Below are 144,179 nucleotides of genomic sequence, written 5' to 3'. Positions count from 1 at the left end.
CATCGGAACGCAAGAAGGGGCACGCCAATCAAAGGGCAACACCGAGAAGGCGTAGGGAACGCGCGATAACGAGACAGCCAAGTGTGTGCCATGATTGGTTGAGGTCGGGGGAAAAGAAAATGATGTGGGCGCGTCTAAGAGGTATGCAAACGCGCGAGGTGCGCAGGGAGCAGGTGAACTTGCCCCGCCGCATAGTCTCCGACGAGCTAAAGAATGCATGGCGTGACCTAACATTTTCACACATTTTGTGTTCTGGTTCGTTCTTCGACGTTTTAATCGTCTGATTCAGCGATCCCATTGACTGCGTAGCGATAAGGCCTGAGTTCCTTAAGCTCTCGGTGGCTACGTAACTACGACTGAACATATGCTCGTTGTCCCTGTGCAGAAGTACCGGTTCTCCCAGCTTTGTCATTTGCAGATATCGAACTGGTTGGATAATCGCACGCGTCATGAATAAGTAGCCATTTTGGATATTAAAATCCGGGGAGCAGGAGAATGTAGTACTTGATCTCCTAATTTATTCTATTGTGTTCTTATTTAAAAGCAAAATTGTAAGTATCACACAATTCTAAGTCTACGAAAAATAAAGGAAAACTCATAAATACTAAATTTTCAAGCTCATATTTCAACTCAACATGACGCGTTTTATTCACTTCTTTTTGTAAGATTATAAGGTAGTATTCCGCTCAACAAAATTTTTGTGTTACTCAACTGTTATTTCAATGTTCATTTTGTTTAAACTACATGGGTTTTGTGCAATTAACAGAAATTCAAAGCATGGTATCAGCAAAATATAAGGTAGTTTTTTTTTCAGAAAGGAGAAAACAGTTTAATTAGAGGACATATGCAAAGAAAAAAAAATTAAACAGCCTGGATGAAGAAAAAAATGTTATAAAATTTTCACCTGAGAAAGTTTCAGATTTAGATTTAAAGCGCGCAATTAATTTGTAGTTGGCTCCAGCGGGAGCCTGCAGAAAAGTGGCCGCTATAGTCACGTGGTACTTGCGCGCTCTTTGGAGCTTCCCATGGGCCCTACAGCTGGTTACTCTTCGTTCGAAGTTCACAACAAAGGAAGATTAGTCAGTAACTTTTAGGGCCCATAGGAAGACTCCTAAAAGAGTGCAAACATCACGTAACAGAGCGGTGCACCGGTAGGAAATTGAGGGCGGCGGCGGCAAGGAGAAACGTGTGCAGCCTGCGGCGTGCCAAGCTCAGCGTGCGGCGGCGGCGTGGGGGCTCGGGGGACTTCAGCGGCGGCACTGAACGGCTCCCGGCGTAACTTGCGGCCGCGGCGGCGCAGTGCGGTGCGCACAGGTCTACCACGTGGTTAGTGACGGCTCCCATGGGCACGAACGGCGAATTCCTTTCGCACCGAAACTATTGTTTAAAATAATTGTTTTTTCGTTATAAATTCGTTCTGTGATATTATTAAGGCGAAAGGCCTACTTGTCCCATTGAGCGAAAAATTGAATGAAGTAATAGGCCATAAAAATGCAATTGAGCGGCACGCGCCGCTCAATCTTATGCCTAGGGACGACGCTGTTCTTGGCGTCGTCCTTGAGGTCGTCCTAAAAGTCGTAATAGACCTCTAGGATGACTTCACTTGTCCCATTAAGTGGTGAAAAACAAGCAGCATCGTTGCGCTTGCCGAATAAAGGCCATAAAAATACGTCATCCAGCGTCATCAGCGTGATGTCACCCCCGGAGTGCCGTGTGCAGATGGTGCGCTTCAGGCTTGATCTGTGCTCGTAGTGCGGTTCGTGCGATGAACTCGAGGCCGCAGATATAGACGCGCTGAACCGCGTCTATATCTACGGCCTCGACATCGGCAGCAGCGTCTACATCTACGGCGGCATTTACAGGCAAACGTGACCACCTACGCAACTACGGCACAACCTCCTTAAGTGTACACCTCTAAACGTGGCTCTCGACGTTGCCCTAGACGTTGTCCTCTAAGCATCGTTCTCGACTTCATCATAGACTTCGTCTTAAGGTCGTCCTGGAGGTCGTCCTAGAAGTCGACCTAAACCTCGTCCTAGACAAAGTTCATGACGACGTCCTAGATGTACTAGACGTCGTTATTGACGTCGTCCTCTAGGCGTCGTTCTCGACGTCGTCCTAGACGTCGTCCTGAAGGTCGTCCTTGAGGTCGTCATCGGCGTCGTCCTAGATGCCGTCCTTGACGTTGTCCTCGACGTCGTTCCAGAGGCCCTTCTAGAGGCAGTACTTTGTGTCAATCTCTAGGACGTCGTACTCGACGTCGTTCTAAAAGTCGTGCTAAACTTTAATACGTGTAGAAACATTAGTTGAAAACATTTCTCCCGCGGGACCAAAATGCTTTCGCCTTCCTACACGTAATCGGCCTTAAGCGCACTCCCGTAATTTTTTCCCAATCCAGGCTGTTTAAGAAGAAAGTTTTTCTTTTGGATATGTTCTTTAAGAGGCGTCTTGATCCACATTAGTTTTATTGTACATATTCCCAAACATGAAATAATTTCTTCGCCTCCATTGGTGTGAAATGAGCCCGTAGATAGGAATATCAGATTCTTAATTTTTAATTTTTTGCTCATGTAAACTTCTCCAATGAAGATTTGACACGCGTAATGCTCATTTCTGGGTGACCTCTGTACAAAATTTTAGCTCAATGCGCTCAGAAGCTGAAATAAGCGGCCCTTCAAACAGCCGAAGATCCCCTTGACTCACGCAGTACGTTAAAATTTTATAAGTCTTTGGAACGTTTTCGGAATCTTGATTGGGTCCTCACTGTAGAGTGCGCTTGTGTCGACGTAGGTTGATAACACTGCGTCAGAAACCTTGTATGTAACGAATCATTTCGAAAGTAAACCTGCCTTCTGTCACCGTCTTTCCGGCTGGTCACTTTGCCGATGCCGTTGGTATGAAAGGCCTTATCTGCGGATGGACTACGTCTCGACATGCTGACAGAAGGGTTCAGCACAAACTAAGCCTGCATTTCTACGTGGTCATGATCTTCGGCAAGGAAGCTTCGGGCGCTTCGACCGCCTCGACATCGACGTGGGTACGGTGGCGTAGCCAGGGTGGAGCCTTATGAGGCTTCAGCCCAACCCCTCCGCCCCCCCCCCCCCCCCCGCCCACCGGCCCGAAATCCATCCGACGCTATAATATACATGTGAAGGGTAACCCCCCCCCCCCCCTATCTCCGCACCGCACCCAAAGTCATGGTAATCCCACCCACCTCCATTCGCCTTCCCCCCCAAAAGAAAAAAAAAATAATAATAAAACATTCCTGGCTACGTTCTTGCGTGGGTTGGCATTCCTCTCCGGCAGCCCGATTATCTTGACCTTGGGAATACAGCCTCCTGGCTCATTTGGCTGAACCCCTTCATGGACTGTGTCTACGCTTTGGGTCTTCGCCAAGCGTCACGTGGTGTACAGAAGCGGACTCTTTTTTTACTTCATGGGACCCGCGGCTTGACTACTTCTCAGCAGTCCCGGTCTGGACGGAGCGGCGCTAAAAGAACACAACGTTGCTGTAACACGTATATCGGAACACTTCGTGCACCCCGTCAATGAGGTTTACGAATGCCCAATATTTCAGAAGAAGGACCAACAGCCTGGAGAGAGCATAGACAGCTGCTACACTGAGCTGTGTCGACTTGTAAAACAATGCAACCATCCGTCGCACGCAGTCGAAGAGCGTCTTCCCCGCAACATGTTCGTTGTTGGTTTTCGGGATGCGCGCCTCTCTGAAAAGCCCTGCCGTAACGCTAAGCTCAGCCTCCGAAAAGCGTGGACGCAGGCGAAGCAGGGCGAACATGCGAGAAGAAACTTTTAGCCTTTCTACTTCGGTGAAGAAAGGATACCAGCGAAGCTGTACTGTGGTCTGAATGAAGTAATAGTCGGCTGCAAGTCGGCAAGCCAGAGTGGAAATGCTCGAAAGTTTGCGCAACCTATGAGCGACGGTGGCAACCAGAGTTTTGTGTCGACCTTTCTTTGCGGGGGACACGACTTTGGCGAAACTAACGCTTAACAGCTCCGCTGTAAAAAAAAGAAAAAAAAAGAAAAAAGAAAAGCTGCAGCGAAGGTCAAGCACACGCCGCAAACGCGCCGCGGCGTGAGTGCTGCGTTGACGCAGCAAAGTCTTGGAGGGGCCTGCCGCGTCAATGCAAGGAAACGAAGCCTTCGAAAGATGCGCCAGCGTCTGCAATCCGTCAAGATAACGACGCGGATTTTTGCGGTTACTGTGGCTAAGCTGTTTATGGGGGTTCGAACTGTCCCGCTTGACATTTGCAGGGCAACTACTCCGAGAAAAAAGGCCACTTCGCGAACCTCTGTCGCGCTCGCAAACGGAAGCAGAGAGAGGTGGCGACCCTATGGCTTCACGCAGTTCTCAAGTCTGGGAGGTCCAAGTACGTTAAGGTGACGGTCAACATTGACACTGAAACGTTCAAGGTAGCCTCCGGCGCATAGGTGTTTGCCGTCTTGGAAGGATGTCCGAACCTGCCTTTCCAACTCGACGCGGTCGACGACTTGTAGACCGAACCGGAAGACCAGTCGCTGCAATTCTTAGGTTTCTTCATGGCTACACTTCTTTGGCGGGGCAAGTCCAGTAGCCAGCGTATGTACCTCTTCAGGTCTCTCTCTGTGCCATTGCTGGGATTTGCAATCATCCAAGCCTTGGGCATCGTAAAGCTTTTGAGCGGCGTGGAGATACTGGCACTGCAAGGTCTCTTCGAAGGCCTCAGAACGCTCATGGAACAGTACACGGTTCGGCTACGTTCTGATGCAGAGCTTTTTTCACTCGGCGTTCAACGCCGAATGCTCATATCCGTGCGACGGGTTGTGCGAACAGAGCCCAGCATTCTGGAACACGACGGGGTCATTCGGCGAGTCACCAATCATACCCCTTAGTGTACTGGACTAGCCGTGGTTCCAAAGTCTTTTGGTGGGTACCTGCTCTCTGTTGACCTGATGAAGTTATATCGGATCGTCTCTTGCAAGAACGGCACGTTCTTCCCACGGTGGATCAGATCTTGGGACTCCTGACCGGCACATCTGTGTTCTCAAAGTTGGGCGCTATGTCCAGTTTTCACCAGGTGAAGCTGCCCGAAGACTCGCAGAAGTTTACCGCGTTTATAATCCTGTTCGGCCGGTGTTGCTTCTGACGGCTCCCGTTCGGAAAATAGCCAGCCCCCGAGTTCTTCCGAAAACAGATGGCTCGGATCTTTGAGTGCCTCGAAGGAACAGTCAACATGATTGATAACATCCTTGTGTTTTCCAGAACGAATAAGTAGCACGACCAGTGATTTAAGATAGTCATGTGGCGTCTCTTAAAGGCGGGCGTGACACTCAATAAAGTCAAGTGCCGTTTTGGCGTCTCCATGGTGTCGTTCCTTGGTGTCGTCGTCTCTGCTGAGGAGACAAGACCTTATATCGGGAAGTTGTGTGCGGTGAAGAACATAAACCCACCGACGGATGTCGCGGGGGCGCGATCCCTTCTCGTCATGGTCAAGCTCTGGCAGTGGCAATCGGGGTACTATTCAAGAAGAACGCGAAGTGAACCTGGACATTTGAGCAAGACGCCGCCTTTATTGCCTTGAAAGAGATGCTCACGTCGGACCACTGCAGCGGGAAGTACCATCCGTCCCACCCAGCTGTGATCTCCGCGATGCAAGTTTCTTCGGACTGGGTGCAGTATTACTCTAGACTCAGCCGACGGGGTACCGAAGACCTGTCTACTTCGCATCGGGAGATGCTCTGACAGTAAGGGAGCAGCGTGGTAGCCAAACATAGAAGGGGGCCCTCGTTGTTTACGTGGGCTGTACAGAGGTTCGACGAGTACGTGCGGGGAATCTCGTTCGAAGTCAAGAGGGTCCACCTGCCTTCGGTCTCTCTTTTCGGCAAGATGGAGCTCGATATCATGCCACCACGAGTTCAGTAATTGCGTCTCAACTTCATGCGGTATCAGTTCATGGTGCTTCACGCCCCTGGGAAGCTTCTAGCAACCGCTGACACGCTGTCTCGGATTCCTTGCAAGACCTCAGGTGCGACCGGAGGGTTGGACTTCCTTGAGCTGTTTCCGACTGAAACCGTGAAGCGCTTCTCCGACGTGGTTCCGGTCCTGCTGGAAGACCTCAAGATGGTACAAGCGTCGGATGGAAAGTGCAGCACCCTCATTCCCCTTTGTCAGCGTGGTTGGCTGTCGAAGGCGAATTTACCGTTGCATATGAACAAGAATGCACCAATGCTAGAATGAATAACTTTTTGCCTGTAACGGTCTTCTCCCAAAGAGAACAGGGTTCGCGATCCAAGCTTCGCTCCGCCCGACGATATTGGCCTTAGTACACGAAGGTCATCAACTGATCAATCGCTGCAAAGTCAGGGCCCGTTAGTAGGTCTGGTGACCCCAGATAAATGCCAGTATCAAGTCTCTCGTAGGCAAACTGCGAGATGTGCGCGTCGTACTGAGTCAACCTGGTGAAACCTGTTCTTAGCATAAGCTTCCCGGGCACTCCATGGGAAGGGCTTTGCGTTGACCTCTTTCACTTAAACGGCCAAACCTTAGTCCTGCTGGCCCAGTACTGCTCTCGCTACGAAAAGATGGTGACTTTTGGGGAGCCTCACTGCAGGGAAAGTAATCGACCTTCTCAAAAGCATGTTTGCTCACCATGAAATTTCCAAAACCGTGCGATCTGACAACAGCCTTCCGTTTCTGTCTAAGGAGTTTGCAAGATTCGAGGAGTCATACGGCTTCACTCTCGTAAAAAGCATTCGGAAGTTACCTAATCAAAGGGAGAGGCAGAACAGATGATTCGTACCATCAAAAAGCTCTTCCGCATAGGAATGACCCTTACCTGGCACTTCTAAACTACGCGACACGCCAGGCGTCACAATCTTCAGCCCTGCGCGACTGCTGATGGACGCCAAATCAGAACGCGGTTACCGAAGACGGAGAAGCAGCTGCAGCCCCTTGGTGCAAAGAGAGACGTCGTGGCTGCCAGGGACGCCAGTTACCGCGAGAAGCAGGCTGCCGACTTCAATAATCATCACCGACCCCCAGAACTTCAAAAGCTTCAGGTGGACGCCCAAACCGGATTGACAGCAGACCACTGTTCTAAGTCCGGCACATTGTCCAGGGTCGTACGTGGTTCAGATAGACACTGGAGCGGTTCTGCAGCACAACCGGCGAAGTTTGGTACACTATCGCCAACGTGAGAGTTCACCGCTACCGACCACGCCGGTTCCAGGTTCACCCGTCGGTCGAGGTTCAACGTCCAAAAGGCGCTACCCCTTACCTGTGGACGGACTACTCCCCGACACTCACTACTTGCCTATTCCGTGTAATTTCTGCCTGGTTGTTACATAGTTCTTTTCGGTTCAATAAGGAAAACGTATACTCCTATAATTTAATTTAACGCTATGATCGCGTTCATAACATCAGTTCAAAAAATAACTTATCAAAAAATGTATACTGAACTTTGTGATTGTTGTGCTTGGATGTCAGCGTCGTTCATAATGTGTTCCTTCGTTTGCATCAGTGCCCGGACTTCATGACCAACATTTATATTTTTGTCCTTATAGTATGGGCGCCGAGGAAGATGGTCAAGGCCCTCCTGGTTGGGACTATGTTCGAGGATGTGATGGGTCCAGCTGGTGCAAGTACGATGACGGCTATCTTATGGAAAAGCCGAACGGAACAAACAGCGAAAGGCTCTCGAGATGCACTCCGTACTCGTTCATACTGGGTTTAAGGTACGTGCACGTGAGCTGATTAATTTACATCGTCCACAATCCCTAGAACATCTTTTGGGTTTGTATAATGCTAGTGGGCTGTACTTAGTTGAACAAAAACAAGTCAGTGCTAATAGAGATATTAGGTTATATATCGATGCTAATATTTCAAAAGAAGAATTAGCGAAAATGTTTACACTCGCCCAGTAATATTTATAAAGAACTTATAATTTAATAATTATTTAAATAATATTTAGCTCAATAAAAAGGCATTGGCACGAGCTTGAAAACACCATCCGTGTAGTCCTCTCACTCTATCGTAATAGATTTGCAAAGGGGTTCTGAGGAAGTATAATCAGGCAACCACCCCCCTTTCCCCTCCCCTTCAAAGATCAAAGGTATAAAACCATACTTGCACGTACTAGTTACAGGTAATAAAATTACTTGTAATCAATTACCTTTTGGAGTAATTTTGTATTAGATTTATTTGGAAGTAACCGCAACTGTTATCCGATTACTTTTGGAAGTACTAAAATTAGTGTTAGCCGTCACTCTTTTCCCTTCCACCTTCTAATGGTGCGCTTTGATTGTACAAGTTTCCTACCAATTAATCCTCAAACCATGTCTCGACGAGAGAATGGTTAACAAAATTGGAGGATTAAGAAAAGTAGTTAACAATTTTAAAGTTTACGACTCGTTTTAAAAACACCCGGAAAATCTATCCTTTTCAAAATCTGAAGTAATAGAAAAAGTAAAGAATATATCTTCAGGTGAGGGCCAATTGCATCTATTATTGAGTAATCAAGTGATCTAATTGAATATTTTTAACAAAAGGTAATTGTTATTGTAGGCGATTACGTTTTTTCGAGTAACCTGTACAAAACTGACAATGGCATAATTTTGAAGCCCTATATATTAGGATTAAACACACATGCGGCTTACTAATTAAATAGTAGAAACCTGCAGTATTTTACCGGTACTAATTTATATGAAATTGTTTTCAGAAAAACATTTATATAACTTCTAAAATTTTGTTAAACATTTTCTTTCGCCATTTCTGAGCCTGATACTTTATTTTTTTTTTTCTAGTTATTTAATTTTTTGTTCCCAATGGCGTTACCTTTTTATTCGCTTAATCAAATTTCTATGTTTGTTGTGTTTTCTGTAGAAGTGGTTAAACGATCGATCCGAATCGACAAAACGGCAGTTTCGTCAGTTCGCTTTACTTCATGCGAGGCTTTTTGGGCTTGAAATTCTAAGGGCAGTGGCGTTGCAAGCATTTGGGAGGAGAAGAGGCGGCGGGAGCTGGCTTTGAGAGGGGTAGGGAGGGGAAGCAGTTTTGTGACCGTGACGCCACTAGAAAAAAAATATATGCCCTCATCGCTGTTCCGATACCACTCGAAACGCGTGCTACTTTGGCTTCAATTTGAATAATAAGTTTTGACTCGGGCTGCATATTTTTGTTTATTTGAGTTTATTGTACCTCTTATTTTGTATGTTTTTTCTGCCTGTCGTGTTTTTTCCCCACCGAAGAGTGTACGACTCCATCCTAACTCTGTTAAAACCCAGACGAGGAGATCTACAACAATTGGCCTAGTGTTGTGGCTAATTTTCCATACCCATGCTTGAGCCCTTTACTTCGAGGTTTCCATGGCGTCCAGTTTTCTCAATGGCTGATGTTCACAGACGTGGTAGGATTTCTTTAGAATGGTTGATAGAAAAAGATAATATATAGGAATGAATGTTTTCGCTCTGTGAAGCACCTCAACATGGATCTGCTGAGGCCAACTTTGATAAAAGCTGGTAAAGATCATCTTTTCTTTGTAATATCATCCTTGAGGAAGTAGAAAAACAGAGACAGAAATTGGTACAGCCTTTGTTGGCGTATACTGTTTGCTTTGGGTTCAAATCTATTCATTTTGAACGGAGTGAAAGAAATGCAATGCCTAATGTCTTCCCGATACCGCTTTCAGGAACATCAGATACATTTCCCCAAAATACATAATTACGTATATATCCACTGCAACTTTCTGCTTGGAATACTTTGTTTACATGCTGGTACTATTTTTGCACTACAATAACTTAAAGCTAAATAATAATCTTCCACCAGAAAACAAATATACCACATTTTCACGCGCCTAACTGGGTCTGCCATTTCTCTACTTTTAAAGCAGGTATTTTGATATTTTAATCATTTTTTAATTCGGCTCAGTTACCGTAACGTTGATTTGAGTAAGCATCTGTAGCTGGCATCTCTCCCGACAAAACACCATCTTGGCAAAGGCTTGATGCACATAGATCCATCAATCTCCATGCGGGAACCAGAAGCAATAATCTGGGAAGTTTCAGTTGCTTGGGCGGACCTCATAGGTAGTGGCTATTTTTTTATGTTAACTAAATGCTTTGAGTTTGCATAGCTTTTGTTTTCAGGCCCGACTGTCGGAGGTTCGTGTTTTTCGCCGACGGAAAGCTCCATGGAGCAGAAACCTCTTTTTCAACGTCTTTGAGCGCATTAAGCTCGTAAACAGCAGTTTTGTACTAACTTGAGCCATAGACTCCTCTATACGGAGAAAGCCTGCGACGTCGCGAGAAGAGACGGTCACCGAAAATGGGAAAGGAGGAGCGGTGAAACGGGAGCGGCGGGAAGATTGCCTGCTAGCGCCACACAAGAGCGAGCGGCCAAACGCAGAAACACTCTTTTTTGTTTCCTATTTTCTTTTCGGTATCGTGAAGAGGAGAAACTCAACGTCAGCCCATTCCCCTCCCGTTTCTCCCTGCGCCCGCATCTCCGCAATGGTCCTTCAACGCCAAACCGACGACCGCGGCCGTGGGTTTCGTTTAGTTAAAACTGCATTGTTCTTCAGCGGCACAATACGATGGTCCGACGACGGTGCACTCCGCTGGCTCGCCGACAACTCCGCCGACGCCACCGGTACCGTGGATTGCCGGCGGCGCCGTTTCAACTCGCCACAGCCATTTCTCCCGGAGTACGAAAACGACGGTGACGAAAACACGAAAACAAACTTGGTTCGAGGAGGGGCCGCTCATTACCAAAGCGCTCGCACACTATCTCTGCCCTTTCTGCTCTGCGCTACCATATCGGTCACCACGCCGCGCGCCCCTCCTCTCCTTTTTCCTGCGGCCGCGCGCCCTATGGCTCCGTCGTCGACCTGCCAGGCTTTTTCCGTATAGAGGAGGCTATGCTTGAGCTTAACTCGCCGGCACAGAATACGGAAAGTTTCTCGCCCAGGCGTGCGAAGTAGTTCTGGCAGTGTGCATCTCTGCAGCGCTGTGAAAGGACTATATAAGTTGACCCTGACAGACCCATGTTGAGATTGTTTTTAAAGCAAAAACATTAATTTGAATTTATCATTTTTTATCTCGACCATCATATAGATATTCGATGAAATCTGTGAAAATTGGTAGCAGTGAAAACTAGACACAAGCAACTTGGAATGTAAAAAGCTAGATGTAACACCAGGTCTACGGTTTCTAGAGGTCGTCGTCCGGTTGTCAACAGCCACTAGGATCGAATCGTACATTCTTACGGAGGGAAAGAACAAGGCAAGCAGAAAAAAACGGAGATAAAATGAGGGAAACGAATTTATTATGCAGGGTGATTTTGTAAATCTTCACAAATTTGAACGCTTGCACCTTTGCATTTAATAGCATTATAATCAAAATACCTACCCTGGCATGCGCGTTCTATTTCAAATGAAACCACCCCTCTATTACAGGCAACAAGGACCCGGGTGTTACGACAGCATTCAACCCAGTGAACTTTCGGACAGTGAAATCCTGGAATAATATTAGCAGGGAAACAAATATTAAATGCATTAAAAAAAATAACAGGAAATTGAGATTCTGCAGCAATAAAGCTTTAACAGTCAAAAAGATCTCCTTACCTTTTCGAATTACTCTATTTGATTTTTTAATACCCAATCTTCATGTAACATAGCGTTATTGAAAACTAGAAACACGTGCTCAATTATATGACACCACAAAAAAAAAAGCAAGATCGATTGCATGTTGGCTATTTTTTATATAATGTCGAAATGATTCTTGTAAAGATTTGAAAGCCTATCGATTCCCGTAATAAGCGTCGACGAGTCGCAAATATAGAATCAAACTGAACACCATCATGATTTGTCAATATTAAGCAAGAACTACTTTTCGGGTCACGGCCGGATTAGTTCCAGATTTTAGCGACACATGGTTTATCGACCTTCAAGAATTTTCAAATCGTAGCTTCCCGCGTTGTTCACAGCCTGGCCCTCATTTCCCCTCCCTCGATTCACGCCCTGCTTTAACACCACCTAGACAGAAGGCCTCCGCAGGCGTCATCACAGTCAGATCGATTGAGGCCTGAGATTGGGCACGAGTGCTGCGGCAGTGTTCGTCTGGACTCGTGTCCAATCAGCGCGTCGAAGGTCGGGCTCGGCCCAATAGCCGAGATAGCACGATCCGACTCTGACGACGTTTCATAGTGGGAGAGGAGATGATGCAAAGGCCTTCAGTCTAGGTGGTGTAGCTGTGACAAAGGGGCTCTGACCAAGACCCCGTAGACGGAAGGCCGCCGCAGGCGTCATCACAGTCAGATCGATTGAGGTCTGAGATTGGGCACGAGTGCTGTGGCAGTGTTTGTCTGGACTCGTGTCCAATCAGCGCGCCGAAGGTCGGGCTCGGCCCAATAGCCGAGATAGCGCGATCCGACTCTGACGACGTTTCATAGTGGGAGAGGAGATGATGCGGAGGCCTTCAGTCTAGGTGGTGTTGCTCTGACCAATCGGTACTGACCAACACCACCTAGACGGAAGGCCTCCGCAGGCGTCACCATAGTCAGATCGATCGAGGCCTGAGATGGGGCACGAGTGCTGTGGCAGTGTTCGTCTGGGGCTCGTGTCCAATCAGCGCGTCGAAGGTCGGGCTCGGCCCAATAGCCGAGATAGCGCGATCCAACTCTGACGACGTTTCATAGTGGGAGAGGAGATAATGCAGAGGCCTTCAGTCTAGGTGGTGTAGCTCTTACCAAGGTGCTCTGACCAAGACCACCTAGACGGAAGGCCACCGCCGGCGTCACCACAGTCAGATCGATCGAGGCCTGAGATTGGTACGAGTGCTGTGGCAGTGTTCGTCTGGGGCTCGTGTCTCATCAGCGCGTCGAAGGTCGGGCCCGGGCCGAATAGCCGAGTTAGCGCGATCCGACTGTGACGACGTTTCATAGTGGGAGAGGAGATAATGCAGAGGCCTTCAGTCTAGGTGGTGTTGCTCTGACCAATGGGCTCTGACCTACACCACCTAGACGGAAGGCCTCCGCAGGCGTCACCACAGTCAGATCGATCGAGGCCTGAGATTGGTACGAGTGCTGTGGCAGTGTTCGTCTGGGGCTCGTGTCTCATCAGCGCGTCGAAGGTCGGGCCCGGGCCGAATAGCCGAGTTAGCGCGATCCGATTGTGACGACGTTTCATAGTGGGAGAGGAGATAATGCAGAGGCCTTCAGTCTAGGTGGTGTTGCTCTGACCAATGGGCTCTGACCTACACCACCTAGACGGAAGGCCACCGCAGGCGTCACCACAGTCAGATCGATCGAGGCCTGAGATTGGGCACGAGTGCTGTGGCAGTGTTCGTCTGGGGCTCGTGTCCAATCAGCGCGTCGAAGGTCGGGTTCGGCCCAATAGCCGGGATAACACGATCCGACTCTGACGACGTTTCATAGTGGGAGAGGAGATAATGCAGAGGCCTTCAGTCTATGTGGTGTTGCTCTGACCAATGGGCCCTGACCAACACGACCGAGACGGAAGGCCTCCGCAGGCGTCACCACAGTCAGATCGATTTCTATAACGTCCTCACCGTCGACACATCCACTGTGGACAAATAGTTCCGCGTGGGTTCCGCAATCCGGAGATAACCATCTTAGCCCAGTGTACGTAGCGCAGCTGGCACTGCTCCGGAACTTCGCTGTTTCTAGCGGCTTCGTTTGCTCGTTTGATAAACAACGATAAAGACCGAATTACAGGTGGCCTTCGCTGCCGTTGAAGCTCAATCATCTCAACAACATTTATTAAACAACATGCGCGACGTGGTCGAAAGACGAAACCGAAAGAAGATGAGAAAGCTTTCTCCCGTCTGCCTTGAGAAGGAGAAAAACGTTTCGTTCCTCCCTTCTTCTCGCGTCTGCTTGGGGGCGCGTTAGTAGAAGGTAAGAAAATACGCCGTTGCTACCTTTTTCCTCAATTTTTCCTTTAGTGTACAACACCGTTTTTTTTTTTTTTCAGGCTCCTCGCTTTTTGCTTTTCCAACAACTCTTTTTCTTATTTTTGAAGTTTTGTACGTGGATTTGGTCAGCGACGCCGTAGTCAATGGCCAGGCTACATCGTTCTTTCCCGTCTTACGAGGAGTTCGTCAAAGCATGCCCTTTGTCGCCCGCACTTTTTGTTTTATGTCTTGATCCCCTCCTCCGTCGCGGATTAACGACCAGCCTTCAGAGCGTGGCTTTCCGATCTCCGAATCGCGTTCCGTCAAGGTGTCTGCGTACACAGACGATGTCTTACGAGTCATAAATAACTCTGGGAGCCTTATTTCTGTCCTCAGAATGAATGAGGAATACGCAGCCCTCTCGGGGCCTCAATGCGTCTAAAAGAAGAGCGCTGTTGTTCGGTGGGTTTGCTGACCCGCTCCTGGGTGGCATCATAGGAATGGAGGTTCTTTCCGTCCTCGGTGTCCCATTCACCAGCAACGGCGTGTCGCATACCACGTGTACCAGCCTCGTCGCTCTAGAAATACGCTCTAGAAAACGCTCTACGCTTAATACGCTTAATACGCTCTAGAAAACTTCGTTATATTTTCTAAGGCGCGAGCAAGATCCAATCCTCGTCGAACCACCAAGGATTCGCCCGTGACCGCCTTTCGCTCTTAACGTCGACTTCCACAGCGGGGTTTGACTCTGGCTGGCGTTGTGGAATTCATGATAGCAGAAGATATTCGGGAGATTTTGTCTGCCATTGCGGGCTTCAGACATTGCATTCTCGCGCTCCTCTATAAAGAAGACGCTTTGTTAACTTGTTGACAGTGAACGTAGCAGACTAAATTTATCGTGCAGAGGGAAATGGCAGATCTGGACTTAAATAAAAAAGACAAATATGGATATATAAAAAATTGGGCAGATCTGGCCATATCAAGCACATTAGTTTATATAAGCCTTATATAGCCAGATCTGCCCAATTTTTTATATATCCATATCTGGGTCTGCCAAATAGGGGTATATCTGCCTCCCATATCAGGTTTTTTTTTTTATTATTCTTGCAGATTTGTTAAAAAAAAAAGTCATGAAAGCTACACTTATGCGGTTTCTGCGAGTGAGTTACACGCCCGGGGGGGCATTACGTGGGCACTAAGCTTTGCGATTACTGGGCTAATTAAATTAAATTCGCTAATGAACTTTTCAATTAGTGAAAATAGACATACGGTTCCAATAAGCAGCTAGCGGGGCGTCGTACAAAATCTCTAAATCAGACATTTTCAGAAAGTCTTTCAGCGCGTGAGAAGCGCACTAAAGTTACCAATCGTGGAGCAGGTACATGGCTAGCGGTTTCGGCAAGGCGCCCGCGCAATTTTTCTGTCTCTTATCTAGCCGCAGCCATGTACCTGGTTCACGAGCGGTAACTTCAGCGCACTACTGCGCTTCACACGCGCTCAGTCTTTCTAAAAATTACTGGTTTAGGGGTTTTAGACGACGCTCAGCAAGTTTCTAATTGAATCCATATGTTTATTTTCACTAATTAAAAGTTAATTAATGAATTTTAATTAATTAGCTGATTTATCGCGCACATTAGAAAACTACATCACGTCCCCCTGGGCGTATTACTCTCGCACAAACCGCGTAAGTGTAGCGTTCACGGCTTCTTTTAAAACAAATCTGCAAGAATTGAAAAAAAAAATGAAAGCCGCTTACAACTCCCTGTAACACCGAATTAGAGCGCAGCTCTTGAGGAGGAGGAGGGAAGGGCACTGGGGGGGGGGTTAAACTAACCAGTGGGGGGTCACGTGACCTTGGGGGTCACGTGACACCCAGTGCCGATGATGTCACCACTGACGTCACTGATGACGTCATCACTGACGATGACGATGCGGGTACCGATGACGTCATTAGTGACGTCACTGATGACTTCACCAGTGATGATGACGATGACGATGCGAATGTCGGTGACGTCATCAGTGACGTCGATGATGACGTCATCAGTGATGATGACGTCATCAGCGAGTGATGAGTGATGATGACGATGCGGATGCCGGTGACGACATCAGTGACGTCACTGATGATGTCATCAGTGATGATGACGATGACGATGCGGATGTCGGTAACGTCATCAGTGATGATGACGATGACGATGCGGATGCCGGTGACGTCATCAATGATGATGACGATGTGGATGCCGGTGACGTCATCAGTGATGATGACGATGACGATGTGGATGCCGGTGACGTCATCAGTGATGATGACGATGACGATGTGGATGCCGGTGACGTCATCAGTGATGATGACGATGATGATGTGGATGCCGGTGACGTCATCAGTGATGATGACGATGACGATGTGGATGCCGGTGACGTCATCAGTGATGATGACGATGACGATGCGGATACCGGTGACGTCATCAGTGATGATGACGATGTGGATGCCGGTGACGTCATCAGTGATGATGACGATGACGATGTGGATGCCGGTGACGTCATCAGTGATGATGACGATGACGATGTGGATGCCGGTGACGTCATCAGTGATGATGACGATGACGATGTGGATGCCGGTGATGTCATCAGTGAGGATGACGTCATCGGGGGGTCACGCGACATCGGCGGGGGTCACGTGACCTCGAGGAGGGGGTCACGTGACCTCAGGGGAGTCACGTGACTTCGGGGGGTCACGTGCCCCCCACGAGGTCACGTGACCCCGGTGGGGGGCTCGCGCGGTGCATTATGGGACATTTCCCATGATGCACCGCGCGGTTACGCCGACGGCGACGGCGACGCCGACGCCGACGGCGACGCCGCTCAAGCCGGAAACGGGCCCCTAAGAGCTGCGCTCTAAAATGGTGTCCAGCATGCTGGTAGCTGACTCTTCGACCCTCCACAGCGGGAGCAATGGTAAACTGTGCCGCGCTCGGCTGTAGCGATTACCCGGTATCCCGACGATCGTTTTGCGGGCATGAACCGCGAGACAGAGAAAGTTAGAGAAAGTACGAGCGGGAGGAGAGGGATACGCCCGCGGATGACCGAGTTTAGGGCACGCATCTCATAGCGGCGAGAAAAGGCACTTTTGTACCGTTGTTTACGTTCGCGCACGCCTTTGAATCGGCTTTTGCCTATTCGTGGAGTAGATGTCCTGTGCCTGTCGTTACATAACGCCGATAACGGCGATCGGTCGGCGGCGGCTCCGTGTGCAAGCTCGCCGAGACGCCGCCGTCAGGGGATCCGTTTGTGCCGTCCGCGAGACGGTAACCCTTGAAGGAGCGAAAGTATGTTTGTATGCCGGTTAGGAAACATTATAATATAAAGCCTGAGTCGATGAGAGTTGTCCGTTATTTGATTTATCCTCATCTCAGAGTTTAGATTATGACGGTAACCTAGCATTGTTTACCAGTATTTTGCAAAATCGCAACAATCTTTCTACAAGCGACTCGTAAAGCCGCTCGTCAAATTTTGGAACGCGTAATTAAGAGTCTGTGTTTCTGTTGTTTTTTGGCGACACGTCAAAACTTTGTCGGCGGCATATCGAAACTTTCTGCTTGTAGCGCAATCGCACCAATGCCGAAACATTCTGCACAATGATTCTCCCGGCTGCCAGGAGATAGACACGGCCTAAATCTAGAGGTAATCTGGAAGAATACATTTAGGAAAAACGATCAATTGTCACGAAGTAGGTTGCAGCGCACTTACGTTGACGACACGCGACTTGAAAGGTCTTATCCGAGGGAGATGTCGACACGGCCACGGCAAAACCACCACTCGAACACAGAAACGAGAAGGTGCCCGTGAAGATTCGACACGATGTAGCACAAGCTGTCGTTTGTAGAACCGAACACTCAACGCAACACAAAAAGATTCTTGGGCTTCTTTGAAGAAATCGCTTGCAGAAGCAGACATATGCAGCAGCCAGAAATTGAGAATTCACACGTCAAACTAGGTCCGGCTAAACGCATTCCGAGATCGGCAACGGCTAGCGCGTCATCCGTGAAACCACGTGACTACTACCTTTTACAATCCTCTCAGCTTAGGGAGAGAGAGAAAAGGATCGAAGGAGAGGCCAAAACGGGGTTTCAGGAACAAAAGGCTTATCTTATGGGGCCACAACGAGGAGATGTGTCACTTGTAACGAAGCTTGACAGTGCTGTGAATGCTATGTGTGGCCTTGGGCTCCAGGCAGGTGCGATGTCCTGCTTTGTCATCAGATTCTAGACTGTAGTCACGTGACCCTAACCGGAGACACGATTGGCCTAAAACACGCGTAGCATCTACCCTGCTGTCAATACCGAGTGAACATACAACTCTATTAATTCCAGCTTTTGAACTCAAAACTGTGCGAGTTTCAAGATACTATGTTTTACGCTGTATAGCCCACGTTATAATTTTAAATAAAAAAATAAACGCGACTATTTTTTTGTGGATGGTGTCGACAAATAAATAGATAAATAAATATATATATATATATATATATATATATATATATACCAATACATTTAAAATCATGTGTATACTGTTTCAAATTTTTTTACGAACGAGTTACACATAAAAGACACCACGGACAGCACATCTTCCGACTTTCAACACACGATGAATCGCCGACGCTCGCAAACGAACGGATGCGATGCTGCTCGAATGGTTTTGAAAGAGCTGCGTAATGTACTCTGGGCGCAACGGCTTCCGTTTGAAGGGAAAAGGATTCGGGACGGCTAAGTAGCGTCTTGCATCTTGAGTAAGCTAACGGTTCCTGTTTATCCGCTCAATTTAGCGGGGAAACATGAAAAAAATTTGTTTCACTCCCAGATTTCGCAGGAAAATCGACGTCACGTGACATACGTACCAATCGAATTTCTCGCTAAATTTAGCGGAGCGGTTGCACCGATGGCGACGCCAAAACCGCTTAACTCGGAAACGGGTGTCTAAGAGCTGCGACTAAAATCCATTATTTGATTAACTCGCGTTCCGATCGCACTTCATCATATTGTCCCCCATCAAACATACAACCAAATTCATTTGTCTTTCAATATTCAAATTGCGAAATTGATTAATTCGTCCAAATACCTAGAATAACTTCACTTTAAGGATGTTGACAGTAGTTAACCAATTACATGAGACTCATGCAATATAGATCAATAAACTAGTGTCTTAGCGAGTACATATAACTTCTTGCTTGCACGACTGAAACGGGCCCATATATCATTATCAGGGGTGCATTTGCACGCGTATATGGTGACATGTGGCCGTATTTACGCACTTATACGGCCAGATCTGGCAGTATTTGCCCACCTATATGGCGAAATACGGCCGTATTAGCTCCCATATCTGGCGAAATACAGCACTATTTGACTGCTTATATTAGCATATCCGGCCGTATATAAAATATATCAGGGCTATATCTGACATTTTCGTAAGGGGTGAACAACTTAATTATCTCGAACTTTAATAATTTTCCTAAATAGGCCCCTGGCGTAGGACCAAGACGACATAAGCCTTTTTTTCTGTTACGATGCATTGTTTTCGCAATATCGAATTTGTCCACCTTTACTGTAAAATCCTTTATATATGGATATACAGGGTGTTTCAGAGAACTCAAGCCAAGTCGCTCCTCCGAAAACTACTCATCACAAAAAAAGAAGGCTTGCGTCGTTTTGGTCCCGGGCCAAGGGCCCATTTAGAAAAATTATTAAAGTCCGGGATAATTAAGTTGTTAATAATTTTTGCGTAAATACTTTTTTAATATTGTGTTTAAGGGCAGGGTTTCAATTAGAAAATGGCTCAGCATCGTCGAAAAGCAGTAAATCAACACATTGTAGAACGATAGAAGGCACGCGCATCATATTAAGGCTTTCTGAAAACCGCAGAAATTCGCCGGGTTTTTAAGTTTCGGTTTACTATCGGAGCGCAACTCGGCCCGGGCGGCACCGCGCCCCGTGGAGAGATAGTGCAACCAGCCACTGCTGCGTCGCGCGATGACAGCGCAGCAGAGGTTGGTTGCACTATCTCTCCACGGGGCGCTTTGAGTACTGTCGCATTTTTAGAGCGCAGCTCTTAGTGGCCTGTTTCGGGCTTGAGCGCCGTCGCCGTCGGAGTAACCGCGCGGTGCATTATGGGAAATGTCCCATAATGCACCGCGCGAGCCCCCCCCGAGGGGTCAAGTGACCCCTCCCCAAGGTAACCTGACCCCCAAGGTCACGTGACTACCCTTCCCCCGAGGTCACGTGAATCCCCTGAGGTCACGTGAGCCCCTCCCCGAGGTCATGTGACCTCCATCCCCTGAGGTCATGTGACCATCCCGATGACGTCATCAGTGACGTCACTGATGACGTCACAGGCATCCGCATCGTCGTCATCACTGGTGACGTCATCAGTGACGTCACTAATGACGTCACCGGCATCCGGATCGTCATCGTCATAATCACTGGTGACGTCTTCAGTGACGTCACTAATGACGTCACCGGCATCCGCATCGTCATCGTCATTATACTGATGACGCCGTCAGTGACGTCACTGATGACGTCATCGGTATCCGCATCGTCAACGGCATCGTCACGTGACCCCCCCCCCCAAGGTCACGTGATCCCCTCCCCCCAGTACGCTTCCCTCCTCCTCATCAAGAGCTGCGCTGAGTGCGCTCTAATTCAGCGTTACAGGGAGTTGTAAACGGCTTTCACTTTCTTGTATCATTTTCAAGTTTATTTTTTGTTGGTTTTACCTCGGGTATTATTTGCATAAGTATTTTGGAGCTGACTTCGCACCTGTGAATGTTGTCATGATTGATTCGCGAGCCCCTATTTGGGTCTTGTAAATTTTGAGGCATTGTAATTTCAACTCAATGTAAATAATTTAGAAAAAAATAAAACGTTTGTCTGTAAATATGGTCGAATTAGCGCACGTGGATGTGAATTGTAGTCTTATATTAACACTATTAAAATATTCAGATATGGCTAATTGACACATTTTTATTTACCTGGCTAACAAAAGTGCGTCAACCAATTTTATTTTAGTGATCTGGTGCCTGCGAGTATATGAACTAATTTATTATTTTTTACTGAAAATATAAGAACGTAGGATTTCATTATCCCAAATTGTTAAGTTCTCTAATTAATTTAAGAAAATTCACGAAAGAAATGTACAATTCATGAAATATATTCGGCGATGCTTAAGCCTCCTCAAACATTTGGGCAAGGAATGAAGAAATGCGCTTCATTCTTAACTTGTTGTTTGAAGTTATATAGACCAAAATGGTCGCTCCCAGAAATAAGTAATTGTAAAGTAATTGCATTACTTTTTGATGTAATTTGTAATCGTAATGAATTATTTTTGATATAGTAGTAGTTGTAATTAAGGTTAAAGTACTTTTGGAGCAAAATAATTGTAATTGTAATTTGATTACATTTTGGAAGAAATTTACCAGGTATGGTCTTCTTCAATTTGCCGCGGCACACAAGAGCCAGTTGAACCTCTAGCGTACATTATAACTATTGTTTGTACTTAAAGGACACATGCAAAGGAAAAAAAAAACATTTTTTTAAACGGCTTAGATGGAAAAACTACGCCATAAAACGATTTTACAACGAAGAAAAAAAAATGTTTAGAGCTATATTTACGGCGCAAAACGAATTTGTAGTTGGCGCCCGCGGGCACCGCGGAAAAGTGGTCCGTATTTATCACGTGACTGGTCTTTATTTATCACGTGGTGCTTGCGTTCTTTCGCAAGCTTCCTATGGCCTCTAAAAGTAACTTATTCGTCTTTGTTTGAATTATAACAAAAAACTAAGATGAATAAGTAACTTTTAGAGCCCAAAGGAAACTCCTGAAAAAGCGCAAGCAGACATGATAGACCTGTGCGCCGGTCAGACGACGGCGGCGGCGCCCCGAAGCAGACGAACTTGTGCGGCGGCGGCGACGGCGGCGTGGAGAAACGCGTTTAAGCGACGTTCGCACAACGCTCAGCGTGCGGTGGCGCGCGGGCCTACCACGTGACCAGCAGCGGCTCCCGCGAGCGCCAACTAGAAATTCGTACAGCGCCGTAAATATAGCTCTAAAAATTATTTTTCTTGGTTGTAAAATCGTTTTATGACATCCTTTTTTCATCTAAGCTGTCTAAAAAAAATGTTTTTTTTCCTTTGCATGTGTCCTTTAAAGTTTGCTTTACTTGCACTAGAAATTGGCCGGTATTGCACTGCCACCGGGGGCGCTAGATTGACAATAGGATGAGTATAAAAAGACAATACCCGAATTCTGTATGGACACCTGCCAATAAAAAGACGCTAAAGGGTTCTTTCGCCACTTGATTGCCATTTTAGCGCCTACTACGTCAGTGCCAAACGTCAGTAAAGGGGTGATACCGTGTCCACAAATTTCAAGCGAGGGCGATGGAATGGCGATAGGAGCGATAGAATGTCGTTCGGATGTATACAGAATGGGCGATCCTATTGAAAAACCCCAATATGAACAGCGTATTTTGGATATTGGTAAACAATATCTTTTTATTGTGTTACAATGCGATATGGACAGTGTATTGGAAAACATTACATTTATTGTATTGTATTACAATAAGGGTTTGTTATGAAATTCCAATATCCATAATACGCTGAAAACATTGGAATCCAATATCGTATAAACCCTTATTGGATCCCGATGTGTCGTATGGGGATCCAATAAGGGTTTATTATTCCAGTGTACTTAGAGTATTTTGGATGTTGCAATCCAATATATTATATCGGCTACAAATACAACTATATACGAGTTGGAATATCGCGTTCAGAGCGACATTTCCTTGCAACGCAGTCTCTCTTTGTGTGTATTTCTGAGTGATAAAATAAAAAAAAAATGTTGCTGTTGTCAAATTATGAATAAAGAAGCAAAACACTGGGCTTATCCATACCAAATATATTTAACATATTCCTGAACTGGAGGATCTGGCATTACTGCAAAAGAAAGTTAATTGTTTAGGACCCTCATTCAAAATCTTGATGTTTGAAAACAGAATGTGAGATCCTCACCTTTTAATGAAAACAGCACCTGCTAGCTGGAGCCATATAGAAACTGCAAGATAAAAATTGTGATTAGTTCGCGACAAGTGGCAATCCTTCACCAAGCCAGATAGAGTCAAAATTATATTTGTGTTGATCGTGGAAAAGTAAGCTTCAAAACCACTGCCACGGGTCATTTTGAGCTCGGTCAATTAAATATACGTATCCGCTGGTCTGACTCCACTATTCCTGCTTCGTACCAAACTAGAGTATCTCGAATCTCACCTTTGAGGAAAAACAAACTGGCACCTGCTGGCTCTTAGGCCGTGGAAACTGCCAGAAAGATTTGCGATTAGTTGCGTCCAAGTATCAGTTTCTTTGACCAGCCGCCTACAGCACACTAAGCCGGATAAATTCAAAAATTACATGTGCGTGACATAATATGCCTCTTGTGACAAAACTGGGCACACGTTTTGTTGCCTACAGCAATACTGAGGCCAGACAAGTGGTATGTTGCAGCCAAACAAGCTTCAGTGAAAGCGTCCCCAGTCGTTTTGAGTTCCGTCAATTAAATATGCCGTACCGCTTGTCTGGCTTCACTATTGCTGCTTCAGAGCAATCTAGAAAATCTATAATCCTCACCTTTGAATGAGAATGAGCTAGCACCTCTTGCCTTGTTGGCCATGGAAACTGCAAAAAAAAATTTGCAATTAGTTGCGTCCAAGCAGGAATTTCTTTTAGTAGCCCAGTGATGTGACTGGCCTCAGCCATTTGGGTGCACGTTTCGGAGCAACCAAAACAGTGTTTTGGAGCAGCAAATGCGGCCTTTGGAGCAACCAAAACAGTGTTTTGGAGCAGCAAAAGCGGCTTCTGGAGCAGCCAAGACAATGTTTCAAAGCAGCAAAAGTGGATTCTGGAGCAGATATTCTTAGGAAAATAAAAATATTTGTTTTAGGTGCTGTACAAACGAAGGGCACTTTGTGTTGTGTTCTGATGTGACGTGTTGTGACGGAACTCCCTGCTTCTGTTTTTTTACAGCTCAGACATCCCATAAGTGTACAGTGCTGTAGGCATTTCCAAGCAATTTCGAAAAACCGCTTGTCATCGTTTTACTGGTTCCCACGTGCCAAATTTTCGTCAAAAGTAAGCAAACGTAAAACAATCAATTTCAAGCGTCCCAGCTGGTGCCTCAGTCACGCAATCATGTTCGCATGCATGTGAGGCCAACTTCAGCAGACTTGCTGTTGGGCATGCTTTGTCGCGCGAGCGCAGACAATGGCTGTCCGATCGAAACCGAAACTACAAGCATGTGACAAAAACAGTCCAGTTGCGCGTGCTTGCCAGGCCGGCAAACAAGGTACAAGCTAAATACACAAAAAATAAAGATCTTGTATGCATCGATGCAAGACATTGGCGAGCCAGCCTCAAAACATTCTTGGAGCGCTTTGTGCAACGACTGAACTCGAGACAAACAAGCACGCTGTGCAGGGTCAGCGTGCAGACATTGACTTCTTTGCTTTAGCTCACTTCTTTTCACCAACTTTCTTTCACGACAGATGTTTTACGTATCGAGGTCCCTCTCGAGAGAAGTCCCACCTAGAGGAATCTAGATAATCAATACTTTGACAGAGCAGACTTTGAATGAAAGATTTTTGTAGTAACGTACAATTTAAACAAGAACAGGAATGTTGATGAACATGCGGCAGTACTTAGTTTCATTTTAGAAAGTACCATATCTGCAGTGATCTGGGGATTGCAACATTCAACGTCGCGCGACCGCGGTGACTGAAAGGCAGTGACCAAATATAGTTTTCCCATGGCCGTTGCTTCAGCTCACTAAGTAACTTCTGCCGCACAAAAACGTGGTTTAGTTTCACAGCATGACGGCATAGCTGGTACCCAGCACGCTAGCGTCGGAGCATCTGCACACATCCGCGTCTGTCGCTGAAAATATAAAAAAAAGAGAGGAAAGACGAGACGCACAAGACGAGAGCGCGAAACGCAAGACGCCGGGAAAACCATGCAAGACCGGGTGGACAATTGATGCACGGTACTGTGTGTCAAGTGGCCGCTTGCGCCACACGACACACGCCTGCTCAATTACAATACTCAGTTTAGTTTCGATTTTGAAAGGCTACCCAAATTGGTTCTTTGGCGCAGGCTTGGCGCAGATTACCCATATTTTGGCGAAATGAAGCAGGATGTAGCAGGGCTAGCCCCTTGGCGCAGTTTGCCGCAGCAATTACATCACTGGTAGCCACCTACAGCACGCCAAGCCGCATAAATTCAAAATTACATGTGCGTGACATAATATGCCTCTTGCAATAAAACTGGACACACGTTGACAAATGTGTTGTCCACGTGATTGCAGCAAAACAAGCTTCAATGAAAGCGTCCCCAGTCGTTCTGAGCTCCGTCAATTAAATATGCCAACAGCTTGTCTGGCTTCAGTACTGCTGCTTCAGAGCACACTAGGAAATCTGGAATCCTCACCTTTGAACGAGAACGAACTCGCGCCTGCTGGCTTGTGGGCCGTGGAAACTGCAAGAGAGATTTGCGATTAGTTACGTACAAGTAACAAATTTTTCAGTAGCTGCCTACAGCACGTTCAAAATTACATGCACAGAACATGGATGCCTCATGCGACAGAACCCCCTTCATCCTTGTTTTCCATTAATTCAGCTTACCTTCGCCGCTTGCCTCCAATTTCTGCGCTACATCTCTAATCTCGATTCCCTGGTTCCCAAAGGCCATGCCACGGCTTGTGCCAGGCACGGATCTGTCAGCTCCGCGACCGTCACTATTGTGGCAAGGACGCCACGGCACCTGGGCGCTTGACGTGTTCTTTTAATATTTTGAGCATTGCTGAAAACTGGTGGATGGGTGTCTGGTATTCCCTTTGCTTATTTGAGGATTGTTCCGAAAACAGGGAATAGGTGCTCCTGCGATCTGGGCGCGTGCTCGGTATTTTACAATAGTTGAAATTGAATTCTGCAGGAATCTTGAAACATAACAAACAGAATGCGCATGCCAAAAGGCATAGCAAATGAAACACCCACCATTTATCTCTTTTCGTTTCTTGCCCGCAAGAAGCCGTCGTATATGTAGCCTCCCTTGCTTACGCCGCTCCTCCCTAGTGTTCCGGTTGGGTCTCGTCCTGATGAACCGTCGGTGGAGACCTGAGGTGCGGTCAACATCAGATTAGACATTTTTGAGACAGAACCATATACTTGCTGAGAGGAAGTACAAAACAAATCTCAGGCATGTCATTTATAGTGCGTTTTAAATTGAGAGGCCTGATGTAAAACAAGACGTCAATACTGATGCACCACTTTTGCAAACCTAAAATTTTGAAGGCCTTGTCCCCCTCGGTTGAGGGACAAGGCATATGAATCCGGGCATGTAGATGAAATTTTTACCGTAACATCCAGACTCAATGCCCATCCCCAATTTCGACCACCACACTTTTAGAAAAAAAAAACATTTTTTAGAAAACACCGATTCATCGACCACCATACAAAAATCTGAACCAAGCGTACTCGTACCTTGGCTTGTTTGCTCCGTGCTGCCCGAGTTAACTCGGGCTGACAATGTTTTTTTTTTTTTTTTCAAATGGAACCCACGTTTTTAGTTTCGGTTTCACTTGTTAAGGCAGGTGGATACTTTTGTAAAGCTTCCTCCTTATGTGCTTCCGAGCCAACATTTTTGCAATGGCCAACCCCCGGGGTTTGAATTTGTGCTCCTTGACAAATGCTGAAACTCATAAGCGGGCAATAGCTCGCCTTGAAAATACTTGCTCTTGGTGGCCGAGAACAAACTCATGTTCCAGATTGGCAGACCCTTGCTGCCAAGAATTGCTGCGCATATCCAAAAGAACCAAGTCTTATTCTAATACAGATACTTTGGCCGGACAGAGACACAAATGCCTGACACAAGACCACTATAAAGACAGGAAATAAGTGTTTGTGAGGAATGAAACACATAACTCTAGGTAGGCATTAATCACTCACCTTGAAAACACTTGCCATGAGCAGCAAAGAGCAAACTTCTGGCCTTGATTGGCTGGTGCTTGCCACAAAAACCTGCATGGATAAGAAAGAACCCGGTCTTAGTCAAACTTGCACTGCACATAGGAAATGGCATCCAAGAGGAATGGAACACAAAACTCATATAGGCGAGCAATAGCTCACCTTGAAAATACTTGCTCTTGGTGGCCGAGAACAAACTCGTGTTCCTGATTGGCAGCCACTTACTGCGAAAAATATCTGCACATGTCCTCAAGAACCCAGTTTTAGTCTAACACAGATGCTTTAACTGGACAGAGACACAAAAGTCTGATACAAACCCTAAAAAGCAGGAAATAGTGTCTGCGAGAGATGAAAACAGACCCAGGTGGAGAGGCTTGTTCTGTTTCACCTTAGTCAAATAGTATTGCTCATTTTGCTAAAACAATGCATATTTACTAAAAAAAAGTATAATACATATTTTACCCCATTTAGTAGAGTTTACTGCCAAGGGTACCTGCGCACCAGAATAAGTCAGACTTAGTCACAGTTTTTTTTCTTTTGATGAGCGACAACAGAATTCTAAACGGGTGGTCAAACAAAATATAAGCCCACCAAGCCAGGCTAGTTTGCCTTGATGCAAGCACAGTGCCTCGGCCGACAAACGAGGTTCTATTCTTGGTCACTTGTCATATTTAGTGGGGATAGTCAAATAAATGAAAATAAGGGAATCTCTCTTGCAGCCGACAGCTGCAAACGAAAGTCATATACCTCGATAAACAACCTGGAAATAAAATTGGGGTGGTGGCCGAGTGGCTTAAGGTGTCAAATTTCAAACTTAGAGACTGTAGTTTTGGTTTAAGTCCTCCTAATTTATATTTTAGAGCGCAGCTCTTAGGGGCCCGTTTCCGGCTTGAGCGGGGTCGCCGTCGGCGTCGGCGTCGGCGTAACCGCGCGGTGCATCATGGGAAATGTCCCATAATGCACCGCGCGAGCCCCCCACCGGGGTCACGTGACCTCGTGGGGGGCACGTGACCCCCCCGAGGTCACGTGACCCCCCGAAATCACGTGACTCCCCTGAGGTCACGTGACCCCCTCCTCGAGGTCACGTGACCCCCGCCGATGTCGCGTGACCCCCCGATGACGTCATCCTCACTGATGACATCACCGGCATCCACATCGTCATCGTCATCATCACTGATGACGTCACCGGCATCCACATCGTCATCGTCATCATCACTGATGACGTCACCGGCATCCACATCGTCATCGTCATCATCACTGATGACGTCAACGGCATCCACATCGTCATCATCACTGATGACGTCACCGGTATCCGCATCGTCATCGTCATCATCACTGATGACGTCACCGGCATCCACATCGTCATCGTCATCATCACTGATGACGTCACCGGCATCCACATCATCATCGTCATCATCACTGATGACGTCACCGGCATCCACATCGTCATCGTCATCATCACTGATGACGTCACCGGCATCCACATCGTCATCGTCATCATCACTGATGACGTCACCGGCATCCACATCGTCATCATCATTGATGACGTCACCGGCATCCGCATCGTCATCGTCATCATCACTGATGACGTTACCGACATCCGCATCGTCATCGTCATCATCACTGATGACATCATCAGTGACGTAACTGATGTCGTCACCGGCATCCGCATCGTCATCATCACTCATCACTCGCTGATGACGTCATCAGCGACGTCACTGATGACGTCACCGACATTCGCATCGTCATCGTCATCATCACTGGTGAAGTCATCAGTGACGTCACTAATGACGTCATCGGTACCCGCTTCGTCATCGTCAGTGATGACGTCATCAGTGACGTCAGTGGTGACATCATCGGCACTGGGGGTCACGTGACCCCCAAGGTCACGTGACCCCCCACTGGTTAGTTTAACCCCCCCCCCCAGTGCCCTTCCCTCCTCCTCCTCAAGAGCTGCGCTCTAATTCGGTGTTACAGGGAGTTGTAAGCGGCTTTCATTTTTTTATCCTTACAATGTAGTTACATTGTTTTCTTTTTCTATTTTTGAGGCACAAGCGCTTAATTTATACGCTAATTCACCTTTAGAAGCGTTTTAATTACACTCTGTGGCTTCCTAGTGCTCGTAATAGATTCTCGTTAAGAGTGGTGTTAAATTTTCTTTCTTGCTGTCGCTGCTGCTTGCTTTCTCACCTTTAAAATGCTGACAACTCGACACAAAAGTAAAACAAAAAATGTGTATAAAATGTGATGAGTATCAGCATTTCCAAGTTGTACCCCTGCTCCATGCCCCGACCATGCCACCATACCATAGCTGAGTGCAGTGACGAATGGTCCCAGGTTTGTGACCCGACCATACATGGCCATACAGCGTGGCGCGACTCATGCAGCACCTATGCTTTGCGATGGAACCAGTGAGCAAGGTGTGACACGCTAGAGCTGTGCCAAGCCACATCTCTACAGCCTGCAAAGCGTGGGAAGATGCCTCTCCCTTCGCAGAGCTCGCATTAGCTCACGGAGAAGCTATTGCAAGCACTAGAAAGCCAGAGAGTGTGAATAAAAGCGCTTCTGAAAATGAATTAGTATGTAATTTATGTGCCTATACGTTAAAACTTAAGAATATATATATATATCTATCTTTAAGTACTAAAAAAGGCAAAAAAAATGTTTCCAGGTGGGCTTGCACCCAGAGCTCCACGGCCCTTGAATTCAGTTGTCTAAAGCCTGCTTCTGACGGGGCAATTTCGCCCAGCAACTTCATGCGGCAACACCACCAACACGGGCCGCCCGCGTTCACATGCAGCAAACGAATTGCTACGACTTGCCATCATCATCGTGAAATTTTATTTTTCTTACAGTATTTAGACGCACAGTTATATCCTAAGAACATGTTTCTATATCCTTAAATTGTGCTGATAATACTAACTCATCTTTTCGAAACAGTTTATGTACGAAAACAATCCACTTCAAACCAGAACTAAGTCTTGAGTTGTCATCATCTCGACGACAGCTGTGTCACGTGAAAATATCGCATTCCTGATTGGCTGCTGCTGCTTCAAACATCTCCGAGTAGTCAGAGTTGCTCGTCCGCTTTGAGCCGGACCCAGTCTCAGCAATTTGTGTCGATCTAGGGAAAGCTAGGGAACAACCCGCCAGCAACCCCGAAATCTGGAAAAGTTGCCCCATCTGAAGCGGGCCTATACTCCGTTTCATACATAGTGTGCAACGCAGTCAAAGCTAGCGCACCGGTTTGCATTGCTGACCGTTCCTACGTTCGCCCCATAAAATAGCGCATCGCGTGCAAAAGAATTGAAAAAAGTCGAAAAATGTGCCTCCTCGGGGCTAGTAACCGATAGTGGCGTTATGATTTCGGCAATGTTTTTCAATAAAAAGGAAAAGATAATGTAAACCACTTTAAATTGTTTTCGTTTTCGTCCATGCGGCAGCCGCTGCGGGTTTTCGGGTTGTGTGGCACTGGCTGCTTTTGAGAAGATGGCGTCTTACGCAGCAAGCTCAAGTACCTCTCCTGCTCGGATGTTTTCGAAGATTCGTTGTGCGAAAATCTTGAAAGAGTGCAAGCAGATGATCGCCAATGTGTACGCGAGTACAAGAACACATTCCCCGGAGAATTCGGTCGTGAAGTCCTGGAGACGGCCAGTAACAACACTGGAGTGTGCTCCATACTGTCGCGAAGTGCAAGGCGCAGTGCCTATCTGGCAAGGTGGCGTCGCCAAAGCGTAAGCCGCGCAACATGAAAGTTTAGAGGACGGGGACCGTCAAGCATGACGAGTTCACACAGAACGCCATTTGCGTGAAGGTGCATCGCAAGTACTCCGAGAGGGAGACCCCTACCCTTGGCAGCTATTTCAAAATAAACTGTACAGGCCACAACTATTGTCGATTAATGTCTTATTATAAATTTTGAGACAAGGCTGCTATCAGAGCGATTCCTCATTCCACGCTGCACAAAAGAAAAATATAACTCGGTGCTGGAGGCAAATAACACTTGCAAAGCGGCAGAGCAGATGGTAAAAATCTGGCCTCTCGGCGACTTATAAATAAAAAGGAAGAATAAAGGAGGAATTTAAATATGCACTTCGGCAATGCGCACAATCTTTCACGAAAAGTATGTCTAAAAGAGAAAAAAATAAACCAAAAAACTTCGCGCGTCAAGTGGGTTCGAACCATGGCTACCGAGACGTCAGTATCGCCAGAGCATCGCCTTCTACCACTCGTCCACGAAACCGCACGGAGTAACACTTTTTTTTTTCTATTTTTTCATGCGCACCGCTTCAGTACCTTTGACACCGTTATACGCTATGTATGAAACGGAGTATAAGACACCCTATTCTCTGGTACAGAGACCATTTATGAATGCTTGGGTGTTTAAACGATGTACTACACATTTTACAAAAATTAGGAAAAACATCGGGTGTTTAAGCGTTGTGCTACCCTTTTTTTCAAAAGTAAAAAGCAAAAACACCAACTATAGAAAACACACATTTCAGAAGAAAAAGTTAAGGAAACGGAATGTACCGTTATGTTCAGTGAAGTTCAGTGACAAGACTCGGGACTCGAGCAGGAATGCCGTTATCCTTGGTATGACCCCATGAGACTGTCTTGCTGCCTCTGCTGGGGTTTATCTAACTGAAGTACCTCTACGAAAAGTAAAAGAAACGCGTGTGCATAACACTCATTATTCACAAGAAAATTTGTCGACGTCCAAAATGACCCATGGAGAAAATTATGCGAGGAATTTTTCAGTAGAGTAGGTTGTTGGGCTTGTTTGTTTTGGAATTTGGAATACATTTTAGCGCTCAAAAAACAGGAAAAAAGAAGCGAGAAACAGACAGCACAGTGCACTACTAACAACTGATTTCATTACATGAAACGACACTTTTATACCATCCGAGTTTCTGATTTCGCTCCACCACTAGCCAACCCGATGCCAGGCCGCGTCATTGAGGAACGCACGCTCCTTGTCCAGTAAATCAATTGAGGCCACGCTGACACATGCTGCACCACCCTTCGAGGCAGATGAGATTAAGAAGGGTGGTGCAGCATGTGTCAGCGTGGCTTCAATTGATCAACTGGACAAGGAGCGTGCGTTCCTCAATGACGCGGCCTGGCATCGGGTTGGCTAGTGGTGGAGCGAAATCAGAAACTCGGATGCTATAAAAGTGTCGTTTCATGTAATAAAATCAGTTGTTAGTAGCGCACTGTGCTGTGTGTTTCTCGCCTCTTTGTCACTGTTTTTGAGTGCTAAAATGTATTCCAAAGGAATTTTTTGGCCGCGTTGGCCGAGTCACCTCTTGTGGCCTATGCTTCATTGCAATTTTAATTGTAGTGAACAGTTATAGGGCATATTACGAACAAAGTGCAATTTGGTTTTGTATGAAACTATAACACATAAAACGACACTCTAATGCAGTATGTTGAGGTACCTCTAAACAAATTCCAGGTTTTCATGGCGCCTCCTTCAGATACCTGATGTTGAACATGAAATATGTGCACCAAGGAGTGAGCAAACAGCGACTTTAGATTTGCCTCTAACACCAGTGACATGTCGACAAGGAGTGCAACTTGTAGAATGTCGTCTAAAAGTGTGCCAGGATGAAAAAGCAAGATGTAACGATATCAGAATAAGATCACACCAAAGAGGTACCATTGTAGTAAGACAATCTATGATGTGGAGACAGTAATCGGGAGTCAACCGACGTACGGCCGCGATTTACTTGCGTTGACTGAGGTGAAAGCTGGCAAAAAAAAAAAAAAAAAAAATAGAAAACGTTTTTTTTTTTGTTTTTTTTTTTAGTAAAGCTATACGCACTGCGGAGTGCACTTCAGACGGAAATGGCTATACGCACTCCGATTTCCTCGTATAAAAAGAGTCGTCACAACAAGTTGCCAAAGCGGTGGCATGGCATGGGGGTCAAGGTGTCCGCCTCACACGCAAGTGGACGCGGGTTCGATCCGCGGTGGGCCTACTTTTTTTTTTTTTTTTTTTTTCTCAAAAACATTTTATTTTGTCGAGGCATTTGGCGATATTTACGACATTTCTTTTCTTGCAATGAACAGTAAAAAAAAAAAAAAAATTCGAATGTTGTCGAGAAACTTTGCATAACTAAATGGTATGGGACTCCCTTTCCGGAGGTGCGATCGGGGACAGCGGGGCTTGGATTGCCAGCTGGACGCCGCGAACCGGCGTGTACTGGTTACGTTTTGTAATTAGCAGCCGATACTGTTGCCGCGAAGCGGCGTGAACGCAGGCGGGGGGCTGTGTTAACGAGCTCCCCAGTGATTCACACGCCGTTCGAAAAGGGTTGCCCGAGCGGCATGATCTTTCGGAGGAGTGCGTATAGCCATTTCCGCCCGAAGTGCACTCCGAAGTGCGTATAGCTTTATTCTTTTTTTTTAACATTATTCGTTGAGCGCAGCCGATAGCAGAGCAGCCTGGCGGCGTCACGAAAATTCGACTGACTCGCTAGCTTTTCTCAACTCTGTTCGGCGCCATTCGGCACCACAGATCAGTGGCCGGCACTCATGGTCTACCAGGGAAGAAAAAAGTACGAGCTCAGAGCCGAGCGTCGATCGCGACTTTCGTAAAGAGAAGCTCCGGTAACACTTCTGCGCCGGCAAGCACGCTGGGAGCCAGGGGGCTGGAGGTTGAACATCCGAAAGAGACGAGGCGCTGGTTTCTACGTCTATTTCGCACATGAGATAACAAGATAGCGAAGCTAGCCGAGTGTGAACACTGACTCACGTTACATCAGAGTACACGCAGTCGAAATGACGCCTGCAACAGAGCACAGCCAGACTCTTTCAACAGGGGGCACATGCGTTCAAATAAGCTGCGATTTCAAAACATCATGTCTCCTTTCTGTCCTTCAGTGTTCACTTTGATCTGTGTATACCAAAGCATTCAATGCTGCAAGTAATAAAGTCCTGCATACGTACCTTTCGAAGCGATTGAAAGTGCGTTGATTTCACTAGAGCCCACAAGCAAAGTGCGCGACAAACTTGACGAACTGTTCCCCTGTTATCCGTCGGTCCCGCCGTCGCACCGGGTTGGCGCGGCCGCGGTCGCTGTGTCGCTGCGCAGTTCGCGCAGTGCGCCCAGTGCGCAATCTCGGCAGCTTGGCCAACCTTGGCTCGGCCGCTGGGCTCGGCGGCTCGCTCAGCCGCTTGTGTGGCTCGATGGGCTACAGCGCAGGCAGCGCATGCGCGCAGGCTCGCCGGCTCGCTCGCGGCTCGCTGGGCCAGCTGGGCTCGCTCCTTTCGAACTGCCTCCGAAGCTCGAGAGCTTGAGCTTTCGCGCGCGCGGTTTGGCGATGGAAACTTTTCTCATTAAAGGAGTCTGTAACGTATCGTTTAATGGCGCAAATGCACGTATTTTTCACGTCGTTTATTACAGTGTGTGAATCTCGGGAAACAGGCGACGAAGAGTGGTGGGTGAAATGTGCTCGTATGTGGTCGTGGATTTTGTGTACGACGTGGGATTACCCAGAAAGTTGGGTCAATACTCAATATTGATAAATGTGCGGATCAGAAGCAACTACATGCCCGTGACCTGTCAAGCATTTTAACCCTCATTATTTTATCGTGCGAACTGACATCGTCACGTATCGCGTTTGGTTTGGGTTCCAACATCGGTAACCTAACTTTTGTTGCATTACAACTGCAATAAACATTTGTTTGAAAACGATCACTAAAATAAGCACGTCGTTATTGGGCTTTCTCATTGAAAGGTGGGTCGCGAGTGTTCCAGCTAGTTATTCTGAATGGTTTGGTGGTTGTCTAGCATTTCAAGCGCGCGAGGCTGTGTGCCGTACGTGCCAAGAGCCGTACGTACTTGCGCTTTCGATCAATGTAAATGTGTTTGCAACGCGGAACGTTTGTGGTTCTGTGTGCATCCAGCTCCAATATCGTTCTCTCTCATATTGCCGTATAATAACTCCTGCTGTTTTACGATATCATTCACGCGATGTATACCGATAATGTTGCTTCACGCCCTATTGGAAAGACCAGTTTGAAAATCTAACTGGTCAGTCTGGTATTTGGACTGGTCAAACTGGTATTTGGTCTGGTCAGACTGGTCTAACAGGAAATCAAACTGGTGCAACTGGCAGCCAGACTGGTCTAACTGGTTACCATATTGATCTAACTGGTCACCAGATCGCCTTTTAACTGGTCACCAGATTGGCCTGACTGGTCACCATATTGGCCTAACTGGTCACCAGATTGGCCGAACTGGTCACAGATTGGCCGAACTGGTCACCAGACTGGCCGAACTGGTCCAACTGGTAACCAGATTGACCAAACTGGTCACCAGATTGGCCTACCTGATCAAACTGGTTACCAGTTTGACCCCTCTTTCTCACTTTATTTATTGGTTTCCTCACTTTGATTTATTGACTTTAAATATTTACGGCATGATCGAGCGTTTACTTTTTACTAAGAGATTCATCACCTGAGCCATTCAAAATACTCTCAGAGGTACGACATTGCTGGAAAAAAATCAACATCCTGGGAATATTTTTTATTGCTTAGGTGGTCACCAAAACATTTCGTACATTGAAAACAACCAGTATAAAAGACGGGAACGCAGAGCTCGGAAGTAGTGATCGGGTTAGTGTGCCATTGAATTGATGTTTGTGTGTGCTGTGTATGTGTATCGGCTCAATGTGTGTTCAGCCAATGCTTGTAGTAGGCGTGTTATGTCTACATTTGTGTATAACAAAGATCTCCGAAGCAGGGTGGTGGCGTAAACAAATGAAAATATTTTTTGCCGAACCAGTGTGACCAGTTCAACCACCATGACCAGTTCAACCATTATGACCAGTCAACCGGTATGACCAGTCAACCGGTATGACCAGTTAGAACCACCTTGACCAGTTCAACCATCATGAAACTGGAGCAATAACCAAGTTTGAAACTGGTACCAGTTTGAACTGGTCTTTCCAATAGGGGGACGATCAATATTCTGTTACGTTTCCTAATTAGTCTGCGGTATATGCCGACGTAATTCATGTTGGTAACTTGGAATCCGTTCTGAGATTTATCCACGCGATATTGTATTCTCCTTTGTGCCCGTGATCGACGACCGATATTTATATATCGTGTGGCCGCACAGTACGTCCATGTCGGTCACCAATATGCACGCGGTGTCGTATTCTATTCCAATAACCGTAAGTTCTGTCGGGACTATGTGCTCCAATATCCTGTTGTATACCAATAACCGCAAGTTATATCGGGATATTGTGCTCCAATATCCTGTTGTATACCAATAACCGCATACTATATCGGGATATTGTGCTCCGATATGAATTCCCATCGTGCGCATTGGGTTAATCGGATAACAATAAGTTTTTATTGGTTTCCATCAACTTCATTGGAATACAATATTTCCAATGAGCCGAGTTCATATTGGCCTTTTTCAATGGGGTGGGCAGGTATATAACACGATGGGTATAAGACACATAGGACGAACTGTAAAATGAGCTATAGCGGACCATACAGAAAGCTATAGGCGGTTAAAGAAACCATAGGAGAAGCCATAGGCAGCTATAGCACTCTGTCTAAAAGATCCATAAAGCAAGCCATAGAGATCTATCTCTATAGCAAACCATACTAGAAGCAATAGACCGCTTAAGGTACCAAAAGAAAAGCCATAGGCGGCTTTAACATTCATTCTAAAAAGACCCACAGAGTAAACCATACCAAATTTTATAGCTTTCCTTTAAAAAAAAGCTATAAAAATCAATACGAGAGACCAAAGGAAGAGCTATAGACAGTCATAAAAGCGGCTATAGCTAATTGGGCGAATTTCCCATAGCCGGCCATACAAAGGACTTTCTGTAGCCGACAATAGAACTTTTTCGAGTGGGATGTTAAAGATCCAGCAGACGATTTTTTTTTTCTTGAAGTTCACATTTAACGTCAAATGTTTTGGTGGAGGTCGTCGTTATCTTGCCTGGCAGTGAAGCTTCTAGTGAAAAGGCCCCAATGACATCACCGACGTCCTCAAGATAGGCGATGGTAGTTTCACGGGAAATACGCTGGTGCTCGGGGCAAAAGTTCGTAAGTAATAACTCAGTTTGTCCCTTGTGGAGTCGAACGAGACCCCTAGCTATGCAGATTCCCCGTAGAATCTTGCGTTCACGAGCATGCTGCTACATGGCGGGAGACAAATGTGGTCATCCGTTACTCGTAGTGGAGAACGCCGTATAGTGTTGATTTCTCTCCAACGCATTGTGCAGTGGAGAATGTGATCATTTGCCTATGTAGGTTTATTATTGTGTCGTTCTCTCCGAGGAAGTGCATTCCGAGTATTACTTTTCTTGAACACTCCCTGAGAACGACAAAACTGGCGATAAATGCAACTCCTCGTATCTGGATTCATGCTATGCACGTGCCGACCGGTGTAGTTAAATGACCTCGGGCCGTGCGGATTTGTGGCCATTCCAGGCAGCCATAACTTTCTTTAGATGAACGGCAAGAGCCCCTTTTGACACGGAATATACGGCGCCCGTGTCGACCAGCGCAGTCACCTCGTATCCGTCGATAACCAGGGGGAGGTCGGAGGTAGTTTGTTTATCGTCGCTGTACGGTGTCTCCATGTCGTCGTTTTGTGCGTCTCGCGTCGTTGGAGGGTCTACTTGGATTCGGTGGCGCGCAACTTTACCTCCCGAAGTCGCCACCTTTAGTTTTCCCGGCTTGGGCTTCTTGACCGTGCCCTGGGAGCGTCAGGGGAGAATCGGCATCCCGTAACGTCTCGGTGACCAAGACCTAGAGTGACGTCAATCAGCTGAAGCACCAGCAGATTGGTTGAGGTAGTCCTCAATTTCGGATGGTCGCTGGTCGTAGCGCGGGCGGGGAGCATCAGGTTAGAAGCCCTAAGTCCCATATGGCGGTAAGGGCGCTGTCGGCAAACGTACCCTGCTTCACTTCAGTGGTAGCAGAGCGGCCTGTGATCCGATGTGCGCCAAGCCTCGGTATTCCTTGTTGGCGGGCGCTGTTCGTTAAAGCGTCGAGAGTGAACTGCTGTGGTTCACGGAGCTTGCCTGGAGAAGTCAATGAGGGGTGTAGAACTCCTCACGGCGGCCGTGTATGACAGAGTGCGCGGTTCCGAGGCTCCCTCCCTCTTGCACTGGTGTTACACCAAGGGCGTTTTGAACTTCTTCCCGGATGATCGCTGACACCGGGGCGACGGTGGATGTAAGTACCGGCGCCTGTAACTTTTGAAGTTCCTCGCGGACAACGCCTCGAATGAGCTCACGAAAGACGTCGCTGGTGCTACCGAGAGCTGTTCCTAGGTTGTCTTGCGAGGCAATCGGCAACTGGCGTTCGTACAGCCGGGAGCGCATCTGTAGCGTTTTCTCGATTGTAGATGCCTCTACGACAAACTCAGCCACCGTCGAACGAGGATTCCTCACGAGGTTCCCGAAAAGTTCTTCCTTGACGCCTTTCATCAGGTGCCGCACCTTCTTTTCTTCTGTCATGATCGGGTTGGAAAAGGGAAGAGACGAATCCTCTCTTGTACGTACGCGACGACGCCCTCATTGGGGTGCTGCGTTCTTTTCTGATGCAACTGCTCAGCCCTCTTTTTGAGATGTGTGCTGGCGAATGTCCACAGGAGCTGGGACTTGAATTCGTTCCAAGATGTAGAGCTTGTTTCTCTGTTGTCAAACCAAAAGCGGGCTGCGTCCTCAAGCGACACGTATACGTTCCGTAACTTTAACGAATCTTCCCAGCCGTTGAGTGTCGCTACCCGCTCAAAATGCTCGAGCTAGACTTACATGTCTTCGTAAAGGTAACCGTGAAAAGCCCTCGGTGTTCGCGGAACCTTGAAGATTATTTGGCTCGGGGAAGCAGGGGAAGACATGCTCCCGATACTTGAGGTCTCAGTCCTTGCTGAAACCTTGTCCGAGAGAAGCCCGTGCTCCGCTGGTAGGCCTTGCTGTCGTTGGCTTAAGCGAACGTCGGTGTTTATCGACGTGCTTCCTTCGATGTGGGTGTCCACAGCTGGGCTGGGGTCACGACTGTTCAAGGATGTCTTAGACGTGAGCATCTGAGGGCAGCAGCCCGTACCTCCACCACTTAATGTCACGACTTTTGTACAACACCAGAAAGAGTCTGGCCCCGTGGAACAGCATAAACTTCAACTTCTTCACTTCGTGTCAAGCCCCAGCAGAACACAAAGCTCAAAGTCACGCGATAGTACGAGCGCCAGACACTCGTGCCATCGCTCCATTGTCTGGCGTGTGGCACTGCACGATGGCACGCGCTTATCTTAATGCGACAGCTCGTGGCATCCGCCCGTGCGTCTGGCGTGTGACAATATATCCAGGTCACCACACACCAGTCCTAGGCAAGATTTTGTCATTGGTAGTGGTGCTTACACCGAAGAGTGAGACGCTCAGTAACCTGTCCAGATACGTTGTAGAATACCAGAACGTTCGCCTCTTTTTTGACTGCACTAAAATTGCAGTAGCACAACTTGCGCACGTATTCCTTTTTTAGAAAAAGTTTAACGTAAAACTACATGGTGAGCGTAACGCCAGGTGGTTTCAGAGCTAACATCAGCCAAGGCAATGGAGGCCTTGCCTCAGATAAACACATTCTTGAAGAGAGTGGAATAGCAGACCTGCCACTACCTTTCGTTGCCGCTGTCATGGTCACCCGAAGTTTTTGGTTGACTTGTAGCGCCAAAGCGCAAGACGTAGAGCGGTGGCTCACGCAACGTCAGGGCTAATGACGTTTTCAGCGCGCGGCACGAGCAGCACCGAAGAGACCGAGCTCCTATCTCGGACAGAACAGCACGAACCTGGCAGCGATCGACGCTGCAGCAGGGAGGTCTCAGCGCAGTCCTATTTTTATGTTGATTTAAGTTTTTTAGCAGTTATAAATATCAGTTTTGTTGATTTGTATCGACGCACGCCTTTCCACTCCGCTACAGACTCAGCCGGCTAGGGCAAGATTATCAAAGTCATCCGTCTTTCATTTAAAAATAAACAAGCCGATGAGTCGGGCAGATGCCCTGGGGCCCTATGGTGCGCTTTTTGTACTCCCACAGCGACTAGGGAAAAGGAAGTAATGTCAACAACGCCGCAAACGCAGATTGGATGTTGATTGGTGAGAGTCACTGACGACGAATATGTACTAAAAACAAAAACAAAAAAAGAAAAAGGGAACCTTGTTTTCTTGTGCGGAAATTTGTCATCAGCGACTCTCACCAATCAACATCCAGTCTACGTTTGCTGCGTTGTTGATGCCACTTCCTTCAACCTAGTCACCGTGGAAGTCCGAAAAAGCGCAACATAGGGCCCCTGAGCACCCAAAAAATTGCATCGGCAATGGTGCACCTGGAGCGTATTATTCAGCGCCTCAATATACTTGATATATTGAGCACGACAATCGCATGGAATATGGTGCCCTCTATGGACGACATCATGATCACAGCAGCCTGGTCTGGTGTACTGGTCGGCACCAATCCTCACAATAGAAAAACTCTTATAATTATGTAGTTTGCTCAAAGCATGCACTATATATTTTGCGTTGTATAAGTTGCGTTGTTTTTCAGGCTTCCATTGGTGTGTCGTGTTCAACGGTGTGACTTATACACACTTCTTAGTTTGCGAGTACGCTCTTAGAAAAAAGGGTCAGTATAGTTCTCCCTAAAGGGAGGAACGCTCTTGACACATATGTTCCTTCAGAAAGGGAGAAACTTTCGTCCCTTAAGCAGGGGAGCAAAAGTTCCTCCGTCGACTGCATCTCATTATGGCGGCCACGAATCGAGGAAATCGAGCTCGATAAGACTTAACGAGAACACTAAGTCTATTGAACGAAGCGAGAGGAGCAGCAAATAAAAACGAAACACGAGCTTTCCGCGAACTGTATTCATTTCCGAAGTTTCTTTACCCCTGCACGTAAAGTAACATACGTTTTGAAAGCATGCAGTCACTCAGTCTTCTCACCGTCAGCACTGCGATGTTTAACGGAGACAACCGGCACCCAGTTCGCGCACTTTATGACTTACCTGTGCTATTCCTCGAGCCACAATTCCTTCGTCAACAGCACATCACGGAGGAGTGAAAATCATTCGCCCGCAAAACCAAAGCCGCTCTAAAAAAAAAGCAAATCCGAAGCAACCTCTTGGCTTACCTCAGCACGGTAACACGAAATTATGGCGTAGCCGCGTAGCGTAAGAGGATGTTTAATCGCTTGCCACCAGATGGCAGGGTCAAGCAGAGTAATCGCAAGTAGCTAGGCTAGGTGGCGCTAGGTACCGCCCAATTCATGTTTTACAAAAAAATATTTTTATTTTCTTACGCCACAATTGCGTTCCCTTTTCTTCGTTAGTCTCTAACACATGTAAACACGTGACGCAAACTACAATCATCACGTGAACATATAGTGAGCGCATACACAGGCATCGCACATACAAACATCAATACAACAGCACACTACCCCGATCACTACTCCCGAGCCCTGCTTTGCCGTGTTTTATACGGGTCGTTTTAAACGTTCGGAATTTTTCGGTAACTCCCTAAGCAATAAAAAATATTCCGAACATGTTTATTTTTTCTTCCAGAAATGTCATACATCTGAGACTAGTTTTAATGGCTCAGGGGATGAATCTCTTATTAAAAAGAAAACGCTGGATCCTGCCGTAATTATTTAAAAGCCAATAAATCGAGCCGCTCCAATGTGGTTCCAAGCCATGAGTTTGTTTTCCCGCACGGCCATTCGTAGCCAGTATTTATATCGTAGTGTTTGTTTTTCTATTTGTGGTGTTCGCGCACGGCCGAAATTGCCGTCTTGAATTAATCTTTGTAGAGCGGACATTCGCTCAGCTGGAAGTGATGCTTCACGGGCAGAGAAATTGCTTTTCGATCAACTTGAATGCAGTCAAAGCCGCGACTTGCGGCGACTGTTAAGTGTACGGAGCTACGCCGTTGCGAGCTCGAAAACGTCTAGCGCTCATCCCAGCGCGCCACTTGGAGGGCAGTTTCTACAGGAACCGTAATATATTTAAACAGTAAAATAAAGGATAGCGTTTTTTTTTTTCGATTTTACCTTTTTTTTATGCTAAACTTTCGTTGTAAATATACGTACTTTCCGTCATACTTTCGTACTGTTCAGTCTTTTCCCCAGAGCGCAATCGCTCTCGGGGACCGACAGTCACATTGGCCACTGTACGATAGGAGCTTACCGTTGAGACCAGCGTTCCAACATGACTATCCACACGTCGATGGACTGCACCTAATTCCTCAGGTGGTTTTAAACTCCTTAATGTAAAGCGGAATGTCATCCTGCGACACCCCGCCCACTCCGATCATGGCCCGACCAGCGGCATCAATGCCCGACAGTTTACGTCATCTCATCTTGTTGTAACACCACTGATACGCGAACACACGGAGACATCGGCGATAATTCGAGTCTTCTGTTCACAACCCACAACACTGCCACCACGATGTCGCTGACACGCAGAAATACAGAACCATGTTGACGATGTTGCTGACACGCAGAAATACAGAATCACGTTGAACGCCGGTTGGCACTCGGCACGGGACAACAGAACCAAACTCAGCACGGAAGGCACCCAGGCAGCCGGTAGGAAAACCTGCCTTCCGTGGACGCAGCTCCCGCGATTTCCATAACGTCGAAAATGTCGACACAATTCCTCGTGGTTTCGCTGCTGTAGCTCCGCGTGTGTCCCGCAAATCGGAGACGGCCGTCTTACCTAGTCTATGTAGCGCTGCTGGCACTGCTCCGGAACTTCGCTGTTTCTAGCGGCTTCGTTAGCTCGTTTGATAAAATTAGTGGTAAAAACGTCAATGCAACCGAAATGTTCTGCACGTTTGGACAAGAAGACGGAATTACAGGCGGCCTTCGCTGCCGCTGAAGCTCAATCAACTCAACATTAATTTATTAAACAACGTGCGCGATGTGCTTGAAAAACGAAACCGAAAGAAGATGAGTGGGGAGGGCGAAAGCTTTCTCCTGTCTGCCTCGAGAAGGGGGAAAACGTCTCGGTGCATAATAAGGACTTTAATATTCCTTTCATCAGTCTGGGTTTGTTTATATGTGGTTTGGTAAAAAAAAAATTTTGAGAAAAGAAAAGAAAAAAAAAAAAAAAACCCGCCCCTCTCGGGATCGAATCTTTGACCACTTGGTCAGTACCGGGATGTTTTACCACTGCGCCAACTGAACAAGCAGGAATTCACCCTCCTCCTTTCATCTGAACTGCCGTTCCTCCCTTCTCTGGGCAACTTGTTCGCCACAAGGAGGAACAGCTGCTGTTGCTACCTTTCTCCTCCTTTTTTTTCTTAGAGCGTATGGTCGCGAAGAATATGGGCCGTATTGACGTTTAAGATAAAAGAGAAAATGCAGAGGACCTGTCGATGGTCTGCTTTTTAGCAGTTCGAAGCTTCGTGGCATATACCCGAATCTCCAGCGACTCTTTGTGCCATTCTTCGCAGCACTCTGGAACTATTTGCGACTTACGCAAGGGCGGGCACATCGCTAGTTTAGCACAGATAGCACTACAAGAAACTTCGTACAAATTGCGAGCTAAACACATACTATTCGTGTAATGCTCATCAAAAGATTAGGCTCTGGAGAAAATCAGCCACCTGCGTTAAATCCTTATTTCGAAATCTTTGTTCACGTTCCCCCATTGAAAACCACGGAGAAAGACCACAAGCACGCGCCTGATCTAGCTACCCCGCCGTCTCCCTCTGCGCTGTAAAGTCAGTCTGCTACGATCACTGTCAACAAGTTATCGAAGCGTCTTTTTTATAGAGGAACCCGAGAATGCAACGTCTGAAGCCCGTAATGACAGACACAATCTTCCGAATATCGTCTGCTATCATGAACGCCGCAACACCAGCCAGAGTCAAGGTGTGCTGTGGAATTTGACGTTAAAAGTGAAATGCGGTCATGGGTGTGGTTTAGACGAGGATTGGAGCATGCTCGAGCCTTAGAAAACGTAATAAAGTTCCCGGAGCGTCTCAAGGGGTGACCGCACCTAGCGCGGTTTGTTTTGGAGCCGAGCATAGAGCCCATGCTAGCGTTGACACGTTGATAGCAGACGGCAACAGGAAGATGGCGTGGCTGCGCACACGAACGCAGCTTCAGAAGCTGCGTTCGTGTGCGCATTTGTTAAGATTTGGTGACCATAGCAGGTAGATTTTATTGTGCGGAAAGAGACAGTGGTGTGAAGAGATCAGGCGCGTACTTGGGTTCTTTCTCCTGGCTTTTCAATATGCGCAACGTGAAAAAAAAAAAAAAAATTAAGATAAGAATTTAACGCCTATGTCTGATTTTCACCAGCGCCTAACATTTTGAGGAGCCTTTCAGTGAAAGCATGTTTTTCGGCCAACTGACAGTGGGCTGTCCCCCCTGGAACAGAGGGCTTATGTATAAAACTGCCCAAAGGAACGATACATATACCAACGTTTTTCTTGAAATGGCCGTTTATAAGGGTGTGCGATCTATATGCTGGAAAATATGGTGCTGTCTGGTGACCAAAAAGAAAATATGATGTAATTTGGCTTTGAGAAAAATGCCCCATTTAATTGTTGTGTAGCAAAATGGTTCTTGTTGTTTGCCTGATCAGTGTCGCACACCTGAATTGTTTAGTTTAAGTTGTGAAATATTGCGTGTCAAATTATTCATACTTACACTCAACAAAATTGCCAAGTTTCCGAGGGATATTTGTTGTTTCTACAGGGTGTTCGCGAGCGCCATTCCATTGTAATTTAAACATGTAAACAAGCGAATGGATGTACTCAAATAAATCTTTCATGGAGTTGCGCTTAGGTGGCGCATTTACTGTACCAAATTTTGTGATTGTAGGTTTCTTAAAAAAATGTTTTTCCTATGTACATAAAAGCTCAAAGGGAGCAAACCTTCTCGTTGATGCTTCTACTCACAAATGAAACCGCCCAAAACAAAATCTTTCATGTTTCTTCGAGGCGAACAGCCGAAAGCAGATCTAAGCGTGTGGTACCATCCAAGTGACAGAGTCAGCCAGATGGTTTGTTTCCATTTAGCAGCAATGTGCATGGGTATAACACTTTTTGTTTTCGCCTTTTTTCTAAGAAATTTACAGCCAAAACGTTTGAGTGTGATAAATACCTTATCAAGGCCCCCTGACTCGTTGAACACAAAGTTGGGGCTGAAGTTAAGAGGATATCTCAGTAGAATTTCATCTCCGATAGGAACTTTTCCAGAATCCAGATGGCTCTGGGGAGGGCGCCTTTCTAAGGTCTTTCCAATCAACTGCTTACGCGATATAGTGCTGCTTCCAAATAAAAATAAAGAAAAAGCTCGACTTTTTGTTCCGGTTCTCAGCGGACGGCTTGACCCTGAAAGCCCGCCGCCCCACCCATCCCGTCCCACCACCCTGCGAGCTGCGAGAATGGTTTTGTTTTTTGTTTGTTCGAAAAGAGGATAGCGGGGAGTGTTGTGGGCCTCCGAGGCCATCGCCAAGGGGGCCCTCTGTCCTATTCTTACCGAATTAGGAAAAAAAGAAAAAAAACGCGGTTAGAGAACGCCTCATTTAGCTGCCTGATACTTTGGATTCATTTGGCTCGGTTCTTCGCGTTCCGAGATTTTTCGTACGATACAATTTCCATATAATATGTAGACTGTTGATATCGTCATTACAAAACGAAATGCGCCACGTGTCGTGTTATAATGTTGCGAAATAGTCTACCACAAGTCAGAATGGCGTTGCGTCCTAAATAGCGGCCCCTCAGAGCCATCTTTTCATTACTGCGAAGCAGTGCTTACAAAAATAGAGCTACTTACTCTAAAAAGTGTCTGATCTCCTTGTGTGAAGAAAAAAACAAAATGAACCAGTTCCCGATACCATCAGCAGCCATTAGAGTCCCAACGTTTTTTCTAGAGCACCGGATTTCAACGGTCACCCCGATTCCTAAATCGGTGTGCATTTTCGAAGTGGCACGGTATCAGAACTATGTTGTACTGCCGAAATGCCAAAAAAATCAATAACCACAAGTTTAGATAGTGTTGTGTCCTATAGGCATCGAATCTCGGCTACTTGCGTGTTAGATGAGCACGGTGACCGCTAGGCCACGGGCCCGCTGCCTAGTTGGCAGGCCGCGCACGCGGTAATATTATGTTCTGCTTTTGTTTTGCTTTGTAGTAAACAATGACTTCCTTCGATTATGAGGCCTAAGAAGAACTTGATACTTTTTGGGGGCCAGGAGTCGTCGGGTGCGAGACGGGGGTCACATTGTTGCTTTTCGTAGTACACAACTTTGAGGCAATGCCCTGTCTCCATGTAAAAGTTATAAAAAAAAAGCGTTCCCCACTTTTTTATGTGTTCGCATTCTGCAAAACTGTAGATTCGTCTGCCTCTTCCCCATTTTTCTTAAAAAGTAAGCTGTTCTTCTGGGGCTGAACGAGAACACTTGGTTTTACAAATATACAAATACGCAAAAAGCGCGCGACCGCTGAGCAAAGTGCGGACGTGAATTTTAAATATAAACACCACAGTGCGAACAGTAATAAACTATTTCCTAAATGAGCTTTTCTTTGCATTTGTCGATTTTGCAGTGAGCATTTCACTGGTGAGCTTCTCTCCGGTGAGCTTTTCTCCGCCGCCCGTTCTCCGGTGAGATTTTTGTCCGCCGCTCAATAGTAACAGCCGACCAAGGGCTCATCGCAGCCAAGACAGTGCAATCGACGAACACCATAATAAAAGGCTTGCGGGTTCTAGTCTAATACATTTGCCTCTATTTCATAAAATACTGAATCAAGAGTGTGTTGGTTCGAGTCAAACAAAGAATCTTCAGCGCGACTTTCACAACTTCCAAATTGCAACGTGTCACGCTTACTTCCAAAATGCTTGTTCTGTTTCTAGCTGCACTGAATTTTTTTCGCAATGTTTGTTTTATTTGGGTAGAAATCTGCCTCCACAAGCTGACATGCAAAGCGAATGTCGACGAACTCACGTATGTCTCTTCCACGTTTAAAATAAGTAAACATTTTAAATGCATCTCTGCAGAATATTTGAAATCGCCAGATCAAATCACCTATCCTATTTTGAACAGAAAGAAGTATCTACTCTTTGACCCTTCGGTATCTTTTGTCTGCCTGCATTTGCTTACTTCAGTCCTCATGCAAGGACCGCTTGAAGCATGAAATCTTTCACCCCCATTTTCTTGACCCAAAATGCCAAAAAAAAAAATGGAACATCCTCCCAATAACGCGCTTTCGCGATTGAAAACTACAGCCGAATACATAAACGGGCCTCGACTCGAACTCGACTCAAACTCGACTCGAAACTCCACTCGAGGCCGGTTTTTCGCTTCATAAACCGACCTCCACTCCAAACGCTCCTCGACTCGAGGAAATACTCGACTCTTTCCTCGGGAATCTCAAGGTAGCTCTGTCGCTTCCTCGAGCCGCTCCTCGACTTGAGTTTGGGGTGTCATGGCGGCCGGCGAGTCGTTCGCGGAGTTCGTGCACTTCGTTTTAAGCGCAGAAGAGATCCTCTACGACGACGCAGGCGACAACGAATCGAGACGTGTGACGAGACGAAGTTTCAGAGAATGCCTGAACCCGCTGGAACACTTCAGTGACCGCGGATTTCCTGTGCGGTGCCGCTTCACGAAGGCGACCGGCGAGCACTCTGCTGTCTCTGCCAGGAGCGCGAGTACTCGGGGCCTGCCGCCCTCAACGATGCTGCAGCTCCTCGTTGCTTTGAGCTTTTATGGTACCAGGACGTTCCAAGTTGTTACGGGAGCCATGTGAACATGCCGCAGCCGACTGTGTGCCGGATTGCGGAGCGAGTTTCGCGGCTCCTCGCACGGACCATTTTCACCCGCTCGGTGAAGCTCCCGCAAGGCGCAGCGAACTTTAATGCGTTCGTGCGGGGCTGCTGCGAAATAAAGTTTCCAGAGGCGACTGGGTGCATTGATAAGAGGACCCGGCGGTCCCGATGTGGAAGCGTTCTCGAAACAGAAATGGATACTTCTCCATCAACGTGCAGGTAAGTTCACCCCTGTTGTTTGCGTTACCCAAACTTAATTAATTAAACTGTACGCTGAGATGCGATATCGTAGGTCTAAACTCTGACGTAACGATATCAATCAAAACTTTAAAACAAATCTGTATCCGCCGACAGTTTGCACGACTGAGCGTGAACGTACTCCCGTTCTTATGAAGAAAAAAAAATGTCAATAAACGGTTGCCGACTCTTGTGAGAGCACAGAAATACGTTAAAATAAAACGAACTTCCTATAGGGTTACCGAGCACAATGCTAGTAGCGGCCCGAGCGCACCCTCCTTGCAAGAATGATCATGACCAAAGCACATTTCCAGTGAATGTGGGATGAGCCAATGTGTGTTGCAACACCGCCTCATCCCAGATCAACCTTTTTGATCGTCAGATTCTCAGACATGAAAACTTAAAATAAAATTAAATTAAAATTGAAAATGATGAGCGAATGTTTACTTTCTACATACACATGAAAGCATTCATTTGGTGGCATTCACTAAGTTGTCTGCGCAATTGTTAACTACAACAGTCCCATATGTAAACAGTTTTTGTGTCTGCATGTGCTTGTGTCGTGTAAACCAAACTGCACGGCGAACACCCACTGCTCAATAACATTTGTTGTTCATCGAGGTTGGTTGTTTGTTGGTTCTTGGCATTTGTTGCTTAAATGAGACCGCAGCTTACGAGTCCACAGAAATATACAATAATGTAGGAGACATGCGCCAATACCACACCATTCGCAGGTTGACATCCTTCGGCAAGCAGCAGAGTGTACTGAAAATAAAATTATAGTATCAAAGTCCATATCGTACAGCATACCATCCGAACCGGACTGATGCCTGCAGCCATCTAAAAGAGACTTTCTGAAGCTTAAGATGTGCGCGAAGGGACATTATCCACTCACGACAAAAAGCTGTGTGTGTACACCTGAAGAAGAGTTATCATACACAGCACTTTCTATCGAAAACAGTAGTCTGAGCATTAATCGGACATACACTACTCCACAAACTAGTCCCACATTTTCTATTCAAACAATAATTGTGCTGTATTGTTCTTCATTTTTGTCTTATGTAGGTACCAAAAGGCCCACTTCTGGACTAGGAACTCAGAGCAGCAGGCCTAGGCACTTTCCGTGCCTCGACATGTGCTAGCAGCACAAGCCTGAATGGTCAGCTGTGATGATCACTGGTGGACTTGCACTGCAAAACTTGGCCCACCTGCAGAACGACCCACTTCCCGCTCTACCAGTCCCACCCCCCACTGACGATGCTGAAGGCAGTCTCATCTCCCATTGACTCCAGACCCCGAGGACACATTCAACGCGGCATGGGTGCGGGCACAACTCGTTGTGTGGTGTTTCCAGTAGCAACTGAATGCAGAGCATGTCCTTTTTAGCTTAGGTCACCGAAGAATCAAGTCACTGGCCATGTTAAAGCACAAAATGCAATTGGGCCAGAAACAAATCAACCTTATATTATGGCCACACACTTTCTAATTTGAACCGAAACAAATCCGCCGGTTTCTCAGCTAGTTGGTCACCACAGATTGTTGCAATGTCTTTGTTCTGCTCAGGTTCCCGCTGGACGAGTGTTTGAAACTATGCCGGTGGTTGCTGTTTTATCAATCTTCCAAAAGAAGCAAGACCAACTTGCCCTCTTTGTTGTGGAAACATATTGCTCGAGAACAATTCAATATTTGTCATCACACAAAGCAGGGGGGTAGCAGGATACAAAGAAAGTGAGAAGCTTTAGGTAATTACATTAAAATAACTCAAAATTTTGCCGTGACAGACTCGAGACTTTTCAGCGAGTTGTTCAGTGCACATTTGTTCGAAATAAACTTATACATGAGAGTGTCTGAAATGATGTCTTGCAGCTGTGACCCCACATAAAGAGCTTTCGGTTAGAATAAATATTACAATAGCGCATCAATTCCTTGTGAGGACACCTTCGGATGTTATGCAGTCAAGGGTGTCCTACCCAACAGTTACTTACACAAGCATGCAGGGCCTATGCACTCAAACGGACGGCATCACACTACGTATTACTGAATGCGAGCATGCATGAGGTGAGCACCGCACCAGGGTTTAGCTGGAACCGCTGCTCAATTACTGTATCACTGTGTGGTCAGCTGCAAACTTGGGCCCAATTGCTACGTCGGCACTGTAGTAGTGTGCAGTGAAAAGGCAGTGAAGTCCAATTTGGGGGTTTTACGTGCCAAACCAACGACGGGCGTCTGGCATGCCCCAGCAGAGAACTGAGGATTAATTTTGACCACCTGGGGGATCTTTGGACAAGCAACCGAAAACTCTGTGACACGGCGCCACCTCCGCAATGAAAAGGCAGTGGGCAAGCCTCGTCAATGTGGTGTCGACATTACTCTGGTAGGCGGTGCAAGTTCATAGAGGATTACGAGGCACGAACCCCTGGACAGGAAATGAGACGTCTTAACTCAATGAAAAGTGTGGCAAGACTCTGTGACGACAGCATTTAATGAGCGAGGCTGCACATGGACTACACAATAATAAAAGAGACATTACATAAATAACAGTGGCAATGTTTAGGAAACACCTGGCTGTACATTCAAACAGATTCCTAATTTCCATCAAGGGGATCGGTGGTCGACTGCTTTAACGGATCACAGCTTGGAGCACGTGGAGTGAAAGCTCGCACAGCTGAACATCTTGAGTTCAATCTCTGCCTCTGCCTGTATGGATGTGGATGAACATTGTAATAGCATGCGGTTGTGTATCCCTACTGTGATGTAAGTTAAAGACCCCAGGATAGCTGTGGTACGACACTGGCTGAATATCTCGTCTACAGCGGAGATAAGTTGCTCACTGGGGCTGACTAACTTCCCATTGTCTAAACATACAAACAATGTAATTAGTAAGAAAAAAATACTCAGTTACTTTTTTAAGCTTTAGAAGAATAGATTTAAAGCTGACGTAACTACCCTTTTGCATAAAATGTTCACTACAAATAGCCAATCGACAAACAAGTTAGAAAAATGGTAGGCTTTACTGAACGAGATACGGTCAATACTTGTAACAACTTCAGGTCAGGGATAAAATGAAGCAAGCAAAATGAAGCATTCTTAAAAATAAAAAAAGAATGTAAAACACTGTAATTACTAAAGAGGAAGATGAAACAAATCGAATAAATCAGCCTACTGATTGTGGCTGGGCCCCGAGAACAAGCAGTTGTTGCAGCGCGATTAGTTTGTTGAGCTGAAGCAGCTCAAGCTCGAACCAGCTTGTTACGCTGCTGCTGATGGAAAACCTGGGCCTGCGTCTGTTAATAGGCAACCTGACACTGACGTAGCTACACCTGCAGCAGGTGCAGCTCCTCCAGTTGGTGCGGCCTTTAGTTGTCTTCCCTCGGACAACCACACGTGGCGGCTGAGGAGGTAGAGGAGGCGGGGGCTTGGTTGGTGGCGCAGCAACCGCAACCTCCATGATGCCACCCCAGTCCAGCAGCGGTGAGGCAGGTGAATCTAGGCAAGCACAACACATTGACGCCGAGTGTTACAAACACGGTGAAGACACCGGAGAACTGGTAGAAACTCACAACGACCTCATTACAGAAATGTTAAATGCCAACTGTTGGTAAACATAAAAGTCTTCCTTCCTTGTTGTGACCCTTTCCTTTCCGTGATACTAAATGGTGATACCGTCAAAAGAAACAGCGCTGTTATCTCGGACCTTGTGCGCCCTCAGGCACACGTGTGGTGTATTCGTCTATAAACATGTCATTATCCAGACCCAAGGAATTTACTGTGTTCCTACGTGGCACCCCTAACAAGTCGCATTCATGAAAATGTGGCTCATTGTGACAGTTCTTAGCGTTCCTACGAGACAGCATGCCAAAATCGAAATAATAAACGGAAGAGCATAGACAGGTTTTTTTTATAAATAAACATTGGAAGCTGTGTGATCAAGTAGCAACTAACCATCATGGGTACGTAGCAAATGCAATCGAAAACTTACCAGGCATCATGCCAGTCGTCAGCTCGTTCACTGTGCCTTCGGGAATGGCGGCTTGCAGCATTGAGAGCATCGGCCAACCAGCGCGGGCGCTGCCACTGTTGTACGGACTTGGCAGCCGCATTGCCATGTGGGACACCAGTGCCCCACAAGATGGAGGGACGGGCTCATTGTTCAGCGGGTGCGACACCAGTGCCCCCTCCTGCAATGAAAGGCCGAAGAATATCCTGTGACAGCATGCATGAGTTGAGATGTACAGAGCACAACGCAGAAAGAAAAACGAATCATACTACAACTTATGCGGTCCAATTTGTTGTTCGACACTTAACTGGAAGAAATAAATGCGAAACAAGTGATGTCATACCTGTGCTGTTTCTTGATATGCATGGAAAATACTGGAGTAGCTTAATGTGATCATCGACAACAGTCATATTGTAGACACACAAGTTTTCAAATCAATGTATACTTCTACCCATATTAAATTTGTGCCAGCTTAATCATGCCAGTACAATGGGCTGGTTAACCTCGCAAATAAATGACAATGGTTCCACACTAACATGGACACCTGAAAAAAGACATCTGTCAACAACTGGACTCCAGCAAGTCTCATGTTCACATAATGGCATTTCTTAGGAGGTTACAATTAAGAAATGAGAGCTGGTAGTTAATTAAACCAGCACAAGATTTTTTTTCTTAAAACAATTAGCACACAAGGAGATGAGGTGCTAGGTCTAATTGACATAGCCGAAACTCCTACTTAGCGTAACTTCTACGTCCACTAGTGTCAGTTCGTGCGTCGCGTTTTTCTTTATACGTCCAGGTAGCCTCTCTAATCTCAAGAAAGGGGCCGGAGGCTAAGGTAGTGTGGCGCAACCAGAATGTTCGCAGCGTAATTTTCGCTAGGATATAGCACAACACGCAAAGTAAGATGTCGATGTCGGCACAAGAATCACGAAAGATAGCGAGAATTCACCGTCACTGCCCACCTACGGCCTCGACAGTAACGTGCTTGACTAGCTGCAGGTGGCCACAGCAAAGTCCCTTGCAGAGTTATTTAGTACACACGTCCCGTCATGTGATCTTGCGAACCCGTTGCGTTCTTCTGTCCGAAAATAGAAATTGCTTACACACCTGTTGCGTGGATGCCCCGATTCTTCTCGGCGTCTGTTTTCTTCCACTTGGGTTTACCGTTGTCCCAACACTCGTGGGCGGACATGCGGCTGGCGCTTATACTTCGTGCAGACTCTTCTACGCATCAATTTTAGCTTCTTTCGGGAAGTTGTTAGTAGAACGACGAAGAAGCTCCCCTCCTTCGTGGAACCACTCGCCCCTTCTTGTCACCTTCGTTGAACGACATCGTTGTAGGGCAAGGCACTCTAGTAGGATTCTGAAGAAAGAGGAAGGGTGAAAATGCTCGGTCTAGGCGGGGGACAGCGAAGCAGATAAGTAGTGCGACGAGGTGAGACGGTGAGAACGGGCGAGACGCAGAGACGAACGACGGTAGCGAGCTACAGCTGCCTCTACGACGCAAAAGATGGAGAGCGGCCGCCACCGTTGCCAGACTGGAGAACGCTTGTGGCTGTTTGTCCGATAACCGGCAGCAACGCATGAAACATGCGCGCTGCGAAGCAGAAATCTTGCAGACTCCCTATTCAATGTTAGTAAAATTTGTCCCTTCAAATAAAATGAACTAATATGTTCATAATACACATCAAAATACTGTTTTCAACTTCGTTTTTTACTACAACCTCGTAACCAGACGCCTTTCACGTCTCCTCGAGCTTTCTCGAGTGGAGGAAATGTTCTCGAGGAGCTCCTCAGCCGAGGAAACGCCGAGGCGCGTCTGTGAAGCCCGATGGCTCCTCGAGTGGAGGTGAGCTGCTTTCCTCCACTCCAGTGAGTCGAGGCCCGTTTAAGAATACGGGCGTAATGACTCTCACCCACCCACTAAATATCTCCGCCGCCAAGCAAAAAAAAAAAAAAAAAAAGAACAACAAGAAACTTTTTACTTGCATTTGTGCGACCCCAAAACACCAACAAAGAACGGAACAACCTCCCAAGGACGCGCTCGGGCGATGTACAACCTATTACTCACTATCGCGATAACCCGCAAAATATCTTCGCCCCCCAAACAAAAAAGAAAAAAAAAGAAGAGAAAAAAACTGGTTTTGAGAGGCACTCTTCCTCAAAATCCCGACTGTCAACCCAACGACCTTGAAGATGCAAGTAGTCCGAGGCGCAATAACACATTGCGCAATTTCAAGAGCAAGTTTCGCGGACTCACTCATAGATGGCGTCACCTGACAGCTGGATTTTTGACGTTTTGATAGGCTACAAACTTAGTTAAAATTTATTACAACGATAATCTCTGGAAAACAGATCTTGTAAGAGATATATTCAAAAAGTCCTGGTCTCTAATATTGTGGAGCCTAAATTTGTATTGAGATCCCGGTTTATTTTTAAATGTTTATGAAGCACGGAACGAGAAAAAAAGGCTTTTTCAGTCATCTTTAAGTTCCTGTAAAACATTTTAAGCGCATAAATCGAAAAATGTAGCGCCACAATAGTACTCAGCTCTTTATTATCTTTCTAATAAAACCAATCCCAAGTCAATCCGTTCGGTGGTTCCTGAGAAAAAATACTAAAAAGTTGCCATTGGAATTGCATAGGGCTCGGGAGGTGCGATATCCTCTTAACGGAGCGCGCCGACCGGAATCTCGCAAAGATGACGCCGAGCTTTTACCGCCGAAGTCCAATCGACACGCTCCGCTAAACACCATAGTATACGATCAAAATAGCCCGCCGATATTCGACGCGGATAAAATCCATATGCCAATGGCGGAGGAACAGTCCCTAACCAAGGACGAAAAGAGCGGCCTCGAGGTGGCCGAACAAGAGAATACGAAGTCGGCCCAGCATCTGGAACATGCTTCCGTTGCTTCCACAAGACGAGCCATGCGGTGGCGAACGAAAACACCAGACTCCGCTGGTGCGCACGAAAGTCTCGACTGAAAAGTAGCGCGAAAATCCGCCTCACAAGCGTCCACAGTGTGCGGGCCACCACATAGTCAAACACGACACACATGTTCGTTTTGAGTTGGCCGCGATTAGGGAACCGGGTGCAAGCATAGACCTCCCCCCCCCCCCTCCCCCTTCCTCTTCCTTCCTGCGTCAAGCAGTCACGGTTGGGCAAGATTCTCCACTCCAAGCGCGAAAGCGCGAATGAAAATCTGCCGCCCCCGCTGCGAGATCCGGAGATAGGTCACACGCCCAGTCGGCCGTTCGGCTCCAGGCCTGGAGGAGAAATCGGATTTCGGGGGCGCAGAGGGCCTCGCTAAACCGCTAGGCTGGGAGCTCACGGCTATCCGAGTCGGGTGCCGTAGCCATCACCCTCTGATGCCCCTGTGCAACCAGTTTCTCAAATGCCAGCGGCGACTTAGCCGCGGGACACGCGTTCCCTAGACCATGGGGAACTATGACTTGCCGATGAGTGCTGAGTAAACAGAGAATCAGGCTTCTACCGGCGTGATCAGGGTCGTCAAGCGAATCCACGAACCCCCGAACGGCGAGGAGCTGACTGAAGGTGGCGAAACAGAGGAAGCTCAATCCACCGTCAGAACGAGGAAGTCGGACAGCCGGCCGGAAGACCTGCTCAGTTCCTCCCTCCCAGTAGAACGAGGAAATCACCGAGTTGAGTCGGCGAACAACGAAGAGAAGCGGAAGGGCGACTCTCGACGCAAAATCACAATGGGGCGCAGAACACAAACTGAGCGATATAGGCCCAGTCACGCAGCAGCTACGAGAAACGAGACGCCACAACAACTTTGCTCGTGGTGTCCGCGATGATGCTGGTCCTCGTGGTAGGCGACACACCATTGCTGGTGAATAGGACACGGAGGACGCAAAGAACCTTCGATCCTATGATGTCACCCGGGAGTGGGTCGGCACACCGACCGAACAACTGCGCTTTTCTCTTGGACGCATTGAGCCCCCGGGAGGGCTGCGTATTCCTCACAGATTTCGAGGACCGATATAAGGCTCCCAGTTACTCCTGACAAGTGAAACATCGTCTGCGTACTCAGACATCTTGACGTAATCTGAGCCGGAGAGCGGAAAGCCACACACCAAAGGCTGGTCGTTAATCCGACGGAGGAGGGGATCAAGACATAAAATAAAAAGCAAGGGCGACAGGGCCCTATTGAAAATTCCATCAAGCTACGTAATTTGGGACACTGACTGCCAGTCAGCAGCCTTGGTGGAACGTGATGGACCGTCAGACGTCATCTGATGGTCCATCAGATGACGTCTGACTGCCACTGCCAAGCGATTTTCATCAACAAGGGCAGCATTTATATAAGAGTAAAGCTATACGCACTCATAAATATAGCCAAATGCCTCGTTAAAACAAAATGTTCGAAAAAAAAAAAAAAAGCAGCACCATTGTGAATCGAACCCGCGACCACATGCGTACAAATCAGACACCTTAACCGCTATGCTACGCCACAGTTAGAGAAACTCGACTTGACTATTCGTTTTATACGAAATGCTTTGGCTGCAAATGCAGTTAAGCCGTTAGCATGTTATGCAAAGCACTCGTACATCACTCGCCGTACTTCAGTTCTACTCACCTGCCATGTAGAGTACTTTCGCGTCGTAGAACGATCCTTTTGTTCGCGCATCACCGGCCCAGTAGACCTGTGCACCCTGTCGTCTTCAACTACACCGCTAAAGTCCCTTACATCGTCGGAACTCCCAACAGGCTGGGTCTTGTCGAGTAGAAATTCTACTAAAACATAAGACATTGTAGAGCCCGGGCAGGATCGACAGTTTGGAGCAAGCGGACAAACAAAACGAGTCGAGAGCGATCGTTCATGAAAGCTCGGCGAAGCCTCTATGGGCGAAGCGAAGTGCGAAGTGTCGTGTTCGGCGCTTCGGCGGGCTTGTGATCAAGGTTGTCGGTCGGTTGCGTGTCATATCTCTAACGTCAGCGGTTTTATGGGCTCACGTCCCAAAATTGTTTCCTCGTGCATAGATTACTTTTCGTATTCATAGATTTGACGAAATAGTGGTATCCGAACGAACTTTACGTCCTTTGACCGTACATCTGTCTGCACGTCAAAGCTTTCTGACGTACAGTCAGAGACAATCGATGTACAGTCAGAATCACCACCAAGACATCCTGATGGCATTTCGCGTCGGCCGACTGCCACCAGGAAACCATCAGAAAGCCGACAAGCGAGGTCTGACTGGAGTTTGACTGTCGGTCAGAGTAACTTGTTGTCCAATCAGACATGCTTGACGTACAGTCAGGCACAGTCAGCGGTCCACTAGAAAACATTGACTGCCAAACAGGGTTACATTGATGGATTTTTCCTTCGGGGGAGCAACCCTGACGAACTCCTCGTGGGACGGGAAAGGACGGTGTGGCCTGGCCATTGACAACGGCGTCGCTGACCAAATTCACGTGCAAACAAAACTAAAAAAGTTGTCAGAGTAGCCATAAACGAAAAACACGGAAAAAAACGGTGTTCTAGGTGATGAAACGCCGTCTATAGGTCTAATCAAACAAACGCGCCTTGAAACCCGCGTGGTACGGCGTAAGTGAAAGCGTCTCGGTTCAGGCTTGGGGACGATAAAATCATCCTGCCAGAAACGGAGCAGGTCTGGAGCGGGGACATCAGCTGCAGCAACACCCTGCGCGGTCTGGGGGCATCAGTCGCAGAGGCGCCTCGCCAAGACTGATGCCAAAACCTTGTCGTCGGAATGGACCAGCATAGCGGGACGCCAGGCCGGCGGCTAAGAGCGGTGTCCGGTCTTCGGGATAAGGACGATGCGACCTCGTCTCAAGGAATCCAGAACGTTGCCGCCTCTCAGGAAAGCGTTGACAACGCCGCCCACCACTGCCCCCATCTGAGGTCAGAGCTCCCGGTAAAACTCCGTGGGCAATCCGTTAGTCCCGGTTGCCGAGCCGGATTTCATGCCTCGAACGGTTTCGTAGACATCAAAAGCAGTGGCTGGGCGTCAAAGAGTATTTCGCACGAACTCCGGCACCTCGAGAAGGTCACCGCAAAACTCCCGGACGGGGGTTCCAACGGGCCGCGGAAAATGGCCTCCTCCGTCCGAAAAAACGCCGAAAAATGTTAATGCAAAACACGTTAAACATCCACCGTCAAACACGACCGGGAGCCGTCGGCCAGGACGGCCGACGAGATGCGACCAGACCAGCCTTCAGGAACTTGGGAGGCCCAGAAGTACTGAATTACTTCCTGATCGGACACAGGATTTCGGTCGCAAGGTTCAGCCGCAGCCGTTCCCGAGTGCTCCTGAAGAACGCGAGAGTAACGAGCAGTAAGCACATCCAAGTACTCGGTCATGAGAGGTGTGAGAGAGTCGCCTCACTTAACAGTGCGGATGCGGCGGAGAGCCTCCGTGAGCTTGGACAACAGCTCTCCCCTGCTCCACTTGCCGTCGCGGACGCAATGGGAGCGCCATTGATGTGACTCGGAGACTGTCTCGGGCCTACTGAACGTTTATTCGTGGGCTCTGCCTCTTCTTAACACCTTGACATGTTAGTAGGGTTGTGCGAAGAGTGTTTCGAATTAAATAGCCCTGCGTCATTCATAGCCTTGACGGTGCAAAAGAAGCCTAGACGGCCTGATTTTTTTAACAGTGCAGAGGCTAGGATGACGCGGCGCTATTCGATTCGAACCACTATTCGCACAACCCTCCATGTTAGTAAACGAAAGAAAGGAAAGAATAATAAAAAAAAGGGAAAAGTAGAGTAGGAGCAGATAACAGCGCGTCATCGTCACAGCACCGGTCGCACGGTCACTGTTCTACATAGCACTCCTCGACCTTAGGCCGAGTTGTGGTCCGGGGGTTTCCGTCTTCTAGTAGACAGCCGCAACGGAGTCGTGGGTTGGGCGATGATTGGGAGGTCATTTCTGGAGAGCCTTGCAGGCTCCAAGACCGGGTCCGCGGGGTTGTTAGTAGAACAAAACATTCAACCATAACATCTATACTCACAAATCCTCGCAGTTCGACGACGGAGCCATAGAGTGCCCGGTCGCAGATTTGGAGCGCGAGGATATGGTACCACCGAGCATTTCTCGGGGAACCTGGTTGTCAGCGCACAGCTTTTGCAGCGTCGAGGACCAGAAACAGTTTTCAAACCCAACGAAAAAAGTAGCGGTAGCGCGAGGAACCCAAGGAGCACGAGCGGACATTCCATCGCTCGGGAGAAGTGTTTATCGGCGACTCACCTCAGCGGGGCGCCCGTCACGTGGCTCTCCTCGCATCTGTTGTCTGCCGCTCTACCTTTTCAATTTTGACGGCCGCTTCTCATGGCGATCTTCCAGGCTTTGTCAGTATAGAAAAGGCTAAGAATAAACTTAGAGTCTGGTTTTGTAGAGGTCTTTATTTACTTTATTTGTAATGCTTGTAACTCTACTGCAAATCCAGGGTGTGTCAAACCGACTCCAAAACCCGAAGAGAAAACCGGGTCAAAAGCGTTGTTCTTCACCGAGCCGGGACCAAACCACAATCTTAAGTGGCGGAAACCGGGTAACTGGAAAACTATTCGGCGCAATGAAATTAGAGTCAACTTTAGCGTTCCCATCTTGGCTCCACCAGTTAGGTTAAAATTTTAGTTTTATTTTACGGGCGGTTTGTTTTAGAGTGCAGGCCTTAGGCGGTTGTTTCTGGCTTGAGTGCCGTCGCCGTCGGCGTAACCGCGCATTACATTATGGGACGTTTTTCATAATAACTTCACACTTGACGTTACGTGTGACGTCATTAGGGTCACGAGCGACGCCACTCCTAACCGCGCCATGCATTACACGACGTTTTCCATAATGACGTCACACGTGACGTCCCTTGTGACGTCAGGACGGTCACGATAAATGTCATGAAGGTCGTGACCTTCACTCGTGAAGGTCACAACCTTCACAAGTGACGTCACGAGGAAGGAGGAGGATAGAAGAAGAGGGTACAGAGGAGGAGGAGGGCATATCCTCCTCTCCGTACTCTCCCTTTCTCCTCCTCAAGAGCTCCGCTCTAATTCGGTATTCCAGGGAGTCGTAAATGTCTCAGTTTGTACCAATAAATAAGTTTGGCGTGGTACCAAAAACCTTTGATTTTACAGCGAGCGGCATCCTTTTTATTCCGAATTAAAAAAAAAAAACAACGATGACCAACACGTCCATGCAAAGTAACAGGGCGCGTGACATGCGTTTTGGCCAAGCGCTATTAGCATTTGATGATCGGAAGTTAGGTTAAGATTCGAATAACTGTCTTTCTTTTCGTTTCGCCAAACAGTTTCCTAGTCAACTGAAAACCGCCACATAAGATTGCGGTCTGTTTTTGGCTCGGATTCATTACCAAAGTTTGATCTGGATTAGGTTTGGTTCAGGTTTGGTGAAAATAACAATTTCAATCCGGTTTTCGGCTCGAGTCCTAGTTCGGTTCGACACCCGGGTGAAAACATCAAGTTACCTATCTCTGGTTTCAAAAAGACTACCCCACTATGTTCTTTCTGATGATATCTAACTGTTAAATAATTTGCGGAACAAGCTCAAAATTCAGTCATAACAACCAACTCGACTCTTGAGTTTTCATTAAACAAGCAAGTTTAGCATTACCCGACGCATGGGATGAAGGCTTCATTGTACAATTTCTAAATCCCTTAAAGGGATGCTGAACCGAAATTTGAATTTCCCAAAACACGCAGAAAAAGCGTGCAACGGGATGCTACAAACACCAAAACATCACTCATACAGCGATATTTCGAACGGATGACCGTATTTTTCAAAAAAAGAGACGCATTTGGCAGGAATGTTGACGTCATGTTTCTGCGAGAAGGAGAGGGAACGGCCTCGCGCTTTCACCGCCTCGTGGCCTTGAGGGAGTGAAGCGAAGAGAGGAGGAAACACGGTATATTGACGTCACGCGCCTCGTCGACCTGGTTCGATCTCGACCTCTTTTTCCAAAAATACGGCCGTCCATTCGAGATATCGCCTTGCAAGTAGTATTGTAGGGATTGTAGCGTCCCGCCTACATCTCCTGCATTGTTTTCTTTTTAAATCCAAATTTCGGTTCACCATCCCTTTAAAGCGTTCAAGAAATTATTTACGGGTTAACCAAATTGTACGCAATCAAACAATGATCAGACGAACAAGATCCTTAAAGGATGACAAGATTAGCATTAAACAAAGCAACAAAAGCTCGAGGTACACCTAAGCACTTCTTTTGAGTTGTGAATGCGAAAGCATGCAATCCGCTCGTCCGCTCCCTTTGTCGTCTGCTGCGTACTTTTTGTCGCCGGTTAGCGCGCGTGCTCCCCTGGTGACCTTGGACGCTCCATGTTGACGGCACGCTGATGGACACGCAGCGCCATGGGGTGAGCGGCCGTAGAAACTGACGAGCGCAGCGGTTAATTGGATCCCCGTCGACGCGCTCCAGCCAATGGAACCGAAAGCGAAATCCATCAGCTTTACTTCGCTCCTTTGGAATCGGGAATACTAGGTGCCGTTTGCGTGCTTCAAACGGATGACGTCAGCTCGCTCCATCGTACCCCCACTTTATGCTTTCGCATTAAAAAAACTATGAACTATCGAATATGAAGCGGCGTTGAATGTAAGTCTCATAATTTAATATTTTTTATGCTTACACGTCAGTCTTTTCAGGTGCGCTCAATCAAGTTTGCCTCTCAATAATCACTCATGATTCTGCTCTAAAGTGCACGGAAGAAAAGCAGCTAAGTCAACTTAGGGACAGACAATCAAGGAGGATGAATGGTGAGAACTGGACAATTCCCAGTGCCAGGACAAGATGCACACAGAAAGCGTGACCCTACTACTGAATACCCTCAGCAATTCATTCTGAATGTTATTTTTTTTTTGCAATATTTTTTTTTAACGATGTTAGACAAAGCTGTGAAATAGTGCTCTCGAACGAATCTGGTTTCTCAGTGAAGTTTTCATCTTTTTCGCAACTTCTTTTCCCTTTCTGTTTAGTTCCACGTTGTTAACGCCTATCATCCGCAATTAGCGGTCTTTCTTTTTTCACCTTCTTTTATCGCTTCAACCCTTCTTGCACATGACGCAGCACGTGGCCGCAGATGCAGATGGACGGCGTGAAAAGGAGAGGGCACAATGCACCGGCGGATCGTAAGGAGGCAACACCACCTAAACGGAAGTCCTCCGCATGGTCTCCTCTCCCTCTATGGACCGTCATCAGAGTCGCAACGCGCTAACTCGGCTATTGGTCCCGAGCCCGGCGTTCGACGCGCTGATTGGACACGAGGCCCAGCCGAGCACTGACACAGCACTCGTGCTCAATCTCTTGCCTCGATCAATCTGACTGTGATGATGTATGCGGAGGCCTTCTGTCGAGGTGGTGTTGAAGCTGGACGGTGAATGGAGGAACGGGAAGTGAGGGCGGTATTGTGAGTGACGGGGGAAGCTACGATTCGAAAATTCTTGAAGGTCGATACACCACGTGTCCCTAAAATTTGGAACTAAACCGCCGTGTTCCGGAAAGCTGGTCTTGCTTAATATTGAAAAATCATATGGGTGTCTAGTTTGGTTCTACAGGGTGATTCAAGGAGAGACCAGGCTGTATAAATCGACCGATAAATTCGTTTTCTTAACCTATCGCGCTACAAATTTGTGCAGCGTTGCCCCATAGATGGTGCATTTTTTTTCTGAAAATTTGCAAAGTGCGAACTTACCTGAGGAAAAAGTAAAGGAAGAAGAGGCTTAGCTGCTATGGAAACGCAGCAAAGCACCTGGTCTTCAAACAACACGGCGCCGTTTCGCACGGAAGACAAGAGATGTCGCAAGCGGTCGCGACGCCAACTGCCGCCAACGAACGAGCATACGACGCCGAGAGCTGGCGTCTTTAGCAGACAAGAAACTGCCTTCCTTGTTGTTACCGCGCCTGTTTTTGTTTCTGCGACTGTCGCCGCCTGTGGAACGCGGGCCGCTTTTGAGTCAAAACGATCGTCTGCTAAAGACGCCGGCTCTCGGCGCCGTATGCTCGTTCGTTGGTGGCGTTCGTTACACCATCTCTTGTCTCCCGTGCGAAACGGCGCCGTGCTGTTTGAAGACCGGTGGCGTCGCTGCGTTTTCATAGGAGCTGAGCCTTTTTCTTTCTTTACTTTTTCCTAAAATAAGTTCGCTCTCTTCAAAATTTAGAAAAAAAAAAGCACGATCTGTGGGCAACGCTGCACAAAGTCGTAGTGCGATAGGTTAAGAAACCGAATTTGGCGGTCGATTTAAAGAGCCTGGCCTCTCCTTGAATCGCCCTGTATATTTGCAAACCCGTCGACGCTTATTACCGGAATCGATAGATTTTCAAATCCTTGCAACATTAATTTTAACATTATATTAAAGATAGCCAACATGCAATCGAGCTTGTTTCTTATGGTGTCATATAATTGAGCATGAGTGTCTATAGTGCGTTGCAACCTAAGAACAAAGGGCGAGGGTAAGTCGGGCCGGGGAGGAGGAAGCAGACGGAACGCTGGAGAAGAGAGGGGAAAACCTCCTTCTCTCTTTAGCGTTCTGCCTGCTTCCTCCTCCCCGGCCCGTCTTACATTCGCCCTTCGTTCTTAGGTTGCAACGGACTATAGTTATTAATAGCGCCAAGTTACATGAAGGTTTCACTTTATAAAATCAGTCAGAGTGATTCGGAAACGTAAGGAGACATTTGTGACTGTTAAACTTTTATTGCTGCAGATTCTCAATTTCCTGTTAATATTTTTTTATTTTTTTTTATTGTTTTGCTAATATTATTCCAGGATTTCACGGTCCGAAAGTTCTTTGGGTTGGATGCTGTTGTAACACCCGGATCCACGTTGCCTGTAATAGGGGGCTGGTTTCACTTCAAATCAAACGTGCTTAACAGAATAGATATTTTGAGTTGCCTCAAAAATATATGTAATAGCCAAACTTAAGTAAAAAGACAAACAACTGTTTAAAAGTTTCTAAAAATGTAATTCGTCCCGCATTTTTTTTTTTCTTTTTTTAATGGAGCAAGGTGAAATGCTGCATTTCTGCTGTTTGATTTTTGAAACCCGTTCTATTGGTTGTAATACATTGGTAACAACAAAAACATTACAATAAAATTGATCAATGCTGCTGGTTATGCGTGTTTGTGCTTAAACTTTGTTAACATGGTAGCGCTTTTAGACACGGACGAGACGGAAAAACAGGGCAACAAGAAGCGCAATCACACTAATTTTTATTATAAATGTATATTGCACGGCCTATTTCTTTTTGTCTGAACTAGGTAATTATTTTTGAGATCTTTTGCCACAAATAACAAATAAAAAAAACATCGCAGATTTGATGCTTTGGTGAAAAATTTGGAGCTTTTGGTAGCTTAGGACTCCTTAAAATGCTGCTTACTAAATACTTCAAACCTAGAGTTCTATGCATGTGCTATCAACTGAAACCACTTTAGTTTATTTAGGTTATTTTCAAGAAACACTTGTATTCATTCTTCAATTAAGAAAAAAGTATTGGGTAATTTTGGGGCCTGCATTTATAAATAAATAGCGTTTTATTTTTTCCGTATTTTTATATTATTCCTAATGACATTAACTTCATAATGGCTTAATAAAAGTTTTTCATTTCTTGTTATATCTTCTTTAGCTTTCTATTATTTCCCCAATTGACAGACTACTGTTTTGTCGATTCATGTGCATTGTTTGACCACATAGTCAAATAATAAAAAATAAAGAAACGGTAGTTTCGCGCAAGTCGACTTTACTGCAATCTTCGCAATAACAAACATGCTTCCGGCAGTGGCGTTGCAAGCGTTCGGTTTAGGAGGTGAAGGGGCGGCGGTAGCTGGCACTGGTAATGTGAAGGGAGGGGAGAGGGTTTTGTGAACGTGACGCCATTAGAAAAATAATGTCTGCTCCTGCCCCTCCGCTGTTCCGAGAGACTGGCCACGCACGCTTTTCTTTTTCTTTAATTTAAATTGGGACACTTGAGTCGGAATGCATAGTGCTGTTTATCTCAGTTTAATACATACAGAGTGTATTGAAGGCTTTACTGATTTTTTTTAAAGAAAGCTGTGCAAGATATACTAATACCTTTTTTTTTTCTTTTCTCTTTTGTTACAGTTGAGCTTTACGGCAATGAGGACGTAATAGAACGGGATAATGGTAACGATAACTGGGTTAACTCTACAAACACTTGTTAATCAACTTTTTCTTATTAATGAAGATAAAAGTAGGATTCCGATTGAAAACGTTCCAAGCGGAATCGGAAAACATTAAATGAGTAAATTTGAGAGAGATTTTTGGGCGAGTGGGAAGCGCGGCGTTGTGCTAAGGTTGCCACTCGTGAAATTGTGCAATATGTTTGGGGTTCCAAAACAAGCACGATTTGATTTTCCGCCACTTATTATCAGCATTTTCAAGCCGCCAGCATTGACCCATAGCACAAATGGTAACTTTGGTGAACCGCCGTGCTTCGAACGCATTCTAGATATTGCCAAAAGATACTTGGGCAGTTTCATTTGGATTCAGGCAACGAGGTGCAGTCGTATTCGTTCATTTATTTTCCTTCAAATTTTTATATTACGCGGAAAATATTTGATAACGAACTGTTCCTTTTATTTAATGTCCTGAGATCTTTAGTTTCCGAGAAAAAAATCTCAAAAAGCGGGAAAGAACGCCGACGTTTTGAGGATTGTCTTGTGCGGCGTTTTTGAATTACTCGCAATGTCAAAGTATTCAAAAGAGAGCGTCTATATGTTTTAGTGACATATATATGCAAGTAGGTAAAACGACATTATAACTACGAGTTATTGTTCGCCACTCTAAGTTTTGTAAAAATCCCCAAACATGCCCCCGCAAACAACTGTGAGCTACATTGCAGATCTTTTTTTTTTAAGTCGATTATGTTTAGTATCGCTTTTAAAATAATACTACGTGTAGAACCTTTGATTGACTTCAAAATTATGTAAAGTTTGTGTCTTTATTATGTACAACAACTGAAAAATAAATTATAAAACAAAGAAGGTTTTCACTTTTGTTCAATTTCAGCACACTGTTTAGAAAAAAAAAACATTTTTTTTTCGCGTCGCGTTTTCTTTGCATTTTTCTTTTAGCCAGCATACATTTCGTTAAAGGTATATGCACCAGTTTCGAACTTTAAGCCTCTAAATATGCTAAAAAAAAGAGCAAATGCCCATGATGAGCTCATGGGTTATAGCTGTATATTTTATTATTTAATATAAACATCTAAGGGACATTTAATAAATAATCATATAAAAGACATTGATGCCGTTAGGCGTATAACAACAAGTTTGCAATTCCAAACGTATAAACACTATAAAAACGCAACTGCCGAAAACGGGTTTTCAGACAATTTTCGCCACTGCCATGACTTGAGAGGCTTCAAGCCTCTCCAATCATGGCACCCTTTGCGCTGATAATCTATATTATGGTAGAAATGTCAAAGTATCATATTGTAAAACTTTAGAGTAAAATACACTTCCTATTGGAAGCTATAGATTTCGAAATGCGAAATTTTATATTTTTAACGAGAAATTCATGTCGATGAGACAACAGAATAATTTGTATTCAATTTTGCCACTCTTTATTTTTTATGCTTTTGTTTTACTCTGCAAACACCTGGTGCGTTTAAAAAATAATAATTTTTTTTTGGTACAACTGCTGAAACTGAACAAAAAGTGAAACCTCTGTTTCATAATTTATCTATCAGTACTCGTAAATGATTAAGACACAAACTTTGCATAATATGGAAAGCAATGAAAGGTTCTACACGTGGTATTATCCGCAGTTTAGGTCACAGTTGTTCGCGGAGGCATGTTTGGTGATTTTTACAAAGATTGGAGCGACGAATAATAAGTAGTAGTTGGAATGTCGTTTTACCGAGTTGCATATTTATCACACTAAAATATTATAGAAGCTCTCTTTTGAAGACTTTGCGATTGAGCCTGATTCAAAAACGCCACAGGCGACAATCGTCCAAACCTCGTCGTTATTTCCGGCTTTTTTTAGATATTTTTTCCAGAAACTAAACATATCAGGACGTTAAAATACAAGAGGATTGTTCCTCTTGGAACGTACGCCACGAAATATAAAAGTTTGAGGCGAAATAAAAAATACGGCTGCACCTCGTTGCCTGAATCCAAATGAAACCGCCCACTTATAAAGTGCTTTTGATGGCGTTTAGCAAGTTTCTAGTTCAAACCCTATCTTAATTTTCAGAATAATAAAAAAATGTTAATATACTCTTTTAAAGGTCTATCAAGCAACATTGATGGTCGCCACTTATTGGGCACGAAGCCCATGATTGGATCCGACTCCTGGCCGAACGCTGACGCAGCCCTTGTCTCCAAGGAATGATCGGAGTGCGCGTTCAAGCAATAACGAACAGGAGAAGTCGCAGACTCTAGGAAATGGCATATTAACAAATCTTAGGTAATAATTTATTTTAACATGAATATTAGCCATTATAATGTGCACTTCAGGCATATTACGCAGTTGCACAAACTGCATTAGTTTGTTTTCACTATTTTTTTTTTTACAAATTTGTGAAGCCCCAAAAAAATCACCCCGCATAATAATATTTGTGCGTACTTGTTTCTCCGTTTTCCTGTTTGTCGTGCTCTTTGCCTCCCGTAGAAGGTACGACTCGATCCCAGCGGCTGTTGGAAGCCGGACGACAACATCTACAACTCATAGACCTGGCGTTGCATCTAGCGTTCCAGACCACTGCTTCGGCTTTTTACGTTCGAAGTTGCTTGTGCCAAGTTTTCACTATCACTAATATACACAGATTGGATATAGTCTCCAAATGATGGTCCACATAAAAAGAAGATACATCGGAATAAATGTTTTCGCTTTGAGAATAATCTCAAGGTGGGTAAGTTAAGGACAACCTATAGACACCTTTCACAGCGCTGCAGAGACATAGGCTGCCAGAAGTACTTCGCACGCCTTGGTGAGAATCTTCCCGCATCCTTTGCCGGCGATTTAAGCTCACGTTAGTGCACCACTGCTGTGTACGAGCATAATGTGCTCAAAGACATTGAAGAAGGGATTTCTGGCGGCAGGCTAGACACGGCTTCATTGAGATTTCCGTCGGCGAAAAACACGAGCCTCCGACAGTCAGAGCAAAAAAAAGAAAAAAGCTAGGCAAACTTAAAGGGGCATATAGTTAACCTTTTTTAAAAGAAAAAGCTACTACCTATTACCTAAGAAATAGCTACTACCTAAAAAATAGCTACTACCAAGCAACTGAAACTTCCCAGCTTATTGTTCTGCTTCCCGCGTGGTGATTGATGGATCTATGTCCATCAAGCTTTTTGCCAAAGCGGTGTTTTGTAGGTAAAGAAGGCAGCTACAGGTGGTTACTCAAATCAACGTTAAGGTAACTGAGGCGAAATAATTAATTATTGAAGTATCAAAATACCTGCTTTAAAAGTGGATAAATGGCAGACCTACTTAGGCGCGAGCAAATTGTTGGATATTTGTTTGCTGGTGGGAGATTATTATATTAGCTTCAGACAGAACCAACAACTAAAAAACGTATTGCAAGCAGAAAGTTGCAGTGGATATATACGTGAAAATGTATTTTGGAGGAATGTATCTGATGTTTTAGGAAGCTGTATCCCGAAGACAACATTAGGCATTACAACATATCATTCACTCCGTTCATGATGAATAGATTTGAACTCAAAGCAAACAGTATATGCCAACAAGGTCTGTACCTATTTCTATTTTTGTTTTTCTACTTGCTCAAGGATGATATTACAAAATATGGGTTATATTCACCAGCTTTTATCAAAGCTGACCTCAGCACATCCATTTTGAGGTGCTTCACAGAGCGACAACGTTCATTCCTATACATTAACTTATTATGTAAATCATCCTAACGAGACCCGACCGCATCTGTGAACGTCAGCCATTGAGGAAACTGGACGCCATGGAAACTTCGAAACTAAAGAGCTAAAGTAGGGGTATGGAAAACTAGCCACAACACTAGTCCTACTGGTGTAGATCTCCTAATCTGTGTTTTAACAGTATTAGGATCGAGTCGTACACTCTTTTGTGGGGACAGAACATGACAGGCAGAAAAAAACATACAAAATAAGAGGTACAAAATAATTATACACACTAAACTCAAATAAAAAAAATATACAGCCCGACTCAAATCTTCTGATTCAAATTGAAGTCAAAGTAGCATGCGCATCCAGCGGTATCGGGACAGCGGTAAGGGGCACATATTTTTTTTTTCAACTGGTGTCACGGTCACAAAACTGCTTCCCCTCCCTACCCCTCTCAAAGCCAGCTCCCGCCGCCTCTTCTCCTCCCAAACGCCTGCAACGCCACTTCCCTTAGAATTTCAACCCTAAAAAGCCTCGCATGAAGTAAAGCGAACTGACGAAACTGCCGTTTTGTCGATTTGGGTCCATCAATCAACCACTTCTACAGAAAACACAGCAAAAAAGACAACTTTGATTAAGCCAATAAAAGTTAACATAATTGGGAATAAAACAAAAAATATTAAATAACTAAAAAAATAATTAGCAGGCTCATAAATAGCGAAAGTTAATGTTTAATGAAATCTTAGAATTCATATAAATGTTTTCCTGAAAATAATTTTGTATAAATTAGCACTGGTAAATACTGCAGGTTTACAGTATTTAATTAGTAAGCCACATGCGTTATTAATCCTAAGATATAGGGCTTCAAACGTCTGCCATTGTCAGTATTGTACAGGTTACTCGAAAGAACGTAATAACGGACAATAACAATTACCTTTCGTTGAAAATATTCGATTAGATTACTTGATTACTCAATAATGAACGTAATTGGCCGTTACCTGAAAATATATTTTTTTACTTTTCCTATTAATTCATATTTTGAAACGGAAAGATTTTGCGGCTGTTTTTAAAACGAGTCGTAAACTGTAAAATTGTAAACTACTTTTCTTAATCTTCCAATTTTGGTGAACCATTCTCCCGTCGATACATGGTTTCAGGATTAATTGTTAGGAAACTTGTACAGTCAAAGCGCACCATTACAAAGTGGAGGGGAAAAGGGTTACGGTTACAAGTAATTTTAGTACTGCCAAAAGTAATCGGATTACGGTTGCAGTTACTTCCAAATACATCGAATACAAAATTACTCCGTAAGATAATTAATTACAAGTAATGTTATTACTTGTAATTAGTACGTGCAAGTATGGTTTTGTACCTTTGGTCTTTAAAGGGGAGCGGAGAGGGGGGGGGGGGGGGTTGCCTGATTAGATTTCCTCAGAATCCTTTTGCAAATCTATTACGATAGAGTGAGAGGACTACCCGGATGGTGTTTTCATGTTCGTGCCAATGTCCTTTTACTGAGCTAAAATATTATTTAAATAATTATGACATTATAAGTGCTTTATTAATATTACTAAACGAGTGTAAACATTATTGCTTATTGTTCTTTTGAAACATCGGCATTTATTTATAACTTAATATCTCTATTAGCACTGACTTGTTTTCGTTCAACTAAGTACAGCCCACTAGCATTCTAAAAACCCCAAAGATGCGCAAGGGATTGTGGAGGATGTAAATTAATAAGCGCAGGTTCACGTACCTTATGCCCATTATGAACGAGGACCCAGAGCACGTGGACAGCCTTTCGCTGTTCTGCCCATTCGGCTTCCCCATAAGATAGCCGTCACTGTACGGGCACCATGATGCGCCATCACTTCCTTGAACATACTCCCTACCAGGAGGGCCTTGACCGTCTTCCACAGCACCCATGCTTGAAGGACAAAAATATGAATGTCTCTCATAAAGTCCGCGCACTGATGCAAACAAAGAAACAGATTATGAACGATGCCGACTTTCAAACACAGCAATCACAATGTTTATTATACATTTTTTCTAAGTTATTTTTTTAACTGATGTTATGAACGCGGTCGTAGCGTAAAATGAAATTAAAGGTGTATACGTTTGGTTTACTGAAGCAAACAGAGCTATGTAACAGCCAGGCAGAATTTACATAGAATGGGCAAGTAGTAAGTGTCAGGGCGTAGTCCGTCCGCAGATAAGGGGTAGCACCTTTCGGACGTTGAACCTCGACCGACGGGTGAACCTGGAACCGGCGTGGTCGGTAGCGGTGAACTCTCACGTTGGCGATAGTCTACCAAACTTCGCCGGTTGTGCTGCAGAACCGCTCCAGTGTCTATCTGAACCATGTACGACCTTGGACACTGTGCCCGACTTAGAACAGTGGCCTGCTGTCAACCCGGCTTGGGTGCCCACCTGAAGCTTTAGAAGTTCTGGGGGTCGGTGATGAATATTGAAGTCGGCAGCCTGCTTCTTGCGGTAGAGAGACGTCGTGGCCTGACAGCCACGACGTCTCTCTTTGGACCAAGGGGCTGCAGCTGTTTCTCCGTCTTCCGAAAACGCGTTCCGATTTGGCGTCCATCAGCAGTCGCGCAGGGCTGAAGATTGTGACGCCTGGCGTGTCGCGTAGTTTAGGAGTGCCAAGTAAGGGTCATTCCTATGCGGAAGAGCTTTTTGATGGTACGAATCATCTGTTCTGCCTCTCCCTTTGATTAGGTAACTTCCGAATGCTTTTTACGAGAGTGAAGCCGTATGACTCCTCGAATCTTTCAAACTCCTCCGACAAAAACGGAGGGCCGTTGTCGGATCGCACGGTCTTGGAAATTCCGTGGCGTTCAAACATGCTTTTGAGAACGTCGATTACGTCCCCTGCAGTGAGGCTTCCCAAAGTTACCATCTCTTCGTAGCGGAAGTAGTACTGGACCAGCAGGGCTAAGGTTTGGCCGTTTAAGTGGAAGAGGTCAACCCGAAGCCCTTCCTATGGAGTGCCCGGGAAGCTTATGCTAAGAATAGGTTCCGACAGGTTGACTCGGCACGACGCACACTTCTCGCAGTTTGCTCACGAGAGAGTTGATACTGGCATCTATCTGGGGCCACCAGATCTACTAACGGGCCCTGACTTTGCAGCGATTGATCAGTTGATGACCTTCGTGAACTAAGGCCAATATCGTCGGGCGGAGCGAAGCTTGGATCGCGACCCCGGTTCTCTTCAGCAGAAGACCGTTCCAGGAAAAAATTTATTCATTCTAACACTGGTGCATCCTTGGCCACATGCAACGCTAACTTTGCATTCGACGGCCAACAACGCTGACAAAGGGGAATGAGGGTCCTCCACTCGCAATTCGATCGACGCTTGTGCCATCTTGAGATCATCCAGCAGGATCGGAACCACGTTGGAGAAGGGCTTCACGGTTTCAGTCGGAAACAGCTCAAGGAAGTCCAACCCTCCTGTCGCACCTGAGGTCTCGCAAGGAATCCGAGACAGCATGTCAGCCGTTGCTAGAAGCTTCCCAGGGGCGTGAAGCATCATGAACTGATACCGTATGAAGTTCAGACGCAATTACTGAATTCATGGTGACATGATGTGGTGCTACATCTCGCCGAAAAGAGCGACCAAAGGCAGGTGGTCCCGCTCGACTTTGAACAAGATTCCCCGCATTTACTCGTCGAACCTCTGTACAGTCCACGTAAACAACGAGGGCCCCCTTCTTTCTTTGGCTGCAACGCTGCTCCCTTACTGAAAGAGCATCTCCCGATGCGAAGTCGACAGGTCTTCGGTACCCCGTCGGCTGAGTCTAGACTCTAGAGTAATACTGCACCCAGTCCGAAGGAACTTGCATCCGCGGAGATCACAGTTGGGTAGGACGGATGGTACTTCGCGATGCAGTGGTCCCACGTGAGCATCTCCTTTGGGGCAATAAAGGCGGCGTCTTGCTCGGAAGTACAGGTTCACTTTGCGTTCTTGTTGAATAAGTACCCTGATTGCCACGGTAAGAGGTTGACCATGACGAGAAGCCATCGCGCCCCCGCGACATCCATCGGTGGGTCCATGTTCTTCACCGCACACAACTTGCCGGGGTCGGGTCTGGTCCCCTCAGCGGAGACGGCGACACCAAGGAAGGGCACCATGGAGACACCAAAGCAGCCCTTGACCTTATTGAGAGAGACGCCTGCCCTTAAGAGACGCGACAGGACTATCTGAAAGCGCTGGTCGTGCTATTTATTCGTTCTGGAGAACAGGAGGAGGTTATCAACCATGTTGACTGTTCCATTGAGGCACTCAAAGATGCGAGCTATCTCTCTTTGGAAGAACTCGGGGGCTGGTGTGATTCCGAACGGGAGCCGTCAGAAGCAGCACCGGCCCAACGGCATTATAAACGCGGTAAACGTCTGCGAGTCTGCGGACAGCTTCACCTGGTGAAAACTAGACGTAGCGCCCAACTTCGAGAACACAGATGTGCCGGTCAGGAGTCCCAAGATCTGATCCACCGTGGGGAGAACGTGCCGTTCTTGCAAAAGGCGACCTGATTTAACTTAATCAGGTCAACGCAGAGCAGCTAACCACCAAAAGACTTTGGAACCACGGCTAGTCCAGTACACTAAGGAATATAATTGGTGACTCGCCGAATGACCCCGTCGTGTTCCAGAATGCTGACGTCTGTTCGCACAACCTATCGCACAGATATGAGCATTTGGCGTTCAACGCTGAGTGAAAAAGGCTCCGCATCAAAACGTAGCCAAACCGTGTGCTGTTCCATGAGCGTTCTGAGGCCTTCGAAGATACCTTGCGGTGCCAGTATCTACACGCCGCCAAAAAGCTTTGCGATGCCCAAGGCTTGGATGATTGTAAATCCCAGCAGTGGCACAGAGGACTTGAAGACGTGAAGACGCTGACTACTGGACTTGCCCCGCCAAAGAAGTGTAGCCATGAAGTAGCCTAGGACTTGCAGTGACTGGTCTCCCGGTCCGGTCTGAAAGTTGTCGACCGTGTCGAGTTGGAGAGGCAGGTTCGGAAATCCTTCCAAGACGGCAGACACCTCAGCGCCGGAGTCTACCTTAAACGTTTCAGTGTCATTTTCCACCGTCACCCCAACGTACTTGGCCCTCCCAGGCTTGAGGACTGGGTAAAGCTGTATGGCCGCCACTTTCCTCTGCATCCACTTGCGAGCGCGAGAGGTCCGCGAAGTGGCCTTCCTTCTCGCAGTAGTTGCCCTACGACTCTTGAGCGGGACAGTCCGAATGACCATGAACAGCTTGGCCACAGTAACCGCAGAAATTCGCGCCGTTATCTCGACGGATTACAGACGCTGGCGCATCTTTTGAAAGCTTCGTTTCCTTGCACTGACGCGGCGGGCCGCGGCGAGACTTTGCTGCGTCAACGCAGCAAAGTCAAGCCGCGGCGCGTTTGCAATGTGTGCATAACCTTCGCTGCAGTTTTTTTTTACAGCGGGGTTGTTAAGCGTTTGTTTCCCCAGGATCGTTTCCCCCGGAAAGAAACGTCGACACAAAATTCTGGTTGCCACCTTCGCTCATAAATGGCGGTAGCTGTCCAAAGTGTTGTGTTTTCCGGTTGTCCGCTTGCCGCCGTCACTCATAGATGGCGCAACCTTTCGAGCATTTCTACTCTGGCTTGCCGACTTGCGGCCGACTATTACTTCATTCAGACCACAGTACAGCTTCGCTGGTCTTCCTTCTTCACCAAAGAAGAAAGGCTAAAAGTTTCTTCTCGCATGTTCGCCCTGCATCGCCTGCGTCCACGCTTCTCGGAGGCTGAATTTAGCGTCACGGCAGGACTGGCCAGAGAGGCGCGCATCATGAAAACCAACAACGAACATGTTGCGGTGAAGACGCTCTTCGACTGCGCGTGACGGATGCTTGCATTGTTTGACAAGTGGACACAGCTCAGTGTAGCAGCTGTCTATGCTCTCTCCAGGCTGTTGGTCCTTCTGAAATCTTGGGCATTTGTAAACCTCATTGACGGGGTGCACGAAGTGCTCCGATAAACGTGTTACAACAACGTTGTGTTCTCTCAGCGCCGCGTCATCCAGACCGGGACTGCTAAGAAGGGGTCGAGCCTCGGGTCCTATGAAGTTAAGAAGAGTCCGCTTCTGTACATCACGTGACGCTTGGCGAAGACCGGAAGCGTAGGCACAGTCCATGAAAGGTTGAGTCAAATGGGCCAGGATTCCCAAGGTCAAGATAATCGGGCTGCCGGAGGGGAACGCCCACCCACGCAAAAACGTAACCAGGAATTTATTTTTTTCTTTTTTGTTTTTGGGGGGGGGGGGGTGTGTGGGATGGGGATTCGTAGTGAAGTGGCTTGGATGACCATGACATTGGGTGCGGTGCGGTGAAGGGGGGGGGGTCAAAATTCAGGTGTATATTATTGCGTCGGATGGATCTCGGGCCGGGGGGGGGGGGAGGGGGGGGGGGTTGGGGCTGAAGCCTCTTAAGCCACCAACCTGGCTACGCCACTGCACCAACGCCAATATCGAGGCGGTCGATGCGCCCGAATCTTTCTTGCCGTAGGTCATGACCACGTAGAAATGCAGGCTTACTTCGTGCTGAATACTTCTGACAGCCTGTCGAGATGTAGTCCGTCCGCAGATAAGGCCTTTCGTACCGACGGTAGCGGCAAAGGAACCAGCCGAAAAGACGGTAACAGAATGCAGGTTTACTTTCGAAATGATTATACAAGTTTTCTGACACAGTGTTATCAACCTATTGTACAGCACAAGCGCACTCTACAGCGAGGACAATCAAGATTCCGAAAACGTTCCAAAGACTTATGCAATTTTAACGAACTGCTTAAGTCAAGGGGATCTTTTGCTGTTTGAAGGTACCGCATATTTCAGCTTCTGTGCGTATTGAGTTGAGATTTTGTAGAGAGTTGGCCGATAAATGAGTATTACGTGTGTCGAATTTTCACTGGAGAAGTTTACATGAGCAAAATGTTAAAAATTAAGAATCTGAATTTCCTACCTACGGGCTCGTTTCATACCACTGGAGGCGAAGCAATTTTTTTCATGTTTGGAATATGTACGAAAAAACTAATTTGGATAAAGAAGCCTCTTAAAGACTTATCAAAGCTGTATGTTGGGCTAGTTGGTATTGGTCTTGGGTTGCCCAAGGCATGGTAGCGCTTTTTTGGACGAGGACAAAAGAAAGAAAGACAAGACAGAAACGAGCGCTGACTGCAACTATTTAATCAACATGGAAATGAGGCGTATATACACGCTTCGATCCTATCAATCAACCAACCCTAGGCCTAGCCGCCACTTACATAAGCTGCACCTCCTTATCGAAAAGGTCAATAGATGCAACGCTGACACACCCCAGCCCTGCTCTTCAAGACCATATGCAAAAGAAAAACGTTATTTTTTTTTTAGACAGCCTGGACCGGGAAAAAATTACGGGGGTACGCTTAAGACCGCTTATGCGTAGGAAGGCGAAAACGTTATAGTCCAACGGGAGAAATATTTTCGAGTAATGTTTCTACACGTATTAAAGTTTGGGACGACGTTTAGAACGACGTCGAGGACGACGTCCTAGAGATTGACGCAATGTACTGCGTCTAGGAGGGCCTCACGAACGACGTCGAGGACAACGTCAAAGACGGCATCTAGGACGACGCCGAGGACGACCTCAAGGACGACGCCAAGAACAGCGTCGTCCTTGAGCGTTTTGGCCAATTACTCCCATTTTTCGCTGAATGAGACGAGTAAGGGTTTTGCCTTAATAATCTCATAAAACAAATTTATAACGAAAAAAATATTTCTTTAAGATGCACCAACGGAGCGAAAGGAATCGGTTGTAGGAGTCCTCATGAGCCGACACTAATCACGTGGTAGGCTTGTGCGCACCGCACAGTGCCGTCAAGTTATGCCGGAGCGGTTCAGTGCCGCCACCGAAGTCCCCAGAACCCCCACGCCGCCGCCGCCTCACGCTGAGCTTGCCGCGCCGCCGGCTGAACGTGTTTCTCCATGCCGCCGCCGCCGTCAATTTCTGGCCGCCGCACCTGTCTGTTACGTGGTGCTCGCGCTCTTTTGGGAGGCTTTCTACGGGCTTTAAAAGTTAGTGACTAATCTTCCTTCTTTGTGAACTTCAAAGGAAGATTAATAAGTAACTTTAGCGCCTATAGCAAGCTCCTAAAAGAGCGCAAGCACTACGTGACTATAGCGGCCAGTCACGTGACCATAGCGGCCACTTTTCCGCTGGTTCCCGCGGGCGCCAACTAAAAGTTAGTTTCCTAGAGTAAGTCTAGGTCTAAATTTTTTTTCGTTGAAGATTTATTTAATAACTTTCTTTCTCTGTGCAAGCAGCAAAAAAAAAAAAAAAAGATCGTATATTGCGTATGTCCTCTAAATTTTTTTTTTCTTTTTTCAGAACTACATTATATTTTGTTGATATCATGGTTTAATTTCTGGAATATGCAAAAAAACCCATGTAGTTTTTAAAAAAAATGCCCATTGAAAAAACAGCTGCGTTCAACAGAAATTTATTTGGGCAGAATACAACCTTATAATATTACACACACACAAAAATGAATAAATCAAACACGCCATTTTGAGTCTAAATGGAGAAGCCGGTCACGCCTTAGAATGACTAACATCTCCATTTATTATTTTTTACACATATTGAAGAAGAGTCTAAACAGAAGCATCACAATGTACGTCTCTCGCCGTACATTGTCATGGTCGGCTATTTAAACATGAGTGGCATTCAACCTCAAAAGTCTCATATTAATTCAAAAAGGTCACATCAACAGAAAGCAGAAACTTTGCTACGTTTCTACAGAGTCATCCTTTTGTTCAATACTATTTTTGCAAACTGAATGCCACAACTGAATTTGCTATAACAACAAAAACTATTTGGTGGTTTGTTAAGACCAGTGCAATATTGCTGACGCCACAAAAAAAAAAAAAAAAACACTTAACAGTGGAGAGATATTCTTCATGGATATCTCTCCTCTGTCGAGTGTCGAGAACCAAAATGTGCTGAGCACCGTTTTAGGGGACTAGGGAGCATGAGGAATTAGTTGAAAGTGGTTCTTGAGAGGGAAATGTTATCAGATATATCTTATCAGCCTGAGGACTCTCGCGATGAAGGATCGCGACTGCGGCCTTTCCTACTCGCATTTTATCAGGTGCGGAAAGAAGCTCATTTAAAGCATAAAATGATTTTTAACGGAACCCCCCCCCCCCCCCCCCCACGGAACTCTGAAAATTTTGCCTCTCCGGCCGTCCGTACCTTTCCCGCTAATTTTAGCGGAAGAAATGGACGCCACGAGACAAATACGCAAATGCAGTTTTACCGCAAAATTTAGCAGGAGCATTGACGCCACACGACCAGACGTCACGTGATCTCCGCACCAATATAGTTTATTCCATAGATTGTGCGGAGAAAATCGATATCATGTGACCTATGCACCTGCTCAGTTTCTCTCTAAATTCATAAAATACCGGTTCTTCATCCTTCCTCAAAGCGGCTGTTTACAGCCTTCAAAACAAATTTAAGGGACCGCCTGTTAAATGGTGTATTTCATGCATTAGAGTACTTTGAAGGTAAATATTACTGCCAGTGTGCATCTATTGACGTCTCGGTAGGACGTATCGGGATGCAGCGGGTGAGGATGATGCCTTCACTGTTCCAAACCAAAGACATTCCCATCTTCGCTGCACCGGCGGTGGCGCGAAATGTCTTCGGTGGCGAACAGTCGCAGTGTTTTTATTACTGCGACCGGCGTTTCGTTTCAGGGTTGATATCAGCAACCCTCTCTTGTTTATTTCAACGATCGATAAAAACACCCATCACTAATGCAGTTATCACGCAATAAAAACACATAATAGGAGTATAAACCACATAACTACATTATATTTTCGGAATATGATCATCATAATTTTTAGGGGTGTCAGGGTGCTCTGAACTAATGTGGAAAATATTAAATGCCGTCTTAAAGCATAATGTTTCCCCCGACAAAGTCAAGATAATCACAGATGATGGTGAGTTATTTGGAAAAGTACTTGCAGATGCTTTTAACAAATATTTCGTGAATATTGTAAATAAAACCGTAACGAACTGTAACCTCGTGAACATTCCGTCCAACCCGAATTCTATTTTTCTTAATCCTGTAAATGAACAAGAAGTTATTACTACAATTATAAATTTAAGCAACAGCAAGGCTAAAGACGCTGATGGATTTCAGATAAAACCAATTAAGCACGCTGTTGAACTTCTTGCCCCTTACATAACGCATATATTTAACCTTTGTCTTAGTCAAGCTGTTTTTCCTCGGAAAATGCAAGTTGCCCATATAAATGTGTTGTATAAGAAAGGCGATAAAAATGACATGGGAAACTACCGTCCCATGTCGATACTTCCAATTTTTTCAAAAGCGTTAGAAAGAATAATTTTAAACCGTTTTGTTGACTTTGAGCAGAAGCATAACCTTTTAAATGAATCTCAATTTGGTTTCCGTAAAGGACTCGGTACAGAGTCCGCACTGCTCGCGCAGAAAGAACTAATCTTGACCGCACTCGAGGAAGGAAAATTGGTTCTTGGTATCTTTGTAGATTTAACTGAAGCATTTGATCATGTAAATCATACATGGCTTGTTCAAGAACTTCAACGTTATGGTTTCAGAGGGAAGGCTGCATCCTTAATCACCTCTCATCTACTTCATCGTTTACAAACAGTCCGTATAGACGATCATTTCTCCGATCCACTTCCTGTTTCTTGCGGTGTCCACAGGGGAGTATTCTGGGTCCTTTTCTTTTTAATATGTGTGTAAATGACATCGTCTCTGTTGGGTCAGATGTTAATATGATTATTTACGCTGATGATACCAGCATATTTATAACCGGAAATGTATATAATGAGATAGTCGATAAAGCAAATTCGACGTTACAAAAACTAGACGAATGTACGTGCCAAAATAGCTTAAAGATAAATATAAACAAAACTAAAGCCGTATTATTTCGTAGTAAAAATAAAGTGTCATGTTAAATCGACCAATAATGCTAAATTCGACACCCATTGCAGTTGTTTCTAGTTTTAAAGCACTAGGGGTTGTTTTTCAAGAAACTTTGTCGTGGGATACACATATTGACTCCATAGTTGCTAAGCTGTCCCAAATAGTCGGCCTTGTTTATCGTAATCGGCACATTCTGCCACGAAATATTATGATTTTAATTTATAATAGATTGTTTTCATCTAGGCTTAACTACTGCCACTTAGTCTGGGCATCCACAACTCAAGCAAATCTACATAAAATACATGTCTTACAAAAACGGTTCCTAAGAGTTGTTGAAAATATTCCGTCTTGCTTTCACACGCATGAGTTGTTCGTAAAATATAATGTATTGCCGATTCATAAAATGTACGATTATCGGCTCTCTAAAACTTTTAAACAAGAGGTGAAAACTAAAACATCGTTTTTAAAAGGACTAGCTAACTTACAAACCAATACTACCGCCTACACAACATGCCATGGTAAGCCTTGGAATGTTAGCACTTACAGAACAATCTACGGGCAAGATACGTTGAAAAACAAACTGCCAAGGTTACTAAATAGATTAGCTGCCGAAAATGTCGAGCTTTTAGATAGTACGTTTAAAGCATTGCGTCGTTATTTCAGCCCTGAGTCGACTTTCCTTATGTAAAAAATGCTGTGTAATATTATTAAACGTGAAACTAGTTGTGCATGTAAGTAATCTTTTTTTTCTCTTGATAATGCTTTTCAAGATATCCTACAATTGCGTGGTTGTTACGTAATTTGAGTGTGAACATTGCTGCTTCTCTTTATTCTGTTTATCTTGCTTTTTCTGTTAATGTTGTAGTCTGTATGGTATGTTGATAATTTTCTTTTTAGTGCTGCAAATGCCAATGTTGGGGCCTGTGGCTTTGTCAAGCTGGTCTTGTGACCGCTTTTTCCACGAGCTTCCAGTATCATGTACTCTGTATTTGATGCAAATAAAAACCAACAACAACAACAATAATTTTTAGTGTTTGAAACTTCGGTCGGACCAGGTAGGGCTACGATCTTTTGATGACACTGACAATGTCGCTGCAGCTCATACCTATTCCCTCTAAATTATAGCATATTTCGAAGTGCTTATCATTCTGCTATTCGCTCACTTTTCGGAGAAACCAATTACGATACATCACAACTTGAATGCCGTAGTACTACAGGGGACGAGCAGACGTTTGTCTGAAGCGTTCGTCTCATGCCATCAAAAAAAATTCGTAGACACTCGCCCGTTTTACATTGATGTTCTTCTAAAATGTACAGTTTATGTACGCAGTATTCTGACTTACGGGAATGACAGCTGGCGAGCAGCGCTAGTAACACCACCAAAGTGACCATCATCCGTCGCGGCTGCGACAAAATGTTCCTTCAGACAAATACCTCCGATTCGTCCAGCAATCCCTACGAAATGTAAATAGAAACGTAAGAGATTCGAGAGCCAGATCAAGGTAACAAATTAAATGAATGAAATAATTAACATCAGTTCTAAGACGTAAAATTGATCCACATACCCGCCAGATTATAATTCTGATTTCTGGTCATATCACTATTTGCTGTAATGTTTTCCAACTCACTCATGGATACATTTCTAATGTGTCTCCTGCAAAAAAAAAAAAAAAAAGACAAGAAACTCCTTTATTTTGAACTATGCCGAACGTTTTAACATTTTACCCACTTTTGTTTTATTACAACCTACTGATGGCACGTCAGAAATATTATACGAAAGAAATAATCATATTCAGTGTACACACTAAAAGGGGTAATATTAGCGCAAGCGAAAATGAAAACACCTTGAGACAAATAATTCAACTTCAATATCTAACAAATAGTATTAACAAAACATGAATCCACTAACATGCGTCAAATTCATTTAGGTTCACAATGGTGACAAGAGAGGGTGCCAGATCATTCCGGTCACTGACGGCTCGTGAAAAAATATGACAAATTAAAAAAAAAAAATATATATATATACATTGCGTTTTATAAAAATTAAAAACAGAAAAAAATGATCATTAATTTTCTTATAAAAATATGTACAAAATCTTTATTATTTTCGACTTTGTATATATATATAAAATATGTAAGTTTATCAAATAAGACATCTAGCAAACAGAAAATAATATTTTCACGCATATAGAAAAGATGTATATTGCATGGTGAATATATATATAAAAAAACAAAGATAGTTAAGTTCATTTTAACAATCTTTGTTAAACAGTTCATATGAAATGAACTAATCAACGCGGGGCTTGTATCGTTGACAACTGCCACTGTCTATCAGATTTTCTTCTCTAGTATCGAGTCGATGTCTTCCTAGCGTGGTTACGAAATGGTCCATATGGTGGCTCAGATATGTGTTCAACTTATTTCTTTGATTTCTGGAAACTATAATTTTTGCTCGTGGGCGAATTCGAGGGATACACAACCGGGTTTTGCGAGTCCATGTCTTTTTTTCTTTTTTTTTTTTCTTTTTGAATGTTTGATGCGCGTGGATAGTCTGCAAAAAATAATCAGAGTGCCAAAATAGGCAGCTTTTGGCATTGGATCGTGAATGAACGTAGATTTTAAATTGTAAAACTGGGTTTCCAATCGCGTCTCGGTGTGTCTGAACGGAGTCGCTCACGAACCGCGTCTGCGACCGCTTCGCAAACGCAGCTCAACTGCAAGAGTGAATGCGCCAGGCTTAGACGAAGTAGTCGTAATCATAAGCATGACGATGAGTGTGATCCAAAGCCCACGCGATTCACGCTCGCAATCGACTGACGCTATAAATAAGAATCCTATGATGAAGCTAAATAACATAGCAGTCACACTCGCGCAGCAGCTTCTTGTGCTCACAGCACATTTTCTTATATTGCTCTTATGCTTATCAAAATTATTTATGCACCCGACGACGACGCAGTGATAGCCAGACAACCGCAGATTTTCAAAAATGTTATTATTGTAAAAAGTAACACTCGGAACTAGGGCAGGCCTTACACCATCGAGCGCCCTGGGCGAACCCCGGTTGTGCCCCCCCTCCCCCCTTTCTTGCCCTCCCCCCTTTGTATACGACCCTCTCTAAAAGGTACGACATCACGTTGTCACTGAACGTGTGAGTTGTGGCCCAACGCGAGCGTTTTGTTAGACGAGAACCGCATTCCAAAAAAGAGCGGATATCGAGCATTTAGCATCGTATCGGGCGCCGCGTTGAAATAAATAAAAAAGCTGAAGCGCCGCGCCCCACTTTTGATGACGCCATGGGCCAGAACCCAGGTCACCTACCCCTACGGCAGCCGCTGCTCGGAACTATAGCAGGAGGGAGTCATTTGCTCGCTGGTATAAGGATATACAAAAAAAGGTCTATACGTTTCTCGCCAGCGTGTTTAAGCACGTTTGTGTACAGGGGCAATTCAATAATATATACTTCGAAGTATAAACTTTCTTAAAAAGCGTTAACCAGCATGAATTTATATATCGGCCGTTTTGCTATCGAGTTCATGAGTCCGAGTTTACTTCTTGTAACTGTAACGGGAGATTGGAGAGCTCCCTTTAAAATAAGCCCTACCTTAGTTAAAGGGACATCTATGCACAACGTGAGAAGCATCTCCAGCTTCCTATACTAAAGGGACCTCAACTAAACTTTCCTTTACGCTGCAGTGTGTATGGGGTACAAGACATCATTATGAGGAAGACTTAACAAATATTCGGAAGGAGAGCCTTCTAAAAGTATTGGGCGTATCTACTCTTTTGTGGAGCACTCGGCAGAGCTAATCACTGACCTACATGGAAAGCATGTCGAATGACAAAGCAGAAAATATATTTATACGGAACATACACTGGGCTTCGTGACTCACAATATCACTCAACAGAGGTCAATTTTCTGTCGAAACGAGTTTCTCGGTATCGTCATTCGTCGAACTCTCGCCGTGCATAACAGTAATCGATTTCCCGAGAGATTTTTTTGCAATTGAAGTTTTCAATGTCTCAATGACGTGTACTAAGTTGTTCTCTACTTTTTTCTTAAGTGATATTTTAGAGTTCCAGAAGATGTATGTTAATATGTACCTTCTTCTTGGGTCTAATAACGTCGGAATCATTAAAGTGGCATGCACCCAATACACTTTAAGGGGCACAAAATTGAAACTTGAAATATCGTCGGGACACTTCGAAACGCATGGAATATGAGCCATGATATCCGTAATTGATAAACGCGCTTGTGCGTCTTCAGCGAATGCCTATATTTTTTGTTCGAACCGACGGATTCAGGCGAGAGCTTCAAAATTATCCGTCGGGGCGGCGCGACAAGTCTCGGGACATTTGCCGGTGACGTCACGCTCGCAACGTCACAGGACCATAGAAGGCCAAGGGTACCGTAATTACGATCGTCGTCACTAGGTGGCGCCAGCCCGATCGCAAGTGGGTGAAGATGAGGAAAAAGCGGAGCGGTGTCATAAAGTAAGGCGCAGACAGCGGCGAAGCAACCGTAAAAAACAGACATCGGTCGGGTTGGGGTTCTTAAAACCTCCAAGGAGCAAGGCGGGAACGAAAATAGAAGGAATTGTGTAGCGCACTTGGGTCTGAGGATATTACCATTTTCGGCGTACTGAACCACACCTCCGGGGCTTCGAAGGACAACCGGCGCACCAAGATTGATGTTGGGAGGGGTGCAATCGTGAAGAGGGGCAGCTACGTGGATCAGGTGTAGGAGCATTGTAGAGCCGCCCGGCCCCTTGGCATTGGGATCCCAGAAAGTGTCAAGACCACATCTGTCTGACCGGTGAGCTGGTATAGAAGCCAGAAGCGCTATGTGTGTTAAATCTCTCTGTAGGAAGTGCGCGAGACAAAGGGAACGAAAGGTTTATCGATTGTGTTGCGAGGGATGGGCGGGAGGTCAGACGAGACAAGGATGTGCTCATCATGGGTGACTTTAACGGCTATATCTATGAGCTTGATGGCCTCTCGAAAATGAGCGAAGGACAATGAACCTGGTGTGCTAGGGGCAGTAGAACTTGCATAGATTACTGCTTGGTGTCACAGGGCATTGGGCGCTTCCTCGTGCAAGTGCATATAGACGAGGATGGTGCGCACAGCGTTAGTAGCCACCACAATCGTCTTAAGTTGGTCTTCAACAGGGCAACCAGGAAGAAGGCGAGGGAGACATCACCAAGCTTCATGCGTCCCTACCTTACCGAGGATGCTGCAGCAAAAGTATCGGAACGTTTCGTGAAGAGCAATGGAAGAAATAAAGCTGGACACTAACAGGATACGTCAATGTGCTTAAGCGTCTTATCAAGCGGCATGCGAGAATGCGCTCCAACGGAGGCCGAAGAACGAAACGTCGATGGGACACTGAAGTAAAGACAGCCATTCAAACTCGACAGGCTGCAAACATGGAGCATCGCCTGTCCCTTCGAATGGGGCTTGAATACACGGTCGTACAAAATTGAGAGCTGTACCAAACGCGGAAGCAGTACGCCAAGCAGCTCACTCAGAAAAAAATAAGGACAGCGGATCTACGTACTGTTCTTCACATTCGCTCCAGTGGAAAAGACGCTTCGAGGACGTTTTAGAGCTACATGGGTACACTGGAGAGCCGAGACCAATTGACCCCGTCCTCGATGAGTGCGCAGGACAAGAAGTGGAAGACCCGGGCGCACACATCACGACGTACCTAAAAGAGATCTATTCTACCGAGTGCACATTTACTGCCAGAAAATAAGAATGGACAGCTAAGTCTACGTCCAATAGCACCAGATGGGGAATCGGCGAAGTGAGTATAGTGTGTGCAGTAATTCACCTTAAGAATAACCCATCCCAAAGCCTGGATGGTATCCCGGTAACGGTCCTTAAAGCCTTGGGAAATGACGCCAGACAACAGCAAGCGTCTACACTGAACGACATTTTCTGTTGGACAGAATCTATACCAGATGACTCGAGGCATGGCAGAGTGGTCTCGATCCCCCCCAAGAAAAGGGAACGATCGCCAACATCTACGCAGCTACAGGCCTCTGATGGTTGCGAGCACAATATAGAGAGTATTCGCATAGATGATCGGAGCGGACGGTTTCATTGGCAGAAGAGGGTGGGCACCCTACTGAGCTATAGGGAAGCTTTCGTCGAGGGCGCAGACTTGAGGACAATCCGTTCAAAATAAGTCAGTGCATCGAGGTAGCCATAAAAGTGTAAAGACGTTTACTGTGCTACTTTATGGACATTGCCGAAGCCTATGACAGTGTTCCTCACTCACTGCTCATTCTGTTTTTGGGGCAACTAGACCTGCCAGAACAGTGTGTTTCTCTCGTCCCCCTTTTTTACGAAGGCAGTAAGCTGAGTGCAGAAATGAAAGGGGTAGAATCCGAAGACGTGATAGTGACTAGGGGACTTCGGCAGGGGTGTCCACTTTCCCCGCTCCTCTATATGTTCTACGTGGCTGGGATAGAGGAGAGGCTAATTCAGTCAAGAGTGGGCTTCTTGTATGTATTGGAAATAAAACTATTCTATTCTATTGTACCACTTAACCCACCTGGAGGGTAGTGAGGAGGTGAACTGGGTGCTGTAAGGGCTCACCTTCGCCGACGATATCACTTTAATGACTGAGGGAGCGGAAGATATGCAGCGGCTATTGGATATATGCACTGCGGAGGCTGCAGTGCGACACCCAAATGTCCCTAAATATTAAAAAATGCATGCATGTATGTTTCACGCGCTCGTCTTCCCCCCACGTATCACTAAAGTCAATGACACCGTCCTCCAGGCCACTACCGAACATAAATATCTTGGTGTTTATTTAACCAATAATTTATCCTGGAATAATCATGTTAATAAGATCATATCCTCAGCTAATCGCTCTCTTGGTTATATTCGGCGTAATTGCAAGACGGCTTCTTCTAACCTGAAAAGACTTCTCTATATTACTCTTGTTCGCCCTAAACTAGAATACGCCTCATCCATCTGGCATCCCCACTTTTCATTTCTCACCAATGCAACAGAAGCAGTCCAAAACCGCGCAGCTCGTTTCATTCTTTCCGATTACTCCCGTTTTTCCAGTGTCACAGAAATGAAATCGCAATTAACCCTCCTTGACCTTTCTCTTCGCCGCAAAATTTCCAGGCTTTCCCTCCTGCATAAAGTGTTTTACTCTCCCTCTTGAAATCAGTCTCTCCTTAGCCCACCCAACTATGTTTCTTCAAGACTGGACCACACATGCAAGATTGCCTCACCGAAGACCAAATTTACAGCTTACAAACACTCATTTCTTTGAAACTATTGTGGACTGGAATGGCCTTCCCGATAACATCGTCACCATCGCAGATAGCACCAAGTTTCGCCTCGCACTTAACCACCACTCCCCTCTGTAATGCCCCTCGGGGCCCTGAGGGTATTAGTAAGTAAAAAAATAAATAGATAACGCAAAAATCACCAGCGATTGTACATTTCTCAGGGTCGGAAGACACGATTTGCTGTAAACTTAAGTTGGGTGACGAGCTGGTGTCACTTCAGGACTCGTACAAATATTTAAATGTCATTCTAGCCATTACGCGGGAATACCTTCGAGGTCATCACGCTCATCTTTGCCAGTCAGCTGGGCGAGGGGCCAACGTCTTTCAAAAAAGAAGTCTCTGGAGCTCCAATATGTTCCTATAGTTACACGGGAAGTCTGGAATGCAGTAATGGTTCCGGGCTTGGACTTTTGGCAATGCCGTTTTGTGCGCCCCTGGTGAATTACTAGAAGCTCTGGAGCCACTAATACGAGCAGCGGGACGAAAGGCTCTGGGCAGTCAAGGAAATGTGGTTAACAAATCCGTCCAGGGAGACCTAAGTTGGTCTAGCTTCGAAACCAGGGAAGGAACCAGCAAGATAAGTTTTTACACGCCTCCGCCACATGGATCGAAACCGATGGGCCAAAACATTTTCTGTGCACACTCACATGACTGGGACACAAACAAGGTGCCAGAAGCGCCTCTTCCAATTCCAAACAAAAATACCCTTAGAGGCAGTGACGGGTGGGAGGGTGGAGGCTAAAGAGAGAAGCAGAGTACGAGAGAAGGAGGTCTTCCAGTGGCTTGAAGCCGCTCAAGCGAATCCAACGCTGCTGCCGTATAGCAAAAACGAGTAACTGATCGCGGCTGAAACCCTGCTCTATGATCGCAGCTTGGGCAGCCGCCCTTTGTTCGAGGCACCAGCGGCGCTCTACAAACTCTGGTTTACCGGGAGCGGCTTGACTCCAAGCTGGTTTCCACGATTTGACGCCCGTGGAGAAAAGTACCTGAGACAGTTGAACACCAAGTACTCTTTTGTGAGCGCCTGCTGCCAACCGTGCTGGTAGATCGCCGGCTTCACTCAGAGGCTGTGCTCGCGTGTGCAGTGGGTTTTAACACGATGGCTGACTGAGACGACCTCTATACGGGCTGAGCAGACGCCTTTACACAATCAGGCATGACATCTGTACCATGGAGTGCGTGCGAAGGACCAAACCGCGTCTGGAAAACTGGCGGAAGAAAATTTAGAACAGCAGAAGCTTATAGGGTTTCGTCTAGGGCACGAAAACTCTTCGAGCTCGCCCCTAATAAAAGAAAAAGCCGCATCCTCAACATCGTTGTCATCACGTGTTACAATCTCGCCAAATAGGAACTAGAACTGAAAGGTTTGTCAGCCGCCGCTCGTTCCCTCGCGCCTCCATAGGACACGCCGCGCTGCGGTGCTGCTTCTGATGTGCCCACGACGTCTCACATTCTAACGGAGCTCGGCCCCCCAACTACCAGGTGTTATTGAGAAATCGTTTTATTCGTTTTAAATTGCTTTTCTTACGTTTAGCGACAAAATATTCGTGTTTATGAGCTGCTTTCACAAAGAAAACCATGTTTACGCAAAGGAATAGGCGCTGAAATTTCGGTTCCGTACCTTTTTTAAAAAATACACAATTACAATCATCGATGTACAAGATGGAGAACTTTTCTGAAGACAAAATAGATAGTGACAACCCAGTTATGGTTGACTAAAATGGTGAACTTGACTGAGGTAAAATATTGACTTAATTTTCATTGACTTCAAAAGGTGCGTTTATTTTCTCAAATATTTATTTGGAGAAGTTTGGGCAGCACATTTTAAGATCTCTTAAAGTGTTTTGTCAATGGTGGCATAACATACTCTGGGTTGAATTTTCGCTTTCACTGGTAAGTATATCAACGCGAATCGTTTTTAGGCTAGGTTTTCAAATTAAGTGAAGCCACAAAAAGCGTATCTGTGAATTTCCCTGCTAAATTGATTTAGCGGTGCAATGCTTATATATTTTGTTGGAAAACATAATCTGTGTGTCGGTGACGTGAAATCAAGCAATGTGACATCAATTTTCCTGCTAGATTTAGTGCGGAATTACACGTTAAATTTAGCGGTAAAATTGGCATCTGACTGACCTTAGTCACTGGAATGGAGAGGAGTGGGGAGTCCTGGGGAGGCAGAGCTCGAGAATGAATTCCTGGAGGTAACTAGCGCTAAACCAAATCTAACACTAATTGAGCATGGGGCGGAAGGAATGGATGGAGTCAATGGTATGGAATAGAGTCAATGATCTGTATAAGAGTTGTAACTTGGGCGAGTTGCGGATGCCATACTAACGAAAAAACGCGCCAAAAATTGACAAAGGAAGGACAACGCAGGTCGTGTCTGCTCGTTCAACCTGTCATTGTTCAATATTTTGTGCTGTCTTTCGTGCGTCAATAGGCCAATGAGTGAATGGGGTAGTTAGGAGTAAATAGGGTGTGGTCAACGGGGTGGAGAGGAGTGAAAAATCTTGAGGCCGAGCTTGCGAAAAATGCCTGAAGTTTCCAGCGTTAAACCGAGTATGTTTCACGTAATAACACAATGGCATGATATTCACGATATGTCGTTTTGTTCATTGCAAGAACTAAGGACTGCAAGTGTTTATCTGACCATGTTCTAAAACATGCTTTCGAAAATATTTGGAAAAAAATGAAACTTACATGGTGACTAACAACACAGCATCAATGCGTATTCCACGTTCCTTGTGCCAGCGCACCTCTAGCCTATTGCCGAATACCTTGAGTACTGCTTTCAGAAGTTCGGAATCTAGGGCTTGCTTGTCTTTAGTGAGAGCTCTGAAATCCTCCTGCGGAAGTCAGATATTTAAAAAAAGGAGCACAACCCCTGCATAAAATAATTAGAAAAGCGTAACTTACATTCCACTGACTGGCTCCAACGAGCCTGAATTGCACAGTTAGTGTAGGTTTGGCAGTTGCCAGTATTTCGTTGACCTGATAACGAGAAAGCCATCAAAATAAATAGTCCCATGACTCAGAAAGTTTTGTTATTAAATCTTCATTTATTAGTTCAGTTCACGCCTCGTCTTTCAAGAAAGACTTTAGAAATTTCCTGCTAATCAGGTGTTCAAGAGAAGAATAACCGTTTATTTTTTTTTGAACAAACTGTCAGCCACCACGGACCCTAGGCATTGCAGAAAATATCCTAATTAGCTACATAATTCAGTCTAACGTGCTCGTTAAATTGTACCTAGTGAAAATAAACATATGGTTCTAATTATAAACATTGTGGTCGTCATCGAACCTCCCTAAATTATTGAATTTTAGGTAGATCTTAAGCACGTGTAAGGGCTGTGGCTGTGCTAAAGTTTCTAATCGGTGCAGGGAAAAGGTTGATGCAAAAATGCGGATGATAAAAATATCAGGCACGTTTTGGCATCGCCAACCTCGACCCTGGTGCAGGAGTGGAATTGAATTGAATTAAATTGAACTTTATTTCAGGAACATAATACCAAGGACACCGGTAAAAAATCTTTCACTGTGTACGGTGCCCTTGCACGCACTGGGAATGCGCAATAAAAAAAGAACAATTATACTAAAACATTTCTAAATGTTGTATTAAAGAATCGAACACATTTTGTAAAAAATTATCAATACATTTAAAAAGATTCCCATAAAATTTGCGAACAACAGTTATATTGAACTAAACAAAGCAAAAAAAGTGTGCAGTGTGTTTTTTTTGTTTTTTTTCTTAGTTATACAATGGATATAAATGCCATCCACGCAAATGTTGTTGAGCAGTGTAGGTAGGTTATGGAAAAGAGACTGCACTGCATATTTTGTCCGAATGGGAGGAACCTTCCAGAATTCGCTGTGACGAACATTGATAACTGATTGACACCCAGTCAGGTTCGCTAGTTCCGCCAAAAAAAAAAATAAAATAAATAAACGCCAAAGTTCATAAGTCGTACAGAAGTAACAATTTATAGCCATAAGTACTGAAATATTTTCTGACACAGTAGATCAAAAATAAATGTTCCACATATCTGTCGTGTGGAACGTGAGCAATAAAACGAAATATTTTTTTATGGAGAATCAGAAGTTTGCGGATCTGCACGCTTGACACGTGCCTTAATTATTCCTAAAATTGACAAATCTAAGTGTCTTTGATGACGTTCAGCAAGTGTATCATTAAACCTCGTTTATTTTCATAAACTAAGAAGTCTACCAGTAGCTTTTCCTTAAATATTTACCTTATTAGTGCGTTTTGTGGAATAAGTAATGTCTGCATGCTTGGCACTTTGTTCCAGAAGACATTATTTTTACAACTACCGTATGCGCAGAGAAATGGAGTGAGAGGAGGAGACGGGACCGCGCGTGGACGTCAGAGCACCAAGCTCTGATTGGAATGATTAGTTGGTAGACATAAAGCTATAGATGCCTTTGTCTCCACTGCACTTGTAGAACGCGTTCGAATGCGAGAATCAAACGCCGGACGTTAGCGTTCCCCGTTCTAAAGCGTTCGGAGAGTGCAGTGAAGACAAAGGCAGGTAGCTTCAGGTCTACCTACTAATCATTCGAAACAGAGCTCGGCGTTCTTACAATACCGAGTGCTCTCGTCTGCTCCTCTCAATCAGTTTCTAGCTCTGCGCATGGGTAGGAATTTTTTACAAATGTTTGCTAAAACGCTTGGTTTGATTCCGTGCTTAAGAGCAACGCAGCACGGCGAGGGCCTCAACTCTACGAACTAAGACTACACGAAAGGTACACCATGTAAACTAACGATTTTAAGGCGCATTAGACGGCTCGCAAAAATCGGCATCTCAACGTACCGCGCTACGATTCACTAAAGAGGTGTAAGCAGGTGGTGGAAGTGCGCTGTGAAAAGATCAGAGAATTAACTTACCTCGTTATAAAAAAAAAAAAAAAAAAAAAACTGTTCTGCGCAATCTATGCCGCCACTTCGCAGACGATGCGCGCGAAGTGCTGCCGTCAGATAACGTACGCCACGTTGAGGGAGCGCCGGCCCATGCGGGTTGTGATTGCAGACGATCCCTTAAAAAAACCCGAATCGGAGAGCGCTCTCTGGACGCGGTGTACGCCATCTGTCGGCAGCACTTCTCGCTACCCGTGCATCGTCTGCGAAGTGGTGGCGTAAATTGCCCAAAACAGGTTTCTGCATTTTTTTCCGCTTGAACGATGTAAGTTCGTTCCTTGATTTTGCTTTTACTGTGAACATTCACCACCTGCTTGCACCTCTGTGGTAAATTGCATGGCGGTACGTTGAGAAACCGATTTTTGCAATAAAACTAAAATGTCTTAAAAGCGTTCGCTTACATGCTGTATAATAAAATTATAGAGGGCAAGAAAGTCGGCAACGAAGTCTTTTGAAAGTAAAATGTCACATTAAATATGTGTTGATGATGTGTGGCTGTTGATTTTGCATAAAACTTGCATAAAAGTAAATAGAAAATGTAACTCGAAATGTTAGTCTCCTGCACTAAGGGTGGGGGGGGGGGGGGGATTTTGTTTGTACCGTTTCGAGGAAGACGAGATATGCTTAAGCTCAAGAAAGAGAACAGGATCAAAAAATACTGTGCATTGCTTCCTAGGTAAGGCGCCATATATGTACATGGTGTACAGAACTTTAATAGATCAGAAGGAAGAGGCCCTGCGTAAAGTTTGTTACATTGCATTACTGAATGTGAAAAAAAAAAAATACTTTGAAGACGGAACAATAAATTCGTGGTTGCATTTAGTGTGAATAACATTTTAAAAGAGAAAGCCACACCCAAGAAATAATTTATTTATTTATATAAGAGCACTGCCAGTGTCACGGAGATTTTAGCCGGTGGTAAACTGCTTTCTTCAGCTTTAACATACTGTTATACATAGCTATATATACTTATGCTCTGAAACCTCTAAAATCCTTCGATTTTAGCAAAAATAATTAAACCAAAGCGACGTCCTTTTGTGAGTATCAATATAACAACACTTTTGCATAATTAATGCACATCTTCCAATAGCTACACCACTTCAAATTAAAAACCAGATCTTGATTGCACTCGTACTGACTGTTAGTATTATTCTCGTTAGAATAAAGTAGAGGGGCGTCGACATAAGTTTTCAATTTTATAGAAATTTCCTCCACAGTTTATTATTCGCAAAGATAAATGCTTCACGAGAGCGAATTATTGAGGAATCGCAGAATATAAAAAAATAAGTTATCAAATGAAGCGCTGTCAAAATTGACACAGCATGCTAGAAGACTAGTCAACAATTCCATTGACGAGCTGCTGACTGAGAACATACTTTTTCCTCTCCCTTACTTTTTTATTTCATATATTTCGTGTTCTTTATTTTTTGAGCAATATAATCGTTACAATACTCGGTAATCAGTGCGACATTCAGGAAAGGAAACAATGATAACTCTTCAGTGCATGGCAATGACAGTTGCGTTAGCCTTGTAAAGACAGCTAGCTAGCGTCTTTGAAATAAAAAGACGCCTCATAAGGTGGTGCTTTGGTATATACATAAAATGAGTGGCTCAATTTATGGGCTAAAAGGAACTTATAATTGTATGCTACATTTTTTTTGCAATTGTTCGTTGGAACTATATTTTCTTACCCCGGAAGTAAAAAGGCTCACTGTCGAATAAAATTTTTTTACCAATTGATTATTTATTTTAAACATAACCTGTTATCCGATTCTTCGCTGTTTGTAAATTCGCAACGCCGAACTTATTATGGCAATAGACATTTGACATACGTAACTACTTTTGTGAGGGTTACTAAGAAAAAAACATAAAACCCCAGCGTGTAATTATGCAAAAATTCGTATGCAAAGCAAAAAAAAAAAAAAAAACATGAGGTTGTACCGCATAGGAACCCAAACAATTACTTTTTTACAGCGGAGCTGTTAAGGGCTAGTTACCCCAGAATTGTCTCCCCCGCAAAAAAATAAAAATAAATAAATACACCGAGCTCTGGACACCTACCGCCATCGATGAGTGACAGCGGCAAGCAACGTATCTGGTTGCCGCCGTCACTCATAGATGGCGGCAGCCTTTCCACTCTGGCTTGCCGACTTGCGGCCGGCCATCCTTCATCAACAGAGTGGAAAGGCTTAAAGATTTTTTAACTTTTCATGAAAAACGGAACGAAATTTGATGCCAGCAAAAGCAGAGCGTTGGAAGGCGATGCATACCCGCGGCGGAAAATATGCAAAAATAGCGCAGATCTAGGTAACATGAACAGAGCGCGACACTGTTAGCGCGAACAAGCGATGGCCGGTTTTTCCAGTTTTTCTCTTTGAAACCAAGTGATGTCATCCAAGTTATTATTGCTATGGAAAGAGCTGATTTAGTTCAATAATGTAAGCGATAACACTTCGTGCTCGATAATACTATTTAGCAGTAAAATTCGAAAATGCGCCGATGTCGTGTTCGCGCTAACAGTATCGCGATGTGTACCACTTTTCTACTTGCGTCTTCGTTTAGTTAGCCATTCCACAACAATATCTCGAAAGTTATCGCTTAACCTTGTGCAAAGCCCTTCAAATTTACTCACCTTCTTCAAAAACTCTCTCAAATATTTCAATATGCGATATCTATGGTAAATATGTTTTTTTAGCTGTTTACCATAGTATATGTAAAGGTCAAGATACGCCGAACCGCCAGAAGAAAGCATGCCTGAAAATGAATAATAAAGTTCATATATAATGAATGCAATCAGCTCGTGGACGTTTGCATGAAATAAATGCGTGGACAGCCGGTAATTGCAGATTTTGTTTAGACTCTATAATAAGGAGATATAAAGTACTTTTCAAATACAGATGAATAGGTAAAAACATACAAAAAAATTTCGAGGACACCTAAGCACTTCTTATGAGTTGTGAAGGAGAAAGCATCCTCGGCGCCGAGAGGAGCAAAAGCCGCCGCAGCGCCGGCAGGGAGTGCGGCGGTCCGCGCGAAGACCACCCTGGCTCGCTGGTGACTGTTGCAAAAAAGCATTCACCTTAAATTAGGGAAATGAAATTTAAGGAAAAGCATTCTCCTTAAATTTAAATAAATGAAAAAGTACACGCATGACGATAATAATCCCTAAAGAAGGAGAATAAGGGGGCGGGGGGGGGGGGGGGGGGGTACAAAGGACAAACCTAAATATCCGAACGCAGTTAGGTGACCGGTGCTAGGGCGCAGTCTGAGCGCGCACCGCCGCCTTCCCTGACGGCGCTACGGCCGATTCTGCTTTTCTCGGTGCCGAGAATGCTTGCTCATTCACAATTCATAAAAAGTGCTTAGGTGTCCTCGAATTTTTTTTTCTGTGTCGTTTTAGTTATTAATCTTTGTTTGAAAAGTGCACTATGGCTTCATCGTAGAAAGTACAGTTTAAAATAATATATTTATCCCCTATCTAAAGTCGTACTTCTTGTTAGAATAAAATTCGATTGACGTTTTTAGTTCGTCCATTTTCTTTCGTAGTTCTTCAAAGCCTCCAGCGGACTTCTTTTCTTTCAACTTCGTTAACACGTTGAAGCTGTTACCATTGTCTCTACGGCCGGTTCTAGACAAATTCATAGGTGTCTTTCGGCCATTGATATTTGCTTTGGACTTCTTAGCACAAAGAAACAACAACAACAAGGATGTCTTCAGTAATGAATAATTGTAACCTCTGAACGCAAGCACAGTTTGCGAATTGCCTATGGATCATTTTTAAGCACTTAGTCATTTGTACGGTTTATGAATAGAGGCGACAAGCTTTATAGACAAAACGGCTAACTAAGTGGTCGATGAATTAAAAACTCTAGTATAACTCTTCCTGTCTGTCTCTGTATATGTTGTATACCGGCCCGCGCGAGTGGGCACGTACACATAATTTTCATTATCCCAAGAACCAAATGGAAGGTAGAAGGCTTGAACCTTCAATCTGCTCAGAACATAAACTCTTTGAACAGAACATGAAGAAAACATGCAAAATATTTTTAGTCACGCTAAGTGTAGGTTCAGAAACGCGACCAAGGAAACACTCTTTTTCTTTTTTTTTTGGGGGGGGGGGGGACATTATATATCGTTCAACACATACCAACCACCTTGAAGTGCAAAATTTGTGAGGTTGAGCTAACTAAGTAGCATACTGCTTCGGCAAATAAATTTAGATAGATCGCTATTTTTTTTTTTTTTTATTTCGCTTATGAAACTCGTATCCCACTAAACCTGGAGAATAGCTGCGTGCTGCTGATGTATCGTTTCGGTTGATTATTCCTTCACACACTGCCCCCGCGCTCAACCGCACCTAAACATCCCGATCGCGTACCTTGTCCTCTTTTCAGTGTGTGTTCTTGCCCTCCACTACGTGCTTTAGTGCTCAACATTGGCGGATCGGTGCCCGAGCGGGCTAGCGCACACCAGCTCGGAGCGTGCACGTGGAACGAAAGCTCGCGCTGCAGAACCCAGGGGTCCTGGGTTCAATCCCCACCCCGGCCCGTTTCGATCCGGATGAGAATCGTACCGGCGTGCGGTCGTGTATCCCTACATCGTGATGCACATTAAAGACCACAGGCTATAGTGGTTGTACCGCACTGGCTAAATTGCTGATCTAGAGTGCGTAACAAGGTCGCCATGTTCAGGCAGAATGAACTCGTGCTGTATAAACAACGTACCTCTATACTTCTCAATTTTCTTTTGCTCAAGATTTGTGTTACATGATCAGAAGACTTTAAAAGCAACTCTGTTCCAGTTTTTATTGTTCTCATACATTGATCATGATATTGTTCCCGCAACGTCAATTGGAACATAAGTTTAATATGTTTACCCACGTCAACAAAGACCAGTGATTCATAGACCAATTGAGATTTCAAATAAATGCATACCTGAGTCACGTGCCATAACTTGTATTTCATGCGGGCTTTTTGCATCTACATCGAGACGTTCGTTCAGCGACGTACCTGAAAAAAGTGGCGCACCTCGCTAAATGCTGCCGTCGAACCAGTCATTATAGGCATGAAACAAATAATATAAAAAAAAACGCAAACTGAACATCGAAAAATATTTACATTACGCTGGACAAATCTATGCGATTTGTTTTTACTTTGGAGATATTAGGAGCGAGGAAAGTAAATTCAACATTGCATTAATGTTGGCTAGCTAGATGAACGAAGCAAGACAAAATATTTTTATGAAATATCACATATTTTTTGTTGGTAAAATGCGCTGTATACACTACAACACGTTGATGTCGTTTTGATTTGGGAGGGTAGGAAAAACCGTTGGAAGTCCTTGGCAGTTTTAGAAACGGAAAGAGTTTCGAGTCCATTACCCTATTAGGGCTCCGCATCCAACAATATTTCGATCTTAGAGGGGCCATGAAACGCTTTTCTTTTTAACTTAAGCTAAATACTACTCAGAATTACTCCCTAACGTTAATAACTGAATAAACCTGCCTTGGTTTTTCAAGTGTTAGAGTTCGGCTACTCTCATCTCCACAGTGGTTGGACACGCGCCACTACCCGAGTGCCAGCCGAGGCATTGATAGTTACAAGCCTAAGTCGAGCGCTCACGCAGTTCTCGTGTCCAAACTATGAGCCGCGCTCGATTAGCGGCCGGCGGGTAGTTTCGATTCCACCATTACGTCATCAAGCTTTGCGAAGGCAAGACTGAAAAAAAAAAATGTCCCGTTTTATACTCGCAATTTCACCTCGGCACAAGGAGCTTCCGAATCAGTAACATCACATCCCAAACGTTTGTAATCCCCTGAATAGCATAGGAGGAGCATGCTGACGACATGATACCTAAACAAATGTGCTTTTGTGACCCTTTAACTTAGCTGTCATTGCAGTAGTGATCAGCGACTTCCGTGTTCAGGTGAAGCGCGCTGACCATGATACATTTTTTCAACGTTTGGGAAAACAAATGTTGGTACAAAACATGTTAGGCAATCTACTTCCGCAGGCTGCAGGTTCGCTAGAGGTGCCACTCTCGTCATTCGCAACTACTTCTGATGGCTTTCGAAGAAATTTCCAGCACTAGCCTTTATGGTGATTAAAATAATCCCTGGAGAAGGGGAACAAGAGGGACAAAGGACAAGCACAAATCTCTAAACACCGCTAGGTGACTGGTGCGCGACCGAAAAAATCCGCCTGGTCCGCACCAGTCACTTAGCTGTGTTGGAGATTTGCGTTTGTCCTTTTCCCTTCTTGTTCCCCTTCTCCAAGGATTATTTTCATCATTCTTGTCCAGCTCGCTTGCAGCTTTGCATTTAATTGCATTATAATCATAGCCTTCATGGTATTTGCTAATACTACATAGATTCTTCGAACAGGACTGCGCGAATAGTTAAAAAAAAATTATCCACTCACCAGTTCTTCTCACAACCAGAGCTGGCGAGTGGATACAATTTTGTTTATCCACTGGGCGCCAGCTATCGAAACGTGCGGGGACCAGGGCTCGCCGATGAAATTAATCAGGTGCACCCAGAGGTTCCAGAGGCGACGGTACTTGCTTTTCCGAAGAGCTCGGCAGAGCGGGCCTCGGGCCCTTTCCCCCGAGCTTCTTCGTAGTGGGCGCCTATATCGATAGCCGCCGAGACATATGTGCTTCGCAAGAAGCGTGGCAACCAATTAAATGAGTATAAGTTGCACATGACATTCGAGACGCCGGTATTCCGGTGACTTAGACGTAGCGCATGAAAACGCAAGGAAGGGCGCCTGTGTGAACCCTCCTATCACGCAGCACCAATAGGGCAGCTTTACGGCGTTCGCAGCCTTCCTTTGCGTGGTCATCTGCCAGTACATTCATTCAAACACTGAGAGTGTGCGATGACTCAGCAATTCCATTCTGTATGCGTGCGAATCTGTGTCTCCTGTAGTTGCTGACCACAGAAGAATTGCTTTTCGAGGCAAGTCCCGCGGATCTTACTGTCTCCCCGAAGCCAATGACGCCTGGGATTTAGCCCATAAAGACGCCGAATATTCACGGATCAAGCAATGGGTACATGATACGCCGCGAAATAGGAACTAATTAACCCCCCCCCCCCCCCCCCCCCCGACCGGCGTTTAACTTTCAGTGAGTGTATAGAGGCTTTAACAGCGCTCCGACATATTGGGAAACAATGTCTAGGCGTCATCATGTTTGGTTACTAGAATCATTCGAGGATAATGACCGAACAAGTTCTTAACGCCAACTGTAGAAGTTTTAAACCTGTTGTAGTTTTTTTTTTATTTTTATGTAAACACAAAACTAGTTGTCTACTGCCACACTTAAACAAAAGAAGCACATGAGATAATCAAAACACTTCACGTGAATGGTATTACCATATGCTAAGTAGCAGAATAAAAAGAACACTTTCAGAAGAATCATTATCTGAACATCCAAATGACGTGAGAAGGAAAACAAAACCTTCTTGATGGCCAATCTGTACGTGATTCGATCCTCTAGCGTGAGCGAAAAACGACAAACCAAGTTTGTGTCTTCTCCAATGCTAACACCTAGGCGGAGTTTGTGCCTGAACATAGTTTTTTTATAGGCCACAACGAATGCGAACTTTCACCGGAAAGAGTGGCTGTCTGTCATGACGGTGTCAAATTTTGTGTAGACTATAGGTGGTATTTAGTTTGTGTCGTTTGCAAGTGGCAGTGGTCTCAGCAGAGCAATAAAAGGTAGGCTTTGACTAAGAAGCCGTGTTGATGTACCAGGGTGTTAGCCATTCATCATGCTTGAATCAAATTGTCCTACACCAGAACTTTTGTCGGCATTGTTTTGTAATTTGTTTGTATCTGAATTGTTACTTTAAAAGATCCTTGACCCTTAAGTCTTCCTATGCTTTCTTTCGGACTGACATTTGTCCTAGAGAAACTTTGAAATGCAAATATCGTTTTTGTTCACGTCAATTAGGAAGATTAAGTTATAATATCAAATGCTCAGTAATTATAACTTAAACCACAACGACAACTATACTATTTCATATTGAAGCTACGTTAAATTGAAAACAGAATAACAACCGAACGACCCGCTAAAGGGAAAGGGAAAGCTGCAGAGTAATGAAAGGGTCGGAATATGACTTTGATAAAAGAAAAAAAAAATCAAGAGGACTAAAAGATATCAGAAACAACGTCAGTGTTCCGCGTGTGTGTGTGATTTTATTCCGTCAAGCTCGGGTTTTTAAAAATCGATCTAGGTTGGGGACCATGTGGGCCAATAGGAAACATGCTAAACTGGGCAATTAGTTGACTGTTTAACTAAAAAGCGCAAATTACATTTTTTCTCTTACTCGCTGGCCATGATGAAGTTGAAGAATCGGCGCTCAACCTCATTATGGTCTAGCCGTGATGCGAAATTTTTATAAAAAAATTCGTAATGAGCGCGATGGTGCGAGTCATTTTTGTACACTTAAATCCGAATCTATGCAAAGAAAGATCGCCGTGAGCCAGAGTTCTCTCAGCCCCAACCCTGAGGGAAAATTGTGGTTGCAAAAACGATTTCGTCAATACTCTTTATGAGCAGAATTAGAAAAGCACCAATGTAATTGCCATTGCGCTGTTACACGTAGACTCATTCGAGATAGAGTACGTCATGGTGGTTAGAAGGAGTATTTAAAACATACAGCGGAACAGACGGGACGGAAGAAAGTAGACAAACAATCGGTGAATTTACAAGTGAAGTTTTAATCCTCAAAGCGCAGCCTATATACACCACAAAAGAAAGGAAGCACACACAGACAAAGACTCCCCATTGAAACTGGAACTATCATCGCGCATTTTGTCATCGCGAAAGGAGGTATAATTCTTTAGCCGATAAAAAAACAGATGGTGTGTTGACACACACTTCCCCTCAAGCGCGCTATTGTCTCTGCCTTTATAATCTCTCTAGTCAGGGCATTGACAATTTTTCCAGTGACACCAATGACAGTGCGTTTGTTTTTAAAATTCCGCACCACCCACAAGCACGACAATAACTGCCCAAGCGACGTGATACTACCCTGTTTATATTGTAACAATCTTCTCTTAACCTATCACTGGGGCATCTGCCCGACTGGCCTACGTTTTGTTCACCACAGGATAGCGGAGCGGAATATGCATTTTTTTCTGTACAATCAACAAACCGATTTTGATGCTTCTTTGTACACTCCGGAGGCCTCCCGGTAGACTGATTGACATCTCTGCAAAGCGTAGACAACTAGTTTGGGACAAAGAAGAGCACAGTGACGTCTACTCGCTTTCGTATTATCTTTAAGCCATGGGAAAATCTATGTAAATATTAGAGTATAGCAACTTTTGTTTTTTAGGAGCGTTTTCCGTATTTGCGCCGCCTTCTAGTTTAATTTTCTTCAACAAAGCGCCTGCAACCAACACCAATAGGTGTTCCGGATAATCCACTGACCGGAGGCGGGAGACTTGAGCGTCAAAGGTCACCTGTGCTTCATGGAAGCAGGATTTCTTCAGGGCATTCCTGAAGCACAAACTCATGATGCCCCTTTTAACAATTTAGAATGGGCGGATTGGTGAGATAAAGTGGCTTTAGTCCACAGTGTTCGAACGAACAACAAACGTGCTCTTCTAAAAATCTGAAGACGGAGGTCGAGGAAACGTATGCACTCATTGGCAGCCAACTCGTGAGTCAAAACCATTGGGGCCAAGCAGTCACCGAACACAGACGTGACCCACTTGACACCAAGCGGGTCACGTCATGCTTGGTACTATTTAAAATCACAAAATAGTCGTCAACGAAACAAAATTGTTTACCATATTTGAACCGTCTAAAAGGCTAAAAAGATCTCTTTCGTGATGTGCGATGTATATTTCGCTGAAAAGGGGGGCGATGCAAGACCCTATGTACACGCCCTACCTTTGCAAAACATTATGAGTCATTTCACTCTGTGAAGGTAGATGACCAGCGAAGCTGTTTAGCACATGACACAGATGTGACACGAGCTTTTGAACAAAGGTACGAACCCATTTATTGTCTTGATCGGTGATCATCGTAACAAAAGATACGCACACATATTTATTGTTGTCTTGATCGGTGGCCATTATTTCGCGTGGATGAATATATCCGCCCCAAGGAGCCGGAGGAAACTAGACACGCGCGGCGGGACCGCCACCCGACGGAAAGTAGACACGCGCGACGGGGCCGCCACCCCAGGATAGCGGAATAAAAAAAAACTAGGCACGCAACATCTTGGAACGACGACAAAGAGAGGGCGGAGTGAGCGTAGACATGACCAATGCGTGTCGCACAGCGGCAAATGTTTGAGAAACCTCCCTTATCTACCTTAGAGTCTACTGATCTTGAAAATGGTGCCTACTGATGACTCAACGAGGTGGAGGGGCCTAGAGCGATAAACCGGGGTTCCGGTCTGCACTCGAAAGTGGCCCCCATAAGGCCGCTGCCATTGTACGCAAATTTGACCACTCGTCACGTGACCAAACCAAATACGTGAGGTCACAGAAAAAATGGCAGCGCCCTGGCAGCGGCTGGCCCCAGCTGGGCCGGAGCATTGGCTGGAGCTTGTCGGTGCTTTGTTCGATGCCGTTCATCTCGGCGAGTCAATTTTAGACGCGGAAGCCGTGATATGAGGCCGGTCGAAAGCGACTCCAGAGTTCAGCGTGGTGTCTGACGTAGGTATAACGTGAAAATATGGAGGAATGGTGTGCATTTCGCTGTTGACCGACGGGGATATTGTCACGAAGGAGGCAATCTGCCCTACGTTGCTCGGACCTCGGATTGATTGGGATACCGCTAGGACAAAATGTAAAGTGACGTTTCTGTGCTCTCGTTGCTGCACAGTTGTGCTGTCCAAGAACAACTGCGCAGCGGCCTTGAAGTTGCGAGAATGGAGCACAAACACACTGACACCATCCGCATATATGCAGACGACGAGCGCATCCCGGCAGGGTAACAAGAAGCCATATATCCGGGAACTGGACGCGAGACAACGGAGAAGCTGTAAGGGTAAGGGAGACGGAGGGCGTCCTTTTCACACACCCACACCTACTGACTAGGAAAGGCGGGAGAAGAATAATAAAGCTTGGACTTGTGTTTGGGCTAGTTGGTTGTACACTCATAGACGTGCTGCGCTGCGAAGTTCTGCAGAAGAAACGCGTGACTAAAATTGAAAAAAAAAGATGAGTTTACATTGAGATGAGGAGACACACAACGAACGCGAATGGGCGCAGATTAACAACTGTTTATTCTTTTCTTTTTTCTCCTTTTCAATTCATTAGTTTCCCGTCGCGTGAGTTTGGAAAGGAGCGAACGCCCAAGTAGCACAACACGCCGGGTTGGGGATGGGGCGGTATTGGCCTGCCGGGATACCGATACCGGCCAGTACCGGAAACGCTCCAAGGGGCGACATTGGCCGGGTCCAATGCCGGAATCCGGCCGGTACCGGGAACTTATTGGGAAACCGGGATGCCGGGAATACGGGATGTTCCCAGCGAGCTCCCGACACAGATCCCCGGCATGGAACCGGTGGTACGGTAGGAAACCATCAGTGTGCCAGCGTGTTTCCGGGTCAGAGCCAGTCCAATTGCGGATTAGTCCCAGCGTAAAAACAGATCAGTGCCAGCGTAATTGTGGGTCATTGCCTGCGAAATTGCGGATCAGTACCAGCGTATGCGTCATTCAGTGTACCCAGCATAGAACCAACAGAATGCTATCTGTGTCAGGCTTTAAAGCCCAGGAATGACATTTTACTGCATTTTTGAACAGCTAACTTCTCAGTAGATCAAACTGACTTAAATGTGGAAAGGCTAAATTTCTCAGTCCAAACTATTTTATTGGTTTTCATATCTTTTATGGTGCTGACCGTTTTTAACATGTTTTTCGTACTTGAACTGAAAAAAGCCGGTTTAGTGTTTGTGCAATTTTTTAGAAACCAATTTGGTGAACAATTGTCTTTCTCCATGTATACAGTATACTCATGGCAATTATTGTATACTCGTTGAGACGACATGTCCCATTCATCTGTCGCCCAGATGCATATTGTGGGTAGTACAAGAAGGGAACATACAAAATTTTTTTTACCGTGACATTCTTTATTGTGACTCGTGCATCCATAGCAGCTAGCTCCTCAGCCAGAGTGTCCCTCATCGTCAAAGGCGGTTGGAACCACCAGTGGAGTGTCCGTCTTTTTAACTCTCTTGCCCTTGCCCGCCTCCCTGCCTGTCAGCCACTTCTGCACCGCGTCCACGCTGCACGAGTGCGACTTTGTGTGGCACCTGTACAGAGAATTGTCAGATCACACAGATTAGTTGAGGGATAGGGGAAGCCAATATCTTGCATATTAGCTACACACAAGGTGCTGTTCACACACTGCAGTTTGTGAGCGTTTACTTTGTGTAAATATGGGTCCCTCACCTAGCCTGCAATTCAAAGGTGACAGAAAAAGAGCACCACAGAGGTGGAGATTGTGGGTTTGGCTACCACGCTAAGGTGCAGATTCTATGGAGGCATATGGCTATTTCACGCAACATCCTATTAATCTGAAATGGAGGGCGAGACGGGGTGGGGGGCGAGAAGGGGTGGGGTGCAGAGATGAGTGGTTAAAAAAAGAGCAAAACTTCCCCAACTGACACTCTACAGACCAAGGCCTCTGAATGGTCGTCATTAGACTTTTAACCTGGAAACTAGCAGGATAACAAGACAAGAGCAACAAAAACCTTTTCTCACAGTTCCTTCAAGACGCTGCTTTTCAGTATGAAGGTTCCGAGAATGGTAACACAGGAGATATTCATAATAGAAAATGCAAGTCAAATTTAAGAAAAAAAAAAAAACGACAGGAACTGACGATTTAAATTTTGCATATTGCAAGACTTAACAAGAAACTGAAGCTGTTCTGTATTTGAGAAAGAACACCAAAATCGTCTTGATATGGCATCCAGGATCACGAATATCGAGTTCAGTTTTTCAATCTGGTGCACGGAGGCTGCAGAAATTAATTTCTAAAGTACAGCTGAAGCCCCTCCTTCCCGGGGCGTGACGTCATGCTGGGAGTTTTCGGAATTTCTGCTCTCGCTCATCTTCAGCTCCTGTCAAACCTATGCACGTGAACTCTTGTATTTGTAAAAAGGTCAGAAATAGACGCCACAACTGGCATCAGTGTGGAAAAATACAACTGGCAAGCTTGCAATTGCACGCGCCGCCCACACGAGCGACACGTGCTTGGCGCCCCAAAGATCCTAGTACGACGTCACGACTGCTCTGAGGTTTTTCGTGTTTTCTCGCGTCTAGTTACACCTTCGGGGAAAACGAAAGCGATATTCAGATTCACAGGACAAAAATACGCCAGAAGTCACCTATAGCTAGTTTTTTTTGTCAAAAAGTGTTTCAGTTTCCCTTTAATTGTCAACATATTTCAAAGATTGTGCTTGTCTTTTGAGCTCCAATAGAGATACCATCAATTAAATAGCTAGTAAAGAATATGCATTACCGATGACCACCTTACACATCATGGCGTCCTTGAACCTTGACTTTCCTTGGTAGCCCAGAAGGGCCGGAGAACTGCTCCTGGACTTGCTTTGAGAACAGGCGTCCCACCATCTCTCGTACCACCTTCTGCAGGTTCTTGCTGTCTCCTAGAGACACGAGCTGCTCCTCCTAGAAAGACAAAATGTGTTCTCAATATGTCAATAAAGTTATTTATATGCAGATACAATGGTATGAACATGTCTCAAGTAAGAGAATGTGAATGCCCAGGTAAATGCAGCAAGCCACATTATACATGCATCAAAATGTTACAATATTTACTAGAGAGAGAATAAAAAATATTAGAATATATGGCATCTCTACCTGTCTTAGACGAAACCAGAAAGATTAAAATATTCCCCTCCATACTCCGCTAAATCTCATTAGTCAGTCAAATTTGTTGCAACGTTCAAATTGTGCAAACGTTTTGATGGATCCTCTTTGCCCATCAGCATCCACTCAGTAATTTTAATAATGTATGTGGTTCTCAAAACAGTGCATTCAAGACCCTGCGCATCTTGACTTTGTTAAAGCTTAGTCTAGCTGCCGGCTAGTCACCCTACAAATTTATCACCTATTTTACGACTTTACGAAGACTGGAATTGAAAAAGGCATAAAAAGGCAGGAATTGACCAAAACCGTCATCATAGTTGCAAAAAATGGCAACAGCAGCACAGTATGAGTAGCTACCTTTCCATATTTTTGTTTAGTGCTGACTCAGTTGTGGCCCTGTAGGCCAATGAACCAACTTACTCAGCTCAAGCTCGACTCGTGTAATAATCGCTTGTGCAACTACCGTATGCTATGCCTGGAGACACAGCTACGCATGCACTCACACCCCCTGAATAAAGTGGCGGATGCAATGACAGTTACTCTTTCACCTTGGAAAATTTGATTTCCTCTCATAGGGTGACCTTCGGTTAGGACTGGTTAACATCTCAATTTGGAAATGCACTACTAATGTAAAGTAAAGATGGAATTAATTAAGATTTATCTGGCAACCCCTTACAAATTTGTTTGGGCATACGCATATGGTGGGCACGCTCAAAAGCGATTTTAGACCAGGCTAAAAGTTATTTTCAAGCATGTACCTTTACTTCTGTAGCAGATGCCGAAAGCACAAATGAATTTATTGCCCTAAATATTTAGATCTCTTGATTATAGCCTCAAGTGAGAACAGGAACAAAACCAAAAGAAGCCCAATATATACTACAGCATCTCGATCCTTCTGTCAAGCAAGCATTAAACACAAAAAGCACGCAGGCAGGTTTGTGCGTGCTCCGCACACATACTCACGGCGAGAGTTGTTGCAGGTGCGGAATTTAACTTCTAAGGATAAAACGGGCAGAAGTGTCGTAGCGAATCAGCATGATTTATGATTATTTGCAGGCCGACATATTGTAAGCACCCAAAGGCAAATATGTTGGGGCGATTTTACTTCCCCCGTTGTGAAATGTTTTACTTAAAAATATTTCAAGAAGCGGCAGTTGAAAAAGACGTAAAATGCCGTTCAATGAGGATGCACATGAAGGCCTCTTGTCTACACGGCCTTCGGGTGGAAAGAACTGTTCAAAAATGTAATGATGCACAAATATTTAATTTTTGGTGGCCACTGTCCATCATTTCTCCCTTCAGTAGCCTGTATGAAACGCAGTTTAACAATTGCAAAAAGTTTACGCAGGCTACTAAAGCTGACTTGCAAAACGTGCAACTGGCGTTGCGTCACCTTGACACAATTCTATCGCACGGTTCAGTTTAAGGGTGCCCCTTACAATAAATAGCCTTCCATTGTGCATTGGCTGTGCATGCACTCTGCTGTTATAAATAACAGAAGGCCCGTAATGAAGGTAGGGCAACTTACTCATTTTTAATTTGCCACTGACCGTGCTTAAAACATAGTTTGGGTGGGCATTCATTTGAAATATTACGATAAAAGGCTTCAGTCCACATTCCAACCCCATTTGCATAAATCTTCAGATAACCCAAGTTAAACCACAAAGTAAGAATCGCAGCGTTATGCCCGTCAATATTGTGAAAAAGAGGACACATAAATACCGGCAGTGTGCTGTTGGTGAAGTTCTTCAGCTGCGCTTCTGCAGCACTAAGCTGTTCCATGTTGCGGAGAGGCATCAGGAACAGCTCGGGTGGTTCAGGCCTGGCCAGTTCCTGGGGCGTCGCCTGTTCCCCGGGCCTCGCCTGCTCTCCCTGGTGCTTGAAAGACACCACGTGCCCGAGCACCTGCCCAACAGACTTGCAGTTCCCTGTTCTGCTGCTGTAGGTGCCCATTCTGGATGTGCAGGTCTATCACGGCCTAAGCAGCTGAGCGCCGAAGGCTGCAAGATAACCAAAGCATAAGAAAGCATTATCCATTTTGCTGATGAACATTATGCACTGATGATGCGAAGAAACTTTTTCAGAAACTTGGGTTTCGGGAAGTTTCAGAAGAACGCTTGAACGTTCAGGTGTTTCGGATGGTTTGGGTAGCTTTGTAACGGTTGCCAGACACAGCGAGTGTTTCAAATTTTTGTAAAAATTTAAGAGACATTATTATTTGTATGCAATATTTATAAATTTAATAAAAAAATGTGTCAATCAAATAAACTTTCTGAAAAGGAGACATAGCCCCAATTTTCAGAACTTCACAGTTTTGGCTTGTACGGTCAAAATGAATGCTTCCACAAGGTTTTATGATGTTTTTTGACAATCAAAGGAAATAACAACACTGATTCGTCGGCGACGCACGCAAGACGCGCTGCGCTTGGCTGCGATGAGCACCAGTTTAAAAATCTGATATACAGGTCCGTGCCTATTAGGCCTAGCTTGGTGCCTGTACCCTTGTTGGAACTGCCATTTTCTGGGCTTTCAGGACGGCCTTTTTTTTAACTATCAACCGTCTAAGAATGGGAGAGAATCCCGTTAAGAACACTTGCCCTGGTATAGAAAACGAAATTGGCTGCAAGCGGCTGCTCTGTGGTCACATGATACCTCGCACCTAGGCATATGACGCTTTAGAATGAATTGGCACTTCCAAGTAAAGCACAGGTCATCAATTGCGCCCTTTGTTAAATAGCAGAAGTTCCCAATGCAACTTTTTTTTTCTATCGTTTCCCTTGCAGCATACAGCGTGTAACAGATGATCCACCTTTCTTCGGTTCTGGTAGCAGACGACGCAACGGCGTCTTGTTTCCCGCAGCAAATGACACTCTAGGGCAGACAAGCCCTCCCTCTTTACTCACGTTAGCAGGCGACGTGTCTGTTAAAGAAAGGTCAGCTCCCTCAGTACAAGCCTGCCGAGATCTCAATTTCACAAAACACCAAAATCGGGCCATTAGTACAACATTTCAAGGTACAAACAGAAGCTGCACAGCACGGTGCCGAAGCGAACTTGCTGCACCTAAGAACAAGCCTCTACGCTGTCCGCCGAACCTCTCCAGAGTAGGACAGCACCACGGCCGTTCTTGGCAGCATGCAATGCTTTCCCACAGCATTACGAGAAAGTTTTGTGCCCAGTAGCGTATTGAAGGACTCGGTCACTGCTGTAAATGTGCATGTGTCACTACGAAGATTATGGAGCTAACTAAATTGAGCAACTGCACGCAAGCTAATCTGGTCAAGCATGCTAACAGAGGGCAGATCAAAAACGTGTGCTAGCACATTATCAGGACTTTAGGTGAAAAGGAACAGTACAAAATAATACTTACTGCATTTCTGCAAACTTGATGCTCTGAACGAAGGCCAGTCAGGGTCTGGTGCTCGGTACGCTCGCACACGAGACAAGATGTCCGCCCCAAACATTTTGCTTGGCCTCACGCCATTGTTTCATACTCACGTCAAACCACGACAGAGGGACGGGCGCCACCGTTATTTCGTCATTCTCTTCGATGAACAGTACTCCTCCTCACTAGAATAAAAGGCATGGTCAGACATGATGTTCATTCAAGTTACTTCACACTGTCAGGTCTTCGCAACCTTTAGCATATATTATAATAACTCCATGGCTATATCCCCATGCACGGCCACAATGAAACACGACGGCGTCGCATTCCGGTAACGCCAAGTAATAAAGGTAGCAGTAAAAGAGAAAAACGGTGCTCATTTCGCGTAAAGGTCTGTTTACACCATGCTTTGTAGCTTTTTACTTGCAACGGTTTCGTGATACCGAGGTTTCGTGCAAATAGCTTATTTACATCCAGTTTTTCAAGCAATGGCAATGGCGTTTCGACTATACTCCGTTCATTTTTAAGCTGAGACTAGAAGCTCCGCCTTCAACGCAAGCTTTCTGCCCTTGCTAACACAAGTGCGATCATGCAGGCACGCAAAACCAAAGCACTGCAGAAGCCAGCGAGCTCGCACTGAAGGCGGAGATTCTAGTCTCAGCTGAGGGGCGAACGAAGTATACATTCCTTGCATAAGACGACACGCTAGGTAAGGACGGGGCCCTGTGCCATGCCGGTGGTGGACTTCACAACGCGCGGTTGTGCTTACCAAGGCGTAGGATGCCGCTAACTGCCTGGACATACCGTACAATACCGTGCATCCGCCCATTCCACATTAAGCACCCATTACCAAGTTTGTGAGATCTGAGGAAATACGCACAGTACATTTATATGTAAAATTGACGACCGGACAAGCACCCATCCCCCATCTTTTTGCGATTATTTCCAAAGTTTGAGTGCGCGCTTGCCCGGTATTTAACGGTACACCGTATTTTCATAGAAGGAACCTAGTTTTGTTAGATGTGAACTCGGAAAAACGAGCCGAGCTTATGATGATGACGGTTAGCCAGTACGTGCGGAATTTTTCAGCATTGGTGTGATTGCGCTACGAGCAGAAAGTTTCGATATACTGCTAAGTTATAATGCAAAAAAAAATGTTGTGTCGAAAAAAAAAAAAAGAAGTTGTATTGCGTGCCGCAAAATTTGACGAGCGGCTCTAGGAGTCGCCTGCAGAAAAATTGTTACGACTTTGCGAAGTATGGCAAACAATGCAAGGTTACCGTCATAATCTAAAACCTGATGCAAGGATAAATAAAATAACGGACAAGCGCCTCGCGGACGGCACAAACCGATGCCCCGCCAGCAGCGTCTCGGCGAGCTAGCATGCCTCCACCAACACGGCGCGGTCGCCCCCGGAGACCGCCTTGATCACCGGAGACCGCGCGGTGCCAGCTACCCCCCCCCCCCCCCCCCACACACACACACACACGCGCACGCGCACGCACAAACACACACACACACACACTCACTCACTCACTCACGGATTAAGCGCGACGATGGGATGACGAGCTAGCGGGACGGTGAGACGACGCTCCTGACGCCCGACTCCTACTACTATCTTCTCCCCCACTTTTCGCCCCTCACCCTACCCCAAGTCAGTGACAAATGCGCCTAGCGCGCGTACACGATTGACTCTATCCCCCCCCCCCCCCCCCCTTAATTTTACTTCAATGCTTACAACAACACACGGAGGCAACGCCGACCGATCGCCGTCTCGCCGGGCTAGCGGCGCAACACTCGTCCATACTCGGCCGGGAGCCCCGAAGGTGCGCTCGAAGCGTGGAAACAGCGCGATGCAACGAAAGGCAAAGGGCATCTACACTACGAACGGGCAGAAGCCGATGCAAAAACGTGCGCGAACGTAAACAGAAAAGTGCCGCCGCTCGCCACTACGAAATAATACGCGGCCGCATCCCTTTCCAGCTGCTCGTACTTTCTCTTACTTGACGGCTACTCCGTCTGGCGGGACATGCCGACGAAACGATCGTCGGGATACGGCGAAGGGCCGTCAACACCGTCGAGTCAGCCACCAGCAAGCGTTGTTGAGCGGAAGTTGGTTCACTAGGCCTACATACGACGAAACCGACAGAACACGAACATCAAAATCAAAGCACAGGCGGTAACTTCGAGCGACTTCTGCCTCGCATAGATTTACATGCAGCGCTTTCACTCGCCACCACGGTCACATACAATTTTTCAACCCTGGAGCCACCGTACCTGAACCATGCCGCGAACCACGCCAACGTCCCGCTCGCCATTTGTGTTCGATCACCTTGTCCGGCTTTGGATTGGATGCTGGATCGGCTTTCTAGCAAAGTCCATCAACAGCTGGCTCGATGCTGGATGAGGTCTGTTCTAGTCTAAACACGAAGTCGCAAATATATAATTGTGCTACTGTGCTACTCTATATAAAAAAAAGAAAGAAAACAGGGGCACGAAGAAATACACGACGCTTCGACGAAGTGCCCTCTAGGAACTAGTTGGCCACTCAGTTTCGGTTTCGATTGAGCAGCTTCCTTTCATGCTATCACGCCGTGACCGAATGCGCCGCTTGAGCTTTCGATTATCTGACTTTTCACGAACGTACAATACATTCATTCTCGAAAAAAACAAAACGAAAACTGGGGCAATTTCCTTGCACACAAATTACTATGATGTTTTCCTCGTGTCATCATATATCGCCCACTCAAATTTTACTCTGATAGGAAATTAGGTTTTCGCAAACGCTGAGGTCGGCTAGCTACGACAGAGGCTCTAACAAGCGTCTCCTACTCTTCGCTAAGCCTTTTTGGACGAGCTTTTACTGACGCCCAAGATCTGTGTCTGAACGGTGTGTTTGAAATTATCTCGGCATACTCAGCCAGGAAGAAAGCAAACATAAATATTACGGCCATTAGCAACCGTCAAATGCGCTTTGAATAATTTCGTTCCTTTGGCACACCGCATAGAGGTTCACGCCCGTCCGACGCACTTCCGGCGAACGGTGCGACATTCTTCACACAATTGCTAGACTTTTGCTTTCTTAAAACGGTTTGTGTGTGGGAATGTGCCTATATGATTGCAGAAAAATTTTATGTGCGTACGCGATGTTGAATATTAGTGGAATGCAAGCGGGTGGGGACTTAGCTTCGTGCAGTGCTGCGGGTCAGTACAGATAAGAGATAAGATGTGTGTTCAAATTGAGCTTTTCAATGGCGCCTCCAAGTTTTACCTCACGTACTCAGGCGTATTAAGAAAAAGAGTAGTTGCAAAAAATAATATTTCGTCTATGGACGCACAAAACAAACAAACTTCCTGACCAGCTGTAAAGGGTCGAGTTTGATGTATGCAAACTTATTGGTCGTTACAGCTTGTTGACTCGCAGACAAGCAAGATACCCGAGCTACGCAGCGTCGAGATTTCCAGTACTGGCTCGTTCACATATATCTTGAAACGCAAACAGAAAGGCTCGATAGTGTACAAAAATGCAACAAGCATGTGTGAAGACAAGCTATACGTCTCGGGCTTGTGCTATAGATTCGAGGTCTGGCCATTTAGGTTAGTTTAGAGACCAAAAATGATGCTCTCGTGACCAAAAAACGTGAGATCACGGCCGTTAATAGTCCACGCTGCCGATCGAAACCGAAACCATGCCACTCTCCTCCCTGGCCAACTAGTTTCCAAAGAGCAACGTGCGCCGTGTTGCACGCAGGGGTTTATGGAAGTAGTCCATAGAATCCCTTAGCAGTGGTAGCGAGAAGCAGATCTGGTTTTAATAAGCGCGTAAGAGTTAAATGTAGTGACCCTTTCTGGTTGAATATAGGGTGCACGTGATGTTTTGATTGTGATCATGCAGAAAGATGTAAGAAAGGAATGTGCCGCCTGAACTGTGTCTTCCTCGGACAGACCGCTCGGACCCGGAGTAGTTCTCCGCGCAGCCTTTTTCGGAGGAGTACGATCTGTAGCCACTCGCAACATTTCAGTTTCGTTATCAACGTTGCCGCGGGGGAATGAAGGAGTTTCGCTGTTTTTTTGTTTCGATTGCTGGGTGGGCTATCTTGTTGTGCTTGCTTTCGTTCCTCTCGTCATGACCGACTGGCTCGAGCATATTGCGGCGCTGACATCGCTGCAGTTAATTTCAGGAGGTCTAAGAAAACGCAGTAGCAGCGAAATCAGCGACAGCGACGAAGATACCAGCTTAGCTCCAGCTCGAGTGACGACGAGGCAGCCGTTCTCGGCGAAGTCTTTGCCGACTCATTCGCCTTGCCAGCGAAGAGGCCCAAGATATGGCGTTACGTCGAAGACGTTGTGCACACCTGTTCGGATGAAGAGCTAGGTATGTCGTTTGCTAGAAGACAATACGACAAATTCCCCTCAGATGGAACTCGCCTTCGGAGATGACGGTCGCTTTACGGCATACGTGTTTGGTATTGCTTAATAGACCCTTTGCAAAACGTACAGCGCCACAACGGCAGGAAATTTTGGGAACCCTCGGTACAGATCACGCGCACGCGCCTTCTCGTTGCGCCTCCGCGACTGCGCGCGCGTACCGGCAGCTACCGCCAGCAGCCGTTGCAGCCATCCCGCCGAGTCGTACGTCGTTGCCGGCGTACCGTATCTGTGGCAGCGTAACGGCATTCGCGACAGGTGAACTTGTTTAAATATGTTACCCGTCGTAACTTACCTTCACGTATTGAAGTGTCACCAAATCCATCTAGTCTGCACCGCAACCATGGCAGGTTTCGACCAGGTTCGACAAAGCGTTGGTGCAGCAGACGACAGATCCGGTACAAAGGAGAGGGATACGAAAGGGGCAGCCGTCGGATCGTCGCTCGCCCAACCAACGGCCCACCTCGGCTGCTTTGTTGCCGTGGTAACCTGTGCCTGCTCGCGTATGCCACGTGGAAGCCGGGGAGGGGCGTACCGAGGACTCCCATTATTTGAAGCGCGGCGCGCGCGGGCTTTTGGGATTTTTGCAAAGGGCCTATTGCACCCTGCGGCTCGTACAAAAGTACTCGTAGTTGTCTTCATCGGGTTTATATAACTGTAAGGAAAAATAAATACTGCCTCAACGTCAGGGTCACCGTTAATCAAGTAGTAACAATCAACATTTTTGTCAAAGCATGAAGTTCCGATCAGAACTTCATGCTTTCAGCAAGATAGCAATGGGAACCGAAACTGTTAAAAAGCGAGTGCAGACGCTATGAAAGCGGTGGCAGCGCGTGCAACTAGGTGGATCGCTAAGGGCTCATTCACACCGGAAGCGGATCCGCGTTCGCAAAGCGGTTGCGAACGCGGTTGTATAAGGATTCAGTACAATTGCACGCGCATTTGATGACATCAAATGCGCGTGCAATTGCACTGGATCTTTATACAACCGCGTTCGCAACCGCTTCGCGAACGCGGATCCGCTTCCAGTGTGAATGGGGGGTTACTGAGGCCGACCGCTCAACGACCGCTTGCGCGGAGCGCTCGGCATCTGCCTGGGCGAAGGGCTGGATCGCGCATCCCCGCTTGGTCACTGCAGCTGCAGCGCGAGGGTGAAGCCACCGATCGGCGATTTTGCATGTTGAAAAATCGCGTTTTTGGAGCGTTGCGGAGGCGGGCGGCAACATGCTGAAGACACGTTTTCTACTCGTTCGTAGTCATTCGTCGAAGAAGCTCTTTAAAACCCGGTGTAAGCCCTGAGACTTGTCGTTGAGAACATGTGGAAGCGCAGTGCCGCAGTAAAAATGCCCAACTCATCGAAAGCAAGTTTCGCCGCCACGATGCAACGCGCAGGTCACGAGTGACCCGCGCGTTGCATCATTGGACTTTTTTCATAATGCAACGTGCGGGACCCTTGTGAGGTCACACGTTACGTCAATTGTGACGTCATTATAGGAAACGTCCCATAATGCAATGCGCGGGTCACGAATGCGACTGCACATTGCATTATAGGACGTTTCCCATGACTCAACGCGTAGTTACGCCGACGGCGACGTTGGCGTCGCCGGCCCGCCCGTTGCATCATGAGACGCTTCCGATAATGCAATGCGCGGGTCACAAATGAGACGGCGCGTTGCATTATGGGACCTTTGCCATAACCAAACGCGCGGTTACGCCGACGGCGATGTTGGCGTCGCCGTCGCCGACCGCGCGTTGCATCTTGGGACGCTTCCCATAATGCAACGCGCGGGACCCTCGTGACGTCACACACGCCGTCATTATGGGACGTTTCCCATAATGCAACGCGCGGTTACGCCGACGGCGACTGCGACGACGATGCCGCTTAAGCCGGAAACGGGCCCCTAAGAGCTGCTCTCTAAAAAAATTAATAGATGTAAACCAAATTAAATTTTCATTCCACAGCCATGTTTGATCCCGTCTTTTTTAACAAAACTGAAATAAGCCTTTGTTAAGTGGTTTAAGGATGACGCGGCGTTAATACTAGGCCAAGGATAATATTAGGTGTCACCTTTTAGCATATTGAAGACATGCCCAACCTAACGGTCATTTGTAACCATCATATAGTTTCCATATCAGCGAAAAAGCCATGTCGGTTACATATCAAAACTTGCATGGCTCGAATGGCCTGTGAAAGCAGCGAAAAAACGATGTCGGCCAGTCACCGAAAACTCAGTGGCTGAACTGGCCGGTGATAACAGAAAGAAAACGATGTCGGCCAGTCAGCGGAGACTCCACGGCTAGACTGGCCGCTGACTACAGCAAGAAAACGATGTCGGCCAGTCACCGGAAACTCCATGGCTAGACTGGCCAGTGACTACAGCAAGAAAACGATATCGGCCAGTCACCGGAAACTCCACGGCTAGACTGGCCGGTGTCTACAGCAAGAAAACGATGTCGGCCAGTCAGCGGAAACTCCATGGCTAGACTGGCCGGTGACTACAGCAAGAAAACGATGTCGGCCGGTATCGGGAACTTTCCGGCTGGTGCTGGCCAGTTTAGACAACGAGTCCCCGATATCGGCCGGCGTCGGTTTCTCACCGGCGTCCCTGGCCGGGATCCGCCGTACAGCTCCCGGTACTGGCCGACGTAATCCCAGTATCGGCCGACATGGTGTGCTACCTGGGCGCTATGAACTAATGATAAATGTCTTTATGAAGATGTGTGGACTTTCGATTTTTGTGGTGTTTTTCCCTTTTCTGATAAACGTTCGGTTTTTGTGGTGTGAGAGGGGACCTTGAAGCTGGCGCTGGTGTCCGCCTCGTTATGCTATGTAGTGTCTCAGCAGTTCAATTTCCTCTTCGTTCAGTGCAATGGAAGGATCACTGACACACGTGCCGTGCTTCCCTGATGCCATGTGGAAGGCTTCTATGAGTTCTCTCTTGTTTCTATTTTTCGATCTGTCCATGACTGATGTATTTCTAAATAGCGGTTCACAGCTGCGTCTCGCGCAACGCGCTGCTAAGTTGCCAGGTGCTTGTAATTGCCCGCATGCATATTTATGCTCTCTGAGTCTTTCATTTAAGCACCTCCCCGTCAATGGTATTTTGTAGGCGTCCCCTTCTACGCATTCGACGAACTTGCTTTTGTGCTTTACCCGACACGACGATTGACCAGATGTGTCGCCTTCCTCTTTGTTGACCTTTTTGCACAGTCCTTTTAGCTTAAATGGGGCGGATAGGGCCACTTTGACCCCGTGCGTTTCGGCGATCTTTTTTAGTCGGTGCGAAAATTTATGAATGTATGACATCACTACCAGTGGTTTTTTGACCGGGTCCATTTCCTTGGTTTTGTGATTGCCTCTGATTGTTGCTATGCATTTTTCTGCCACAGCTACTAGCAGGGGCTCTGGGTAGCCGCTTGCTTACAGTCGGGTGATTTGCCTTTCTAGGCCTTCTGACATTATGTGGTGGCAAGATTCCTTTATGGCCTGCCGTACGCACCCAGAGGTGACGCTCCTCTTCACCAACTTGGTGTGCCCCAAGTCGTACGGCAGTATGCTTTTTGCCCCTCTTGTCTTGTACATCCAGCATGTATGCTTTTCTCCAAATGCCATTTTAATGTCTAAGAATTGCAGCCTGCTTCTCTCCGGTAGTTCAAATGTGAATTCTAGGCCTCTTTGCGCTTGCTTGAACCTCTGCTTTCAATTTTATTCACGCGTTTGTTCTGTAGAACTTCGCAGCGCAGCACGTCTATCAAAGCCGGAGACGACATCGTTGACTTGAGGACGACCAGTCAGTCCGCTGTACAGGGACTGAAGTAAAAAGTAATTAACGTTTCAGAAAACCTAGAGGCTCTTAGGACCCCAGAAAGGAAACTGGGCTTAACTCTGTCAAAACTTTTTGCTTAGTCGAGAGATCGTGAGAGACAAAGGTCCCAGACAGGTGGGTAAATTTGGCATAGGCGAAGAGGTCCCGTGTGAGTGACAGAAGAAATTGTGTTTTCGTAGACACTTCACCAGACGTTTTTGCCATCGCATGCTTGCACCATCTCTACAACAGCGCTCCCATAGAAGTCTGTGTATTTAATTTTTAAATATGGCCATACCTTCGAAACGTTAAGCTTTGAACAATTTTACATGCTACGACTCCATTCTATTATATACCATTATTCTGGTGCCAAAATTTCAAGGTGATGAGGTGCATACTGCAGGTTCCCCTGTCGAAAACATTTTTTGATCTGTTGCCCTTACGGGTAGTATCCAGATTAATCGAAGGCTACAGTTTATTCTTTGGTATAAAAGAACTCGTTATAATTATGTAAATTAAATGGGACCCCTCCTTATTATTTAGGCAAATTTTGTAGTGTATAAGTGTATTACATATGTAGAAAACATATTTCGGAGGCACGTCACGCATATTTTTTTTAGGAACAGCGATGTTTTTAGGAACAGCGGTGTACGGCTTAAAAATACAGCGAAATACAAGGTTCGCCATTTGATTGCATAATTCAAATGGTTCGGTGATATGTTGGGAACATTTTGGCTTTTCTCAAAAATAATTTCTTGCTTCCCTGAGACCAATTTATGCCTCCATGTATGAATGATTTGCCATTTTGGAGTTATACGCTATTATATGTTTTATTACAGCGTGCTCACCAGCTTGCTTCGCTTTCCGTGTGGTTCAATGAACCTTTCCGCTTTTTTTTTTAAAGTTTGCACAACTTAATGGTAGTAACCGAATATCCTTGGAAGGAAGACTCTAAATGCTAGATTTCGGATCCTCCGAGCTGGTCCGAGCAAAATGTTGTTACTTATACAGGTGATACACAATCTGGTTCAGGTTCCCGGACATATGTTCCTGCAATATACCTGTTAGTTTATGCTTCAGTTTTGAAGATTTATTACCGATAAACTTTGACCGAATGTTTTTTATGGAAAGTTTCCGTAAAGAAATTCTGCCTGTTTGAAGCTCTTACGAGTAAAACTATTATGCTATAGGAGTACCGCGCCCAGCCGCTTTCTATGCTTCCCGAGAATTGCGGTACGTGTTTGTCGAAGTATCACTCAAATTGTTGATATAAATATACTACCAAATGTTTCCTTCATTATGTTTTATTTTATCTTATCGGCTTCGTTAACCTTCGGTGGTAGGTCGATGATTGTTTTATTGGACCTTCGTTTCTTCAATTGATATACATTTTATTTTTCCTGACGTTCATGATTGGTCGTTTTCGCTTTCAATTGTGTTCGCTTCAGTATCTGTTATTTTGCATTGTTTTGCTATCGTCAATCCTTCCGGACAACAAAGACCAGGTCGATCATTGACCGTTTACAAAAAAGAACATTTGACAGCCTAAACATAAATATATACCTTTTTGTTTATCGGCGTCTTACGGGAAGAGTACAGCTCTGCAGAATCAAAACAAAATTCACTGTAGGTGGCAATCTCTTTACTGGCAACGATACCTATTGTTCATCAACTCCGAAACACCATAAGCCTGCTTCACATCGTCGTCTGAAGCACAAACAATTGGTGCTTCAGACGACGCAGCAATTTCGATCGCAATGTTTGGTTTCTTATGCTCCAACAACCGCGCGATTTCTGTAGGCGCGGCCGGCTGTTCGGACACGCACGCGACGGGTTTGATTTTGCCTAAAATACAACGAAAACATCTTTATAGACAGGAAGGTTTTTACCAATACAAGATGCAACTAGAAGTTTCAAACTATTAAACATTAAACCAAACATTTTGAGGCGTCTAAATTAATTCTCGAATACGCAACTATCGCTGATGAAAGCTGGCTAAGGAGCGGCTGGTTGACGATGAAGGGATCGCACCGACTCTGCGACAAAATACCAACTTGGTGGAAACCAGTCGGAGAGGCGCAGCGACGGTGCGACTGCGATTTTAATCGCACATTTACTGGAAATCGCACTGATTTCAGACGAGAATCGCAGCATGTGAAACAGCCTTTAGAATGCAAGATATTTAAAAAGACGTTTTCTGTAGTACGTGTCAGTGCTTTCTTCTTCATTGTGGATATAAAAAGTAATCAAATAGAAAACAATCTATAGCGTCGACTGCCTTTTAAAGAACCCAGTCAGTTTGAGAAACCAGCAGGACACAACAATATTATATTAGCTGGTTAAATAAATTAAACTTGTTTCGCTTACTGTAGCAATCTACGTCTGTTTTTGAACTCGTCAACAAAATAGTGGTGCTAGCTTCAAAACCAGTAAGGGAAAAAAAACACTTTCCTTATACTAAAGGCACGATTACCATTATTTTTTATCTATATTCTATTCTACCCATGGCATATTTACGGAAAAAAGTATAATATATTTATATATTTGTGAAATGTGTCTGGTGCAACTTTTTGACATTACATAACCTAGTCGCAACTTGCCTCCGTGCGTTTCTTTATCATTCATTACAGAAAATAAGCAACATAGAGACATCGCGAAGCAACGCTGTTTCACTTGAATTCAACATATAAATCACTCTGTTTAAGTATGTAATCTCGAATTCGATATTCTCGCTTCTGCCATACTTGCCAATAAGGTGCACCTTGCAAACATTCCTCCTACTAAAAACATGCAAACCATGTAGTTTAAGGTTCCCTTTCGTTTCCGCCCCGCGGGTTGCCTTTTTGTCGCTGTGCGGTTTCCCTCTGATTGCTTCGAAAACCCAGTCAGGTTAAACGCCTCAAAGCGATAAACCGACAGCCAAAATAACGTGGATTCATTATTGCGTAGACGTGGGCGATAATTTCCAGTATTTTGCTACTGACATCAAGAAACAAGCTAACAAAAACAACTGGTTGTATTACAACAGTATAAACTTAGTAAAATTTATTTCATAATATTCTCGGTACTTAATATAACTTCACCATAGCAGTAGCGTATATAAGAGGGAGCTTAAGTTGTCATTTTATCTCTAATTATGTTCTCGACTTGAAAAACTTCAAATAGTTCCCGGATGAGCCGTGGCTGCCTGAATTTCAAAAGAAGAATGAATCTGTATATATAGCCGAACTATCCTTACTTTGAGACCATTTTTCTAAAAAAAAAAAAACATTTTGGATTATACGCCATTACCAGGATGAGTTCGAGGGCTCTGCACTCTATATTTCGTTTTTACTTGGGAACTGGTTTGCCGTCAAAAAGTTCCGTGGCGAGGCGCGGGTGCCCAAATTTTAAAAGATGAACGAATCCGTGAAAGCTGTCGAACCATCCGAAATTGAGACCAGTTCTCTCAAAAAGGATTTATTTTGGAGTACCAGGCTGAGCTTGAGGAATCTGAATTGTATATTCCGGCATTGGTTGGGAACTGAGTTGTTCTCAAAACGTTATCTGCCGAGGCGCGGGTGCCCAAATTTCAAAATGATGAACGAATGCGTAAAAGAAGGCAAACCGTCTTCAGTTCGAGACTGCTTTAAAAAAAAAAAAGATTTATTTAGGAGTATTTGCCATTGTACCAGTCTGGGCTAGATGAATTGGAATTTAATATTCCGCCTTCAGTTAGAAATTGGGTTGTCCTCAAAACGTTCGCTGCCGAGGCGCGCGTGTTCCGATTTGAAAAGATGGACTAATTGGTAACAGAAGGCAAAACATCCCAGCTTTGAACCCGGTTTTCTCAAAAAAGATTCATTTTAGAGTATTTGCCATATTACGATGAAAGGCTTGAGGGATCTGCATTTTATATTCCGTCTTTAGTTATGAACTGTGTTGTCTTAAAAAACTTTCCCGCCGAGGTGCCGGTGCCCAAATTGCAAAAGATGAACAAATGCCTAAAAACGGTCGAACCATGCACCACTTTGAGACGATGCTACTTGGTACGCCTTGAATTGCGATGATTTAGCATGATGGACGTGGCTAATGAAATGATCATTTGCGCTTTTGCATTGCCAGCCTTGCGCCTTCTACACGAGTGGTAACTTTAGCACGCCACCGCATTTTCCATCCGCAGCGATTCTTTCTAAAATTTACTGAATTTATAACTGTTGACGCTCAGCAAGTTTTTCATTTGGACAAGGTGTTTATTTTTACTAAAAATGACTCTACAAAATTTAGTTAATTATTCAACTTGTCGTGACGATCATCTTGAGATATACTGTTTCCCTGATCCTATAACGTAGGTGATGATACGGCATTAGCGTAGTCTTAACGTATCTTAAGAAGCGATGTGGAAAGGCTAAAATAGGCACCATGTATACGCGATGTAAATGTAATAAATTTAGTGCTGTACTACATTCAGACGCGGTGTAAATATCACATAAGCGATAGTTTCGATACTTCGTTTGAGCTTAAGTCCGCTCCACCTGACGCCGCGAGCTAATAAACAATCAAACAGCGTCGAAAGCCCAAGTCACTAGGCATTTTTTGTTTATGATTTGTTCAGTTATGATAAAGCAGGTACAGAAACATGACGAACATCATGATGTTGCGCTTAGATCTTGTCTGATTAGATTAGATTAGCTGGTGGCGTCGACTACATCTGTTTTTAAAGGTAAAACGCAGGATTGACAATATTGCCGCGTTTGTGGCGGGGTGCTGTGTACATACGGCCACAGTTAAGGCGGAGGAACGTTCAATAGTTTTGAGCACCTTGAAAATTATGTTCAAACTGATCGACTTCTTATTTTTTGGGGCGATCGTAACTGTGTCTGTAAAGGGCATGACAGAGCCAATGGGGTGCGAAATAAAAACGCGAGCGGCGAGTTTTTTTTTAATAATATGATCAACCGTAGTGATTTAGGAGATGGTGCACAAAAAATGTGCGTGTTTATTTTTGCACCAGTATCTTTCATGAAGTACTCTTAGGTGATTGTAGTCGTTCGAGCACAGGGGCACCTCTAAGTAGATCTGTTTTCTGTCAGTGTTCCTTGTTTGATTTCCAGATAAATAAATATTTATTGCACGAATGTTGCTCTCGAGGTTGTTTTTTTTTTGTTTTTTTTTATGCTTCTGTGAGGAAAGCACTTCCAGGTACTCTATTGCATAAACCTTGGCAGTGTTCCTGAGATTATGTGGGCTCAGGTTTGTATGCAATACTTTGTAACGTTATTTTTTCCTTCTAGCTAATAAACCGAGATACCCACTTTTCCGCCCTTCCCGGCCTTTTTTCTATTTTTCTGGATTTTCTCATATGGGGTCGCAGGCTTCGCTAAATTATGTTTCTAAAGGAGCTTTCTGTTGTTGTTGTTTTTACCTGCCACTGCACATGCTTTAATTTTTTTTGTTTTTTGAAATAAATATACAAATTATTTAGTGCTAATCCTTTTCACGTTTTTGTCTTGATGTGTGAAGGCAAGAACCCTAATTATACAAGAAGCGAACCAATGGGTAAATATTGGAATTATTTATATGGAAGTATATTTACCTAGTTCCTCATAGGACTGTGGTTGTCTTATCAGTTTAAATTAAGATTCCTGAGTCTCAATATTTGAACGCAAAGGAATCTTACGGTACCTTGTGCCAATTCTGGCTCTAAACGTGGCTTCTTTTTCTTTCCAGAGGACGTTCCGAAGACTTAATAAGAACAGAGGATATTGGAAGACTGGCCTTATTATTTTAGATAGTTATACTGCCACGCTAGCAAAACACGGCCAGTTGAAAAGTCTTTGTTATAAGGAAACAATCAGTGTTTTTTCTTCTATTTTTTCCCTAATATTAGGTTGCATTCTAGTTTTCAGGAATTAATGTTCTTAACGTAAAGAGTGTAAGATTAAAGGACAGCTTCATTTTTTTGTTTAAACAATGCAGTTGCTTTTCGTATCACCTAGAAAGACCACACGTCAAATATTACGATATGATTATGTCTAAACGTTCCTTAAACAGTTTGGAACACTGGAACGCGGCAATTTGACGAAACCGACTGACTCTAGCAGGCGAATTGAGAAGCAATCAATGGTGCAGTCAAGGCTACAGCGTTGGCGTGACCAACATTGAAATAAACGTCATCAACCTTGTCCTTCTTTGTTTGTTCTTACTTTTGCCTATAAGCGTAACGGGTGACGTTAGCAACGTTACCTCTCGGCGCTCAGCGGTATCCACGCGATAGGCTTAACGCGCCTGCGCAGCGCGCTTCTTGGAAGCCGTCCGGCAGTCCCGCCTTCACAGCTGTCTCCGGTGTCATAACCGCCGCCGTCGTCTTCTCACCGTTTGTGATTAGTGCCTCTCCGAGTTTCGTTCCTACTACGTCCGCAGACTGATGCCCCAGTTGTGCAGACGTCGTGGGATACCGTAGACACCGAAATGTGGTGAAGACTGTGGTGCACACTACACTTGCGCCTTGAACCCGCCCGTGTTTACGTAGAGGATCACGTGACATCTCGTACCATATGGTGTGCCATGTTGTGGGGGGCCCGTGGCCAATGTTGCCCGACGCACCCAAAGTTTCAGTTTCGATTTCTGTTCATGTTTACAGTAAAGTTTAACAAATGTATCTAATTTTTCGCAAAGGAGATGACGTGGTACCTTTTATGAGTGTTTTTTTAATGTGAAATCACTCGTTATCCCAAAATTGTAGGAATTAAGCGGCAAGCTAGCGACCAGCAAACAAAACGTATGCATAACTTTTGAACAAGAAAAACATATATCTCAAATATATAAAGAAGAGGAACAGCCTAGTTTTATTTCTGTAAATATGTATGACCTTGTTATATGTATTATATGAACAACCCTAAACGCGTATAAGTCGTGGTTAAATAACCTATATTTTACAATGTTTGATATCACAAATATTTTGATTTTGTGTCATTTAAATATTTTTAGATGAAAAGAGAGAATCCCTGAGGATACAAGACATTCTATTCGACAATGTAGGAAAATACAAATATCAGGGAGTGTAGCTCAATGAGGGAAAGAAATATCTAGAGGAACATGAAGAGTATATAATAAGAAAAGGGAAATGATGCATCTGTTATGAAGCTCAAGGCACTATGGAACTATAATAGATATATGAAGTGATCAGAGATATATGGAAAGGAGTGATGATATCAGGACTGTCTTTTGGCAATGGGGTACTATGCATAAAATTCGAGGCTCAATCAGGATTAAAAATTCGACAAACAAGCGTAGGCAGATTGGCACTGGGAGCGAATATAAAGACACCAAATTAGGGAGTACAGGGGAACATGGGATGGTCCTCTTTTGAGGGCAGGGATACAATTAGTAATTTGAAGTTTGAAGAAAGGTTGACCGAAATCGATGATACACGGTGGGCCCATGGAAGGTATTCAAGTACATATATATGAAACGTTTCAACACAAAAATGAAAAACCGAACCCGAAAGCTTACATTTAAATATCTACACACTAGTGACGGGTCTGAGCAGACTACTTCAGTGGAAAATGGAGTGAAAGTGGGAGAGACAAAAACGTTGGATGTAAGAATGCACGAAAAAATGAGCTCTAACAATGTGCAGGACAAAAAAAAAAGACTATAGAAAAGGAAAACGTGTTTGGCAATTCACTTTGAATTATTCACTGTTTGAGGCAAGAACGGCATCTTTAAGGACGAGGCTAAATTTCAGGAGACAGACGTATTATCTGCTGCCTGCCATAATAAGAGCAAGACACTGGAGCACTTGGTATTAAAGTGCACGAGGCTTCGCTCTGCCCTCCCTAAATGAGGAAGAGATTTGGCCGGGGCCCTGGTTTTCGCTGGTGACGGTGGAAAGACAGAAGAAAAAAGAATTACTCTCACGAAAAGACGATTAGAAGATTGGTGAAAATTATTTAGGGAAACCTGAATGATGAACAACTAACTTGCACAGCAGGGTCATGGCGGTTGAGGGACGTAGCGCTAAAGGAGGGCGAGGAGGATTGCCCTTGGTGGAAAGAAGGAAAACGCATGGACAGGGGTGATTAGGCTACGTTTCAGTATATAAGGGATCTCATTGTGAACGTCAAATTCGATAGTGCGTGTTTCAATTGGCGGTTACAAGTTTGATTGTGCATTATGGAAGCTTGGAGTCGGTGCGTTCTTAAAACATCACCGTCAATATCGACAACCTGACATTACTTTCGTTTCGGTTAATGAATGTAGAGTTGATCCTAGTTTAGCTAAGCTTGAAAAGCCGGCCACACCGACGCTTTCTGTTGCCTACGTGGTTCAATATCCATTATACATTAAAAGGTAGCAAAATGATTTTAGTCCGCCTATGGGTGAACAACTGCCCGAAGGGAAATCCGCATGAAGGCAGACAGCGCTGCTCGGCTGATTCTGAACTAGCCACGTCGGGTTACACTTTGATCTGCCGAGAAAAAAATAAGGAACGGCTGGGACGTTTTTCAGTAAATTCGGCTTGATTGGCGGAAATAAAAACGATATCAGAATGTCAAGTTTGACTGCGTGGATTTTGAAATATAGCCGCAAAGCAACTTCTATCGAGGTATGTAGTAGGAAGAAATAAAACTACGTAAGTTTAATAACAAAGATAAGAAGGCGGACCGAGAGACGTGGTCGTTTTACGAGCACCCGACTGAGACTGCCTCACGGCGAGTTGTCTTCGAGTCTTTAGCTCTTTAGCCGACAGTCCTTCTTCGCTCGGGCACCGAGTTCTCAATCTGCGGAATGCGGAGTGCCGGGTTTCACCCCTCCGGCCGCAGTTCGCTCGCCTAAACAGACACGGAAGACGGAACCCGGGAGCCGGAACCCGTACTGACGTAATCACTTCCGGCTCCCGTATACGGGAGCTGAAGTCACGGTTTGATTTGAACGGCGCGCCCGGCGTGCGGCACGGACCCCCGTATATACGGGAGCTGACGTCACGGCGGCTCCCCAGGCAACCAATCAGCGGCTGTCGTCAAGCCAGGTCGTCGCCCGGGCCACAGTGGCCCGGGCAGCGCGCGGCAAGCGCGGCCGGCTCGGCACTCGCTTTGTTTCGTGATGGCATCGTCTCGGCAGGATCCCGGTTGCGATTTAACCTTTGTGTAGTGAGGTGCGTCACAAATGCAAGAACTATCAACTGGCGCCGCCTGACTACTTTTGCGGCTGCGTGTGAGCAGTACCTACGGAGCGTGAAGAAAAAGAAGAAGCGAAAGGCCGTCCGCGAGCTCCTGAAGCCTCGAAAACGCTCGTATGCCACCATCGTGAGACAGATGTTCGAAGACCCCGACGACCGGGAATTCTTCGAGTGCTTCCGAATGTCACGAGCCAGGTAGGGTGTGCTGCTTGTTATTTTGGATTATTTTCATGTTATATATCAAGTGCCGTTCCACATGGGCCCGCGCGTCGCTCGCAGGAATACTCACCTGGAGCGTGCGCTCCCGCAGTGAAACACGTTTATATCATTTTTAACGCGGCAGGATCACGAGAGCAGCTTTCGTAACAGTCACATGCTTGTCAAAATTTTACTGCGTCTGTGCTATAAAAAAAATAGCAATGGCATGCACATGTGCAGGTCGTACGACACACTCTTTCGGTCCACTAAATTTGGTCACGGTGTTGTGCTCCTTTGAGTGCATGTATGAGGGAAGCCCGTCGTGGTTGCTTGTTCTTTGTGCTAGCTAGAATGTGTGCTTACACGCTGCTTATGAGTGAATTCTGCACGAAAGCTCGCGCTGCAGAACTCAGGGATCTTGGGTTCCATCCCCACCCCTGCCCGTTTCGATCTGGATGAGCATCGTACCAGCAGGCGTTCGTGTTTCACTACTACGTGACGGGTGTTAAAGACCCTAGGTTAGCGGTCGTACAGTACAGCCTAAAAACTGGTCTACAGCGCGTACCAGTGTCGTTGACCTTTTTAAGTGTTAGATGTAGCTCGCACGCACAATGGTTGCAGCTAGGCACGTAGCCAGGATTTTGTTTCGGGAAGGAGGAGATTTTGTCGGTCGCGGAGTGCCCGAGGCTAGTAAAACATTGTGTATATATATAAAAAAAAGAAAATGAACAAATGAGTTGCTTCATTATAATTGTAGTGAACAAGCATGCCCTAAAAGCTGGGAGCTTAGCACATTTGCTTATTAATAACATTCCACTGCCTTTCCGGTCTCTTTGCAGCCAGCAAGCCAACCACTGCCTGCCTCTACAAACGGCCACTCATATTTGCATTGAAGATGCCGTTTCATCGGGTTGCAACCACCTCCCATGTCTTCGAAACCGTGTCAATAAATTATTAAAAGCAGTATCAAGTTCTTTCACTTGTCCCGGTCCTTGTGGTTGCTACGATACCTGTCGTAGATCCAGGGATACCGCTGAACTAGCTGAACTAATCCATAGGCTTTCTCGGGTACGTCAAACGCAGCGGCACTCTTCTTTGCAGCTTGAGCGAGCTGCTTTCCTCGCGTCGGAGACGGGCGGGAAGTTCATCGCCAGAGCTTTCCTTGCAAGCAAGCACGGAGCGACTGAAGCATTCGCACGCGGAACCACGTGAACGCAGGTGGCAAGAAGGGCGGAGGAGGGAAGCGCGCCGCGCTGATGGGCCGCGGAGAAAATACGGAAACCTACGTCACGACCCGGGCAGGAGAAAGTTGAAAAAATTTTAACTCTTCAATCCGGGAGCCGGAAGCCGTAATTACGTCACCACCCGTACGGAGGGAGCGCTGACGTCACTACAGGTGGCGCATGGGTTCGCAGTCCGGGTCTGTTTGAACCGGGCTTAAGTCGCAGGGCCGTCCGCGTCTGGAGGTTGTCTACTCGGGCGGCCACAAATTCAGTGACCCAAAGCCTCTGCCGGGCCTTTTAGAGACAATCAAACCAGTTGGTCAAAGCTGATCGTCTTTGTCGTGATGTCACACGTATGAACCACGGTCGTCCCCGCGCGCCCTCTCGTGCTGCTCTTGTTCGGCTAGGGAGTGGTGAGGGTGTTTCGCCCTTCAATAAAAAACGTCACGAAGATAAACGAATCAGCGTGTTTGTGAGGAATGAAAACTTTTCGGGGTACTTTGGGCTTTACCTTCAGCCACTTCCCCGCCATGTCGTAATGCAAACAATCTATGTGTTCGACGAGTTTGGCAACCCTGTTCTGCAATCACCACATTATGAAGCCCCTTCACAACAGTATGCTCCTCTAATGTACTCGAAAGATTTGACAGAGGGGTTTATTTTAATTTTGACGTAAATATGTAATATTTGTACGTTGCAAGACGCACACGCAAAGTTTGCATTATTTGTAAGAAGGGTGTCATCATAAAGTTATATTAGATACAAAGAATAATGAAAATCGGAAAAAGAAACCATCATCTGTGGTTTATATTTCGTTTGTTCGCTTCGTCAGATTAATATTAAACTTTGACTACTTCGATATGTTGTTCACCTGTTGTGCACAATCCGGAAAGCAGGAAAAATCTCGAAAAATTGAATGCTAACAACAAATTTGCATTTTAAATGCAGGAACATTTGAGTTCTTAATCATGGCCGTGATCAGAAAACAAGATAATATTCAAACACAATTGTATCTTGCTATTGTTTTACTTAAATCTCTGTAATTCTCTTAAATTACAACAGGGAAGTTAGTGTTAAAAACTAACTAATAACGAACATTACCAGAACACAGCCACATGACACAAAATGTATAAAAATAGAAAAAACGTAGTGAATTGTAAATAACACACAGCCGCAAAGTATGTTTTCTATTACATTTTTGATAAAAAAAAACTGCTCCGACTTTACCCAACATGCTTGTAGGTTTCACTGACGATGTTTCCCGCATGGGAGACGAAAAGTTTGATTGAATTGTTCATCTTGTTGGCTAAAGTCGGAGCACTTTTTTGATCATTATGATTCCCGGCTTTTGGAATATTTTTGTATTACATTTTTACACATATAATTTGATCTCGTTGTTTTAGCTAAAACAAATTAAAGCTTCGTGTTAAAGTGCAAAGCAAACAGCAAACCATGGTCTGCGAAGAACATCCGACTTAGCAGCACAGATATGTTTATACTAGTTCTTCCCGGGCACACATGTCTGGCCATCTGCTCCTGTTCATCACAGTCTTTAGCGTGCGTTCTCAGCTTTGTGATCCTTTACATTTTAACTTTCTAATTTCAGCCTTCGCCTTAGGTCGTCAGTTTATTTGAATTAAAAGATGTCCCTTTAAAATTTGCCACACAAGCAACTTATCAGATTATCTTAAACCTAAATAAGCCTGTGTAATATTTTGAGATTATGGCCAATAAAACTTAATAAGGTCTTAATTGTGTCTGTATAAGTCCAAAATCCGCCTCATAGAGGTACGTGTCAAGGGACACGCAAGGTTTTAGTTTGTCTGTTTGGGAAATTGGAGTAAAAAACAGATCGAGAAAAGACGTTTAAGGTCCGGCTCGGGCTAAATACATACCATACGCCACTACGCAAAGCACAAGAAATACTTTCAGCAGAACCATGATCAGTGTTCTGTTTTCCTCGGGGCTATAACGAAGAAAGTTTGCAGGCCATATTTATACTAGCGTAATGCTTGACATTATACAAGTTTAACGCTCCCCCCCCCCTTTGGTTATTGACGAGGTCTCACGCACTTGAAGTTCATTGGTAGATAGATCTCTTTTGGTATGCCCTTTCCTTCATAAGGTTGTGGACCCTCATGACGAGAGAAATCACACGTGTAGAAGTAGCATTCAGTTCCTTTTGCTTAGAAATGGCAAATCATGTTGACAGAACAATGACGACATGGCTCTTCAGAAGCTAGGTCGCTACTCCTGAATTTTTTGTTTTGTTTCTTTACTTCAATATCTTAGATCCGGTTACTGCACGGTTTCTTGCAGTGCATTTTCATTAACTTAGCTACATCCTTTTAACGATGTATTTTGACTACTGCACACACTTCCGCTCACTAATTGATACCCCTAATTAAAAATACTACAGTTTTCAAGTCTTTATATTTTTTCAGTTATGAAGGGCGTATATTTGCGTTGGCACATATGACTGACAACCACACTAGTTTATTTAAGAGCGGCAATGAATAAACAAAGCAAGGCAGCAGTCATCCGACCCAAAAGAGTAGTATTAATGAAGGGCCTACTGTAAGACATGTGAGAAGACGGCCTGTCTTCTTTGTGTGGGATCTTATTACGACTTGTATAGATAAAAAAGATCGGTGCCTAGTTTTTTCTTTTTAATGAAATACTGTAAATTTTTTTCTCTACAAAAATATACATGTAAATACAAGAAACGTCTCCTTGTACAAAGAATACACAACGAAGAGTGTCCAGTTTTTTTAATCATCTCTAAAGGTCGGTACATATGATAAAATTTAAATATAGCAAGACATCTGAGATATGAGTTAACAGTTCCATGTCCTTCAAAACAATAAAAAATGACGGGTGAGAAAATTATCATGAAAATTGTGTAAGCATATGGTTTAAAAAACGTATTCGGAGTTTTTAATAAATACTGCAAAACAAATTTCACAAGTTCCAAATCTTTCGCGAATTGTGTTTGGTTTTTTGCACATGCGCCTTAAAAGCTGCGACATGCATAAAGTGCAGAACATGTGATTTCAATCCGGATGAGCATCGTACCGGCGTCCGGCCGTGTATGTATCGAATCCCGGAAAAAAGCCTACCGGAGAAAGGCTCACCGGAGAAAAGTTCACCGGACAAAAGCTCTGTGCAAAACCGGCGGATGCGGAGAAAAGCTCACCGGTCATTCAGCGCATGCGGAGAAAAAGTTCACTTTTTTTTTTCTATTTTCATTTAAAAACTGTTCGATCATGCGTAACATATATAAAGTGATTATCATTAAAATACGACAGCTTTGTTGACATGAAAATTTTATTTTTGTAATAGTTGTCAAGCTTATTTACTATATTGCTCATGAATAATTATGCGCGAGAGCTTTCTGTGGCAACGAAAGTCTAACTGAAAATTTTATAAATTGAAAAACAGAAAAAGGTGAAAAACTTAATAATGTCTGCCTAAATTTCAGAAGCGAAACTGTAAATGCTGGAAATCCGAAAGTACATGCGCAACAACGCGGTGCCTGAAATTCTCTTTGAAACTTTTGATAACCTTTGAAAAGAGGATGGAATGGTCAGAAGGATATCGAGGTTTCTTTCTTCCGTGGACATGCCCGTTTTGTAGCTGTTTATGCTGGTGTTTTCACACGTCGCCTTTCTGTGATAGTGCCTTACTACCGCGAGCCACCAATGACCTTCAGAGCTGCATATTGTCACCGTTGTTACTCGCGACCAGTTATGGGCAGGTTGCCAGTGAAAAGTAAGTGTTACAGTTACAGTTACCTATGAGGAAAGTGCAACTTATGTTACAGTTACAGTTAGTTACCTGCTACAAAAAGTGACGTGTGACAGTTACAGTTACTGCAAAAACAGTAACGCCCTTACTTTCTTTTTACAGTACAAAAATGGCAACAATAAATCCCAAATCAAAACAATATTATTTTGTTTGTTACACTATAGTTTAAAAAAGGTAAACTGATAAATAAAAAAAAAGAAATTAAACCTGAAAGGAGTTTCGTTTTTGCGTCATTCGGCCGTTTCAGCATTTTGATGTGCGTAAATTATTTGCAATAATTATCATAGCTTAGAATCAACTCTTTTTTTCAGAATTGTCGACAGAACACGCGAGTGAATGTTTTCCTGTTTCTTTTTTTTTTTTCACTCCGTAACGTATGAGGTGGTCACATAATTTCTTATCGGATGTACTTGGAAGCATGCCTAAACACAGCTAGCAGTGGCGGAACGCGGATGATAAGATTATTATCGCGTTTCGCCACTGCTAGCTTTGTAGCTGCTTCACGAGTGGTAACTTTGTCGTGCCGCCGAGTTTCCCACGAGCTTCAAGCCGTTCTAAAATGAAATTATTTAGTGGTTTTCAAAGACGCTCAGTAAGTTTCTAATTTGAACCATATATCTATTTTTCCTCATTAAAATGTTAACAAATTTCAAACTATTATGCGACTTATCGCAAAGATTAGCCACCTACATAATGTCCCTCTGGCCATATAACTCATCTGCACAAGCCGCTAAGGTGTAACTTTCACGGCTTTTTTAAAACATATAAGTAAAGATAAAAAAAACACCCTGTAGGTATATAAATTCTTGAAGGTAAACCAAAAACCGCGCTTCCAGTCCCGTTTCTTCGTCCTCAACTACTTCTTTATCCGTTTGTCCACCTCTTCTAATTTCACCGTTACACTCGTCCCTCCCCACTCGGCTATCCACCTCGGACAGAAGCAACATGTTCATCGCGCGTTGCGTAAAGTTTCAGCTGGCCAATGTGAGCATTGAGAGTCCGGTGTCTACCTGGTTGAGGCAGCGTCCGAAGCTTCTCGGGGCAATATGTTACCGGGGCGAGCTGTTTGCTTATTTTGAAGGGTCCGCAGTATCTTGGCATTAATTTCTCCGATCGCTTGGGGCGTTTGAAATGACTTCTTAGACGCACTAAGTCTCCCGAGTTGAACGACGGTCTTCTAGTTACTTTACTTAGACGCCCTGGACGCCGCGACTGCTTCTGAAGGATGGCCAGTCGAGCTCTTTCCCTTACTTCGTTTAATCGCGCGGGGAAGTTACAATCATAGTCTTCTGCCCGGCGGGTCCATGTCATCTCAATTGCCGTCTCCTCTGGAAGCGTGAGGAGTCTCCGGTAGGCTAGACGAAATGGCGATGGACGTGTCGTTTCTTTTATAGAGCAGCTCTTAGGAGCCTGTTTCCGGCTTAAGCGGCGTCGGCGTCGGCGTAACCGCGAGGTCACGTGACCCCCCTGAGGTCACGTGATCCCCTGAGGCCACATGACCCCTCTGAGGCCACGTGACCCCCCCCCCCTGAGGTCACGTGATCCCTGAGGCCACGGGACCCCCCGAGGTCCCGTGACCCTCCTCCCCCCGAGGTCACGTGACCTCAAGGGGTCACCTATCCCTCAGTACACTTCCATCCTCCTCCTCAAGAGCTGCGCTCTAATCTGGCATTACAGGGTATCGTAACGGCTTTCATTTTAGAGCGCAGCTCTTAGGGGCCCGTTTCCGGCTTGAGCGGCGTCGCCGTCGCCGTCGCCGTCGGCGTAACTAAGGTCACCCCAAGGTCATCCCAAGGTCACGTGGCCCCCAAGATCACCACAAGGTCACGTGACCCCCAAGGTCACCTCAAGGACATGTGACCCCCAAGGTCACGTGACCCCCAGAGGTCACGTGACCCCCAAAGGTCACGTGACCCTCTCCTAGGGTCACGTGGCCCACAAGGTAACGTGACACTCAAAGTCACGTGACTCCCCAAGTTACGTGACCCCCGAGGTGACGTGACCGCCAGCGAGGTCACGTGACCCCCCTCAGGGTTACGTGAACCCCTCCCTCGAGGTCACGTGACCCCCCTCCCCCCGAGGTCACGTGAGCCCCCCGAAGTCACGTGACACACCCCGAGGTCACGTGACCCCCCCACCGAGGTCACGTGACCTCCCCGATGACTTCATCGTCACTGATGACGTCACCGGCATCCGCATCGTCATCGTCATCATCAGTGATGACGTCATCAGTGACGTCTCTGGTGACCTCACCGGCATCCGCATCGTCATCGTCATCATCACTGATGAAGTCATCGTCATCATCACGGATGACGTCATCAGTGACGTCATTGATGACGTCACCGACATCTGCATCGTCATCGTCATCATCGCTGAAGACTTCATCGGAGTCTGCATCGTCATCATCACTGATGACGTCATCAGTGACGTCTCTAATGACATCATCGTCATCGTCACGTGACCCCCGAAGGTCACGTGACCCCCCAGGTCACTTCACCCCCCCTCCCCCCAGTAGCCTTCTCCCCTCCTCCTCAAGAGCTGCGCTCTAATTCGGTGTTACAGGGAGTTGTAAACGGCTTTCACTTTTTTTAGACATATTTAGTGCAAACGCGGTCCCAGTTCTTGTGGAATGCGTTGCCGAATGCGGCCATTAGGGACTTTTAGTAGACCGTGTTTTTTCCTCCGCTACCCTCCGCTACGAAGAAACCGCCACTGCGCCTGCGCGCCGATGGCCTTGGGTGTAGAGTTCCGGGTAGCGGAGGGGGAAACACGGTCTACTAAAACTTTCTATTAGAGAGTTTTAGGGAACCGGAACGAAATACGATCGATAAACAAAAACGATCGATACCTTGGATCGGGCGTGTGGACCGATCGTGTGCCCTGAAACGGCTTTGGGGGAACCGTATTTGCAGACGATAGCAGACGATCGGTACAGGACGCGCCCCCTGGCAACGGAAACCTGCATCTGCCTCATCGAGAAAAGACAAATCGTGTGTTTGTACAAATCGCAGAAACTCAAGTAAATAAAGATCGCACCCTAATTATATAGAGAACCAAAAATATAGTATACCTACTTAGAGTTTTCTTGTTTTTTTACTGGAAGGAATACGCTGCCGTAGTACAAAACCTGGCGCACCACGGCGTGTCGCCCCTGGCACACCGAAGTTCTAAAATGTTCGTCTGCTAAAAAGCAGACGAGCTTTCCGACAACAATTGCGCTCGATCTTTTTAACCATGACATCATTTTAACAGTTGGCTCTATTCAGCGAAAACATTTAGAAAGAGTGATTTTGTACGACTGTCTGCGCACTAAGTGTGGCGTGAGCCTCTTCTGAACTTCCCGCTTTCTATAACCGAGGCACGCACGCGCGTGCCGTGGGGCCCGTGACTTGTGCAGGGGGACGAGGGAATAAACATTCTTTTTGGTGTGCCGTGACACGGAGTCAGTCACATTTCTTTCGGGTGCCACCGAGCACCGGTACACTAAGAGGAGCCGCTTGTTGGCGGCAAGGCATAGGACGTTCAACTTGGCGTAGCTTTTGAGTAAACAAAAAAGTTGTGATACCAGGAATGATGTGCGGATACCACGAATAATGTGCCAGCGTATTTTGGGTTTGTGTTCTTTCAGTTTATCAGATTTATATACTTGGGGAATAAAATAATGCCTCGACCGTACATGGTAACTTGTTTTCTAATTAATCATGCTTTCTCAGCGGGCAATCTTTGGTGTTTTACATCAACCAAATATGATGTTTACACCAACCACGTCCTGATATGCTGAAACGTTGCCGAAAGCAAACTCGATTTGGCACAAGAACACGCTCGCGCGCGCTTATCATCAACATTCGAAGTCGTCTGCTAGCGATTATGTCTCTTTCCCTCGAGGCCCAATGCAGGATCGAGTATTAAGAAAGCTATGGACTAATAAAACTAGAAATATTAAATCTCGAAGAAAATACAAAAATAACCAAAATATACGCACTTTCTCAAGTTGATGTGGCCATTTTTTTGTAGAAACCTAATTCAATTCAATTTTCAATTCAATTTTCAATTCAATTTTCAATTTAATTCAATTTTTATTTTAAGATCAAGTCATACAAAATAAAGAGCTGGCCCACAAAAGCAGCATTCTGCTTGTATGTGGGGCCAGGCGACCGACTACAATACTTGTTGTTACAAAAAAAAAAAAAATTCCGCAGCACAAAAAAAAAAAAAAGAAATGAAAGGAGCACAAAATTAGCAGCGCAAATAAATACAAAAAGGAACACTCCAGAGCATGAAATATAGGTGTTTATAGCCAAGTCTACTCACGCAACCATGAAATAAAAGTACGAAACATCTCCAACTGTTAGGCTACGATATCTACAGGTCAGATGCTTGACACCAATTCCTTAGTTTCCTTTTTAGTACCCTAGTGGGTTCTATATTTATACGGGACTCTGGGAGTTCGTTCATTGAGGAAGGAATGTAATGATTTCTGTTTTTGTTTCCATAAAATGTGTATATTTTCGAAATGACGTATCTTTCAGTACGTCTCAAATCTCTATATTTATTTATGAGGAGGTCAATCCGTTCCTTCGCTCCTCGCAACGAGTTCTTTTTCAACGCTGCGTCATTCCAAAGGGCTGGAGTGAAAAAGGAGTAACGCCTAGCACCTCCCGAAGTAGAAAGATGTTGTCTACTGCTGTAAACCGCTTGCGAGGAGGAAGCGGAGGGACGGCGGTAAATGCGGCGCTCATGTTGCTCTCTTACGGTACAGATAGCAGACGATCACGGTCGTACGCCCGCGTACCGATCGTTGCGCCGTGTACGATACGACCCCGAAGAAAATATAAAGGAAAACCTGTAACTTTACTGCTGTACACTTATTAAAACTATCACCCAATATTCAAAGGGCTCGTTTTATAGGATATATGTGATTAGCATTTGTTCAGAAATGTTTAATGCATACAACATTTTTAAACTAAAAAGTATTCATAGCCTTGATGCAGAAGGCTGTTGCTCACTCTGTTGCCACTTCAGATAATCCTCAGTCATAACAGCAGCTGTAAAAAACGGGTGATAAGTGCTAGAAATGCACACCCAGTGTTTGTATGAAAAGAAAAAAAAAAAAAAAAAAAACTTATGATATGTAAAAAAAGAAAACAAAAACATCACTGGGCCAGCGGGATTCGAACTCTCCACTACCAATCCTCTACGAGCTCAAAAAGTCGGCGCTCCAAACCACTGAGCTACCGAACAGACGGTTTCTGCCTGCGCTAAACACCAATTTATTTCTATTGAAAAAGTCCTATTGCGTTTTGTTCTTTATTCTTTTTCTTATTTGCTGATTCAAACTTTATGGACTTTCTGTCACACATGGCGCTCCTGCCAGGCACTGCCACGGTTTATTTTCTTCTTGTTTGAAGCCACGGCACGCTCTCTCCGCCAGCGAAATAGCCGTTTTGCCAACCAAGCGAGACTGTCCATGTCGGCCATTGTTCGTGCCACTCGTGCCTTACGGTTCGACCAGCGCATTACGGTAAGATCGCAGAAGACAAGCGCATGCGCAGTTCGTACCGGAGGGCCCATCGTACCGTATCGGATGTGCAAAAACGGTTCCCTAAAACTCTCTATTATATCGACCAATCTGCGGTCGGTGCGCTCGACAAGACCATTTGCTTGATTAATAAATGGTCTTGTCGCAACTAATAAATTGTCGCGATTAAAAATTGGAATAATAATAATTTGATTAATTTATAAAAATGGACAGATGGTTCCAATTAAAAAATCGCTGAGCGTCATCGATAACCACTAAATCAGTAATTTTCGGAAAGGCTGAGCGCTTGAGAAGCGCAGTAGTGCACGAAAGTTATTACTTGTGGAGCAGGTACAAGGCTAGTGGTTGCGAAACGCGGATGATTAGATTATCATCGCGTTAGACATGTTACAAATTAAGCGAACTATATACAGTGGGCAAAGTAACTAAAAAACAACATTCATTAACACTTCACCCACGACACCCGCGATTGCAGCCTTCGCGAGTGAAACCTGTTCAGCTTTTAGCTGAGAGCGCGTGACTATGTTCGAAAAGGTAGAAGACGAGACGAAGAAGTCTCGGCGACGTGACAAAGCAAGAGAGAAAGAGGAAGACCGAGGACAGACAATGATGCTGAACGGGCGGAACACTAGACTGATCGCGAATGGAACCGGCAGAACGCCACAGTAATCAGCGAACGGAACGCCAGCTGAACGCCAAACAGTGAACGGAATGAACGGAACGCCTGCTGAACATCAGACAGTGAACGGAATGAGCTGAACGCCAGCGGAAGGCAAGCAATCGGATCGAACAGGACGGATCGAACCAGACGAATGCCATGAACTGACTGAGAATCTTCAACTGTAAATATTTATACGTTTATTTTATCAGTGTAAATACAGTTTTGTTTTCTGCTAAGTTATCGGCCATTATTATAACGACGACACCCACTCGCTCTTTAATTCTGAAACATTATGGTGCGGAAAACCGGGAAAGAGACCGAACGGGGTAAGCGGACTTACGAACTTTGTTGACCGCCTGCCTGGAACGCTGTCAGAAATCTTGTGGGTGTTCTGACATGTTGAAAACATGACTGCATAAAACGAAAGGCGACAAGAACAAACGCAACGGACGACCCAAGCGTCATCCTCCTCAGCGGGCTCGGAAACAATGCCATAAGAAGTAAGAAGATCCTGCAACTACCGACTACTAAATTAACGCAAAGAAACGAAGTCGACATGGAAATACACAAGGAGAAACGAACCGCACTTCGAAGTCAGTTGACGCACCTTTTCAACTATTTAGACGGAGCCTTCCAACAGACGGTACCGAAGGAAGAACTTCATGAAAGTGAAGAACTCCTGACAAGCATTCAGTACCAGCTCAGAAGTACTGATTCTGAAATCGAGCCGCTGATACCAGACGAAGATTTGGAAGAGGAGTACCTGGACGTTTGTGAATATGAAGATCGATTTGTCGGTTACCTTTCAAGACTCAAATTTAAAATTGGAAGCGCGAAAGACAGTCCAAGGCAGCAGAAAAACACTGAACAAATTGAATCCGCCATTCGATCGGTGCTTGTGGGAATGGTAATGAAAGAAACTGAAGAGTTGAACGTCTTGATCAAAGTCAGAGCACCAAAGAACAACTTTGACGCAAAAGGTGACAACCAACAGGTTATGATTTCCACAAGTGACCAAAGCTGTTGCAATTGCCAGAGCGCCGAGAGCAACCTGCACGGTTCAGAACGGGCTGGAGCCCGAACATCGAGATCGAGAAGCACAGAACTGAACGAAGCCCAGCTAGTGGAGGCGCAGTCCAGGAGCTCAACTCGGACAAAAGCAGTACGGTGGAGTCCTAGAAACAATCTACGACGCAGGACAGTGAGAAAGGTCTTGCAAGGAGATGAAGCTCAAAGAGTTATGAGAAAGCTGCCCAGAGGGATCAGCCATGACAACAGCGGGCTACATCAAAAATCCAAAGAGGGACTGAAAACCTCAAGGTTTGGGGACGTCCGGTCAACGCTAAAAAGAATCAACGGAGACGCCAGGTCAGCTGTGTACAAAAACGAAAGGCCACCACTGAGCTTCGTCACAGCTCAACCTTAGGTTGTGGAAAACGTGGAAAACGTCGTACAAGGAGATCGCGAAGGAAAGCGCGTGCAGCGAGATGGACGGGAAGCGCTCGAAGCTTTGGGTCATCCGATTACACCAAAACGACTTATTGGCAGGTGAGGGCAAACGTGGAAATTTTAACTGCCCCCACAAGAGCGACGAAAAACAGAAAAAAGACTACTGAAGTCATGAAACGTGTACGCGGAGACAAACGAAAATCACGAAGCTCAAAAGCAAGTGAAACATGCCAAACCGACAAAGCATTAGCGACGCAAAAGTATACCAACGCGCACACCAGCAGCATGAGCTACCAAGAGTACTTCGCTCGCCGCATGGAGGTCTTGAACGATGGCCAAAGCAAAAGGTGGTGCGGCCTACCAATCCAGAAGCTGGAAGTGAGGACGAGGACACCGCATCAAAGACAAGGACAGAGAGCACGTCTAGAAATCTACAGGCAGAAGACACATTGGAAGTAGAGGCCACGGAAGAGACCCCTTACGACGATGGTCTAGTGGAGACACGTTGATGTGTGGAAACGACGGAAACAAGAAAAGGAAGCACAAGTCGACGAATGCCGCGACGAAAGGTTAGATGAAGAAGAGGCAGCTCTAGAAGCTACCAACACTACCAAACGGAGTAAGCCTCTGCTTAGAAAGGAAGGGTAGATTTTATGTAGAGACATCGGTGAGACAGGGAACGATAAAGCAGCTGAGTTGCAACAGGAAAACGACGACGGAGAAATTCGAAACGGTGTTGACGAAAAGGCGAAGGGAAACGAAGGCATGGACAACGGCGAGGCACTCGAAATAAAGGAAGATGCTGGGAAGTCAAAATCTAAGACAAAGAAAGTGGCGGGAATGAGCATCGACGGACCCGACGAAGAAACAAAAAACCCTCCAGCCAAGAAACGTGGCCGAAGGAATACTGTTGGAAAAACGGATTCGCTCAAGAACGAAGTCGCGAACATCGCGGAGAAGCCGCTGATCAAGCTGCAGGAGCACACTAGCAAGGCATCTCCTATCCTAAAGGTGAAACTGCCAGGCACCAACTCACACCAGGTGGGTCGTCTGGGACAATGGATCGCCGGAAGTTCGGAGGCTTCGAAACCCGTAGACAGGCATCGAGGGAGAAAGTGGATTTGAAGAAGTTGCAACTGCGGAACCTCCTCCTTCGGGAGCACAAGGAATTGAACTGGGCACAGATCCCAGGTCACGAAAGCTCTGCTTGATGGACAAGCGCACCGCGCTGCTAGTTCTGACCCTAAAGAGATTAGAGATGGCGGAATCCAAGCAGAGACCGCGACCGAAACAAAGATCGAGACCGGAGCAAGACAACACGGTTCAAGTGGAGGATGGAAAGGATTGAAAGGGTTCAGACAGACAGAGGCAACCAAGTGCGTTCGTGCTTGGTGGGAATGCCCAGCGGAGCAACCCTGAGACGTCCCGTCCAGCTGTTGTACCATATGGAACTTGCCGACTGAAAAATGCCAAGCTTTGCTCTTTCCGTGGGGCGGGAGTGTGTTACAAATTAAGCGAACTATATACAGTGGGCAAAGTAACTAAAAAACAACATTCATTTACACTTCACCCGTGACACCCGCGATTGCAGCCTTCGCGAGTGAAACCTGTTCAGCTTTTAGCTGAGAGCGCGTGACTATGTTCGAAAAGGTAGAAGACGAGAAAAAGAAGTCTCGGCGACGTGACCAAGCAATAGAGAAAGAGGAAGACCGAGGACAGACAATGATGCTGAACGGGCGGAACACTAGACTGATCGCGAATGGAACGGGCAGAACGCCACAGTAATCAGCGAACGGAACGCCAGCTGAACGCCAAACAGTGTACGGAACGAACGGAACGCCTGCTGAACATCAGACAGTGAACGGAATGAGCTGAACGCCAGCGGAAGGCAAGCAATCGGATCGAACAGGACGGATCGAACCAGACGAATGTCATGAACTGACTGAGAATCTTCAACTGTAAATATTTATACGTTTATTTTATCAGTGTAAATACAGTTTTGTTTTCTGCTAAGTTATCGGCCATTATTATAACGACGACACCCACTCGCTCTTTAATTCTGAAGCAAGACATGACTGTGGCGTTGTAAGAAAAACAAAACCCTATAACCACCATAGTACAGTGGTAGCTACAGTTCTCGTGAGCCTATCACAGACGCGAACGTCGCTCTGCCAGTCTTACTCCGCGTCGTATGAATACGCGCCGAGCAAGAAGCAGGCGACAGGAAAATACGACGACGACGACATCGCTACGGTTTTACCCTATTTGTGTCTCCTGATTGATATTTATATACCGGTAAATAACGATCCTGCCACCTGATATTCTGAGGACACCAACAACAACAAAGGCATTCGATGTCCGCAGAAAAGGGTCCTTCTTCGGGGACGCAAGGACATTCTGAAAAATGTCCGCCAAGGCATCGAAATCACGGATCGACTTGGAATTAAAGAGTGCCATGTAACGAGCAAGTTCAGCCACGCTCGTGAAAGACGGTTACGATATTCATTTGAAGGCAACTATTGCCGAAACCGTCAGCGGCTCCTCATCGACGATCTTATCCATCTGTTAAACATAACAGCATATCGCTAGTGAAGTGAGGACCAATGAGGAAAAGAGGGATCTCGTGCTATCCAAGGCCCGGGCACGCAGCCCTTTTTTTTTCTCTGCACTGATCATGCAACCGCTATGACGAGCTATTCATATTAAATCTCTTGTAATATCAGAAGCTGTTGGAGGAAATTTCTACAGGAACTTGATGGCGCCGAAAGCCGGGAAGGCTGCTTAAACACTACAAGAAGCCAACGGAGACATCAAGGAGCTTCCGAAGAGAGCTACATGGAGCTTGTACGGACTAAGCGAACCTCTCGTCGGGCCCAGACCACTCGGCTCATCCACGAGGTCAGGGCAACTGTTGCAAGTGACAATCACGATCTTAGTTCGCTCACAACGCTTCTTCAGAGAATAACGACAAATACCGAAGAGCTGACAATCCTAGATCGAGAGTTCGAATACTCCGTAAGCGACGAACACCTTGAGCAAGAGTGTAAAGCGGTAATGACCTACCAGGACAACTCAACGCAGGCATTTGCAATGCTGAGTCAACGAATTGGAGATTCTGAAAAATTCAGAAAGCCATGCGGTATAAGCAAACAGAACGCCGGTGATCCTCCCGAGCACCACTGCAGCCACAATTTGACTGCATCAGTTCTCAGTGGCAAGCCTTCTGGGATATGTTCTAAGACACGATCGACCAGCATCCTCAACTGTGTCAGGCTAACAACTTTCACTACCTCCATTTCCTTCTCACAGGACCAACAGCTAGAGCATTGCTGGCTTTCACGGGTCTAACTCCAGCTACACAGAAGCGTTGGGTATACTCCGAGGGCGATTTGGAGACAACAAACTAATCGAGCAAGACCATGTTTCAAAACTTAGAACGGTCCAGAAGGTCTCATCATCAAACGACGTTGGTGCTTTAAGAAGGCTTCTCGACGACCTTCAGCTACACAGTTGTGTCTCAGAAGATCTCAGAGTTCACGGTATGTCCTACACTGCGATGCTGAACGAGATACTGATGAAGATTCTACCAACCGACGTCGTCATCGAATATCATCGGCGAAAATCCTTGAGCGGAGCTACAGAGACATTAACGTCAGAAGGAGATCTCGGGATGACTTTAAATTTTTTTTCAGATCGAAGTGGAATGTCGAGAACGAAGTGGACTCACAAGAGGCAGGACAAGTCAAGGCATTCAACCTGACACTAGGAAGTACAATTCCGGAAGAGTAGGAACAAGGAGCTCCGTAGCTGTTCTACACGGTGGGGCGAAAGAGTCAGCGGACTGCCTTTTCTGCTCTTCTAGAAAACTCTCGTCAGAAGGCTGCAACACGGATGCTACGATAGATGCTAAAAAGACGGAACTCTCCGACGACATGGGATGCTTTAATCGTACCATGAAGAGGGACAGAACGCGAGATTGCAGAGGGAGAATCGTCTGCAATACTTGCAGCGACAGACATGCTACATCGATGTGCGCCCCACGCTCGCAACGAACTAAGGAGACGGAACAAAATTGCCAAACGAAGGCACTCCATACCTACGCTCCACCAACTACACAAAAGTAGCCACATATCCTACTTCAAACGTTTCGGGGCTGGACCGCTGGGAAAAGTGGGTACAGATACTTAAGAGGGATTATAGACGGAGAAAGCCAGCGAACTTACATCAGTCGAGAAGGTACGAATTGCATATTCTTGGCGACATAAATATTTGAATCAACACCTTTGGATCCGAAGCTGCAAAAGAACAAAGACGAAAGCTTGTGGAGGTTAGACTAAACAGCCAGTACCACCAAGGAGAGCACATCTTAGAAGTAGTGGAAGTCCTGAAGATTTGCAGAGAAATGTTGGAGCTTCCTCTGGACCACCCTTTCATAGGAGAGCTTCAAAGTCAAGGAAAAGATTTGGACGACCGTTGCCTTTTCGATGAAACAAAAGGGGCACTCTGAATCAGCCTATTAATCGGTGCTGACCAAGTATAGAAAATCATGAAGGGTGACAACTTCCGCAGTGAAAGTCAGCAGCTG

At 45.5% G+C, this 144,179-nt stretch overlaps 1 protein-coding gene across 1 annotated transcript; it reads right to left on the bottom strand.

The window, feature by feature from the left end:
• Positions 1 to 63,763: 63,763 nt before the first annotated feature.
• Positions 63,764 to 99,499, bottom strand: LOC115329267 (venom metalloproteinase antarease-like TfasMP_A). Its single transcript, XM_040217999.2, has 9 exons — positions 99,454 to 99,499; positions 97,015 to 97,089; positions 94,713 to 94,834; positions 90,064 to 90,138; positions 89,848 to 89,993; positions 81,397 to 81,485; positions 81,175 to 81,286; positions 70,601 to 70,771; positions 63,764 to 63,833 (listed from the first exon to the last, which is right to left on the bottom strand). The coding sequence occupies exons 1-9, from the start codon at positions 99,497 to 99,499 to the stop codon at positions 63,764 to 63,766; spliced, it is 906 nt and encodes a 301-aa protein (XP_040073933.2).
• Positions 99,500 to 144,179: the final 44,680 nt, after the last annotated feature.

Source organism: Ixodes scapularis, unplaced genomic scaffold, assembly GCF_016920785.2.
Source record: "Ixodes scapularis isolate PalLabHiFi unplaced genomic scaffold, ASM1692078v2 PGA_scaffold4__175_contigs__length_147842914, whole genome shotgun sequence".
In the NCBI taxonomy this organism is placed as follows: domain Eukaryota; kingdom Metazoa; phylum Arthropoda; class Arachnida; order Ixodida; family Ixodidae; genus Ixodes; species Ixodes scapularis.
This window is presented reverse-complemented; position numbering and strand designations above follow the sequence as displayed.

Bases quoted from the DNA above. Each gene is read 5' to 3' on its own strand.
- LOC115329267 (XM_040217999.2), bottom strand. From the start codon at position 99,499: ATGATTCTTCTGAAAGTGTTCTTTTTATTCTGCTACTTAGCATATG. The intron at 97,090-99,453 runs GTAATACCATTC...CACTTTTTTCAG, and splicing joins ATTCTGCTACTTAGCATATG to GTACGTCGCTGAACGAACGT. The intron at 81,486-89,847 runs GTAAGTTTCATT...TTTTTTTTGCAG, and splicing joins GCTGTGTTGTTAGTCACCAT to GAGACACATTAGAAATGTAT.